Source organism: Falco rusticolus, chromosome 3 (genome assembly GCF_015220075.1).
Source record: "Falco rusticolus isolate bFalRus1 chromosome 3, bFalRus1.pri, whole genome shotgun sequence".
NCBI classification, from domain to species: domain Eukaryota; kingdom Metazoa; phylum Chordata; class Aves; order Falconiformes; family Falconidae; genus Falco; species Falco rusticolus.
In genome coordinates, this window is record NC_051189.1 from 49594751 (window position 1) to 49738929 (window position 144179).

At 39.4% G+C, this 144179-nt stretch overlaps 2 protein-coding genes and 2 long non-coding RNA genes across 5 annotated transcripts in view; 2 read left to right on the top strand and 2 right to left on the bottom strand.

Moving 5' to 3' along the window:
- Positions 1-37297: 37297 nt before the first annotated feature.
- On the top strand, positions 37298-57411 carry LOC119144104. The gene is made up of 2 exons (XR_005102963.1): positions 37298-44269; positions 44307-57411. It is a non-coding gene; the product is annotated as an uncharacterized LOC119144104 (long non-coding RNA).
- A 12899-nt stretch (positions 57412-70310) lies between these two features.
- On the bottom strand, positions 70311-73496 carry PPDPFL (pancreatic progenitor cell differentiation and proliferation factor like). The gene is made up of 4 exons (XM_037379026.1): positions 73339-73496; positions 72356-72445; positions 72165-72264; positions 70311-71784 (listed from the first exon to the last, which is right to left on the bottom strand). Exons 1-4 carry the CDS (start codon positions 73391-73393, stop codon positions 71772-71774), a joined length of 258 nt encoding a protein of 85 aa, XP_037234923.1. The 5' UTR covers positions 73394-73496; the 3' UTR covers positions 70311-71771.
- A 975-nt stretch (positions 73497-74471) lies between these two features.
- Positions 74472-104297, bottom strand: LOC119145087. 2 transcript variants are annotated; one of them, XR_005103291.1, is made up of 4 exons: positions 103955-104297; positions 87226-87342; positions 86910-87037; positions 74472-76737 (listed from the first exon to the last, which is right to left on the bottom strand). It is a non-coding gene; the product is annotated as an uncharacterized LOC119145087 (long non-coding RNA). The 2 variants fall into 2 exon arrangements; XR_005103292.1 differs by lacking the exon at positions 103955-104297 and adding an exon at positions 87704-87856.
- Positions 104298-143207: 38910 nt separating this feature from the next.
- The window catches only part of SNAI2 (snail family transcriptional repressor 2), a 3577-nt gene continuing 2605 nt past the window's right edge, over positions 143208-144179 (top strand). Inside the window, exons 1-2 of the mRNA XM_037381725.1 lie at positions 143208-143489; positions 144066-144179. The exon at positions 144066-144179 is cut by the window's right edge and continues 432 nt beyond it. Coding sequence (XP_037237622.1) covers positions 143411-143489; positions 144066-144179 — 193 coding nt within the window. The 5' untranslated portion in view covers positions 143208-143410. The remainder of the gene's footprint in view (positions 143490-144065) is intronic.

Below are 144179 nucleotides of genomic sequence, written 5' to 3' on the forward strand. Positions count from 1 at the left end.
TTTGTCTATGCCTTCCAGTTGCCTAGTGTAAATAACAGAAAGGACTAGAGCACTTACAGCTCCTCATCCAGTTTTGCAGGTTCATTGAAGTTTCAATGCTTAAAACAACATTTGTTTAAGCATCCATCCATGCTCAAATTTTTGTGCAGAAATAGAGAGAAATCAAATTAGAATCCAAAGCATCTAGGATGGAATTACACATATCAGAGAATACTGTTATGTTTCAAAGTGTTCTGTTTACTGTAAAGTATTTTTTGTTCCTGTTGGAAATTTGGAGATGATCATCCTCTGACAATTCTGAAGTCATTTAGACATCTTATCTGCAGTGTACTACTTCTGAACTGTATCATACCTTTAGGAAAACACCTGATGGCATTCTTTCTTGAAAAGCCAGTATCAGAACCTTCCCAAGTTATTCCTGGCTGCATCCAAAGCAGCAATAAATAATTTTCTCTGTTATATGTTATAATCACTGTTCTTTCTTGGTTTCATTTAGTTCTGTAGATAAAAGGAGCAACCAATGCCAGGCCCGTCAAATAATGCAAGACCTACTGCCTATATAATGTGTTTAAGAGAGAGGGACAGAGGACAAGAGGGACAAAGATAATTAAGATGATGAACAAGTCATCCTGAAAACAGATGGCAGGAAAAGTTTGAAAGCATACTTTGGGGACTAGAAGCAGTACAACTTGTGCTGCATTCATTTTTTTCATGTGTCACTTCTAGGACCTGAATTCAGTATCATGAACTCCAAAACTTTGTAAGAAAACATAATAATAAAAATGTTTCTTATGACATCAGTCATAAAATATTAATTTCCTGGAATGCTAGCTTTATGTACATGCATATCTACACTTTGATCTAAAACTTCCATTCACAAAAATTTGCTTTTTAAGGGTACTGTTTTTAATTTCTTCTTGAGTAGTTAATTCCTCTCTCTCAGTACCTGAACGTCTACTAGACCACCCAAGTGCATGTTAAGACTGAGTATTTTGAAAACATAGCAACTTTTTTCCTTTTCTTTTGTTTTCCTTTGTCAATTTCCTTTATGTGTGTTCTGTCTCAAGTGCTTCCAGTACTGATCCTGTGTTTTCTAGGCAGAAGAAACAAGTTACTGCTCAATAAACACTTGCATTCTAAGCTGTAGTTGAAATTTATGTTAGATGATGAACAAAAATGCAAATCACTTGAGCTCTTACTATTTACATAGTAATATATGTATCATATATAATACTAAAAAATACTAAAAAATAATATATGTAATATAATAACAAAATAAAAAAACAATAAGCTGGCTTATTTTTGCATGTTGTGTATGTTTATTCAATATTGGACTGTAATAAATACTGAATATATGGAGTAACATCACTGAAGCTCAAATTCAAGTAATGTGATACAAAAGATCCTTCATTTCTTTCCTGTGTTCCCTCAGTGTGCTTTCTTGTTGGAATGATTCTAGCATGGAAATAAGCAAAAGCACAGAAATCATGAATTTAACTTTGTGTATTTTCTTGATTTCTTCTAAAAGTTAGTGGGAAAACTAATCAAATTCCCAATTCTCAGGTGTTGGTCATATCTCCAGACTGAGTCACATCTCCAAACTGAGCACAATGCATAAAAATCAAAGCGATATTGAAATGCTTTGTTTTGACTAGATGAGACCAAGTGAATTCAAGCTTTTTCAAATCTGTATCATATACCTGTCTGTGCAGGCTGTATTTAAAGCTATTGCCATGAAAAAGCTCTTTTGTATCATCTGATGTACTGTGCTGTCAGCAGCAGTGCTAAAATGCACCTTAACTTCTAAATAAAGGGCTGAATTCTCCAGGGCTGTCAACAGATCACTTTTAAAAACATTAGCTCATATAAAAGATAACCTTTGACTAGTTCTAAGTAAACCACTGTTTATCAAAGAAATTGTTATTTAAGATACAATTATTTTCTTAAACCATCTCTTCATCCTTATAGAAAAATTAAGCTACTGAAAGTACGGTAGCTTTTGGTTTTTTTCTGCTAAGAGGGCCAGTGACAAAATCCAATAGAAAGAGATATCAGAAAATTTGGTCAAATAACAAGTGACGTTCTATTCCCCCTAAAGTCACAGCAATGCACCTACCTAATGCTATGAATTCTGAGTATCCATCAAGACTTGTTCAGGCTGCCTTTCTAAGCTAATTTATTTAAACAATGCTCTTCTCTATTGCCACTGTCAGTGACTGGTCCATCGTTTTTCTGAGTTAACATGTTTGATCATTGTTAGCAACCTGACCACAATCCTGCCATATTAAAAAACAGTCAAGCTAGTGGGAAAGTAGGTCAAGGACTCTGCCTTCTCTCACTTCCCACCTTTTCATCTCTCTGTCCTTGGTCACTGCAATTTGTTTGCTCAGAAGCCAGATTGTAAACCAAAATCCTGCAAGTCCTATCCTAAAAATTATTACACACTACTCTTTTAATCAATGCAGGTAACGAAGGAAAGCAATGCCCCCAGAAAGAATAGCCCAAACATCAGTGGGAAACACTGCTCCCCACATCAGGTGATGTAATGAGGTATACAGTCAATTCCCCCCCCAGCAGGTCAGGTGGTGTGTTTGCCTGTCCCCACAATTACCTCAAAGCATATAGCTGAAACCAAGCAGCCTCACAGCCTTCCCCAGTTCCCTCTGATCTTATCCTGTTAATTAGTGAACATAACCCCAGTGAGTCGAGTGGTACAGAGCACAATCACAGAAAAGTGGGAAACAGGCTACCAAAGAGGCACTACATTCACCCATGCCTTTTCTTTCTTCTTATTATATCCATACCTTTTATTTCTTCATCTTTCCTACTGCCCAGCAGTCTGCTATAACAATTTCATTACCAAGAAATACATGCAAGGTCCAATTCACAGAGACTACCATTTTAACTACACACTCTTGTCTGTTGTAATAATTCTGCCTCTATTTCCAAACTGAATTAGTCTGTGATAATTTAAAAAAGATGTTGGGGTTCCTCCAACCACCATCTTTTAGCATGAATGTCAATTTTACTTTATTCATCCATGTCATCACAAATGAATTCATTTAATCTTCAGAAACATGTTGACCGATACAACACAAGTTGATTTCCCTCATATTATACACCAACAGCAGACAACCACATGGATACCACATTTATGCAACTATGGGGGATTACATAGGCTTGACTGCTGCCTCAGATATTTATATTTGCCTGTGAATGATATGAACATGTGTTAGAGTAATAAAAACATATGTGACTATAAACTCTATAAATGCTTATGTTCATAGCTTATGTATAGCTTTCTATGCTTATGTTCATTACCAACTCAAACCTTGATTTCTCAATGAATAAAAAATTGGAAAGAAAACCTGTTTGAAAATAATGAACAAAGCAGCAAAGAAAATGTTTATGTAAGATGACACAGTAAGCACATATCATAATCCAGTGTCCTGGTTTCAGCTGGGACAGAGTTAATTTTCTTCTTAGTAGCTGGTGCAGTGCTGTGGTTTGGATTTGGTGTGAGAACAGTGTTGATAACACACCAATGGTTTTAGTTGTTGATGTTTATACTAAGTCAAGGACTTCTCAGTTTCTCAGGCCCTGCCAGAGAGAGGGCTGGAGGGACACAAGAATCTGGGAGGGGACAGAGCCAGGACAGCTGACCCCAACTGGCCAAAGGGGTATTCCATACCATGGGACATCATGTTGAGTATATAAACTGGGGGGTGGGGGTGGCCAGGGCCTGCCAATCAGTGACAGGGAACTGGCTGTGCATCATCCCTCTCTGACATTCTTAGCAGCCCTTCAGCTCACAACATTATGTGCTTTTATATGCTATGAATCTGTCATAGCATATAGTATGTTCAAATTAATAAGCTCTTACTTTCCAGCATGATGTTTATGTAAGTTATGCAGCCATCTCCACTGTTTAAAAACTTAAACGTCCAAGCTAAAGGTGGGACACAGGCCTTCATCATTTAACAAACATCCTTTTCTTTCTTAGGTAGCAGTTCTAAAGTAAAAACAACAGCTGTTGAAATATTTTTTCCATAGCCTGTGTGTACTTATGAGCACATAACACTGTGAGCAACAGCCTCAGTTTCTCATTGTTTTTCTAAAAAAAAGACTAAAATATTACATGACATTTTCATGACAAAGAGTGCAATTATTAGACTGTTGCTCCTTGACACATTGTTTCTTTTTGCTCCCACAGTGCAGTGTAACATGAAGTGGAATATGCGGTCTGGCAAGATGGCATCAAGTAGGTCATTTATGATGTCCAGTTTTGCTTCTTCTCTGCTGTTACTGTGATGACAAATTAAAAAAAAATGATAACAGAACATTATTTTTATATATTTATGAAACCAGAATATTATGTTTTAAAATATCCACAATATGTGTGTTAAAGAAGCTATGTGTTGCAGGTGTTGAGTAAAGTAAAATAAGGATTTGTATACAACATTGTTTTCTTATGAAGTCCCTTTGCTTTGCAAGTTGGGAATATTTTTAATCGGGCCCACCTCTTACTGATTAAAAGCAGGCCATTAAAACCACACAAACTTATTAACAACCAGAAACAGGTCAAAAAATGCTGGTAATAAAAGGAGACCTTTTCCGTGCACAGATAATTGAAACATGGCATGATAGCCTTTGGTGATGAGGCTGGACATATAACAGAAGGCAGGGGAGCCCTGTGGTTACCATTTACTTGATATACAAGACAGAACACCAGCTTCTTTCCCTGACAAATAGCTCTTCAGAGTGAACAGGAATAAAAAAAAAAACAGTGGTGGTGTTTAATGGGTTGGAGAAGGGAGATTTCTGTGTGTGTGTGTCAGTACAGTCAGCATATAACACTTTGAATACCCAGAGGCTTCCATACTCTTGAATAACAAGGTGCTAGTTTTAAATATAAGTGTTTTTCAGAATAGAAATTTCAAGTACCTTGCTCAAGATCACACAGGAAAGCTATATCTGAACAGATAATAACTCAGTATTTGTGATTATGTGCTTTAATCACAGAATGTCTTTCCCTCCTGAAATGTCTCCCAAAAGTATACCTTGCAGATAGTCTAGGGACCAGTGCTATAAGTCAAAGAGATTCATAATTACAGCCTGTGTTTGACAGAATACCTTGAGGATGTTTGCTCATCTACAAACAAATGTAACCTAGAAGCTAACAAACTCTTTTGGTTCATCCAAATCAGTGCACAAGCATTTGAAATTAGTCCATAAAATGGTTTTCAATCACAGAACCATTGAGCACTGTAGAAAGCAATTGGGGAGGAGGAAACTCAAGTCCTGTGGAAAACCCTCTGAGGCTCTAAGCATCACAAAAGGCAATGCTTTCACTCGCAGACCTCTGGCCTCTCCTGGTGTGATTCATCTCACTAACATAGATCTCTAAAAGTTAAACACGCAAAGCTGAGCTAGGCTTCACACCATGCACAAAGACTGTGGAAGGAAAGTCTATTTGACTTACCTTACGCAAAGCTAGTGACATGCCCAGAAAATAATTTAATACACAAGTTGCCTGCCCCAGACAAGAAGAGGATAGCTTTTTTTTCCCTACCCGCATTAGGATAGACATAAAGCCCAATTAATAAGCAGTTACACTAATTTCCTAGATGCCATGTGCATGAAATAATACAGCAGCTTATCATCATCACTCCCACATTATGTACCTGTACAGAAACACTTGCATCTACACCAGTCACTCCCTATACAGGCATAACAAATGCAAGTCCATACAGAAGTAGTTTATCATTTTCAAACTTACCACCAATCCAGCTACTTTTCTTTTGGGTTTTAGTTTTCTTCACATGCTCAAGATCTTCCTACCTGCAAGGGAGGAGAAATGTTAACAGTATGAGTTACCATTTTTTGCTGTCTCAGGGACTTGGAACCCAGTTAAAAGCAGCAAGAACAGCTATTCAAGTGGAAGGCTAGCACATCATTACATTATTTCCCAAGTTCCATTAAAAAAGCACAGATCAAACCTGCTCTAAAAGGGCTTGTAAGCAAAACTAAGTAACTCCCTGCAAGTAATGGTAGAAGAGAAGGGTGGTGTTTTAAACACTATCACATCATAATGAGATTCTACTTTAGTCATGTAGAAGAACATCCTTTAGGACAATCAATTTTTTTTTCCATGTCGAAGGAAAAACTAAAAGGTGTTCAGAAACATGTTCAGAAGTCACAAGGAGCTGGGTGCTGCTTGCGTTAGTTTTTGCTGAATGCAAATTAATAACATATTACTATTACATTATGCTCTATTTTGTTTTCAGGCAAAATGTTAATGTTAGACTGCTTCAAGGAGCAACGCTTAAAGAAGCACTGCCAATCCATTATGTGCTGGCATGGATTGCTAGCCTTTTCTGTCTGTCCTTGTTTCAGCTGGGATAGAGTTAATTTTATTTTTAGTAGCTGGTGCAGTATTGTGGTTTGGATTTGGTGTGAGAACAATACTGATAACACATTGATGGTTTTAGTTGTTGCCAGGTAATGCTTATACTAAGTCAAGGACTTCTTAGTTTCTCAGGCCCTGCCAGTGAGAGGGCTAGGGGTTCACAAGAAATTGGGAGGTGACACAACCAGGACAGCTGACCCGAATTAGCCAAAGAGGTATTTCACACAATGGACATCACACTGAGCATATAAGCTCGGGGGGGTTGCCAGGGCCTGCCGATCATTTCTGGGGCACTGGCTGTGCATCAGTCAGTGGGTGGTGAGAAACTGTACTGTGCATCACTTATTTTCCTTCTTCCCTTCCCTTTGGATTTTGTTCCTCTCCCTCTCTCCCTCCTTTTCATTGTAACTATTATTGTTGTTATTATTATTGTTCTTTCATTTTTTTCAATTATTAAAATTTTATCTCAACCCTTGAGTTTTACATTCATTTCCAGTTTTCCTCACCATCCCTCTGGGTGAGCGGACAGTGAGTGAGCAGTTGTGTGGAACTTAATTACCGACTGGGATTAAACCATGACACTATCTCTTTTTTGGAAAAGCAGAAAACATCTAAAGTGTCCATTTCATATGGACCAATTTCCTCTGTCATTCTGTAAGATTCTCGATTCTGCATTCAAAACCCAGCTGAAAATGTTTCTTTTCTGTACCCCATTAAGCTTAAATCTCTCAGATTTCAAAAAGAGGCATGTTTCTTCCTGTAATATTTTTTACAAGTTATCCATGTAATTGGTTTTGCCTTTGGGGACAGAATTTATGAGAGAAATGCAATAGAAAATAGATTTTGCTGGGCAAAACAAAATTATTATCACACACTAAATGTAAGGAAAATAGAGTATCTAAAATTATATATGATAAGCCTACCCTATACACCTAAAAGTTAGACATCAACGTTTGAGTTCATCACCCCACAGTCTCTTAGTCAGTAAAGAGAAACAGGTATACTTGTTCTTTTTCATTTTAGACTCCTAACTAGGTATGAACCAGTCTTATGTGATTCATGTGCTTATTTCTCTCTACCAACTATGAAGAACACTTTGGATGACTAGTGGAGTCTTACATGTCTCACAGTTAGACCTCTGGCAATGCACTTCTAAATGTGGGAAAGCTGCATCAATGAAATTACAAAGAACTTTGTAGAGAGATGGAGAGCCGTTGTGTATCTCAGAGCCTATGGAAGGTTCATGGCACTCCAGTTACACTTGAAATTTTGAGCTTTGTTTGGCCTCATTAGTGTGCTTCCAGCAGTTCTGGTAGTTGCACTCACACTGGAAGCAGTATTAGTCTGTACCTCTACCCCATGCTTCTCTGGGTTCGCTCTGGGTTCTCTATGTACCGTGCCCCATAAGTATAATGAAAAGCCAATGACTGGCTCCCATGTATTTAAAGAAAACTGTATGGAAGTATTGTACTGATAAAAGAGGATGACAAATCCAAGTAAATTGGTATGCATACCAATCCAGTTGTAGTATGGATAAAACTCTATCCCAGGCAGAAGGAGTACAAGAAGTTCATTAAGGTACACATCAATTATGCATTCCAGAACAGCCTAATTGTCCATATTATAGAGGTAGAAGAAGCATTCACAATACACTTTAGAGGTAGGCAACATTACAATATCATATTCTTAGTCATAATTATTCAAGAGCAAATGATCATATTTTCTGAAAAGGATGCTTGGATAGTCAGTTACTTTTGCTGTAAGTAGTTTAACAAGCACAAGAAGTGAATTAGCAAACTTGAAGATTTAAATCATTAAATTTCAATACAGATGAATCATCTGCATAAATATTATTTTGCATCAAATATACAGCTGGTCCCTAAAGAACAAGTAGCTACAGATAAATTGCTTTCAGCACAAGAAATTCAGCAGGATGATCAACTTGCAGTGGCTAAAGAAAGCTTGCAAACAGGCTGATAAAATATTCAAGAGGCTGCAGAGCTGTGCATTTCAGGGTTGAGATGTTTATTAACATAACTATCTTTGCATGCTCATCATCCTTCATTAGCAACGTAGCAAAATCCACAGCAATTTCAAGCAAGGTTATAACTTCACAAAAACTCTCGTTTTAGGATTAGTGGAAATAGAACATTAAGTAGGTAAAAATTCAGTTACCAACTTTTTCCATAGCTGAATCAAAATCCAGTGCATTTCTTTCAAGGCTCCAACAGTTCATTCACAACTTAAATGAAAATAGTGCCTGCCACAATTCAGTCCTTTCTAGTGGAGATGTCCAGAAGACCTCTGTCACAACAGGGCTGAACATTATTTTTGGTCCCGTTAGCTTGTTCATAAAAGCAAATTAAGAAATACTTTTCTTGAAGCCACTCCAAAATTGTCCAAGTCCTAAAGCTAAATCCCAGCTCCAGGCCTGAGCAGCAGAAGGTGGAGATCTCATGGGAAGGCAGCCTTTTCCCCAGCTGCAGAAACAGATCAACGAGATCAATCTGCTATCACACTGATGGGACTGATCCTCCCAACTAGACTATTAGAACACCTGAATCCCCCATTTACCTGCTGTACACTAAGACACACTCCAGCTAATGGAAATGTCTCTTCAAAAAGTTGTCATTTCACGCATATAACCTTACATTTCACTCTTCAGGTTATCTGAGCTGTGTCTGCATTAGCAAGTAGAGCACACCAGCAAGACTAGATTTATGCAGTGAGACAGCTGGCAACAATCACCCAACATTCCCATTATACACATCTCCAGGGATTTTTCCTGTAGATTTCTTAGTCAGTTTGGGAGGTTGAACAACCATTAACAATTCCAGATGTACTAGGTACAGTTCTGGAGCATATCTGGCATCCTTCTGAAAGGAATCCAGTTTGTGTGCTCTGAGACTGCCCCAGGACGCTCAACCAGCCTGTAGAAAGTGAAGATGCCTAAAAGATTCCCTGTAGCTGTATACCCCGTGTCTCAGATAAAACTCTGATGTAAAGGCACCCTGAGAACAAGTCAAGTATCATTTTGATGATCAACAAGATCACTCAATCTGGAAATCACTCAACATAATTCTGAAGAAGAGTAAATATTATTATTGTATTCTAACAAAACCTAGTCATTAGATTTGAAAGCACATAACTAGAAATAATGTTTATTAATACCTGGTACTTTTTTCTTGGCTAAAGGATATTCTTTGTAATTCTTTCAGCTAACAGAGCAATAGGACTAGGTAACAGGGCAATTCTGTAGCTTTTTCAGTTAGGAATGTTCTTCTCAAATTTCTGAAAGGCTGGGATAGCTCTAGAACCGATTTCTTTTACATATTCCCTGGAAACACTATTAAACACAAATGCTGCTTTAGCTACTTCTTTTAAGCAGTACTGAATTGTAGTTTCTGGATAATGAGATGTTGTTTGCTACAGCAAGTCCTTGATAGGCATAGGTGCCTTTGAAATACATAAGCCTCTGGCTGAGCAGACACAGACAGGATTAATACCTGGCTAGTAAATAAGCAACCTCATTTATATGATGTAATAGTTGCTCCTCCTACCAAACTTGTTCATGCCTTGATATTTAAGACTTATATTGTGCAAGTTAAGCACCAGTACTCAATGCTTTACAATATGTAGACTGAGAACCATATAAAGTAATGAGGGTAAAATGAATGGAATAAATATTAAAAAAAAAATAAAAGAGGACAAACTTCAGCATATTTCTAGGCTGCAGTTTAGGTATGGCTTGGTTAAGAATGGGCTTTGGAGGAGCTCCATCAGAGAAATAAAAGACAATAACAGAAAGCCCTAGACACAGCCATGTTTTCATCAAAGAGCACAAGTTGCACAGCAACCTTCCCCCCCCCGCCAGCCCTTCCACACCTTGTTCCAGCTTTACTTACCATTAGACCACTTGTACAAAATGCTAAAAACCTAAATACAGATGCCTAGGTGCCTTTTCAGAAACTGTAAGTTATTCAACACATACTTGTGAAGCAGGCAGATTGGCAGATATAGAAATCTCACAGACTGCTTCCACCAATTATTAACATCAGTAAAAATTGAATTTGTAAATCAAATGTTTAGATAAAGGGATGCCAAGCAATATGATTACATAGAACTATTGATATTAACATTAAGTATCTTGTGCATATATAATCTTTAGAAGAGAATCATAAGAAATTATCAAAACTGGTTTTGTTTTTTTGACATTCTAAGATGCTAGGAAATTTTATACATATTATTCCACAAGTACACCACCTTTCTCTCTGCAATAATAATGTTAATAGAAAATAAATCATCATTAAGGAGTTTTAGACTGGAAATATTTGAAATTTTCCTGCTAGTTTTTCTCTGGAGATACTGTGTTATCATTAGCTTCAGGTAATCTTATTCTTCTTACAATTGTCTGATTCTCTTCACTGCATCTTATCCTAAAACAATCTCTGCTTTGAGTTTCTCTCTGGTTGTTAGCTACTCTCTTTCCAATACTTTTTCTTCTCAAGTGTCACTTAAATTCTCTGACATTGAGAAGATGTGAGAAAAACGAGTACTATCAAGACAACCAACAGAAAGAGCCTAAATAGAAGGTAGCTTAAAGGGCTACATTTATCAGTTTAATCTCTCCCCTGTGTTCATTTCACCAACAGAAAAGTAATTAAAAAGTTATCTCCATTTTATAAGTAATGAGAAAGAATAGTATTCCTCCAATTCTTTGTCAATAGTTAGGGTGGCCAAGCCAAAATTAAAAGGGAGGAAAATATCCAATGTTCTACTGAAATTCAAAGCTGCATTTTGCTTTGGTTTTGTGGCAGTGAAAACTGTGCTTATTCCCAAGTACGAAACATTCTGAAGCTTCCTATTACGCAGAAAACAGAGGTTTGATATACATACTTTCAGAAAACCACTCTATACTCAAAATATATAAAATTCAGTTACTTCCCACCAATTAATAATACATGTGGGTTTTCCAGCAACAGGCACATCCAGTCTGTTGAACTTTATAAACTGCTCTTTTTTTAAATTACTGAAATATATACACACATATGAGTGTTGCTTTCTTGAAAATAAATAAAGACAAAACTCACTAAATGAACAGAAGAGCTACAGCTATGTGCTCCCTCCCTATGGAAAGAGCTTTCCAAACACATAATACATTTGAAAACTGAGTGTTTATTTTTTTGCCTCTCCCCAGCCTCCCCCTTTTACAACAAAAGCGGGAAACACTGGATATTTGCAGGCTCACCCAGAAGTCAATAATCACAGCATTTTTGGAATTTGTTCCCATACCAAGGGAAATTACTTTCAGAGATGGGCAACACAGACACAGTAATTAATCTAAAAAATATCCTTCAAAATTATAATTTCAACTTTTTAGTAAAGCACAAGTAAATGATAGAAAAACAGTTGTAAAACTGTTCAGCTCTGCAAACAGGCTTTTTTTGCCCTCTTTTTATGGCCCCATCTAAGCAGCTCTTCGGTATTCTGTAAGAAATAGTAAGGTGTATCAGATATCAGTCCCCTTTTCTGGAACTTTTTATTACTTATGTCTATTTGTTTAACATCCTACTTCCAGTTTTCACCATTAGTTATTCCACTGAGTGTTCTTACTCAATTATTATTACCCTTTGCATATTTTTCTCTCCCCTGTCATTGCTCTACCTAGTGAGGGCATCTACCTACTACTTCTATGCATACTTAGCTTCCACAATACTGTTCCCTCTACCCTTCTTTCCCTCCTGTCCCCAAGCTCACATCTATTCAAAACTATCTGGTGGGCCAATGTCTCAGATACAAAGGTCCAATAACTGGGGGTGGGTGGTGGTGGGGGGGTGTATTTATTTCCTGCCTTTTTATCCATGACATATACATTGAACAAATTCCTGGAAGACACTTAAGCTGTAACAATACTTTGGTGTAAGTCATGATAGACTGGAAAACCTAAATACTTCAGATGACAAACACATCACCATATAAATTTCTGTTGACACTACTGCAACTATACTTTTTCTTTTGTATTTCACTATTCCTCTTTGATATGTCAATCTCTTTTACCCCTTCTGCCTATCTTGACTTAAAAGATACCTTTTTGCACATTTTTATTTTTGCTGTATTTCATAGTTTCTTCACATGGTACTGCTGTTTGGGTAGATTGCAGCACAGGGGGACGTAAGACCTAACACCAGTTTTTCACTTTACCATTGACATGCCACATCAAGTCCATCAAGTCTCCAAGCTTTATTTCCCTCAGTATTTCTCTGCATGAATGAGACCAGTGTCACTAACATACTACTGTGAAATGCTGATTGAATTACTCATCTGACATTTTCACAGTCCACTTATTTTATACCCCCACTGCTCCTATAGATTCATTGTTTTCCTACCTCATTTCTCTGCTTGGTTTCTCTTTTCTCTAAATCTTTACTGTTTTTCCTTACCTTAAAGAGATAGCCCATTCATCTTTTCATGTATTTTCCCTCTGGTATAACAAGATTAAAAAATTTCTTTCATAATTACTAATGTCTGTAAAGGTTCCATAGCTGAAGGTCAACTTCAGTGCAGGAATAACAACCTAAGCAAAATTCTGGCCTCTTTTTCCAACACTTTCTCCTAGGTGTCTAGTTATTAGCTCATGCACAATTTGACTAAACAAAGCTCTTAATTCTTTCCCTCCTGCCCTGAGCCAGCTCTCCTATCCATCAACATAACACTGCAAGATTGTAGGACCTGTTAACTTCTATATTGCCTGTCACTCAGCCATATAAATCAAGGCATTTTTTTTTGACCCTGATAAATCCTCAGCTGCAGGATATGTCTAAATCTTGCTGAGCTGTAGATATTTTTTTTAATAAGATTGCTAAATACAACCTTTTCTATACTCCTGCTGAGCTTAAATGGGTTCTTAGATTTTCATCTTATTTTGTTCTGTTTCTTACACCATTGCTCTATCTTGGCAAAGATAATCATGTCCTACTATAGCTTTTAAAAATGCTTCTAGGAACTAACCCCTTCACGTGTTGATTAGACTATGTTGCATTGATTCCCTTTTCAGATAGCTCTCAGCCTAGGAGTTCCTTACTGCTGTCTGCCTTTTTTGCTCCTCATATTTACCACTAAATCTTAATCATAGAATAATTTAGGTTGGAAAAGACCTTTGAGATCATCATGTCCAACCATTAACTGAGGACTGCTAAGTCCATCAGTAAACCATGTCACTAAGCACCACATCTATGTGGTTTTCAAACACCTCCAGGGATGGTGATTCTACCACATCCCTGGGCAGCCTGTTCCAATTTGACCACCCTTTCAGTGAAAAAATGTTTCCTAAGACCCAATCTAAACCTCCCCTGGTACAACTTAAGGCCATTTTCTCTTGTCCTGTTGCTTGTTATCTGGGAGAAGAGACCTACCCTCACCTGCTTACAACCTCCTTTCAGGGAGCTGTAGAGAGCAATAAGATCCCCCTTGAGTCTTCTCTTCTCCAGGCTTAACAGCCCCAGTTCCCTCAGCCGCTCCTCATAAGATCCCCAATTTTAAAACTTTTTACGTTTAATTTTAGAAACCTCACCAAACTACTCAATAGTGTGCATTGTCTGCAAAGCTGTGATTCTTACTATACACTTAAAATAACCATTTTTATTTAGTACCCTTTTTAACAATCACTTATCTAATCTGGAGGGGGGAAAATAGGTTCAACTTGACTTAGTCTGCATGTGATAATATGTCATCCTTAGTACAGCAATGCAAATATAATTAATGAGATTCCACCCTCGTGTACAGAAAACTCAAGTATCTAGTAGCTAACAATGAATTGAAACCTCTACAGAAGTTTGCAAATCTCTCAGTCTTTAATCAGAGCAATTTCTGTAGCCTAGTTTAAAACATTCTCAAAGCAGGAATAGGTAAAGAAATACATAGGTATTCTTTAGGATCACAGTCTCTGGAGTTTTCTTCCCCACCTAAAGAACACTTTGTTGTATTGTACATCTCGACACAAGGCATACTTCAAAATTGCCCTTTCTTCTACATGAAAAACACCAGCACTGAGGGAAGGTACACACTATTGAAGAGAGAAACAAGCGCTGGGGATTCAGCAAAAAAAAAGATGTCTTCAGACACACTACTTTTATCTTTTACTGTTTCAGCAGTCTTCTAAAAAGTGTAAAGACTTCATAAATGCCAGACTTCTGCCTTAAACCATCCTAGAGGTTGTGAAATTGAAGCTAAACAGCAATAGACCTTATGCTTGGCTCTAGGACTCAAATTCATAGTACTGAGAAGACAGTTTTATTTGTGTAGATTTACTTTTCATCAACTTGGACAAAATCCAGTGCTATTTCTAAAGCCAGCTGGGGAGCAGCAAGAGGGTAGGCACCTTATAACAACACCTGAGTCCCACACAGATATTGTGGTCAGTCAGGTTCTGTACATGTATGAAAGATGGGGGAAGTGAAGAGTGGTTTGTCCTCGGAGACAGCTGGGAGACTGTAACAAGAACCACAGTTCTGGTCCAGCTCTTAGACAGTCATTTCTATCAAACGTAAAAATTATTCCGCCCACATATTTCCAAATATCTGTCTTGCTTCAAGCTCTAAAAACAGCATCCTGCTGTTCCAAAAAATGGAAGCAAGCAAAGTGCAGTGGGAGTGTCATCCCACACATATTGTGTGCATTTCATATTGCCTTGCTGGTCTACTAATCATGGTGGAGGCACTTTCACAGTATAAAAAAAAGGCATTACATTTATAGCACTAGAATTGCTATAGAAATAAGGTAGTGTACTTTTATTAAAAGCTTGAGAATTCTTAGACTGTTTTGAAACTGGGCAAGCCTAGCATATATCCAAAAGCTTTAGAAGATTCAATCTGAGTTAGATGCTTATGCAGTTACTAAAGGCATTCCTACAAACATGGCAGCTAGGTACTTGTTAAACAAAACTTCATGTCAGGTGTTAAATTTAAATGAAACAGCTGTCTGTTATTTTAGGAATTCCACAAAATAATTTTTTTAAAAGCTTAGGAAGACACCATGGAAATTCATGCAAATACCATTGCCACAATGGTATTTTAATCACAAAATAAATTAACAGCAACTGGAAACTAGAATTTATTAAGTTTTTTTCAAAACTTCAGCAGAAGCATACCTTGGCTTTTAAAAAACATTAATGACAGGTCAGTGAGGGAAACAGCAAATTAAGAGTCAATCAAATAACCATTTACATCAGAACATTTACAAGAACTATATATAGTACTTGTCCTCAAAGAGCTGCTTTAAGCAGCTGGGTTTACCCAATCCTTTCCTTAGTAAGAATCATGTACTATAGCATGTGGGATTCATTAGGATCACTTATTTATTCCTTTCACGTGGACCAGTCTCTTCACATTGTCTAACACAAGACAGTTCCACTCATAAGGAATTTTATCCCCTCCTGTATTGAGAAGGGATAAAGAGTGAAATTGTAGTCATTTATGGGTTATTAAAAACTATGACAAGTACACTGACATTGCAGCAAAAGATCTGTATTCACATATACCACAGCAGTATCTTCAAGATAGCCTTTAAACAGCTTAGCTGAATTGCCTGCACTTAACTGCCTGAAGGCCAAAGTCCTTCAGGCTGTCCTCTGAGAAACTTCTCCCCTCTGCTGCTACCCCTTTTTCCAAAGTGATACATTTGCCTGAGGTTCGCATTAGAAAATCTGGATAAATCATCATCATGTTTTTGTATCCACTTATCTGCTTACCTCTCTAGCTCGTGAAAAAAGGAATGATGCGTATTATATTTAAACCAGGAATTACTATATGCAAAAAAAACATTATTATCATAGTCAGGTTTCTCTAAAACCAGAGACCTAACTACAAGTTGCAGGAAAAATGTGTTTAGGATGCCTACCCCTCCTTTATTTTGCTGTCCAGTTATATAGAAAATGGTTGAAATCCTCACATCTTATAAACCAAGTGACCTTTGGCAATATGTATTGCCAAGGATGATTTTTTTAAAAAATTAAATGCAAAATGTCATTCATCCTTTCCTACAGTTTGTGTGAAACAGTGTGCACTGTTCTGAGAAGCAAACATTGGTTTCTTAGAAGGTATTATTTTTAACACACATCACAAAAGAAACCTAAAAAAATTCATTCTTCAAAGTAAGTGTGTACAACTGGATTAAAAGAAGACAACGAACCCAGGAAGAGTTCACAGCTGGATAAATCCATCTCCAGCTGAGAAGAGAAGCTACTACCGTTAGCCACCTCCAGCCAAGATTCCTTCAGCAGCATTCAGAGGCAAAGCAGGTCAGGTATGACAGGCTTAATGATGATATGCCATACTAACAGCCCGGGAAAGAACCAGTGGTACACTTAAAGGTAACTGGTTTTCTGTGTGAGTACATACCTGTGGGTTTTTTGATTGAGTGCGCAAGTTTGGTATTTGTTTCTTTGGGGTTTTTTGTTGGTTTTTTTTTACTTGGAGGGCAGGATGTGAGTGGGGGATGCAGGCGGGGTGTGTTTGGGGCTTTCATTTTTTCTCCTTACAGAACTAGAGTTTTCATATTGCTGGAAATTCCGCTTTATTAAGAGAGAACAAAAAGTGGCTTCTCTGCTGCTCCCTTGGAAGGCTTTTATCAGATGTATTTTCCGTTTCAAAGAAATAAGACTTCTTTTTAGTTCTGAACCATTCAACCTTAATCTGTTATTCGGGTCTAATTGGCTTTTCGCTGCTTATTAAATCAAAGAAGAATAATACCCCACCTGTTCTAGCAGAAGACTTATGCAGAGAGTCAGCAGCTGAGCTGTTCCTTTCTTTTAAACGGAATTTGGTGATTTGTTTATTTGGACTATTTCCTTCTGAGAACAGCCTTAATAAATCAATACATAGCTGCATTTCAAACAGGCTCTGCTTTTCTGATTCCACTCACTCCCAGAAAGAATTGAAAGTTCTGAGGATTAGCAACAGGGTTGAAATGCCTTCCATAACAGCAGCAATTAAACAAAGCAGGACTTTTCAGCTGAACAAGAGACAGATAAGGGGGGATATCGTACAGTAGCTTTGTGTGGCATAGAGAAATTCAGTGATGATTAGTTGTTTTCCATCTTTCATAATACAGTCACTAAAAAACAACCTCAAAAAATATTGATAACGTTTCATGAAAAAGTTACTTTTCCTTACTGTACACAGTTAAGCTCTATAGTGACTTTAATGTCATAAACACTTGTCTGCAAAAAAATGAGTCAAACAAATTTATTCTACATCAGATCTCATAAAATGCAGGTGGTCATGTGCAATGTGAATGAAGACCAGAGACCATTTTATCATCTAAACTGTGAAGAAATAGGCTGTAGAGCAATTGAAATATTACGGAAATTAAGGAAGTTTTTAATTTGAAAAGATAAGTCAGACAACAAAAATTACTTTCTTGAACTGCATATTAAGCTAATCATCTTTCATTGCTCAATCACTTATTCACTTTCTAAAACTATTAACTCAAAACACATTCAAGATTAATTTTCCACTACTTTGTTATGCTTGAGAAATATTATCATTTACCAAATTAGAGTAATGCATTTTGTTACATGAGCTTTCACTGGAAATATATTTTATAAGATTAATTGCTTCCTACTTTGAGAAACAAAACCAAAGAAAAGACCCAAAAATTTGATGGGTTTTTGTTGTTTTTTCTTACTTCATTCAGAAGATAACAACATATCTAGAAAGCAAGAGCTTCCACAGTGTTTTGTTGTCCCATCCAGCCAAAACCCTTCAGTGGAACATCTTCCTCTCTTATGTCTTCTTCCTTGGCTTAGATTTGGCCCTACAGCCAAGCAAATGTACAATCCATTCAGACACATGCTTCCACCTGAGTAGCTGCATGTAACTGAGGAGGACACAGGTACTGGCGTCATTAGCTAGCAGAGGTATCACAGACAAAGTTCATCAGGAATGGCAGACATGCTAACCATTGCAGCTTCACAATTGTTATAAAACTTCTGGTACAGACTGAAGCTTGTTTAATGATCTCCACCGCTCTGTCAGGGGACCAACATGTACCTAAACACTGAAAGGGATGCTCATAAAGACTGTCTTTATCTTTTGGAGGTATCTTTCGGCTGTAGTCTGCACACAGGGTTCCACTTCTTCCTAGGCAGCTCTAAGAAGCGTCTGAACTCCAGGTGCTTTGACTTAGACATTAAAAAGCAGCTTTTCCACTGACACTGGAAGCCTATGAAGATATGCTTTCTTTAATCAAAATTAGCATTTTTAATCTCTGCCCCCTATTTTTTCCATAATGAACAGGCACAAATGGCAGTTGGGTGAAGTACTAGTATTTGCTTATGCAAAGAAATAACTTACTTCTGCCTCTCTCCAGACCATTCTTTCCTATATAGCATATCCATGCATTTTTCCCAACTCTAATTCCCAACATCCACTCAGAAAACAAGTTTAAAAAGGTAAGCTATGCCTCAGTTCTTCTGTACATATCCTTTTGATATGATAGAATTTAATCTATCATATAAAAAACTGTTCCTAGCTCCAGTACCTTATCCAAATAGTCTCCCACAGGGACGTTGCTAGAAGATTTGGAAGAAAGAAACATTCCCACAGAAAAACCGTCAGGTCTGGAGACAAAAAGGGTACTGCACTAGCCATAGTACTAATCAAAAAAGAGGAAAAAATGCAAACCACCAAATAAAAACAACAATGAAGAACTCAGCAAAGACCCAGCACAGATGTTGCCAGTGGACATAGCAATACCTGAACCACTACTGCCATGTGAAAACCTGCATCAATATGACTCATTTGCATTAAACTACTAAAATTATTTTTTTTAAAAAATCAAAACTCACTAAGATTAAAGATATTACATAGGAATATTCCTATGTCTGTCATAGGCATGTCCTTGTCAAAAGGCAAATATTCTACAGTTATAGTGATAGAAACAAACAGCCATTTAGCCTTTAGATTCCAGATTTATTATGGTTAAATACTGGATTTTAAAACACTGAAAATACTTTCTCATGAGGGGAGGAAAAATAAAAAATGATTGGAAATAATGTACATGTAGAACATTCTCTCAAAAATCCATAATAGATCTAGTAAATATGGCTGAGCAGGATACATACATAAAATTAAGTATTTAACAAAGTGCTAATAAACATCAAAGATTTTACTTCTAGGCTGATATTTAGTAACTTGCTAGATGCAGAAGCTTCATGTTCACATCAAATTTTTATTTCTATTTGCAAAAGAAATTTTATGTTATACAACTGCAGTAAGACAATTCTTTCATTCCAAATATTTTCCTCCTTTGCATTCCAAAAGTGAAGCAAAATGCTTTATACAATTGGAAAAACATATTTTTAAACAAACTTTTTATTTACAATAAGTCTAAGAGTACATACTGCACTATAATGGGATACAGAACCATTTAATTGTCTTTTGCCTTATATTATGATTTACTGTCTAAACAATCTGAAGCTTGTAAATGAGAATAACGGTGCTTTAAACACAGTTACCACTTATTTTGAGAAACTGGAAATAATCATACCAGAGGAAGAACGAGACTGACTGCTCATATTTTCTGTCTACATCTTTTGGGTGGGGGAGAAGGAGGGAAGAAGACTACTGAGTATGAAAGTGTTCTGATTTCTTTTTTCTGTATAATTATGCTTTGCCATTTTACAGAGGGGAAAAATAGTCTGTTAGTGTAGCAACATTAACTGTATAACACTTTTATGGATCATTTTATCAGTAGAGATAAGATGACAAGAGTCAGTATTTCATTGGTGTAGTTAAACATGCTAACGTGACAGAGTACTCTTTCCCAGCAGAGCAGCAGGGAGCACAACAAATACTTGAAGCTAAATCTTGCTGTTCACTTTGGGCTAGTAAAGTGACAATACTGGCTGCGTACACCTTTATGGAGATTAGCAGCAGCATGGCACAAGAAAAATCAGCATCCAGATGTTATATCTTATTGCGTCCTTGTCCAGACACATCACAATGTTCTTTTGTTAGGAACACATTTGCCATATCCCTTCTCTTCTACCCCAGAATTAATTGCTGATAAATCTTAGTGGATGACATTTTACAAGTAGTTGAGGCCAAAACCACTAAAATATTTAATAGAATAATAAAGAGAAAACGTTAATTAAAAGAAATATACACATGATGAAAATCTGTAAGGACTTCCACAGACTGTAGCACAACTCGGGACTACCGAGCAGACATGCAGTAGGGGCATCCTTTTTTGGAGCTCATGAGTACATTAACTTGGCTATATAGATGTATTGGTTGTGGACAAGTAAATGGCTTTGGGTTTAGCTGAACCACTGCCGCCTGTTTCCTTCTGTTCAATGTGCTCATTTTCATTTTCAAAAATAGCTTCTCTTGCTTTCATTTAAGAAAAAAAAGGAAATTTGGTTGCAAAGGAGTGTTTATCTCAAATCAAATCATGTTTTATGGTTCTTAATGATTTTTACCCGGCTCTTTTATTTCATGAGTAGGAGTATGTCCACTGGAATTCTCATATTAAGAAAGTTTTCACTGAGGAAAAAAAAAAATTCTAGTCCCACCACAGGACACATGGTATGTACATCAAATAGAATATAAGAGCTTGTTTTCTGGGGGGGGGGGGGAAATAATAAAAAAATAAAGTATTAAAACAAATACAATTTAAAGTTTAATTACTTTTTTTAAAAAAACACCTTTTTATTTGTTTACTAACACAGAAATCACTGTGCTAAAAATAAAGGCATATAACTCAGGTGTACAAAAAAATGACAGATATCCAAGTAGATAGAAATAACAGGAAAACTGTCAGAAGTGTAAAGAAACCTGCATTTCCCTGAGAAGCTGCATAATGTTTCCATTGAAAGATCGACCAACAAACCAGATGGGAGGAAGGAAAAGAAGCAGTATTAGGAAAAATATTCCTGGCTACTTCACGTGTCACAGAATCACGGAATGGTCAGAGTTGGAAGGGACCTCTGGGTATAATCTAGTCTGACCCCCTGCTAAAGCAGGTTCTCCTAGAGCAGGTTGCACAGGAGCACGTCCATGCAGGTTTTGAATGTCTTCGGAGAAGAAGACTCCACAGCCTTTCTGGGCAGCCTGTGCCAGTGCTCTGTCACCTCCAAGGTAAAGAAGTTCTTCCTCATATTCAGAAGGAACATTCTGTGCTGCAGTTTGTGCCCATTGCCCCCTGTCCTGTCGCTGGGCACCACTGAAAAGAGCCTGGCCCCGTCCTCTTGACACTCGCCCTTAAGATATTTGTAAACATTGATGAGGCCCCCTCTCAGTCTTCTCTTCTCCAGGCTGAACAGGCCCAGCTCCTTCAGCCTTTCCTCACAAGGAAGGTGCTCCAGACCCTTCATCATCCTTGTATCGCCCCGCTGGGCCCTCTCCAGCAGTTCCCTGACTCTCCTGACTGGGGAGCCCAGAACTGGACACAGCACTCCAGATGGAGCCTCACCAGGGCAGAGCAGAGGGGGAGGACAACCTCACTTGACCTGCTGGCCACACTCCTCCTGATGTATCCCAGGATCCCATTGGTCTCCTTGGCCACCAGGGCACACTGCTGGCTCATGGCCAGCTTGCTGTCCACCAGCACTCCCAGGTCCTTCTCCACAGAGCTGCCTCCCAGCAGGCCAGCCCCAGCCTGTACTGGTGCGTGGGGTTGTTCCTCCCTTGGTGCAGGACCTCACACTTGCCTTTGTCAAACTTGTGTCCTTCAATGCTTACAGCAAGTTCAGAAAATGTTAGTTTATCAATAATGAACAACTTCCAGTGATCTTTGCAACAAAGAAAGCATCCTTATTTAAATTTGTTTTTGATTAAATCTAGTTTGCAATTCACTAACTGTTCTGATTAAAATTTTCCAAGAAGTATTTTTTTTTAACACAGAATGGCATAACTTTGAGTTCATGATGCAACTGTTATAAATTCATTTTATCAAAGTAGAATTACTCCTGTTTAAGAACTACATCATAAAAACCTATGACAAAATAGCTGTAGTCATCGGTATCCCATTACAGAAATGGTACAAAATCATCTGAATCTGTATGGAATAAACTTACTGATCTTTAGATAGCAAGTTTGACAGATTTTTTAATCATAAAAATGTTAGGGTCCTAAAATTAAATTTGATACAGAAGAGTGATAGGACTGTCTTTCATAAAACACAAATTTCAGTATCCTTGACATTCCTGCATTGACATGATAACAGAGACCCAGAGACCAAAAGAATTCTACTGGATATTCTTACTTGCTTTAGCTTCACTATCCCTCATTCCTGTGAGCACAAGAGAATGCTCTTGCATGCTTTGCAACTCTTGCGAGCAGCTGTGAAAAAGGTTTTAATTGCATACTGCAGGGACAATATAATGATTTCATTTTGCTCTTTGATGTTGTAAGTGATATTAGAGGTGAATGGTACCTATGCAGCATATAAAACTTGGAACCCCAAGCAACTTAGAAAACCACAATGATACCAGCTCTTGCCTTAGATCACTTCCTGTAAGACGGGAAGCCTCAAAGTACTTGGAGTTCCTGTTACCTCCTCCACTGAAGTCAACATGAGTTTTGCACAAGACTCATTTTGCTGAGCTCCACAGTACTATCCTGACTACAAACTGCAGAGCCCTTTCTCTCACTGGACACTTTTTTGGAGCAGGACTCTGAAATGATAACAGTTTTAAAGTGGTTCTATATACCTAATCCTCTTCCTTTCTGTGACCTCTCTAAAAAGGTTCTTAAACAAAAAAAAACCCACCCAAAACCAACAAATGCCCTGCAAACCCCAAGCCTAATATTGCTGAACAAAGCCTGGAAACTGAACTCTCAAAGAAAGATAGCTCAGAAAAAATAGGTAGGACATGGTAGAATCATTACGTCTTGTATGCAACTCTTTTCCTGCTCACTGTGCTCAAAGTCGAGTCCTTGCTTCCAGGGGTCTCAGTCATTTTTTGAGTTACAGTGAACTGCAGTATCCTCTGGCTCCTGGGAAGATCTGAGTCACTGCTGAAACCTGGCGCTCTGTTCCCCACTGCACTCTTTGTTTAAGCATGAGCTGTGAACTCCCAGCTCAGTGCGGTGACTCTTGCCTCTCTTACCTTTCTGTCTCTGGCATCTTCTCCTCTGAGCGAAGTGTCTAAAGGACAGTGCAGTCCCTGCCCTCCAGTGGTTTTATCAGGCCTGGATGCCTAAAGGAAAACAAACACAAATTTAGAAAACCAAGTAAAATAGATACAAAGTCCATCACAAATCATTCAAAAACATTAATTCCGGTAAGCTTTTTTATATATGCAGGTGTCAGACAGGTCCCTTCTTGCAAAACTCTGATGCTGCATAAATACCTCCTGAAATCCCTTCTCTTAGCTCATGCCCAGATCTACCACCTGTGTCACGCTGTCACCAAACCCAGCTGCACACAAGCGTTTGCCATTCCTGGACAAAGCTTCCCTCCCCCCAACAGTTACTGTATCCTGGGACCACCAGCCTGCCCAAACATCCTCCAGACCATCCCACGTGCCTATTAGCAGGAAATAGCTGTTCTCAGACAGAGCTCTCTGCTGTGAGGCACCCCCACCCATGGGTGCCTTCTCATGGGGACAAGGGATAGGTGCTGGCCATGGGCACCAAGGAACATGGAGGAAGGTGCCTCTCATGCTTCCCATGCACCTCTCCAGTGTACAAAGTGTTGCAGATCCCACAGAAGGAAACAGGCATCCTCAGGAGGTACCCAACTCTGTTGGTCTGTCCTGCTGACAGGACTAGCAATGCCCTGGGCTTTTGGTAAATAGTTGCATCAGAAAAAAAAAAAAAAAAAAAAAAAAAAAAAAAAAAAAAGGAGCAGCTTTCTAGCTCCAGGCCACTTAGAAAAGCTATAACGAAAAAAAAATATGGATTTTTTTCTAGAAAGCAATTTGTAGGTTTGCTGTTCTCTGGCCTGGCTGGAGGATGGTTTTTGTGGGGGAGCTTAGAAAAAAAGATCAGTGCAAGTATAAAAGTTCATGTCTGAGTTACTGCAGCAAAATATAATCTATCAATTTCTTTTCTAAGATCACCTTTCATATGAGGCTTTATTGATTTTTTGTCTTCTGTTTCTGTTGTTTTAAAATGTTCAACAACTACTGGCATCTCCTTAGCCAGCTCTCACTTTCAAAATGCCTAAGTTATTTTAAAGATACTTAACCCTTTTTCCCATGTGATCTAAATAGATCCCCAGGGTCTAAATTCATAACCTGACCAGCTTTATTAAATTCAGCGGTATTAATCCAACCAAGTCTGGTCATCTGTATTCTTCTTCTATTTCCATCTGAAGGGAAGTACAGATTTCATCTGTTAATGATGTCTGTCTTTGGGACTCAATGAATCCAATTTTTCTGATGTCATATTGTGTGAGGTTACTATTTGATGCGTGTGATAGTTCCTTGATCATCTCAATTTCAGCATTTCCTGTTCTAAAATCTGCTACGTACCAATGCAAACATCTAATTTGCCAAATAAGCTATTTCTTTAAGACTCTTTTACTTTTTACTTTTACATAACTGCCATCTAGTCTTCCATTTTTCTTTTCTTTCTTCATTCTCTTTTCTTCCTCTCATAAGGAGGTATCTGAAAATACATTCAGCTCAGTACTTGCTCTTATTGACAATAGCCAGTTGTAGTTGAGGTAACAGTAGATTACATCTGTCTTAATTTGCATGAAATTTGTTTGAGAAGACTTTGTGTCTTACCAACCTCCCTTAAAATGACTAAACATAAAATATCTGTGAATTCACACTTCATACAACAAAGGATTAATATTGGAACATTGGACTACAGGTCTTGTGTCGCTGAAGGCCGAGGATGATTTTTGACTTTTTTTAACGAACGAAAAACCTAGCTCAAGAAATACAGAAGAGTTAGTTCTTTAAGCATTAGGGAACCATTTAAAGAAGTCACTTCTATATAAAAAAGAGGCAGGGAAAAGACATAGGTAATGGTCAATTATTACAGGTATACATTCACTTTATGGTTGCTGATATTTAATTATAGTCATTTTAAAATAGCTTTATAAAAAATTGCTCAAAAATAGAAACTGTATTTTTACCATGATCCTTCCTGAAAAGACACCGTGTGTTTTTTCCACTGCTAGATATGCTAGCTATACTTCACTTCCCCCACCCTCCTACCCCCACCCCCCATAACATGGAATATCAGATCATCACTGCAGAAAACAGGTAATTATCAAAACAAAACTATAGGAACCTTGCTCAGGTATGTTGTACTGCTGTGCACTAGTAAGCCATTATGTTAAAGTCTGCCTTTTGCTTCACACACTACCCAGCTTCATGATCTGCATCTGCAAATGGTTTTCTGTACAAGTATATGAAGATATGTACAGGTATATAATGGATGCAAATGGCATATGCTTAGTATGTTTTGTCCATGTTTTCTGGATTTCTGTGTACTGTGCCTCCTCTAAAAGATATGCTAATAATTCAGTTTCCTCAATAAAAATCTCAGTTTGGGATACTGTTTGTTCTGACAACGTTTAATTTTCTTCAACGTTTTGCTAGAGAGCTGAATGTTTCTTTTGTGGCTGCAGTTTAGGAAGGAATGCAAAGGAAGCCTATGGCAAGCTGAGCTTGAGTGGTCTTTGGCCACACATCAGGAGAGACTTGACCTATGAAGTTATTTAGTCTTTGAATTTCTCTTCTTGGCACCCTATATATTGAGATATTGGAATTATAATATCTGTATGGTGTTTAAAACTGCTTTGCAAGAAGACGAAATTAGTCTGCTCAGCTGGTAGCTCGTTATGATTTAAGCTAAATATTTCTACAGAAGAATCAACAAGGATAACAGACAAAAAGCAACTGTGCAAATCACACTTTATTGAAAAGTTGATAATTTATCAATTGGTTAGTAATCCTCCATTGTAGTTCTGAGAACTTTAGTAGGAAACAGAATTATTTGAAAAGCTTTTTGCCAGTTCTCTCTCCCTTACAGTAGTTTCTAGTAATTGATAACTACTGCCTTTGCAGCTTTCCTCGATACACTGTCTGAAAAATAGAAATCTAAAAATATTGCACTGGGGAAATTAAAAGTGCATGAGGCTTGATACTTCCCAAACCACTCGCATTTTGAACAATATCTACTATTCAAATAGGAAAATGATTCAAAAGTTTGCACTAGTATTTCGAGTCAAGGGAGCATCCTGAGGTATAAAACCATAATCATCTGCCTTTGCAAAAGAAAATGTAACAATTATGTCTCTTGATTTTTGCAAACTCTTTATATTTCATAGCAGATGGTGATGTTCATATTGATGGATATATCCAACTCAACAGAGCCAGAAAAGGAAATACAAATATATATGCTCCTTGTGTAGCCTAATCTTATTATTTTTGTTTCTTAGTATTCTCATGGAACATATTAAAATATATATAAATATAAAGATATATAAACCCCTAAAATAGATAAAATTGCTATTTTCAGTTTTGAATCCTTCATTTTAAATATAAATATTTAAATTCATCGATATTTATTATAATCAGCATTATTGTGATACTCAATTATTTTTTGTTACCGTCTTAATCTTAAAACAAAGCTCAATTATTATAAACTTTACAAGACATTAACCTTAATAATTGGCAAGGCATGTGGATCTTAGTTGGCCATTTATTCCTGTCCCTTTTTCTTTGCCATCCATAGAGTCTCTCTTTTTATTGACATATTGAGAAACAGTGTATAGTGATATCCTTCACTACATAGTTTAAACAACATGCAGAAGTTTTAGTGTTAATCCAGCTAACACTAATAACAGTGCTAAACTCATGGGAATGTTCATCTGTGTAACAGTTTGGGATTGTTAGTAGAAGACAGTGATTACAGAAACAGCAAGAAAATACCTAAGTAACTTGCTGAAACATGGAACTGATTTTTTTGAGTCTATGAACCTGGATTTACTCTCCTTTCAGTAGACTGATTATATGCAGTATTTCACCATTAAAGGGAATTTATTTCGGAACAGTATTTGAAATTCTGAGACATCATTGAGGTGGGAAGGAGGTTTCAGAGTTCAAAACAGAATACAGACGAGAAAGAAAGTGTCTGATTGCTGAGAAATTTTTGCTTCCTGAGTGTTCAGTAAAAAGTCACTGTAGAGTTGAGGCTCTGGTTAGAACATGGCTAGCAATCACTTTTGATATTTATCTTTGGTTTAAGATCTGCTTCTGCCTGGTGAACCAAGGACAGATGTTGGTGCCGGGTAGCTCCACTGCATCTCAGACATGTATTGGTATAATAGTGCCTATGTAAAGAAAGGAATTATCTGTCAGCCTAGGACAGAGAAAACCTTGATGCATTAGGTAACAAACTTGAAAACACTCCTCAGCCTCCAATCCTGGAAATAAACACCAGATGTATTCTGATTAAATGTTGGGATGACACCCAGGAGTACACCATCCCATCTCTGAGGTTTGTTCACCCTTCTGCTTTTCTCCAATGCCCTGGTTTCTTTTGGATGAAAACCCAAGCATACAGTATCAAATGCCCGCTGGCTGGTCTCCTGTCCTGAACAAAGGTGTGGGACCAGAAGTGCAGGGAACTCTGTAAAACACTTTCCTGCCTCACAGTTTGGATGCAGCATTCTTGACAGCTAACAGTTTAGGAGCCAAGACCAGTCAAAAGAAAGCATATTCCAAACTTTTTTACAACACAGCTATAGTTGTGAACTTTTACAAGTGGTAATTGACAGTAGTATAGTAAATAGTCAATAGCTTTAACTTGAACCAAGAAAAACTCTTGTGCAGAATGCTTTCAGGCATCTGTTTATCACCTGTATATCACCAATTGAGTCCTTGATTGTTGCTGAAGACTTGACTCATGTTTTGTAAATGTGAGAAAATGGATAAGGGCAGGAAGGAGTCCATTTGGTGAGGTTTTAGGTTATTTTTGCTTACCCCTCCTTGCTAATTCCTTCTGTACTATCACACTTCTAAACAAAATACATGAAATTAATCTTTGTTGCCACCTTGCAATTTTGTTAGCTGCTGTAAATAGCTCTAACCAACAGTGTTGTGTTTTAGCAAGGATTTTCTAATACATGGAGGCAATGTTCAGAGCAACTGCAGAAGTTGCCTCAGGAAAAACTGAAAAGCTTCTCAAGAAAACTTGTAGCAAGACATCAGAGATACTCAGGCAGGACTACAGCAATGAAAATTAAACTTTTTGGGCTTCAAACACAGTCATATAGCTGTTCTTCAGTTTCAAAACCAATCCAATGTTTTCCCTTAGAGTGCAGTGGAGTGATCTGGGAATTACTCGGACAGTTAAACAGAGAGTGCTGAGGAACAAAATGTTCTTGTGTTTGTTCTACACTTCAGAATGCCTATAATTGACAACAGCAGTACCCAGGGGGTAGGGAAGCTAGTGAATTATAGCTCTCTGTAGGCATTAGAAATGTACAGTTGAATTTTTCTTATGCTGGCAAGCTGTAAGTTTTGGGCCATTTCAATTAAAAATATGGAATAATGTGCCCTTAACGTTCATAGCAAGACTGTAATTCCATCAAGGAGCTATGTATAAAGTGAAACATTTGAGTGAAACTTGGTTATTATTACTCTGATTGCAAGACTGAGTAACAACTTCAACACACATGTTCATTACACACCATTTTTGCTTTCTCAGGCCGATAAAGCAAAAGCAGAAATGTTAAACACCCTGCTGAAATTAATACAGCTTTATGTAAATTTCCTTTTATTGAAGCTAATTCAGCAAATATGTACTTCCCTGCCAGAAACATTACTCATCTCATAGGAGATATTTTCCTCCTGACAAGAATGGCTGGTATACTACTGCTGCTTTCTCATTGGGGCTTCATAAACGGGAAGGAGTGGATTTATTTCTTATTATGTCCTTGGAAAACTTTAACTGAAAGACAGCCAGACTTCTTATTTGACCTGGATAGGCTTTCGTTTTCATTATTTTTGATGAATTTATGTACAGCCATTGATTGAGAGTTGCTTTTCACAGCCTGGACTGTCTAATAGTTTTTGCTAATGAAAGTGCACACCATTTACTGTTGTGCAAAGGTGATCCATTGGTGATTTTGGCACATTACTCATTTTAAAAGACATCACAGCTATTCACACCAGTTAGGTCAGATTCTCTAAGAAACATCTCACTTCATTACTATAACTTATTTATGATAAAAAATGTTCAACAAGTAGAATTTTTAAACTGATGCAATTTCAATCAATCGCATATTCACAGCTTTAAATGCAAATCACTTAATGCTTAAAACTGGTAAGAAAATGTAGCTGCAATAAACTGGAATCGAATGTATTTTATGATAATTTGGAAAAAAGGATTTTATTCATTCACAGAGACAACTGGTTGAATTGGCATACTGCGGCGAATGAAGAGACGGGACACAGCCTGATGCAAGCAAGTTGTCAGTTTATTAGTGATTTTCTTACAATTATATATGTTTCTACCTTCTACATATTACACACTGATTGTTTATATCTTAGACATAAAAAACACTGATTGGTTGACATTTAAGACACACCGTTAAAACAATAGAAACTGATTAGTTTACCTTGTCATAGCAACAATTTCTATTCTAAGATTAGGGGGTTTCTTCCTACGTGACTTTCTTGATTAGCGAAGTTCCTTATCGGCACTATCCGTTCCCTTATCTGGCTGCTTATTCCTCTTTGTCCATCTGGTTGCCATCTCAACTGCAACGGCTCAAGAGTCTGCAGTTAGCTTGCTCCTTTGTTCCCAGGGCTTGTGCCCTACAAGTTCTAACACGTCTCTATTCATCAGGCTAACAGTACTTGGACTCTTGTCCTTGAGGCCTTGTCCTACATCTCCCCCTTCCTGTTGCACAAAAAGAACTCTTGAAATTGAACAAGTTGTTAATTTTTGTAAGCATTGTAAAAGACAAAGTATAAGTAATAAAACAAACAAAAAAGCAACTAAAACATATATAATCATCTTCACTAAACTTCATAACCATCCTGAAATACCCCAACCACTAAACAGTTTATCTAACCAGTCCCAAGTATCACTTTGTTGAAGATGAGAAACTCCATCTTCAATCTTTGGATGCTAGCATGAATTGATTCTGAATGATCTGAAAGGTTCATGCAACACATCCCTTCAAACTCTTCACAACCATGACCTTGTGCCAGAAGCAAAAAATCTATTGCAGCTCTATTTTGTAATGTCGCATGGCGAACACTATCAACATCTAATAAAAGACCAGACAGGGCACTGCTTGTGGCATTAGTTTGTTTGGCAAGCCAACAGCCAAGCTTATCTAATGTTGCCAGAGCATTTCCTGCAGCAGCTCCAGGCAACAAAAGAGATGCAGTAAAGAGCTGGCCAAAGGACCAAAATTGCATGTTATCATCACAATCGGGGGCAAATGCATGAACGCCACGCTTTGTCCTTCGAGAGTAGCAAAGTTGTAAAATCATAGATGTGTTAGGAGTCAGGATGGAAAGTCGCCCTAAACTACACGGACCTCCTTTTATATGAGAAGGAATGACAGCCCATGCTTGATCCCCACAAATAAAAAATACTCCAGCAGGTAGTGAGAGCGGAGTATTGCTAGATTTAGACAAGTTCTTAGCAGTGTAATTACACCAGATACTTGCATTTTTAAAAGCAGGATGAATAGGGGAAGCGTCCCATGCCCTAAATTGATTCTTTCCCGTGTAGTTAAATTTTAAGCAAAAATCCATTTTTACTGAACCAAGGAGTTCAATTTCTTGTGGTTCCAAAGTGGCCAGTGGGAGATGGGGTGTCCATACATCCCAATTTTCTGTCACATTTTTTGATATGTTTTTGGGTGGAAAAAGACTTTGAAGGTCCCTAGGTATAGGCCATTCATCTAATGGTAAGCCCACAAGACGTGTGGAAAAAGGCTGATCCGGAGTGGCCATAGCAAGACACAGAGTATCCTGTCCAGTCAAGCTCGCCAACGTGACCCAAACATTTACCTTTGGTAGAAAAGGGGGATAAAAGCTACCTTCAATAGGCCAAGGTCCAGGTATGAACATCATTATCCATATATATGACAACGCTTGTTTCTCCTTTGCTTTTTACATCAACATTTTACAACCAGCCATTCTTCTGGTCGTACTGTCCACAACCGAGGCACTGCAATTGATTGTCCACACTCTAATCCTACAATAATGTTCTTGTTAATAATATAAATTCTGCTTGCTAATATAATATATTGAAACAACAACCATGCAATAGCCCATACTTCTAGGCTTTCAATCAATGATAAAAAATTTGCAAAAACTGATTTTGGCAAAATCTCAGAACCTAATCCTATAACTCCCTCTAATTCCAAAAGAGGTTTTCCCGTAAAACGTTCAGCCCACTGTATATGATTAAACCTTAATGTTTGATTATTACACCCAGAACACATCCAATGACCCCATCTGTCCCTTAGTCTTACAACTTGCCAGCAATCCTGATCACAGAGTTCACAATGAATCTTGATCCACGGTCGACAGAATGGTCCATGTTCATAGCAACATAACTGTAGAAATCGAGACGCTGTCCAATCTGGTTCATGACAGTGTCATTGAAAGTCGATATAATGGAATATAATATCTGCTAGCGGTGCCGTCAGTGCGTTGGGGATCTGGTCTGGTCCAAACGTATTACCTTTGTTAAGTGGTTTAATCCAGGGTGATAGTGTTCATTTCAAGCGGTGTAAAAAGCAAAATCTAGATTCTATACCCTGAATTTGGGTATCTGACATTAATGCAAAACAGAAATCCTCACACAGTTTTTTATTTCATTCTGTAGGGTCGGTGTCAGTATCAGTTGTCTGCGGTAAAGGTTCACGGAAAGGTCATACATTCTTCGCTGGGATCCATCTGGGTCCTTTTTCTGTAGAGACACAAGCATAACCTTTTCCCCATGTAACAAGAGGATATGGTCCCATAATTTTACCTGTTTCTGGATCTCGAACCAATACTGGGGCTTTAACCCATGCCTTGAAGGAGTTATTTGTAGTAATAATGTCGAACTATCGGTGGGTTAGTATCTATTAAAGAACAATTTAAAAAATTAAAAACATACAATGCTTTCTGTAACCGTTCCTCTGGAATAGCCATTCCCATTCCCCCTTTTTGTTGTTGTAATAGACGTTTTAGAGACTGATGAGACCATTCAACGAGAGGTTGACCGGTGGGGGAATGAGGAATGCCAGTAATATGAGTTATACCCCATAGGGCAAAAAAGGTTTTTATAGTTGTTGAAACATAAGCTGGACCATTATCTGTCTTTATCTTTGAGGGAATATCCAAAGTAGCAAAAGCACACATTAAATGTCTACGAACATCTCGTGCCTTTTCTCCTGTGTGACAAGAGGTAAACAAGGCACCTGAAAATGTATCAGTGGAAGAGTGGATATATTTAAGGTTACCAAATTCAAAATAATGTGTAACATCTGTTTGCCATAATTGTAGGCTTTGTAATCCTCTAGGGTTAACTCCTGCAGCAATTGATGGGAAAGAATGTTTTTGACAATCAGGACAGACAGCAATAATATTTGACGCTTGTTGAGAAGTAAGGTCAAACTGTTGTTTAAGAGCTCCAGCATTTTGATGGAAAAAAGAGTGATTTAGTTTAGCTTGTGCAATGTGGTCTGGCAATACTTGAACTGGTAACGCCAACAGATCAGCTTGTCAATTGCCTTCAGCAAGAAAACAAGGTAGTGAGGAGTGAGACCTAATATGCATAACAAAATAAGGTGCAGATTGAGAGTCCAAAAGGAAAATAAGTTCCTGTAACAGGGTAAAAAGTTGTGAATGTGAAACATTCCACAGCACAGGAGCTTCGGCTCGTGCAACAATACCTGCAACATAAGCGGAATCAGTAACAAGGTTGAGTGGTACATTCCATTTTCGGAAAACGCGAACAACTGCATTCAGTTCTACTATTTGAGGTGAACCGGAGACTATCTCTATGTCCGAGTCCCATTGTCTCCATTGATCATCCCACCATAGAAGAACAGATTTATGTGATTTGCCTGATCCATCTGTAAACACAGTAAGCGCCTGCAAAGGTTGTTCACTTCTTTTGGGTTTTAACATCAGACGAAAGTCAATGTTAAACAGTTTGTGTGAAGGTGGATGGGAAGTTATTTGACCTCTGTAGTCGTCAAGTGCCATAACAAAGGTGTCTGATTGCTGATAAAGCCATTGCAAGTATACTGTTGTTATTGGTACAAATACAGACAAAATCCTTCCCTGATGAGGTTAACAGGCGTGATCTAGCTTTAACAATCAGAGAGGCAAACATTTAATGTGTGTCAAAATAGTTTTTGTAGACTGGTTAGGTAAAAAGATCCATTCAATAATTAACAAGGGGTCTGAGTTCCGAAGGTCCCATTAAAATATCAGGGCATGAGGCTGTCGAGCAGGGTTTAAAATAATCAAGTAAAAAGGTAGTTCAGGGGCCCATTGGTGGGCCTGTTGAGAAGCGATAGCTGAGGCAACCTTTTGTAAAGATGTATCTGCTTCAGAGTTAAGATTACATGGAGAACAAAGATTAGTGTCCCCTTTTAGTAGTTCAAACAGAGGACCCAAGTCTGTATTAAAAATTCCCAATAGTGGTCGAACCCAATTTATTGTTCCCAGTGATTTTTGTGCATCATGCAGGTTTCTTACATTGGTATTGATCTGCAATGGTTGAGGAACAATAGTTTGTGCTCTTATTTGCCAGCCCAGATATTTCCAAGGGGGAAACTTTTGTACCTTTTCTGGTGCTATACAGAGACCAGCCAAATTCACAGCATCTGTGACAAGGGCTACAGCTTTCTCCATGACTTCATGATGTTGTGCTGCCACTAAAAGGTCATCCATATAATGATACAATAACACAGTAGGCATAGCATTTCGGACAGGACTGAGTATTTTTGCAACATACCATTGACACATCGTAGGACTATTTTTCATACCTTGTGGCAGTACAACCCACTGATATCTCTGCAATGGAGCTTGCATGTTGACGCTTGGAATTGAAAAGGCAAATTTTGGGGCATCATCTGGATGTAATGGGATACTGAAAAAACAATCTTTAAGGTCTATGACAGTTAGATGCCAATGTTGAGGGATCATAGTCGGGGACGGGAGCCCGGGTTGGAGGGCTCCCATATCTTCCATAGCATCATTAATTTTTCTGAGATCATGGAGCAAGCGCCACTTGCCAGTTTGTTTTTTAATAACAAAAACAGGTGAATTCCATGGGCTAGTAGAAGGTACAACGTGTCCTTTGGAAAGTTGTTCTGAGACTAAGTTTTGAAGTGCGTGAAGTTTTTCCAAAGGAAGGGGCCATTGATCCACCCAAATAGGAGCATCAGTTTTCCAGGTTATTTTTAGGGTATCGCGCACTTCAATGGCCCCATCTAAAAATGTGTTCGGATAAACATTTCCCATTGTGACAATACATCACATCCCCACAAAACCATAGGGACTGGTAGCACAAAAGGTTTAACAGAAGCCACATGTCCTCTGGTCCTTGAATTCGAATTAGTTCCAAACTCTGACAACTGTTACCGGTCCCCCCTATCCCAGCCAGTGTTTGAGAGACATTAGTCAATGGCCATTGCGGAGGCCATTTAACTTGAGAAATTACTGTGACATCAGCTCCAGTGTCAATGATTCCATTTAGTGTTATTTGTTGATCATTGTAAATAAGGGTACACTAATACATAGGTCGCTGTGGAGAAATAGATTGTACCCACAAAATATGAGGTAACCCTGTGGATCCAAAACCTCCTCTCCTCTGCGGAGGATGATCAGTGATAAGAGAGCTTACCCTTGCCGGAATCAGAATCAATTGCGCTATTCAACTACCCTGAGGTATCGTGTACGTGTAAGGCAGAAATGGAGTCCATGCCATGATTTTGATTTCATCCACACTGTCAGAGTCAATAACACCTGGTAAAACAAAAAGACCAGACAATGTTGTGGAAGATCTACTAATTAATAGAGCTTGTGTATCAGGGGGTAATGGTCCTTTGACGTTTGTTGATAATAAATGAACCGAGGAATCGAGCAGCGTTACTGTGTGTGAGGTTGCCAGGTCCAATCCAGTGCTGCCTGAGGTTGCTGGACAGAGACTCGAGGTGTCAGTACTTCTCTCCGAGGTTGTTGAAATGTCAGCTGTGGCACTTGTGTCTGCGCGTGTTGCTGCCCCGCTCTCCACGGTCGGTTTCCCTGTATCGGTTGTCCCTGGAAGTCATACTTAGATCGACATTGATTAGCATAATGATGCCCTTTCTGACATTTTGGACAAATTCCAGGACCAGGGGGTTGTTGTTTATTCCCTGCAGCCCGAGCAAGACAATTTCTCTTTAGATGACGAGGCTTACCACAACCATAGCAATTCCCCACACCACGCATCGCTGCAAAAGCAGCAGCCATAGCTTCAAACTTGTGGTCAACCGTACCAATTCAGTTACATGCTTCCACTATTTCCACCAGAGTGGGGTTCGGGTTGGGAAGAGACTTCAGTAGCCTTTTACAATCAACATTAGCATTTTCAACAGCTAGTTTTGTTAGCAATATATCCCGAGCTTCCGCATTATTTACTTGACATTCCAAAGCCTGTTTTAGTCTATCAATAAACTACATATAAGGTTCTGGAGACTCCTGAGTGATGTTTTTTGTGGCTTTTGTGAGTCAGGGACCTGGAAAAAAGCCTTTTTTGCCTCTTCTCTAATTGCCTTGAGAGCCGCACGGGGGCAGTTCTGAGCTTGCGTTACAGGATCAGCATGTACACCGGTGCCCGTAAGATGTTCTATTGTTAGTGCAGCTAATGCAGGATCGTTATGATTAACATACGTGAGTAGGCGTGCTTGCAGTCCTCCTCTCCAATGCCATTCCCATAACGTGTACTGAGTCGGGGTTAGTAGCAATTGTGCTAAAGATTTCAAATCATGAGGAGTCATGACATAAGTATCAAACACAGAAGATAACAGACTTATAAAATAGGGAGAAGAAATACCGTGTTCTGTAACCGTGCGGCGCAGTTCTTTAACAACCGAAAAAGAAAGAGCCTCCCATCGTGCTCCCCCTGCCAGACCCTGAGAATACAAGACCGGAGCAACTATAGTTTTAGCCATTTCTAAATCCCCCTCCTTTAAGGCTTGTTTCTTTATTTTTGTCCTCACATCACGTAGATCAGGAGGGTATAAATCAGGTTCTTTTTCAGGGTCTATTGGTCCTGGGTCAAAGGGATCTTCTTCTGGTGGATACTCCACTGCATTGACACCCAGGGGTCTAGAGCACTGTGACTTAGAGGCTGATAAGGAAAGAGCTATAGGAGCTTCCTACACCTCCTCCTCTCCTTCCTCTGCCTTTTCTTCCTGTGCTTTCATAGTCTCAAAAATAGCTCTCCACGAAGAGAGCAGACGGTGGGACTCAGTATTGCCTTTTGTAGCAGAATCCCACAATTTCACCCCTGTGTTGTCCCAAAGTTCCCACGTAAAAATTGTAGATGCAGTCACTGCGGGCATATTTACTTGCACCCATTTGAGCATTGCTTTAAGGTCTTGCCCAGAAATACTTTTCTTATGTTTATTAAGGAGACATTTCATAAGCTCATAAACGTCTCTTTCTGATTCCCCATTACGGATTTCCCACAGCTCACCTCTCAACTCCGGAGGGATTTCAGGCTGGCCCGCTCCCGCTTCCTTTAGCAGATCATTCAAAGTTCTGTGGGATTCGCTGCAAGTCGCTCAGTTAGGCGATTCGAGAGCCCCTCCATGTCAGATCCTTCACCGGATCACATCGGGGTCACCAATTTGTGGCGAATGAAGAGACGGGACGCAGCTTGATGCAAGCAAGTTGTCGGTTTATTAGTGATTTTCTTACAATTATATACGTTTCTACCTTCTACATATTACACACTGATTGGTTATATCTTAGACATAAAAAACACTGATTGGTTGACATTTAAGACACACCGTTAAAACAATAGAAACTGATTAGTTTACCTTGTCATAGCAACAATTTCTATTCTAAGATTAGGGGGTTTCTTCCTACGTGACTTTCTTGATTAGCGAAGTTCCTTATCGGCACTATCCGTTCCCTTATCTGGCTACTTATTCCTCTTTGTCCATCTGGTTGCCATCTCAACTGCAACGGCTCAAGAGTTTGCAGTTAGCTTGCTCCTTTGTTCCCAGGGCTTGTGCCCTACAAGTTCTAACACGTCTCTATTCATCAGGCTAACAGTACTTGGACTCTTGTCCTTGAGGCCTTGTCCTACAGCATACATATACCTAATGTCAGGATAACAGCAGAAGAGATCTATACTGAAATTGGAATAATTCCGGAAGGAATTTTTGGTAGTGACAATTTTCTGAAATATCTGAAAATGTCTGCAGTTCTTCCACAATTATGAAAAACAGCTTTATTTTTTCCTTTCAGAGGGAATGATGGGATTCTTACAGCTGGTGAGCATAGCCTAAAGACTTGTATGATTTTCCATAATTAAGTTATAAGACTTTCTGTAAAGCAGTCTGTTCTGATTTTATCCTGTGTGTCTAAATCCAGGTGTGTTGGGTTGACCCTGGCTGGATGCCAGGTGCTCACCAAAGACACTCTGTCACCCTCCTCCTCAGCTGGACAAGGGAGAGAAAATATAACAAAAGGTTCATGGGTCAACATAAGGACAGGGACATCACTCAGCAGTTACCATCACAAGCAAAACAGACTCGACTTGGAGGAATTAGTTTAATATATTAACATTTGCATCTGAGCAGGATAATGAGAAATAAAACCAAAACTTAAAAACACCTTCCCTTCACCCCTCTCTTCTTCCTGGCCTTAATTTCACTCTTGATTTCCCTCCCTCCTCCTCCCGGCGGCACAGGGGGACAGGGAATGGGGCTGGGTCAGTCCATCACACGCTGCCTCTGCCGCTCCTGCCCCCTCGGGGGAGGCTCCTCACACTCGGGCCCTGCTCCAGCCTGGGGTCCCTCCCGTGGGAGACAGTTCTCAGATATCTCCAACATGAGCCCTTCCCGTGGGCTACAGTTTTCATGAACTGCTCCAGTGTGGGTCCTTTCCATAGGGTCACAAGTCCTGCCAGCAAACCTGCTCCAGCATGGGCTCCTTTCTACCCATGAGTCCACAGGTCCTGCCATGAGCCTGCTCCAGTGTGGGCTTCCCACAGGGTCACAGCTCCCTTAAGGCATCCACCCCCTCCATCATGGGGTTGTCCCTAGGCTGCAGGTGGGGATCTGCTCCACCGTACACCTCCACGGGCTGAGGGGCACAGCCTACCTCACAGTGGTCTTCACCACGGGCTGCAGGGGAATCTCTGCTCTGGGGCCTGGAGCCCCTCCTGCCTCCCTCTGCACTGGCCTGGGGGTCTGCCGGGCTGTTGCTCTCACATATGCTCACTCCTCTCTCTGGCTCCAATAATAATCTGGCAGGTTTTTTCCCCCTTGCTAAATATGCTGTCCCAGAGGCGCTACCACCGTCATTGATGGGCTCGGCCCTGGCCAACAGTGGGTCCATCTTGGAGCCGGCTGGCGCTGGCTCTGTCAGACATGGGGGAAGCTGCTGGCAGCTTCTCACAGAAGCCACCCCTGTAACCCCACTGCTACCAAAACCTGGCCATGCAAACCCAATACACTGGGCAATGTTGAACTTAACTCCGAATCCTAAACCATGATCTCAACCTCATCAGTATAAAACCGGGATACTGACTTAGTCATTTTACCTGACAAGAAAGTGTGATTCTAAATCTCTACCAAGAATGCCCCCCTTCCCAGCTATTCCTGTATATACTAATACACAAAATAATTACCTTCATTATTTTCTTCTCCCATGTCTTCCCCCTTCTTTATTAGAACATTACACTGATATATTATGTTAATCAACTTACATCTAATTGTTTTCTTGGCTGGGAATCACCAAAGCATGTGATATTAACAGAATACTAGGAGTTATCATGGTAGATAGAGCTTCAGCCTGTCTTATGCATGAATAAAATGCTAAGCATCTGCTGAGTATCCAGTACAGTCACTGAACTCATACAGGAATATCCGGGAAAGGCAGGTTTCTTAGTTTTATCTTTTTTACCTTTTACATTATACCCACTTTCACTTCTCTAATACCAGCTTTGATTTATTTCGGTTTTCCACCTTTTAGTGCAAACTCATGAGTAACTGTAGATTTTGCCGTTAGAGTATTCTACTTCCCATAGTTCATTTTCCTTTATCAGTTGTCACTGTTACAGATATACTTTGACTTTTGCAGGTTTTGTTCCATTAAAAAACTAAAACCTACAAAGCCAGCTTCTTTTCTGATTTCTATTTTGTCTCACTAGTCTCACTGAATAAACTACTCTCATATTGAAATATTTTTCTTCTAAGCTATCTTCTGTAATTCTCAGAAATATGAGAAATTATGTAAGAAATTCAGTACATATGAAAATTCAGTTTATCTTTTTCTTTTTTTCAGCCTGTTTAACTGCCAAGTCATACTGTAATTTCTCATTATGTGTTTCATTTTTTATGACTTAGGAATTACTTGCCAGATTTTCATGAAGCAACATTTAACAAGGGTTTCCAGTATTATCTTGGTATATTATCTACACAAAGCAATTGCTACAAAGAAACCCAAATCTTGTTTTCCCACATGTATATTTTCCACTACCATCTATTGAAACTATGGATATCATTGTAGCCATGAAAAGCCCACAGAACTCCATCATAACCTGTTTTTCATTCAGCCCAACTGAAATTTGTCTTTTCTGACTTTAGATATCTGCAATGTAGCCATCTTTATCTGGGCTAGTCATCTGAACTAACTTTATATTCACTGGGAAAATTGCCAGTCCTAAAGTTCCTTTGACCCATGTCATCTGCAATGGCATGACATGAACTTCACATCTGAAGTATCTTTGCCCTTGCAGTCTACATTGCAGATGTCTACACTGTGTCAACAGAAGTTCTTTCTCATGTCTAAAGTATTTCGCTGCTATTCCCCTTCTCCAGTTGAGCCATGCAGTAGGACTGCTGAATTTCACTGTTTTGTTTTGTTTCTTGTCCCAGTGATGAAATTACTTTTAGTGATGCATGGCACCCTTTTAGTGGCATTTGCCCCTCTGTACGTGACATAGTTCTAGTATTCTCCAAACTGCTCCCTCCTGCAGAGTCCACACTGTCATCTGCATATGTTTCTCTGGGAGAAGAATACATGGAAGCAACATGGCCAAGGTTTTGTACATTTCCACTTTCTTTCAGCCACCAACTGCCTCTGCCCATACTGGGAAGTAATTAAGTCCATGATAACACTGGTAACCTACTGAGGGATATGTGAAACAAGTCATTATACTTTCCTCATTTAAAACTAAGTGGACTTGATAATCTAATTGCCATGTTGGCATCATTTTGCACAGAAAAGCAAAGATGGGTGAGATGTTTTAATTAGCAGGCCCACTATGCGTGCTGCAGTATCAGCTAGCAAATGCACCTTCAGCTAATCAGTATGCTGAGTGTAGCTTTCTTTACATGACCATCCCAGCCTTTCCCTCCAATACCAAGACACCGAGACTCTGAATTAATGGTTCAAATGGTTCTTCGGAGACTCTATTTAGAGGCACGATAGAATAGATAACTGCAAAAAAATCTGGCCTTTTGAGATGTTATACTCTCTTTACCTAGTGCATGCTATGAGGTCCAATCGATATCTTCCAGGACCATCTAGCTACGAATATATTTCATAACATTGACCTGAGGATCTATAGCTAGTGAGATAATTATGCAGTTAGATCACGTACTAATTAAAGTGATTGTTAAGTGTTAGCCTACTCCTGGAAGAAAAATAGAAGGCAGTGATTTAATAACAGGCCTGCTAGAAGATTCTGATATAAAGATCATAAAGAATAACTTTATTTGATATTTTATGATATACTATGGTGGGAAAAGTAAATAGTCAAGTGGTCTAGGAAGCCTCTAAGGCTGCAATAAAGGGAAAAATATTAGCATTAGTATACTTAAAAAGAGGAAAACCGAAATCAATAGATAGCCGCTTCATGGCTTTGAAAGCGAAACATAATGAAATACATTTTGAAAAGGAGCCAGTATATACAACTGCAGGAGTAAGGGACAAAGTAAATTTTTTTCAGTATGTAAGAAGACTGAGTATATTGTGAAGCTTACACTGGATTTTTTACAAGGGAGGAATAAAGCTAACAGGCTGCTATCATAAAATTAACCCACATAGAAGTGCTGAATAAAGATCCAAAATGATGAAAGGAACTTATCACATTTTTCTCCTATAGGAATTGTCATGGTATTCCCCAGGAATTTAACTAAGACTGGTAATGATTAATGCTCTATGTCATCTTGCAAATCTAGAAATTTGTTTTAGGAGGTTTTAAATCAAGAGCTTCTTTAACCTAACTAAAATATTGAACTGTGAATCAAGAACACTATTACTTTCTAACTGAGAACATTTCTTGGCTCTTGTAGGATCACAAGGTGATACCCCACATTCATAGCAAAACCCTTAAAATATACTGCTAAGATTTTTACAAGGAAATTAAAACTATAATAAGGTCTCCCAAAACCCTAGTAGCCAGCAAAATAAATAGATAAATAAATAATCCCATTTCAGTAAAACAAGTAAATACTTTTGAGTTTCACTTTGTCTTCTTCATCATGTCTGAACCCTAATCTTTTAACAGATAATCTTCTATAAGACTGCAAAATTGTCACAATTCTGTAAGTAGAGCATAGATAACATAAAGGAATCCAGTCAACCCTTCACTTATCTCTGAATAAAATTTAATTTCTTCCAAGGTTGAGACGTGTTTAAATATGTGTCTGTACGCATTTGAGATGCCTCAGCTGCTCAGTGCTAGAGTTACCAGAGCTTCAGTTAAAGCTCCAACAATGTTTACAAGGGAAGGGACTTCTTCAGTCTAGGTACTAAATAGATCAAAATAGATGGATGAGTGCACAGTTTCTCATGGGCTGTAGTTTGTGCAGTGTGTTGGAGGCTCTCCGATGTCTGCATCCCAGCTGTGCACCCACTTACTCAGACACACTTCCCTGATACACTGAGGGCTGAGCCTTCAAACCTTAAACTTCTCTGGGAAGAGTGAGGTGAGTAAGTGTTTATATTTTCACTAGATCACTAGAGCAAGGATCATACTCACCTGTAGAGGTAGGTGACCGTGTTTGTATTGGCTTTCTTTAATGTGGAAGTTGTAGATAATAATTATAGTAAACCACTATTTTAATGGTATTTGAACCAGTCGTAGACCTCTATGGCCTGTATTGACAGTCATTGCCATTTACAAGTAAATGCAAAATAACGCGTAATTTGCTTTTCTTGCAAGTCATGGTACTGCTCTGGAAAATTTATATTCAGAGGGTACATCTGCACAGCAGAAGGCAAGACCAGAGCAAGTATATCTGTATTCCAGCCAGCCTTATCATACCCTACTTTGGTATCAGGTACAAATAAACTGCAGAATTACCAATTTCAGCCATCAACTCTATCAGAAGCATGCTGGACACATTTCTACAGCAATACTGACTTCCAGTTGCAAGAGGAAAACTCTGGGTGGAGAAGAATCACAAACAAGGGCAGTGAAGTTCCCTCTAAGAAAGTGGCAGCAGGGGGTACATCTTGACAAGTCACATTTAAGAGCTTGTTTAATAGTCAGGAACCCACTAAGATTTTTGATATCCTCTAAACTAGGCAAAACTGTCTCCAGCACAGTCCTGGAATAAACATCAGTTTAATTTTTCATATGCTGCTATCCTTTTTTCCTTCTAGCCATTCCTGTGTCAACCTGGTAAACCTGACCTGCAAAGGGACAGCATTTCTGAGCCTGAAGGTGTGCATGTTCCATTTTAACCAAGAAAGCAAAAATTCTTTTAGAGTTAAACCACATTAGATAACTCATTATTGTGTGGGCCGTTTTGCAATTCATGGTATATTAGTTTTAGTGAAATCATTGAGAGCTTCATTTGCTAGAGAATGGTCCAAAACAGTGATTATATTAATGCCAAAACTAGAGGGAGCTTTTTTTATCAAAACAGTGATCACATGCTACAGCATGTTTCAGTTCATGCTACATGAAAATCTTCTTCAAACTACCATGTCATCTGCTACAAATGAGGATTTTGAAGAATGACCTTCTTGTTTCCCTCTACCAGATACAACGAGCTGATCAAAGCAAAAAAAAAGCTAATTCCTTCAAGTTTTAGAGTACCATTTCTTCCCCATGACAACAGGAAAGGAACCATCAATCAAAGTCACACCTACCATTGATAGCAAATCATATAACACCATTTCTTAAATAAGGAGTAATTCTCAGATACCCTTAATAAATAAGAGGTGACTCACTTGAAAAAACAACTCTAAAATATTTAAATTTATAGGTTTATTTTCTATTTAATCTTATTTCAGACAATGGCTTAGGTATTGGTTTAAGGTGGCTAATGCCAAGAATTTATAGTCTTGAGAAAATTTATTTGTTCGTTACATGGAAGATGTTACTCTCATTATTTTTTGAACTATATATCTCACTTGTTCCACAATTATTTCAAACTTCCATGTTTTTCTTTTACTGGACACATTTTATGTGTCTTTCAGTTAATTTATTGATCTTTCTGAATTATTTATTTGCAAAAAGTTGTTAATAACAAGTCTGACCGTACAAATCTATCTTAAGCTTTCCATAAGATTCACAGCCTTAAAGCTGCTGGGCAGGGCTGTGATTCAGAGAGACCTGGAGAGATATGGTTCTCATGAACTTCTTCAACAAAGGCAAGTGCAAGGTGCACCTGGGTTGGATTGGGTAGGTTGATCCCAGACAGCAGCCAGGGTTGGATTGGGTAGGTTGATCCCAGACAGCAGCCAAACACCTACAGAGCTGCTTGCTCACCTTCCACGTCCCACTCTGCAGCAGGACAGTGGAGAAAATAGGAAGACTGAAATTGGAAAAATCATGGGTCTAGATAAAGGCAGCTTAATAATTGAAGGAAAGAAAAAAATCTCTCAGCACCACCCACAGACAGACTGATACCCAGCCAGTCTCCAAACAACAGACACTTTGGGAGAAAAAAAAATTATATCAAAACAACCACGGAAAAACAAGCACAAGCTTACACTCACAGAGAATCAGTACCAATCTGTGTGTTTACTGTATGCCCAGCAATGGGAAGCATGAGTGACCAGAGCGTGTATGGAAACATCCTGTAGGAGGGGAGGGTCTTCACCTCCCAGGACCAGAAACTCTGAGGCCAAACCAGATATGAAAGAGGCTAACATCATCCAGGAAATAGCAGGATTGAAAAGAAACTATGAAAGCACAACTTCTGCTTCCTAGATCTGGCCAGATTCAGCATCAAAGTCACAGCAGCACAAGGCAGAGGGTCATGCACAGATTCCTCCCATTTCCCTGGTAAAGCAAGTAACTAAAACAGTCACGCAGGTGGGCTAGCTGGGGAGGCGGGGGTGGCAGCAGGGGGGTCTCCACCCTGCTAGTATCAATGTTAAGCCATGCTAGAGCTGTATAGTTATATACTGCTATTTGAAAGGAGCTTGTTCCTGCACTCATTCCCAGTATGCTAGATGTTTGTTAAGGAGTCATAAATTTTCAGATATTTTTAAACGTGAAAATGATTAAATGGAATTTACAGTTGTTTAATGTTTTACACAATTTTATGCATTTGTAGTTATTCAACAGAATAGATTAATTGCAAATTATTGTTCTTAGTGGTGTGATGGAGATTATTAAATTGTGCTATGTTCTGCCAAAACAAGCATTGCCTTTTAATACAATTTTGCCTCTGCAAAAATACTCTCAAGTCTTAATCAAAATACCAGTTTTCAAAAGCAGTAGATAATATTTCTGTGTGTTTTCTACAACTTTGCACATGTGACTGAATTTTAAACTGCTAATTCAAAACACATAGCCTACTTCTAGGCTTCACTAGTAGAAGTATACTTCTACCTTCAGACCTACTTAGTTTTTCCCCATAATTGTATTACAGGAATGGCCAGACCACAACGATGCCTACTTAGATACCAGAGACGTAATGAAGATACTGACAAAATGTTGTATTGTTTCTGGAGGGAGTGAGCTGAGTGCTCAATGTCAGGAAATTAGTCCTGGGACCAGGAGGAGAGGAACATGGAACAAGTTGACACTGCAAAGCTCAATTTCTAAAGTGGTCCAAAGCAAGGGATCATCTGTGTCTAGAAAAATACACACGTGCCTGTGCACACACATATGCACCATCAGCTGAGGGCTTTCGCATCCAGTTGTCAGCATCAGACACCAATGAAAGCAGCCCACAGCAAGATAGCAGTATATCTTTCCAGCAGTTTCTACTGTTGGTCTCCTGTCCATTGGTGCTCCATGGCACAGCTCACCAGAGTCAAGCAGTTTGTGTTGTACTCAGCTCTTGGCCAAAGACCATGTACCGCTGTCTCCCAGGCCCTTTATGTTACGAAGATCTGAGGAACTGGATTTCAGCTTTTGCTGACTTTCTAGAAAACACACCGGAGTGTTTCTTTACTCCCCAGCCATGCTGAGTTTTCCACAGGTTAAAGGTAAGAGACTGAAGACTGCTCTTTGAAGCCACCTTTCTTCCAGTCCTCTACAGATTGAGATCTGCAGGCATCAAAGCCTCAGAACACTGTGTTGAATGAAGTCCTAATTTTCAGTCCATTTTAAGAAATTGTTAATGTCACTTGCAGTGTTTCTTCTTCCCTGACAGTACATGCTCTGTTTTATCCATTTTTAGTCCATCTTTAATTTACATTGGATTATTTCTGTCTTTTAAAATGCTTCTTTTCAGTCTTTAATTTAAACACAAACTTTCCACCCATAAAGAATAATAAAAAAGATTTTCTCTGTAGCTTTTCTCCCCATTTCCTTAATAAAAAATGGTTATTGTGATTGTCTAAGCTCTGATGAGCACATAGGATCATTGAAATCATCCTCCACGTTATCTAGAGGTTTTATGTAAGATCACTTTATAATTTCTAGAGACAAATTAATTGTATTTGCCTTGTAAGATAAAAATCAGAGTATGTGTGTAGGTGTTTGCATGTTTTATTTAAAGAGGTTTGCATCTGTTGAGAAATTTCAGCTTTAATGTTCCATTTGATGCTGCAGAGCTCAACTAGTGTACTTATGTATTTGAAGCTTGTGTTACATTCCAAATTCATCAAAATGTCAATCATTTGTTACAACAGTCTGCTCCTTTTTTATCAGTTCTCTGTATTATTAGGGTGCAGATGCAATCACACTTAGCACTGGCGCTGGTGTGTGCTTGATCTGCCTTCCTCCCCCATAGATCTGATACTTCCGTGGGCATTGATGAAAAGCAACACACAGAGGTAAAATTAAATTCTAATCTGTTGGCAAGATCTACCCTGGCAAGCATTGACACTCCTAGTGCTTGTCTGACATTCTTGTGCTGGAAAAAGCAACAGCTGCTTATCAATGATGTATTAGAAATGGGCACAAACCAACTGGTGTACATGTTCATATAAGAAAAGATAAAACATTTATTGGTAAAGCGCTCCCTTGCCTCCTACTACGTAACTGCCTACATCTGTATCTTCTGTGGTAACTGCTTGGTTTCAGACTCAAGGTCATAGAATTAAGTGCCTGGAGACAATTGCAGCCATACTGTCAGTAAAGACACCACTGGAATATGAGCCGTCCTGGTTTTCCTTATCTGGAGAGGCAGCTGGTTCCCTCAGAGCTAGAGCCTAGATGGTCCCTCAAAGCTGGAGCTTAGATGGCAGCCAGCAGTGTGAGTGATCAGGAAGCTGGGCTCAGCTCAGCGGTGATGCTGTCTGCATGGTTTTGTAACGTCTGTGCTGTTCGGTATGCGAGCCTCTCACTGACTTCCAGGCTCTGTCAAACAGGAGCTGGAATTAGTATCCCGTGTCAATCCTGTTTATGCCATTGCAACTCGGATGATGAGGAATGAAGTCTTCTGTGGAACTAAACCTGCCATAAACAAATAATGCTAAGCACAGACCAAATTTCTATGACAGCAAAGGGAGCTTGAAATTTGACTGTGTCTGCTAAATGCTTGCTAATTCAACGGTGGGTTGAAAAACCTCTTGAAAATTAAAACTCAGGCCAGCTCAACACTACATGAAAAGGATTCATTTGTTCATTCCAGCTGGTCAAACCTGAAGATATACTAATTTATTGGGGTAAATACAGCCAGAGTAACTCCATTTTTTCTCAAAGAATAGGTTACATGCTCACCTCTCTGTTTCATCCTTCCCTTTTTAACATAAAGATATGTAAATTCAAACAGACTCTTGATTACTGTGTTTAGGGTACTGTACACAAACAGATGTGAGAAAAATAAAAATGTGCCACATTTTGAAGGGACATCTGCATGGAGGGGTACAGAGCACCTGGCAGGGCATGAGGCTATGGGGGCATAAACACTGCGCAGTGCACTGCAGGGTGCACACTGGCACAGCCAGATATCCTCCAGACAGGGTACTCCAACCTGCCTCCGGGGATGCAGGCAAGGTGAAGTGAAAGATCAGGTCTTCCAATTGATTTTCCATCTGGGTCAGAAAGGTGCATCCAAAGGCACTCTTGGGATTATACAGCGCAATTGTCAGGGAGTATAGCCTTGTAGGCAGAATCATGGATGCTGTAGCAGGACAATGTTTTATCATTGACCCTATCTTAACAGACCTGAAATATTCTGCTGTTCTTGCCCTAGACAGAATATTTAGTATTATTTTCCATGCATAAATTATGAAGGGAGTGAGAGACTCCATAAAATAAGTTATGGACTACTTCAAGTAATAGATAAGTTAAATGGCTTATAAATGTCAGTGTTACACTCATCAGTTTCACTGGCCCTTGGTCTTACCTTGCAAACTTGAAATGAATAAATTACTTTATGCAGAACTGTAGATCACAGTGTAGCACAATTAATTATTCCTTAGACTACCTCTTTCAAACAAAACTGGAGAAGCTTCTGGTTGTATTACATATCTGGTAAGATTATGAGACTCATTTCAGCATTTCTACGGTGTCTTGTTTAGACTGTAGTAGCAATCCTGCAGCACACTATTTTCCAAACAGAAATTCATACTTTAGAGAGTTTTTAGTCACAATATATTGTTTGAAAATATTTCCATTACAGATAATTTTGCAATTACTCGGGCTCTTAGGTGCTGTTTGTTTCCTGAGCATGCATATTTGCTCAATGTTAGAGGAAGTGCCATAGAGCACAAGGGAAACGTTCACTGCCACTGTTAGTGTAGAAGTGTACCTCTCTCCAGAATGGGTAGATCAGAGGACATCCTCTTGAAGAACTGTTCCTGAAGGAGTCCTAACCCACCAGAGATACAAAGAGGTGCAAAAGCTTGCTAGGGAATAATGATTTCCAGTATTTACTTGTGAATTCCAAGTTAGAAAATAGCCTGCGAGTTTGCAGAAGATCATTTATAATTCTTACAGACCATGTGTGTGTGAGAGAGAGAGGGAGAGAGTGTGAGTGTGTGAGAGCGAGAAGTGCCAGGTATGCCCAGAAGGAGTAAAACAGTGAAAGGAACCATTTGAGAGTAGGAAAAAATGTTACTGGTGAGAAATGCTATGCTCCACTGCACATTTCAGATATGCCACAGATTCAAAAAGGTCACTGCCAAAAGCTGTTTTCTCTGTTGCAGAGAAGCAGCAAATGTGTGAAATGGCCCTAAGGGCAAGGCTGATAAGACTTAGTACAAACACATTTGATCTGCAGTGTCTTTCTCTCTCCCCTTTCAGATTATTTTTTTTTCAGTCCCATAATAAAGATGTTAGTCACAGCCACTTGCAGGCAAACTGTATTTTTAAAACAGAAGATATGAGCTCTTAGAAATGGGAATAAGACCAAGGGAGGAGAGTTCTTTAAGGAAATGATCTGTCAGCTGACACAGGGAAAAAATAATTGAGTAAGAGCTGAAGCTGAGTTTTTTTGCTTTCACAGGGAAAGGCAATGGCCAAGTTTCGAACATTTTCAGGCAAAGCTTTATGCTTAGTCTTTGTGTCAAGTGTTAGCAGGAGCAGAGGGGGGATGATTTTCAACAGGCATGTATTATTTTTAATAAACTGGACATACAATATAAAACAACAGCATTACTGCTTTATCACCATTTTCAACTTCCTTTATCTCTTGGCTCACTGCACATTTCTTAGTTTGTCTGGTTTGTTTACATAGTGAGGCAAAAAATATTCCTGTGGTTCTGAGCACCAAATCTGTGTTTCAGACATGAAAACCTGCACTTGTGAGGGAAAACATAGCAAGTCTTTCTGCTGAATGAGAAACAGATACTGTGAAATGCTATGTCATATCCCTGTACCATCTGAAAGGCTGGTCTTCTGTACCCCATCACAGTTCACTCCCAGTATGCACATTTCCATTATTTTTTTTTAATCAGTGGATGGGTAATACTGTTCCAAATTCCTGACATTGCCAGGTGGTTCTTTTGTTGTTTTTTGGTTTGTTTTTTTTTTTCCCAGGGATTGCCTGATGTTCTTTTCCATGTAACCTAGTTATGGTTACCTACAGGAAATAACTGACTTCCCTGAAGATCACAGTGGAAGCCATCCCCCATAGTTTCATCAAATAAAGTTTCAGGGGTTTTTCCTGTTTTGTATTGTTTGCTGGGTTATCCTGATTCAAGAAATAACTTAATGCATCATGCTATGCCTCAAAGTCTTTAAAGAAGGTCAAATGATCTGGTAGGCAGGAAGGTAATACTGGCTCACTAAATCTTATTTTCCTGTCACTGGCTTCATTTCTCTTGCCTGATTGCTTCTATCCAGTTTCTGACCAGCTATTCTGTGGCTCCCAAAGCTACTCTAGAAGCTGGCCGAGTAGAGCACTAGCAGAGTTTCTTTCCTCCTGGGCTATGCAGTTGATGTACCATCTTTCTGTTTCATAACAACTCTGTCACCTTAGTAGAAATGGCTGAAATTTGTTTCGGATACTGAGCTACACAGAAGACCTTGGTCATCACTTTTTTAAGCATCATAAGATTCACTTTACTACAATAACAGTAAAAGATCAGCGGATTAGCATGCTTGCACAGCTACTCTGACCAGTAAATGCTGCTCCTGGGAGGCACACACCTAAACCCAAATTTGAGTAAGACTCCTTACAGACATGAAGTAAGCTTTCATTTCTTTCTTACCATTTGAGTCATCATTTAGCTCTCAGTGATTTGCAGCTTCTTAAAACGTATTCCACATACATCCTGTGTTAATTTCCAGAAAGTGAAGTGTTTCAGCTATTTAAACCAGAGCTAGGTTAAGACCTCACAGGGAAATTGCACATAGGAGTGCAGTTCTTGTTAATGGTGTTGCTGTGTATATCACTCTGCATGCAACACTTAACAATGTAGACAAGTATTTCAACAAACAATTCTCATACATTAGATTATATTAAATGATATATTCAAAGGCAAATGTAATTCCCCCATGATGAATTTGAACAACAAAACCCTTTAAGGACTCAAACACACATTAATAGCATTTTGCTTTTATTCAGGTTACACCTGCTTATAAGAAACATGCTATCCTTCTTAGCAGAGCTGTTCTATTAATGTACATTTAATGAAAGTTTACTGTTGCAATAATGAAAGTTTACACACATCAGTGCCTGAGGATTTGAATTAGGTCACATTATTTCTGGTAAGTCTTTGAAATACGTCTATACTCTCAGGTAAGACCTTGATCTGCAGACCAGCTCCTGACAGGAAGCATGGAAAAACCTTAGATGATGATACAAATCTGCTAGGGTGAATCAAATCTTAGAAAATTTATTTCTAGAGGACTTTTAAAATTAGTTTACAACAATATATCAGGCAATGTCTAGTTTTGAAAATGTCCAGGAAAGGATTTTGCATAACCACTTTTTGAGGGCAGCCTATAGATGAGAACTTTCTCCTAGAAACTGCAGTTGGAATTTTATTTCCTTACAGTCTGGAATATACACAACCTAAAGCAAAGCTTCACTTTCTAGTAAATTTGCATCTGAAAGGTAAGGTGTTGATTAAAGGTATCAAACAAAAATATGCATGTTTCACTAAAAATAATATTACAAGTTTCAATAGAGAAGGCACATGTGAATAGACAGGTATGGAAGGATTAATAGCAAGATACCTTCCTATGACCTGCAACTCATCCCCACTTGACAAAAATCAGATCAAATATGTGGGAACAAGAAGAGACAAAGACTCCAGAGCACTTACCACTTACAAAAAACTGACTTGTTCATACCAGAATACTGTGTGGAGATAGGTTGCTGCACAGAGTGATGGGGCATGTGCCCAAGCTTGCTCTTGGCATAATAAAACAAGATGGGAGGGGGTGAGAGGGGGAGAGAATAACAGAAAACATCAGTAAGTCTACACTGATGGGACCAGGCAGAGGCATAGCTAATAGCAGGCATTTCCAGCAAGTTACAGCAACCTCAGCATGGGGCTCTTTATGTCTCTCATGCGAAGGAAGTCCTAGTACCAGTAAAGGTGGTGTCCACGGAGCAAACAGTAATCCAAAGACAGGGGAGCAGACACACAGGCATGTATATTGCTGATCTGCATTAGTAGCCAATGGTCTTGCACCTTGATTTTCAGTGTACAACTGGTGTAAAGAGGTTTATTACTCTGAGTAAGACATAATTAAATAATGGCTTATGAGATTTTTTTGGCACATTTTGTTACTCTGATGTGACTTGATGTTACTATGAAAAAACAGCACCCTTAGTGAGCTGGTTTATGACCTCTGTATTGTTATTAAGCTCACATAATGATTTTTTTCAAGCAAGCTAAGGTAAAACATAGGTGGTAGTTATCTGCAGCTGAAAACAGTCACTTTTTACTTCAATAAAACTTTTTACTGTGTGCTTAGTTAACTTAAGCATTTGCAATTCTTTCATGGTCCTCTGAGAGTCTGATTGATTGTGACGTGGCTTCTGGATCAATACCGCTGTAGCATACAAAACAGTTGGCAGTGTGAGTTTTGTGATTCCTTTATAGAAAGCAATCTGTCACTTTTCCCTGTCTTGCAGATATGCTAATTCAGCTCTTCTTCTGGATGCAAAGCATTTCCTCCAAGAGTGCTATCTGTGTATATGTAAAGTGCTTTCATCGGCATATTTTTTCTGAATACCTGAGTACTTAATGAATGAAGTACATTCAGTACCAAAATGGAAACCACGAGTAATTTATTTTGCTATAGTCTCTAGCTGATATAAAAAGTTATCCAGATTCAGAATAGATACAGCATTGTAACTTTGCTTGTGCTTCAGCTGCCAAATATTAATTTTGGCTAGGCTAATCACATTATTAACCACTGCTTGAAGAAGCAGTCTTATACAGCAGCCCCTTGTGGCTTCTTGCTTTGTGTGAGTCGGTTTTGTCTTGATGACTCATTATAGACCATGCTTTTAAAAGCTTCAGTAAAGAATAGTATTTTGCACTTGGACAAGGAAAGGGCTGAAGTTTTCCTTATTACCTGTCAGAATCCATTAGCCCTTTAGAAGCTTTATAAGGTACTGTAAGATCAGCTAGTGAGCAAAGAAAAAGTGTGCCATCATTTTCTTAGCAGTTACTCACACATCATGTTCTATTTCCACTTTTCTTAAGGCTGTAGCTTTCATATCTACCTGGACTGTCTCATAATCAAGCCAAGAAGGAGCAAAACTACATAAATATCACAGAGGTGTGATCTGTGTTGTACAGGGTGGGATGTACCTCCTGGCTAATCCTAAAGATAACATCATGCTTTATTAAAGCTCAACATCACAGGTAAGTTAAAAAAATCTTTACTGTGGACCAGCTTTTCAACAGGACCTTACTGTGTACGACAGAAGGTAAACCTGAACGGGGCAGATGCACTGCAACAGTACCTCTGCTATCAGTTTTACCTCAGCTTTTAACTACAATACGATGCAAGGTTACTATGAAAGCATTTCTCCTTTGGTCCACTGTGTATTCTGAAATGAAAATCTGAGACATTTTTAACTAAAAAGATAAATGTCTATGCCAATGTATTGTTTTCTTCCCATTCTTCTATTGTAGTATAACAAACAAGTGTAAGTACTGGTTTCACATTCTAATGGACTAAACTGTTTTTCTGCAATGATGCCTACATATTATAATTATGTGTACCCAAGACAAAAATCTTTATTTGGTTCATTCAGAAGTATTACAGAGGCAAATTATCACCTTTTTTCTGCAGGATATAGCATCAGAGAAAAGCCTCTGGTTCTCTAATGGCTATCAAGTCTTTAAACTAGGTATTAAAACATTCTACAGGGCACTGGAACATTAAATTCCCTTATGAAAGTAATACTGTCAGTATAAATTAAATTCTAAGTTTAAAGACACAGGAATAAACACATTTTAGAGTGCCCAGATACAACATCAAAATTAGCATATTAAAATATATTTGATTACAGCGACAATAAATTTAAATCATGCCTGTAGCAGCAGCCGCAGATGCTTTCAACAAGAGGAGGAACAAATACTCTCAAATGATGTTCAAATAGTGAATACATAATGAAGAGAGTTCTCAGGAATATACCAAACAGTTTGAGCACCTGAAGAAACATATGCAAGGCTCAATTCAATTTTAGTTTCTTTTAAAATCTTTTTTTGTGACCATATTGCTAGCTGTACTTAATAATCAAGCAAAATAAATTGAAAATTAGATTACTTGGAAAAACTCTATTCCAATAACCACTTCAAAAGGTGACATACAAAATGATCATATGCAAAACTAGTAATTTGTTTGGTTTGAATTTAATGAGACTTAAAAGTACCTGTGCCTTACATAATATAATATCTGTATAATTCATTGCTGTTGTTTAAACAGAAGAAAGTAGTGCTTTAAAATTAGAATATAAACCCTTGTAATAAGCAAAGATTAGTTGGATATGTTTATTTCTTCAAATACCCTGATGCCTTAAAGAGTACAGTAGCCTTTCACCAATTCAGATCAGTGTAGGCAAAGCTAAATTTAGGCCCTTGGAGTCTGATCATGAAATCGTTGTTTAGAGCTAACTTGTTACTGAATTCTTCCTGTGAATTCTTTTTTCTTTAGCAAAACTTTCACTTTGAGAACTTTTTTATGACAGTATCTATCTAGCTCTCATACAAGGAAAAAAAAGTAAGTATCTTCCCTGCTTTTGGTGATGATAGATTTAAAAGATTGTTGCTGCCAAGGATAGTTATGGAATACAAAGCAAGTAATGATTAAGATTGTTTTTTTGGAGCAAGGGGAACAATGGAACATGAACATGTGAAAATATGTATTAAAAGCAGAAAGCACTTTGATTTGCTGCATCCAATATCCCGTCAACCCAGGTGGAAATATGTATCAGATGCCTATGTCTGCTTTTAACAATTCAGTTTTAAATGACCCAGGACTTAATTAGCAGCACAAGAAAGTTCTGAATAAATGTAATTTCCTTGACATTACGCAGACTGAGCACAGTTTTGCCTGTGCAGTATGCAACTCCTGTTGATGTCAGCCAAAATTCTATAGTCTTACTACAGATCAAAACTGAATGTTAAAGTGTCTAGTGCTAAATAATGTCTTTTTATGCATAGGTACAAAAGCAGAAAAGCACAGGAACACTTCCCATGCAGCACCTATCCAGAACGGGTGTGTGGAGTTTCTATAATAAAAAAGACAATGTAAGTTCAAATTGCTGACCATATGAAAATGTCTTTACCACAAATACACTCCTCTGGACAGTGAGGAATGACCTTCAGTCCCCTCTGATAGTCTAGCTTTAACGTGTCATTGCTTCCTGCAACTCTGGCAATTGTTGAGAGGAGGTGTAGCAGTCATCACCCTGAGTTAGATGGCAATACCTGCCATCTAGCAGGTAAATGAAAGATGAGAGCTTTCAACTTTTTCTGCTCTATACCCTAGCTGTCACGAGTCTCACAATGGTTCTCTTTGCCCGTGAAGAGAGAGATGCAGGCAGATCATGAGAAAGAAGAAATTTCTGCAGTTTGAATGGGTCCATTTTCCACCTTTAGCTCTAGACTTTTTAGCTTTCATGATATGAATCTACATGGATGGGTGAAGGCAAGTTTAAGGTAAATTCAGTTCCTAATAGCTAATACTCCAGTGCTCCCAAAGCTCATTTAAAGAGCTAAGTATTTCTTCCCTACAGTTCATTATAGTGCTTGAGCACTCTGCAGAAACAATTTCTCACTCATTTATAGGAGATGTTATTGACACTACTATTATTTAACCTTCAATAGTACCTTAATTGTGCTTTTCAGTGGCAAAGACAGACCACGAGAGAGATCTCTCTGAAGGAACAGACATTAGAATTTTGGGGGCAGACCTCTAATTGGCAGATCAATGACCTGTATGTATTTTAAGATGCGTAGGTTTAAGTATTCAGGACTAAAAATGTGGACCTATGATTTATGGCTATCTCACAAAGGGTATATCTGAAATTAAAGTAAATAATATCCTGGAAAAAAAGTTAAATACATTGTGACAGGACTTAAATTCAGCCAAAGCCTTGAGAGGAATCTGTCTGCTATTTTTCTTAAGAACATGTCAAAAGATAGAAAAGCTTTCTAAGTGCAGCAAGTTTCTGATCTATTGGCAGATCAAAATAAAATGCTTTGGGAACACATACATTTTTCATAGCCAGTGGGCCCTTACAGGTTGCTCCAAACTTAATCTCAGTCCAGCAGCTTTCAGAGGCATTTGGGGTTGCAGGAAATAACATCCCCACAGGGTCCATAGAAGCATCTGTCTTTTCATCAGCTTGGAAGCTTGACTGTGTGTGTGATCCTCGTTGCAGATTCCTTTCCACATCCCCATGCTTCTTCCCACCTAACCACCTCAATGTTCACATGTACACACTCTGGCACACACACTAAGCTGTCCTTCCCATGGCTTAATTCATCCACCTGTAGAGGAACTGTGATATATATAAACTCAATATTAGTGATTGCTTCCTCTGCGGGGGATTCCTAATAATGACTCCTGATCATTATTCATATAGTGGTCTATCTGAATAAATACATGCATAAACATCACAGTATATTTAATTCAGGAACTTTCCTAGCTCAGTAATGATCTCACTGAGTTAAATTATACCAACAGGTTTTTTTTTAATTAAACCATACAAGCTCTTTCTTTATGTGCAAATGAGATATTTCTTTTCAGAAAGCTTAATGAATATTGCACAGTGATTGTGTATATATGCAAGGTATGATAGAGCAAAATTTTGTTTTAATTAAGTGATGATTATTATTTCAGAAGTTTCTGAAGGCAATAAATAGTAATAATTAATTAAATAAATAGATAGATAAATAAATAAAAAGCATGCACAGCTGATGACAAATAGTTTAAACCCTTGTTTCTTGCTTTAATTTATGAGTTCACTGCGAGGAGGAGGGACTTTAAAGCCAGTATTATGGAACTGCCCCAAAACATTACAACCTGTCAGATATGAATGTTTCAAAGGAGGTGGCGTTCAAGACTTAGAAAGAACCAGTTAACTTATACTATGTATTTCTAATATGTGTATAGGTGATTTTAGGTTCTTCATGAATAATAAAGCTTTGGCGCTTTTTTTTTTTTTTTAATTCCTGTAGAATGCTCTACAAGTAATGTTTTTTATACTTCTAACAAATATTGTAATATTCAAGCCTGTGGAAAATTAACTTCTCTCAGTTCATTCATGTATAATAACTTCTTTTAGCTTGAGCTGATGCTAGTAGTCCCTGACAAAGAACAGGTGGTGGAGACTTTCAGATTTAGCGATTTCACTTAGGGCTGAATACAGTACTGAAGCCTGGAGTCTGGACTAGGACTCTGAAGCAAAATATAAATGATAGTTAGAATTGTTTCTAAAATATACTTCATTAGCTGTAATCTGGATACCCACAGCTTCTTACCTGAGATAGCAAGTCAAGTTGATAAAAAAGCAAAGTCATTTAATTAGAAACCTGTTTTGAAACTAGCTTAAAATAAAATAAAGGGGGGTTTCTTTTGTTGTCTGTAAGGGCTCTAATTCCAACTAACATTAGGAAAAAACCCACCACAACAGCAACTTATAAATTAATCATAATGTCTGCTGCTCCATACCTTGTTTGGTAAAGGTTGTCAGGATTAGTTGTGTGAGTGCTAAAAAATTGTGGGTAAAGGCTTCCTTATGGGGGGTGGATGCAGGTGGGTGGGTGCCAAAACCTATTTCTAGGAGCAGAAGTGCATCAGATCTTCTTTCAGAAAGAAAAGTTTAGGTTTATAGAGCTTCAGATTTTCAAATTCCCATAAAATGATAAGCTATTTCTGGCTTCACACCCTGAACACAAGAAAGCCACCAACCAATGATGGATCCATTTGCTTTCTTCTTAAACAAGATTTTTGTCAAGGAGGTGAGAGGAAAAGATGTTTTAGAAATGCATCTGTTTCTTTTTAGGAACAACACAAAATCTTTGGAAAACTTTTCCAAAAACTGAAAATCAAAGAAAGGCAGAGAAAGGAGGCTGGAACAAAGTTAACTTTTCTTAGTGGAGTGATTATAATTTTTTGAAGTATTTGAGTAGGCATTCAAAAGGGAAACGGGAGAAAGGATGAAAGTCAAGTTATGTTTGTCTGGCCTAAAGTAATTTTTTCTAGTCAGAACAAGAGACGCTAAGTAAAAATAGAAAGTGTTAATATTAGACCTGATAATCCTAACCACTGACATTTTATGAGAATGAGTTTTCACCAAAAAAACCCCAAATTGTTTCATCTGATATTTTTCTAAAAAAAATTAATAATTACCATATTTTGGACATATAAAAGCGGTTTGGATTCCATGTTAATTTATGCATTTTTTTCTAGGAGGGCTCTCTCACAGTTTTCAAGGAGTCCTAAACAATCTAGCTTAAAGAAACCCCAACGGTATTATCAATAATAGAAAAGGTCCATTTTACAGCAGGCATCATACCCTAGGCTTAACCAGAATAATTGTTCTTTGCATGTACAGACAATTAAAAAATACTCTGATCTCAAGTATTTGGCAGAAGATTTAAAGTATGTCTAATCCTCTTCAGTCTCTTCAGTCACGCACAAGAGCAAAGGCTGAGAATATTACTTTTCACAGGCATAGCACAGGCTTACACATCTTCAGGGCTTTTGGGGTATGCTTCACTCTCTTTTTCATAAGTTAAAGTAGCTTCAGATTTAAAACAAGTTACCATGGACTAGTATTAATCAGATTCATAATCACGAGAAGTTCAGTTAAGTAAAACTGGAATTTCTAAAGCAAATTATAATTTTGAGATAATCAGTCAGGAATTTCATCTCAGAGGGCATAACAGAACTACAATTCTGAAAATTACAGTATTCTAATAGAACACTACCATATTCAAACCCACTATAACTACTTCTAATGAAAAAGTGCAAGTTTTTACTGCCTAAAGAATTGGAACCAGAATGCAACAACATAGCCTACACACCCTAAATAAACAAGTTAATGTGAGTTGTACTTTGGACCTGGTTCAGGCATGGTCCATTTCTACGCTAATATCAAGCCACATGCTGCAAGCCAGCTGTTCTACATCTGCCATGTTTGTAACTCTCTAATTCTTGAGTAAGTGCTGATGGAGCCCTGAGGAGCTGCTTCACAGTTTAAGAGCGGTTGTTATGCTCTTGTGTTCACTAGGTTTGAACAATTTTAGCTTTCTCATTTCAAAAAGAAAACTATGCAAATGACAATCATTGTTACTGTCCAATGTTAATCCCTTTTTCCTGAAGACAGGTGGTTTGTGTAAGCTAGAAATGTGGAAACTGGTTGACTCCTTAGCTGCCTCCCTGCTAGGGCTTTTTCCCCCACTTCATCAACATTGCTATCTCTAAATGTTTTATATGCAAGCAAGCTATTAATTTCCAGCAGCAATCTGTGAATTAGTATAAAGCTTTACATTTCTTAGGTCAGAAGATCCTCAGTAAATAAATCCATTATTTTCTGTTGTTGCACAGTTTTTAATGAGCTAATATCTCTCTTTCCATGGTCTTGATGTCTTCGAAATACATAAATACTTATATTTTTTCTTTCTTTTTTTCTTTTTTGTCACTTATTTACCATTCACGGAAACCAGAACTATCAGCCCGTACATATTTGTCTTGTCCAATTAACAGTCTTTCCACCTATCAAGTCTTTCAAGAGATGCTGACCCTGAAGCTGGCTTTTGTCAAACTCGTAGAAATGTGTCTAAAAAAATTCAAAGAACAATTTTACTGCAACTATGTCCTAATATTTATAATTCATTTTGATAATATGGTCTCTCTGAATACTCAGGCTGTGGATATGGGGCTTAAGTTGAAAGCGAGTTCTAAGTATGAAAACAAAATTTGCTCTTAACTGCAGTGTACCTGTGTACCGGTGCTGTGCCCATATGCATGTCCAGTGCACACTTAATTCCTTGAGCAGTTCAGGAACTCCCCAGCCAGCGATCAGTCATCTTCAGAGGTGAGATAATGGATCAGCTTGAGGCAATGGACCAACTTGAAAACAACTAAACTTTCACATATAAGTATCTGAATCATAGTTACAGGAGCTGGTTACAAGAGCCCTCCAGATGGAAGTTTTGAACTGTTGTAGAAATTGCCTCAAGACAACTCCCACTGTTGGGCAACTAGCCCAATTTGTATGCCTAAATATATTGATTAACATCCTGGGTGGAGTGTCCTAATGTGTCATTACTGCAGAAGTATCAGATTGTGCATAGACAAGATATTTGTTAAAGTTAATAGAAACTGGTCCTGCAGAGATGGTCAGGAGTACAGTCTTCTGAATGTAATGTGCTTTAGAATCCTTTTAGGGTGGGAGATGGCTTAGCAATGGGAAGTTATTTAAATTAGCTACTGTTCTCACTTCCATTTATAACACCTGCAGTATTTGAAAATGGCATGTAGGCTCCTCAGTGATGTATTTTCATAAGAACCAGACACCCCTGCAGCATTTGTAAGCATGCAAGCTCCAAAACCGATGTAAGGAATTACAAGGGCTCAATAAACAAAATACCCACATCCACATTGCATTAATTCTAAAAGGAAAACAATAGGGCCTATATATAAAAAGATAAGAGTAATGACACATTATACTACTAAAAATAAATATACATCAACACACTATACCGAATAGTGTATCCCAGGGACTGCTGTTTCACTTAGTCATTGTACCTGTTAATCCTCTTCCCACTACGAAGCAGTGTTCAGACCAGCAGGTGAAACTCTTGAGTCCTAGGTCCAGCAATAAAAGCAAATCCCATTATAAAAGACTTCTAGCAACATTCAGTGCCTTTGCAACCTCACTGATTTTCATTTTTGCTGAATTGTCCTAAATATATTAACTGTATAAGAAGTAAGGGCAAACTTGTCCATGGTAAATGTAAGGACAAATTATATGATCAAGAATAAATGTATCTTTAAGCCACAGAAAAATTAAAGTTTAAAAAATGCTTAAATACAGAATTCCACCACGATGATTTATCTTTTCTGAAATACGCTGCTTTATAGGACAAACCTCTTCAAGTAGGCTAGAAGCGAGTGCTTTATTATTGTTATTACTATCATCAGAATAATGATTTTATGGAAGTAACATTCAATCTTCAGCAAAGCACAAGACAAAGCTTTGATAACTGAGGTTTATCGTGTTGTAAGACACAGGCTGTTACCATCAGGTAAGAGAACGAGAGAACATCTTGGGCCAGCAGAGCTGATATTATTTACTTTGACACAGACATCAGTTTTTCTAACTTATGTTCCTATGACTTAAGATCATTGCTACTTCTGCAGGTAACACTGCAGCTTTTACTAGAATGTTCAGTGTATATTTTAGAAAAGAGTCATGCATAACATTGGGAACATGTCTGGAATTGCTGATTCTACTTGATTTACTGAGAGGTCATTTAATTTATTGGCAGATCCCTCAGCCACAGGGGAATCTGAGACAGATATGAAAGGAGGATGACATAATATATGCACAAGCCTGCTTAATCGATCATTAAAAACTAAAGTAACATGTCTTTGGTAGAACTGCCACAACTGAGTTCAGATTCATGATTCTGAATCCAGTGGGTCTGTGAGGACATAGTCCATAAAACAGGCCAGGAAACTTCATCCAGTAAATGAGGACAATTATTTTAATACACCACCTGATCAGTAAAACAGAAGATATATTTTGTATATTTTCAACTGGCTTAGTAGCAGCTGTTACAAAAGCTGTGTCATTAACTATGGTGCCTAAAAGATAAACCACCTGGAAAATTGTATCATGTAAAGTTTTATTTCAGTCTGAAGCTCAGCTCTAATTAAATGATATTTTAATGCTTCCATAAGCATTATAATGAATATAAAATGTACTAATTTTAATATTATTACTGTTAGATTTTAAAAATAAAAGCAATTTTAAAATATGCAGTAAAACCATTCCTAAGTGTAAGTTTATATGTACACACAAAAATGTGCGTGGAAGTACATTTTTTTACAAAAATTAAGCAATCTGCTAGGAAAAGGAAAACTGCTTTATAAGAGTACAGTACGTTCAGAAACCATTTTCCCTGCAGAAATTACACAGCATCCTCAATTATAAACTTATTCTAGTACAGGCCCCACTAATTAGGCAAAGGCATCATTAGTGGTGCTTTGATATGAGACTGAAGACAGGGAACTGGGAAATGAAACAGATTGCTTTACTAAATATCATGCAGCATTACCTATTTTATATGAAAGATAGAAAAGATGCCAATACAGTTTTAAGATTACACAGCCAAAAAAGTGTATGCAACTAAGTTTCTATGGAAATGCTAAACACTGTGTTGCATACAATAATATACTAATTCTAATTTCGGGGAAAAGGTTTCTAGTTCAATAAATACATATAATGGTTTTTAATGAGCATTATAAAGCATATATGTGTATTAAGTTTCTAATCAGTTCCAGAAATATTATTTTTTGCATTTGGCAAGATGTAATATTTTTGCTTTAGCCTTATATTAATATAGGCTTTGCAATAACATTTTACCTGTTATTGAAAGAAAAAGCTTTTACTTACTGATGTCAGGTTTTAATTCCAGCTTTGAGACCCCGTATGTTACAAATCACTGATGTTAGGTATTCCCATTCCTGTCCAGTCAGAGTCTTGACTGGCAAAAGTAGAATAGTTACAACATTGAAAAAATCAATTTGATAACAAATAGTCACTTCAGAATTTTCAGAAAACTACAGAAGGAAGCAGCAAACTGAAGTCAGAGGGGTTTATATTCCACCATATCTGCTCCTGTCTCTCCCCTCTCAAACATTTCTGGTTTTCCATATCTTTAAATACTGACTGTACATGTTGCGATCTTTATTTTTTAATGTACAACTCATGAAAGAAGTTACTACACCACACTGCAAGTTGAGAGCTCTTTGTGTCCTCACTTCATGCTGTGTCAGAAAGCAGGGCCAATTAGGCAATGCTAAAGGAAATCTTGGTAAGTCTCAAAAGAACGTTCTCAAAAGAGTGATTTTGCTTTTGCTTTTACTGCTCAAATTGTGCCTACTCTTTGAGATGACCCAAAAACTGTGCTGTTCATTAAACACTGAAAGTACAAAGAATTCTTTCTCTCCTTCTCTCCCATGTGCCTTTACACACATTACTGTAGGAGGCTCATAAAAGCCAAGCATTAGGGATGAGGACCTTTATTTAGCTGAGGCATAATAATTCTATACAAGTGTAATGCACAGAATGTGTTGACTTGCAAACTGAATAATCTAAGGTCTTCAAATGCATGCTTTCAATACAACAGTATTTTAAGAACACTGTTTTTGAACTAATGCATTCAGACAATGTATGCCTTCTCTATTATCTATTCATGAACCTGCTTCTCCTTCATACACTTGAAATAAATGTTGAATTGGCTTGCCAACTAATACAGCAGTGCTAAGCAAGCCTCAGCGCAGCAACTTCAACCCTAGTGTCCTGGGTGACTTATGTAATACTAGTGGCACTTGGATTTCTTGGAAATAAGGAGCTACGTGAGATGAACTCCTCATCCTGTATTTGTAGTACAGTATTTCAGCAGCCAAATATAAGCAGTGCTCTTTCTAGGTCAGTCCTCCACATGAGGGAAATGAAAGTGAGGTTTACTAACTGGACTTTGCTTTCAACTCAACAGTTTTTTCAATCCTGAAAAGACACTGCAAAAATATGCTTTGTTTGTTCACGCTGAAAGTGGATCCCTTTCATCAACTATATGGATAACAAAAGTAGCTGAAATCCTGCTAAAAATACATCCTTACATATATCTGCCATAAACTGCATAGTCATTCCTTATACTGTGAATTATGTAAATAAAAAGTAACTTCAGTTAATGAATTTGCATTATTTTATAGTTAATGCATATCAAAATCATAATAATGTATGTAGCTAGGTTTCAAAGAGAAATTCTCAGGACCTAAAAACTAACAGCATCACTCTCTCAGCATCCATTTGCCCAAGAATTTTCAGCTCATTATTCAGTCCCTATAGCTAAAGCATTTGTCAGGTCAGGAAAAAAAAAAAAAAAAAATAAAGCCTGGCTTTCTTACTGTAAAATGGTGAACGACATCCAATAGTTTTGCGACAAGAAATTTGTCAGGTCTGGACCCCAGATGAGCCTGCAGATTTTCTTTCTGACACTCTGCATCAGCCAGTGAGAGTTTGGTTTATTCATCCTCCTTACCTACTCTCAGCTTACCCATTTGATAGCTCTGGTCTAAGTAGAGTCTAACACCGCTGCTAGTGCTGTTCATTGACAGGAAGGGAGAAACAAGCCCCCATATGCTATTTACTGCGTTAGTCAGTGTTGCTTCCTCAGAGATTAGTAAAATGCTTGATATATCTGATATTGCAGGTTAATGTTAAATTCGGCTTATTCTGCACCCTACATCTCCTTGTAACAGTCATTATTATGGTCAATCAAAATGTTTTGACGTATTTTTCTATACTTTTACTGAAATACTACAGATTTAAAAAATAAAATGTTTGCCTTGAAATTCACGATATTTTGAATTAAATACACACTTAGGGTACATCTCAAGGAGTTTTTGCTTGGCTGCAGCCCATCACCATGTTCCCCATAAAGACTTAATCCACTGTAATGTAACGTGCATAAAACTGGAGGGAGAAACAAGAGAACCAATTTCTGAGATGACTAGCCCATAAAAGAGGTCTTATACAAAATTCCCACTAGCCAACACAGGAAGACATCCTGTCAATATATTTCAGGGATGTTATTTTTCAGCCAAAAAGTAACGGTTTTATTGAAGCAAAAGATTGTGCTTCAATCCTACGCCCTGTTTTACAGCAAGGCTGTGGATTCTTTCAATCGATTTCCCTTACTGGAGAGCTGGCTCTATATAAATGGTATCAGTGCCTGGTCTTCCTGAGCTTCTAATATGGCCTAGATTATTTCCTGGCCACAGCAAAATAATTTTGGTTTTGTTTTATTTTACTTTATTTTTAAACTAGAGACAGAAAGATGTATGCCCTTTAGACAGGCTGGCCCATTCTAGGAATAAAGGGAATGCTGTTTGCCCTGGCTGCTGTTTCTATGTCATTTCTGTATTATTACTGTGTAGGTGCTAAAAGGGTTTTCATTGTTGGGTTTTGGTGTTTTGTGGGGTTCTTAATTAGTGCAGAGAGCAACTGGGGGAGAGGAGAGAGAGTGAACGAGTACTGATATAAACTTAACCTCTGTAACTCTTTCAGCCATAGCGATCCCTACATAGAATTAGGATTTTAGGTAGGTGTGAACAACTATATCACAACTGTTCTCTTCATTAACATTTTGGGGTTTTCAGTTCAAATCCACCATCAATTAATTTACATTTAATTATTATGAAAAGCACTTTTGATCTCAGTGGATTTCAGAATAGATGACATTGAAGAAGAATTGCCTTTAGTTTAAATAAATCTCAAATGACTTTCCTGTTTGGGGACTGAACTAAATGCTATTAGTGTGAGCAAGTTAAATGTACAGAGGATACAGTATTCGACTGATATTGTACAGAAGGCGGCCTGCTCTCAGTTGAGGAATGCTCTGGCCAATAAATCGCAGTCGTTATTTTTGGCAAGTTTTCTTTTAAAATATTTAAGAAACGCTGTGGATGCTTTAATGTCCAAAAAGAAGTGAAAAGACATCCATTTTCAGAATTAGTCATAAAGGCCTCATATAATATTATAATGCCTGGCAGCTGATGCCTTTCAACATTAATGTCCAACGCTATGTTGTTAAAAATGCAGAGTAAAAATCAGTCCTTCCATGATAGAGTTACAGTCTATGCACATTTATCTCAGAAGGTCTGAGCTGACCCGCTTAGTCACTGGAGCTCTGTTTTAGTAGCGTGTAGGTGTTCAAAAAGTGTTTACACCACAAACCTGCCCCCTCCAGATGACACTCCTGTTGCATTCACAGTATGGTGACAGATAAACAGAGAACAAACAACTCCCCCACTAAAGACATTAAGCAATAAGAGCATAAGATTAATGTAGGACAATAATTGTGACAACCAGGAAAATAAGCACTGAAAGTAACAATCTGTTTGCTTAAAGCATTTCAGCTTGTCATTCTCTTGCAATGAAATTAGAAAAAAATACAAAGCAACTAGCACTTCACCCAGAAAAATACGTTTCTGGAAAGCACCAAACGAGAACAAGGAGGGTTTTCTGGTGGAGTGTTCAGGGTTTTTTTCTGTGACTTGATTGCATATTTTTCAGGCAGGCATTTTATTGTGACAGAACACGAAGGGTTTACTACATACACCGCCCATTTACCTTGCCTTTTGCATTCAAGACTTCACTCAATCTGCTACTGCCATGGAGAAATTGTCTAGTCGCTAACATGTCCCATTGGTGTGATTCACTAGATTTCACCTGAACTTAAATGTATGGTGGAGTCATGATAGCATTAATTAACCTGGTTAAAATATGATGGGAAAATACCTATTCAAAAGAACTTATTTCATTATGTATTTTACGCCCGGTATTACCCTTTCATTTCTGCACTATTATGAGACGGTGAAACTTGCAATTTCAAGGTTCTTAGAAAGATAGAATATATATAAAATAAGTTTATTGTAAGAACCTATTATAGGTTCCAAGTTTTAATTCAAAATTGAAAGTGCTTTTATGAGATGAAGAGGCTACTCCATATACAATGTGATAACAGAATTAAACACAAAAAAAATGCACAATACGTCATCAAAGAGAGGATTGTAACTTATTTTACAATTATTTTTTTAAATGTAAATTTGTGTGTAGCTAGTTACCATGCATATAACTCTTAAAACATTTTATGATTTGAGATATTAAGGAATCTATTCATTAAATAACATTTTCAAGTGAATCAGTTTAAAGCATGTGGTTTAGATTCCAAGATTTCAAACTGGCCAACACTTTTATGCCATCCCAAAACCACACCATCACCTTTTTCCTTCTTCTTCGGCTTACTTTGCAATAATTTGTATGTCCTCGCCCAGTCTGAAGTAAGTAAACTACAGACTGGGAAACATACTCTAAGAACCCAGCTTTTAGCTTTGACTCACAGAAGCAAAAAGCCTATCCCCAGCTGCTTCCACCTATTGTTCCACTCCTATTGCACTGAAATAATTCTGGAATTTGGCATAGCTGGAGGTTAAATAAAATTATACAGCCTCTTCAGAAATGTCAAGATCCTTGAAGAGAAGGTAGAATCAGGACTTAAAAATTCTTTTGCTTGTTATTTAAGCCATGCTTTCCTAACTAACCCCTGAACTGCTGTTCAGAGAGAAATTCAGGTTGTCAGCAACAGGGAAGATCTTTAAAGTAAGTGTGATCAACCATTGAAAATTTTACTAGGGTGTTTTACGGACTGTCAATCGCTGACTACTTTAAAGTCAGGATGAGATGGTTTTTCACTTGCTGCAAAAAGAGCAACAGAAAAAAACAACCCAAACCCCCAAATAAACAAAAAAAACCCAACAAACCCAAAGCAAACCCAAAACCTGAGTAATGTCTTTTTAAAAAGTTACTGCCAGTACTGATACACTTCTCCTAGCCTCAGCTCATCCAAGAGATGATCCCAGTAGGGCAACTGATGTCCAACCTGTCCTCTTCTGTTATGGTAGAGGCTGTATTTCAGTGCACCTCACAAACTGACAAAACAGTTTTATCTTGCACCCAATACTGCTACCTAAACTAAACTAGTAAAGTGAGATTATGGTTTCTGCTTTATAGAAAAACATTTTGAGTGTACAAGCCCTTTTTTTTGTCCTGTTATGAGTTGATCTAATAAAATCTTACATCTCTGACTGACCAGATTATGTCCTGTCCTCATGACTACAGGCACTTCTATAATTCTATTTTTGAGAAAGTCAATAGTGTCCCTGAACATACATTAGGTATCGTAACTGGGAGCTGAATCTTCTCTTTTGGCATAGGGTTGGGAAATTGATTTCTTGCTCCACAGTTTCTGAGAGAGAAGTAGGGGGAAAAATATATTCCTTGCAATATACCGATCTGATTCTCTTCCCTATTAGCAGTAGCCTCTTTCTATTACAAAGACCTATCTCCTAGTGATTACATATGGTATACTTCGCATCTGCTACTGCCAGCACAGCTTAAAATGGCATATGACAGAGTGCATGACAAAAGAAATCTGACAGAATCCCTCCATCACTGAAGAGTCAGCCACGACACTGAATATGGTCATGGTCAAAATTTTCACAGTCACCAGCTGTTAAGTGCAATAATCCAAGAAATACTTTGCAAACATTAATCCTGGTAGAAATGGCTGAGTGAACCCTGCTTGAGTTTTCCTTTGCAGAAATGTTGAGCAGTGACAATAAGAGATTAATAAGTTACAAGAAGAAATAATTATTAGTTACGATTAAAAAAAAATAGGGATTTGCACATAATTTAAAACATCAACAAAAATGTTATTATATCACAAACAGAAATTACTCTTCCAAAGAAGTTAAAGGAATGCTAAAGCACATTTTAATCACTGCACATTAGGAAAAGAAAAACTTATTCCCAATAACTCAAATTGAGTTTGAGTTTTTGAGTTGCTGTTTGAACTTGTTTCTTAAATGGGTTCATTTATCATTCTTGCTTATGCAGAAAAGGCCAGTATAAAAAAAAAAATCCCATTTCATAGCAATAGCTAGTTTTTACAGTTAATCTTTACTATTGTCTACCCACAACATGTAGTATTGCTTACCTCACATACAGGCAAGAAAATCCTTGGAAATAAAAACAACTTTATAGTATTTCTTCCAAACCAAAACAAAAGGGGAAAAAAATAACTTCATAGTAAAGAATTTCTCTCTCTACATGTGTTCAACAGGAAGATTTTGCTGTTCTTGAACAAAAACAAACTATGTAAGATTTGTCTTTTGACTCCTAAAACAAGTATTACTATGACCAGCAGACTATAACTCTAGGGGGGGGGGTTTAGGAAAGAAATGGAAGCCCATTACTGCCATGGACAGTACATTACATTATGGGCATTTAGAAAAAAAAAAAAAATCAAGTCCATCTTTCCATTCCTAACCTGGTGACAACAGTTGGATCTTAGTGCTTATGTGCTGGCACAAATCCCGTTTCTGGTATTTTTTTCTACATGGATAACAACACCTAGATTAACTTCAACAAAACAAGTTTCTACCTACACTCCTAACAGGAAAACAACACTTTTTTCCCTACTACAATTAATATTTGATAAAACATTTAGAATTGTCTTACCCAGATAGGAATTAAAATCATATTTTTCTGCTGTTTTTCTTGTTCTAAGCTGCACTTAAGCCATACAATATAATTTCCCCTTCATATTTCTCTTTAAATCATTTAGATTTTGACTTTTATCTCCCCACAAAGTAACACTATATTGACATTTAATTCAAGAAAATTGACCTTTCCTTATTACCATGTTGTAACTAGATGCAGCCCTTTGTTAGCAAGCACTTTAATGTCCCATTTACCCCTATCTGCTTAGGAGTTTGTCATAGCAACATTGCATGTTATTTAACAGAGTTGATTCACTGCAGGGCAGCTATACTTCAAAGAACTGGCACAAATAACTATGAGTTGGTGGTGCTGCAACTCCAGCACTGTGCTGAACACAGTAAAAGATGATGGGAATCGTGTGAGGGCACTTCTCCAGAACAGTTCTCCATCACCATGCCACCATTACATAGAGTAGCTCATATAGCCTAAGCAGATGAATGCAAACAGTAGGCAGGCTCCCACCTCTTGTTCTTCCAGCCTTCCCCCCTCCAAAAAAAAAAAAAAAAAAAAAAAAAAACCCAACCAAAAAAAGCGGGGAAAGGAAGGGGGCAGTGTGGAGTTTGTAGGTCTGTCTTCACAGTTTATCAGCTTTCAGCATGTTCTGCACCCCACCTTCTGATTATGTAAAGACACAAGCAGCCTAAGCTCAGCAAGTGATATGGAAGTTTGTCACTGTCCTTCGGTGTTTCCTGAACCCTGTATTTCTCATGTACAATAAGGGCTACAGCACTTCTTTGTTCTAGGACTCCAAGCATGTTCAAAGAGACCAAATCACCTTCTTGCAACTAGCAAGTCTGTCTTTTTCCCTTTCCTTTATATGATGTTACAGAAAAAGATGTTAGGGTCTTCTTCCTACCTTGCATTCCACCATTCCTTTATCACCTCACATTAGACTTCAGAAACTAAAGGAATAATGTGACACACAGCATTCTGTAGGAATTTTAAAGTTTTACTATGACTTCAAATAAACACATCCCCAAAACCACCCACACCACAAACACCACGGAACATCAGTGTTATTTGAACCCATAAGACCAAATACTGATTAAATCTTTTTATTAATAAAAATACCTTAGTATAAAAAATAGTTCATTCTGTACACTTAGAGATTGGACAAAGATGAAACTACACAGCAGGAGTAACGTAAGATACTTAACATGTCAATTTCAGGATTCCTGAAACTGTTTTCAGAATTATGTTCTTTTCTGTTCTCATGTGCCATGCATTTATTGTCCTTACCAAACTGTAAGCTTCCTGAAGCAGTCACTAGGTACACTTTGGAGTTATGCGTAACCATGACAACCATTAACCTATGATGAAAAATGATGGCTACATTAATGTTTGCTAGTGTTAGTTCATCCAGTGATGGAGAGGTCAGGTAGGTTTAGTGATAGTACATCAAAAAGTTGCATAGACAGTTTACAGAAATTATATCATCCAGTCAAATAACTTGTTACTTTCTATGACCTCATCTGCATTTCAGTCATACCCAGTAGAATAAACAGTCTGATGTACTGCTTTGCAATGCTGAAGACCAAATGAAGCTATGTTACAGTACCTTTCAAGAGCATGAATCATGACAACAGTAGAATTGGTTAATAACATTAATGTTATCCCTTTGAGTTGAACACTTTCCTAGATCTAACACATAACTAAGCTGACAGAGTAGTGAATATTGATGGGATTAACCACTTGATAACAAGTAGCTCTTTAAGCTACAAGCAAAGCAGGTGACAGTACTCTAAAACAGAGCTAGGAGTATCAGCTCTGATTAAGGTTGCTCTTCTGCCTGGAAGATGTCAGTGTCCATTAGGATTACTGGTTTCTCATCTATCTCTTCTATCCTGTCATCAAATATCAACATGCATAGATATGAATGAAAGTTGTACCTTGTTATTTGAGGTTGGGATCTATGCACCCTGCTTGAACAAGGAAACCAAACTAATTACTGTTTTGTCATGTAATTGGGCTTTCTAAAAGCAAAGCTATCACCAAGCATTCTTGGAAACTTACTCCTTGTAACTGGTAAACAAGTAATTGATAGAAAACACCATATAGCAGTCCTACACTGGACTGCATATTTTAATCTTGTTTACATCTCTGTGTGACGGCTGACAGAGCCAGTATCTTAAAACTTAAGAGTATCACCTATTGCAAAGTCATTCAATACACATGCTTCTCCTAAGCCTACAATATCTTACTCTTACTGGCATTTTTCTCTGACTGTCCAGATAAATCATCAGGATATTTAATCCTGGTAACTCCCATTAGAGACATCTCAAATTACAGCAAGTCTGTAATGAACAAGGTAGACCATGGACATGTCCATTAAGCAGTATCATTTAAACTACTGACATATTTTGAAATATACTTTTCTGCTCTCCTAAAGGTTTTGTTTTCTTCTTGCAGCTGAACCCAGACATTAGGGAGATCCCAAGCCTCTTGGAAAAACAAGTCTGCACGTAGTATTTCAGTCGGTAAAACCAGCATGCTGTCCTATTCAGCTGTTGGTACTGCAGAAATATATATTAAAAGGTTATGAGCAGAATTATAAATGTCTTTTGAGGAAAATTTAATTATCTGCCTAAGTATTTTCGAATGCATTCACATCAGCTTTTTAATATAAAGTCAAATAGTAAACTGCATAAATGAGTGTGCAAGTGACACAGAGGATTAAATGTCACTATGCTTACTGTGAAGTAATATGAGTTCACCTATTAAAATGAAAACATAGAAGGCTTCTGTAGCTGTACACTTGCAGTATCTTAAGTCATCAAAATAGCACTGCACATTCCAGATTATTTTAGCCGATTAAGACTTGTTTAGTAACACTTTTACCAAAGGGAAAATGGAATGAGCAAGTTATCCCCACCGTAGTAAAAACAGGACTCACCTGCTTGCTGATAGTGTCTTTCTGCCAACAGTTGGTGGAGATTGTTCACTATGGAAAAAACTTTTTATCCACCAACATTTATCAATCAACTCTGGTAATCCTGCCAAAGGAGAAAAAGCCCACACCATTAGACACTAGCTGAATAACAAACGGGCAAAACCAGAAGACAGTTTGAAAGAAGGACACAGTACCATGAAATGCTTTGTCCTGGTCTGTAACATTCACAGCATCCGAACAGCAGGAGGAGCTGGAAGAAACACTGGATTCCGAGTTCTGTCTTGCTGTTCATGGAAAACAGAGACACACGTAACAAAGTTATTTGAGAGAGCACACTATTTCTATGCCAAGAATTTTTCAAACATGCTGCTATCTTGGAGGAAACAATCTAAAAAATAAATATACCTGGCTACAAAGTATAACTTCTATATATTATAGACACCATTCTACTACAGTTGTTACATAAAAACTTTTATAGAAGTTGATCCCTCAGTCTACTTACTCTTCATTTAGAAGCATACTGAGATCTGTTTGCATACCTTTCACTGAAAGCACTGACAAATCTTGTGATCATATACACACTGCTATTGAAACAAATGAATCTGTTCTTGAGTATTTTAAGTCCAAAACAACCTAGCTGCTGTTCTTTGCGGTACAACTGCATGCTAAACTCACACTACAGTGTCCATCCTGCACAGAGGGATCCTAATGCACCAAACGTACTCTCAAACCTGTGATTATGTTACATATTTAGAAACAAAAAGTGTGACTTGATTTTGTGTTCTGCTAAGACTGCAAAGTAAATATGAATTACAGCTAGAAGCCAAAAGTTGCAGGACTAATCCTTTTTGTATGTCATCTTTTATAGTTTTAAAAAGATATTAAAAAAGGTATTACATATCCCTAATAAACAACTCTAAATAAGAACCAGAATAACCAGAAGCTGATACTCATTAAAACTTAAGTTCATTGATATAACAAAAAGCTCTTCAAGCAATTAAAAGCTACCGGGCAAGGCCACCCTTCTGCCTCCAGTTTGTCCGGACACCCCCTGACTTTTCCCGAGCGAGAACAGCCCGGACATCTCCTCAGGAGAAGCTCGGGGGCCTCGGCCTCCCTCGCCCCGAGGCGCCCCCCTTCCGGGGACAGGGGACAGCTCGCGGACCCCCGCACTTACTTCTGTAGTACTGGTTCTTGGCCAGGAGGCAGCCGGCCGAGGGTACCGAGGCCATGGCAGCGGCGCGGCGGGCAAGCCGCCTCTCTGCGGGAGGAGCCTGCAGGGGAACGGGGAGCGGCGCCCGGCGCAGGACAGCGGCAACGGCCTCGGCGCCCGCCGCTCACCTGAGTCGCCCCGGGAAAGCCGCCGCCGGGAGGCTGGGGCAGGCAGGGCCCCGCTCCCCTCCGCAGCCGGTGCCGCCACCACCCCGGGCCGCCCCTATATGGGCCGCGGCGGCGGGCGGCCCGCCCCGGGGGCGGTGGGACGGGCCCGGTCGGGGCCAGCCCCCGGCACGCTGCCGCCCAGCCCCGGCCCGGCCCGGGACAGCCCGCGGCGGCCGCCGGTGCCCGGCCTGGTCCCCTCGGTCTGGCGTCCCGGGTGTCACCTCTCAGCACTTCTCTGGAGCGCGCTGAGCGGGGACAGGCAGCTGCTGCCTTAGTGACTCTCCCACCAGAGGGGCAGGGGAGAGGGGGGTGAAGCAGGGCCCGTACCTGTTTCAGTAGAGACTTTTGTTTTGTTTATAAACATGCACACGACTGTGCACATACCCTAGAGAACTCGAAGTCCAAGGAATAGTCTCCACCCTCACGGTGATAAGTGAAACCAGTGACCATCTCAAGGCTTGGTACAGAGCGAGCTGTGTCACAGCTAGATCACCCAGGAAGTTTTTTCTTCCCACAGACAAACACAGCTCTTTAAATCACTTTCATCCTCACTCATGGCAAAACTTGTCCTACAGCATGTTTCCTCACCTTTCAGAATTGTCAACAGAAAAAGTAACAAGCAGTTTTGGCTGTTTGAGTTGCTCTTGCTCTCCAAGTTTCATCTGTTGTTGTGTTGGGGTTGTTTTTTTCACAGCAGGGCAGCGTGTCGGAACGCAGGCGTGTGTGGTGCGTGATACCGTGTTACCGCAACGTGTCTGCCTGCTTGAACAGCGAGTCCTGGCTCAGATGACAAGGGCATGGCTCGTAATAGCTCCTGCCACATTTGTAAGGACTTACTCAAACTACGGCCCGCGGGCCGGATACGGCCCCCAAGGCCCTCAATCCGGCCCCTGGTATTTACAGACCCCCCCGCCGGGGGTTGGGGGGGAAACCAAGCAGCCGCAGATGACTGCCTGCCACTGCATCCGCGCGCCGGCCCCCTGGTTAAAAAGTGTGAGGACCCTTGATCTAGGCATTGTATTTGGCAAGAAAGCAGAGGTAAGTGGATCTGTTGTGATCCCTGTGAATATCCATCCATGTTGGAGCCATGCCAGAACACTCAGGAGCTGGGGAACACCACCTCTGTGAAACCTGAAATTGCTTCACTCCTGCATGTGTATTATTTTACTATATCATTTAGCTTACATGGCCATGTACCAGGTTTGTTCTAGAACCCTGTTTCATGCATTGCACTGGAATAGAAAGTACTTATTTAATGAGAAGTTTACCACCATTTCTCCCACTCTCTCTGGCGTTATGACCTATCTATTGTATTTTCTTCGAGTAATGCACTGAATAATACAGATTTTGCCAGTGTTTTTCCTTCCATAGTTATTTTGACATAGTGCTTCTAAACTACCAGCACACTTATTTTCAATCGCTGCAAAACCAAAACATGTTATTATCTTCAGTTAACAAGTGGAAATTCCGAGATCCAAAGGAGCTACGACAAAAGAATCCACAAAGCTTAGGTGTCTTATATGACAGCAGTCTAGGACATCATTTTGTTATAACTATTTAGCACTATGCCACACTTCGTTTACCCACTTACAGCTCTCATTCACTTCAGATCCAGATTTAAGCACTCAGCATGTTGATAAATCAGATTCTCATCAGACATAGAAAAAATTGGTTAGTGGCCACCTTATGATAAATTTAAGTAACTCACATAGCATCAATTACAAACTCAGGGGCAAGGTTATAATTTCACTTCAAGACAGCATTCAATTGCCTTAACCACTGACCTGTTCTTTTCTCTCTGGAAGCCTTTACTACATTCACTACTCAACTGCTGTCACAGACATGAAAGAAGTCCTACTAAATGCACTCTATAATCTCTTTAACTTCATGAGCTCAGTTCACATCCATGCTTCTTGCCAAAAGAGGCAGGGGCCCTATGAAATAAGTAGTACATAATCCCCAATTTTATAAAAATGCTTTTAACAGAAGGAACATTTTCAGCCTTTTGACCGACTAATATTGTGAATTTAACAACAGCGTTCATTTAACATTTGTGTATGCATAACTATAAAATGGACAAAACACAGAACTATATGTCATCCCATGAATCATAGATACTTATTAAAAGTATAACTTGTATTTTAAAATGAAGTCAATATGACACATTAAGTGAATAAATATCCCACCTAATCCTGATTACCTGGTATAACCCTTTTTTAGACATTAAAAGTAAATAACCTCAGCCACAACAACAAAAACAAGTCTATATTGAGCTTCACCTTGGAGCTAACCTGTTAATTATTCACTAGAAAGGGTTTATCTAATAAACTCAGATACTCTTTCAGTTCTTGGAATATCTGTGAGCATGATGCCAATCTTTTTGGGGGACTTGTTTTTGGTGTTTTCTTCCATGCATTTGTATGACAAATTTTTTACCTCTCCTTGTTGCTTAAGCTTGTGGAAGAGTAGTGCAGCATTGGAAATTGTACAGTGTTGCATCATGGCTGTTCATACATTCAATGACTGTATGGGTACTCTGACATAAATTTTGAGAGAGTTATGAACAATTTCAGTGAAAGCATTTTTCCACAGGCACATATATTTTTCCACATGCAGAAAGGTACATTTGTGGCACGTGAGGGTAAGGTATTCCCTCCCCCCAGGTTTCTGCAAGAACAGATTTTGCACATTTTCATTGCCCAGACTTGTTGCCCATCTGCAATTAACATTTCAATCAAAATCTGTACAGAAAATATAATTCACTCTTATTTGAAGGGAATTATGCCTTAATTTGACAGTATGACTCTCCATGAGAAGAATTAACTTCCCAGGTTAGTATTTTGTAATGGGCATGTTAACATTTTCAGAGAACTTTCAGAAAGGTTTCTTTCATGCATCTTTCAGTAACTAATTATTCGCTATCTCAACAAATTGTTTTGCATATTTGTTCTGTCAAATTTTGAAAGGAGTTTGTAAAAAGAGGTTTGCATTAAAGAAATTAAGTAGCTCTACTATGTAAAGTAACAAAGCTTTGCTATGCAAAATTAGTTATCAAAACCTGTTTGGTTTCTTAGCTACTTCCAAGGACCAGTGCCATCACTTACCTTTTTAATTCATTTGTTTTACTCTTCAAATATTCCTCCAAGCCAGACAGCTCTACAGGAATGCAGGACTTGTATAGGAAAACCAAGAGGAACTGAGGAATTGATAAAGAATTAAATGGCAGCGTGCAAGGTGGCAGGGGTATAGAAATTTATGTTGTAAGTAACCAGTGAAAGAGACAGTGCCATAGAGTTGCTGGGGAGAGCCTGAGCATAAAAGGGACAGAAAAAGCTTTTCTCTTCACCACTGCAGTGTGTGGCACTGCTGCAAATCATCAGCTTTGTAGTAATGAGCACTCCCAGTAGTGAAGTGATTGCTTACTGGCAGTTCTGGCACTTTAAAAATTATTATTCCTTTTAATCCGTACTACAAATGTGAATGGAATACTCTGACAAAAAAAAAATATGGAGAATTATTTTTTTTTTTTGTTCCTGACCATTTAAGATGCCAGATGAGATGACACTGGAAGCAAAGGGTAACTAACTTGAACTCTAGACTCCCTGCAGCACACCTCTGAATGATGCACATTACCTGAAATGTCAGCAAAAGCAGGGAAAACAGATATTTTGACCTATAAACGGCACTGCCAAAACACTGGAAAAGACCATACACATTGCTAAATTGTTAGCACAACTTTATGCACTTACAGTTAAGTGCATCAGGTTTTCAAAAGGTAACAGTTACAAGTTTCTTCTCTTCATTGAGTTCCAGATCCTTTGTAGAACTACACTCATAAGAAAACAGACATTTTAATGTGTGTCATTTTAGCTGTGTTTTAGCATTTAATTGAAACACATTTTTCTTTGGATCCAGACACAAGCTGCATGAGCTTGATAACTTTCTCCCAGCAAGCTACATCTTCTACATCCTTCTAAGGAGGCATGTGAATACTTGCACTTTTTTTGTTACTTTCATCTCTCAAGTATTCCAAAGAAGTGTTAAGGTTCCAGCATGACCAAATATAGGGGTTATAAATTGTATTCCTACAAAACAGAATATGTAATTAATGGAATATGATCGAATAAAGCAAAATTGAAACATAGGCATGTTTATATACCCCTTTAATATGACCCTGGAGACTGATTGATATATAGAGATGAGAAGAGTTGGCTTGTTAATCAATTTCACATCCAGTACAGAGATGCAGGGCCAAAACCATGCATATTTTAGTATCCTTGTCTATTTTGGAGTTTGTGTGTGTACATTAAAATGCACAGTACTGTTTACAGCATCCACTTTTTCCAATCGCTGTAAACAGTACTGTGCATTTTAATGTACACACACAGACTCTGCTCTGATTCTCTTCTGTACCTGCTCTTTCTCTCTGTCCTTGCAAGTAGCATGGATTGAGTCCCACCAGACTGAACACAACCTGACACTTCTGCAAAATCATTTTAGGTGTTTACAGCCTAGCATACCCCACAGTGTATAGACACCATTCCTCAGCACTGAGGTGTGACACTCTTGGCATCCTCCTTTCTTGGCTAGTTGCTCTGCCACCAGGCCAGATGCTCTAAATTGAGCAGCATGAGGTTCAAAAAGAATCAAGAGGCTTGTGAACATATTCAGAATTTTACAGCTCGAAAATTTCCTGTTAGCCTAGCAACAGAGCTGGCCCAGGCCAGCATCTACCACATCGCATAGCAGACCTGTTTCAGATTCAAGAAGCCAAAGATAGCATACCTGTATGGCTGGGTTAGAACCAGCTGTCAGGACAGGTTATATCAGAAAGGCACGTAGGAGCCTTACACAGTGAAGTGGCTGTGCCCTGCAGTCAGGTGACCTGTGGTCTCTTTGATGGGGGTGTCACTCTAATCTCCCTTCCCCTGCCCCATCTCCTGAACCCCAGTGCTAACATCATACTGAGTACAGTGAGGGTGGTTAGGATGTTTGAGAAGTGTCCACCTGCCAGGTCATATCAAAAAAACCTACAGCCCAGCCCATACAACTGCCCTGCAGGTGTTGAAGGACCTGTCCATTGTTGTTCATACACAAGCTTCTGGGAAGGAACCAAACTCTAAAATGTACACTGCTGGAGGAAATTACTGCAGAGAGTGGGAGGTCACACGTAGGAACAAGAAAAATGGCAGTTGCCTTGGCCTTACATAAGTCACAAATGTCCACTGGTTTAGTGAAAGCCATGTTATCAGGAGCACCTAGTAGCCTGCATAGATGCTCATTCTACCATCTTGCTCTCATTCATAGCACTTTTGTCTCCTCCAAAGCCACTATATAGTAAACACACACATGTCCTTGTAAGTCTCAGTCTGCTCCACTGCAATAAACAGAACCAGCATGCCAGTATATACCTCCTCTGTTTTCTACAGGGACATCTGAAACATCATGAAAGTCTTAATCCATCACAAGTCAGATCAGCCTGCAGAGAGGCACAGTGAAGGAACACTGAGACTGTAAGACTTCTCATGCAACAATGTCGGGCCAGATCCTCATTCATTATGCTTGCTATTTCCTTCTTCTCCCACACTTTAACCAGGTGACCTCAGAAGTGCAAATATCATTTTTTCTGGACTCCCGCACACTGAGAGTTTCTCTGTACTAGTAGTTTAAGTATGCTTGGGACCATTCTTTGGCCGTGAACACAGCTGGTATGGAATGGTCTATACCCACACTGCTTTATACTGCAAAATAATATGGTTACATCCAAAATGATCTGTGAAGGATTGTCTCTTGTTTGTGTTAAATCCCAAGCTGCCTGGGAATTTTTGGGGAAGGAGCCAGGGAAAACCCTAAAGACATTCCAGAGCCTTTCTGAGATTTTAATAGTACAGACAAATAAGTTCTGTTCCCTGACATTAACTTAAGGGTCAGCTAATTTTATGTGATATCACTGGTGCTTAGTGTAAGAGGTCCAGAGCCCAATAAGCTTGCAAACAAGTGAGTCTTTCCTAGGCATCCATTTGCAAATTTACCATATTTAACATTAGGGTGTAGGTGGCCAATTACAGTAAGGTTATTGCTTTTCTTTAGGCCTTAATAAATCTGTTGTGGTTACTGTTTCCATCTCCACACATGCTGCTGGTGGGAAGACTTTTGCCCAGGCTGCTGTAAAGCTGTCTGTACACCCCCAGTGCCAAGTCTTCTAATACAGCAAGAGCTGGTGAACAGTCCCATTCAGACCACGAGGGAGGGCTTTCTGCCTGAAACGTGCAACATGTCAGCAATGAAAAAGCAGAGAATAGGCACTGCCAGTCCCTGCTTCTTTGGCAACTTAGGAGCAAAAAGGAGAGAAAAGAGCCAGACAGGCAACTTCTTTGGGAGAACATTAGTCCCAGACTCAGTCCTACCTGACACGATTGCTTGAGCCTCTAGGCATGACATACAGACATTGCACTTCAAGTTGCCTCCATGAAAAAGCAAAGGTAGCCCAGCTGGGCACCTCTCAAGGTAACAATGCCCGGGATCCAAGCAGAATTTACTCCAACCACAAACTCATCTCACTGGCAATGAAGGCATAGTTGGCAGTGTTTCCTGAAGCTGAAAAGAGAAGATGAGGGGCTTCTTCAGGTCCCCTTTTCTATGCATCCTCATGTTTATGTCTAGGAACAATTTTAGATATGATTTTTTGTGCTATTTGCTATTACAGGTTGTGTTTGTGTACCATGCATCTTATCTGCATGTTCTTGCTCTCCTATCTTGTGCGTTACTAAGATCATTTTGTGTCTTTGATGTATTTTTCCCTTTCCTGTTTGAATAAACGTGTTTGAACTGTTAAAGGCATGTTGATCTCTTGTTTTTCAAAGTTATTATAGGGCTCCTAAGCCTTCATCTTCTTGCATGATGAGCTGCTGCAAGGCAGTACAGCTAGCTCCCATGGGGTTCAGGGTACAAAACTAGAAGACAGCATAAAAGGCAGAGAGAGGAATTGCAAAAGCCAGAGAAAGGTTTTCAGAAAAGCAGAAAGCAATGCAGTCCCACATATGCACTGTGTTTGTGAGCTGCAAATTTTGCTTTAACAGTTAGAGGTACCCCTGTTCAGGTATGCCAGACCTCAAGATCATAGACCAGGGGTCCTCAAACTTTTTAAACAGGGGGCTGGCACGCAGATGAAGTGGCAGGCAGTCATCTGCGGCTGCTTGGTTCCCCCCCCCCCCAACACCCAGCGAGGGGGGGTGGTGTCTGTATATACCAGGGGCTGGATTGAGGACCCTGGGGGGCTGTATCCAGCCTCCAGGCTGTAGTTTGAGGACCCCTGTCATAGAACGGTTTCATTAAGAAGGGACGTTAAAGATCATGTAGTTCCAAGCCCCCTGTCACAGGGCAGGGACACCTTCCACTAGACCAGGTTGCTCAAAGCCCCATCCAGCCTGGCCCTGAACACTTCCAGGGATGGGGCATCCACAGCTTCTCTGGGAAACCTGGTCCAGTGTCTCACCATCCTCACAGTAAAGTATTTCTTCCCAATACCTCATCTAAATCTACCCTCTCTCAGTTTGAAGCCATTCCCCCTTGTCCTATGCTCCTGTAAAAAGGTCCTTACGTGCCTTTGCAAAAGGACCTTCTCCAGCTTTCCTATAAACCCCCTTTAGGCACTGGCAGGCTGCTATAAGGTGTCCCCAGAGCCTTCTCTTCTCCAGGCTGAACAACCCCAACTCTCTCAGTCTGTCTTCATAGGAGAGGTGCTCCAGCCCTCTGATCATCTTCCTGGCCCTCCTCTGGACTCGCTCCAGCAGGTCCGTGTCCTTCATATGTTGGGGGCCCCAGAGCCGAATGCAGTACTCCAGGTGGGGTCTCGCAAGAGTGGAGTAGAGGGGGAAAATCACCTCCCTCGACCTGCTGGCCATGCGTCTTTTGATGCAGCCCAGCATATGGTTGGCTTTCTGGGCTGCAAGTGCACATTGCTGGGTCATGTTGAGCTTCTCATCCACCAACACCCCACAGTCCTTCTCCTCAGGGCTGCTCTCAATCCATTCTCTGCCCAGCCTGTATTTGTGCTTGGGATTGCCCTGAGCCATGTGCAGGACCTTGCACTTGCCCCTGCTGAACTTCATGAAGTTTTCACAGGCCCACCTCTCAAGCCTATCTGGGTCCCTCTGGGTGACATCCCTTCCCTCCAGCATGTTGACCACATCACACAGCTTGGTGTCATCAGCAGACTTGCTGAGGGTGCACTCAATGCCAGTGTCCACATTGCCAACAAAGAGATTGAACAGCACCAGTCCCAATACCGACCCCAGAGGAACGCCACATATCACTGGTCTCCACTTGGACATCGAGCTGTTGATCATAACTCTAAGCGAGACCATCCAGCCAATTATTTATCCACTGAGTAGTCCATCTGTCAGATCCATGTCTTTCCAGTTTAGAGACAAGGATTTAGAGACTGTCATGCAGGTCAGTGTTAAATGTTTGCACAATTCCAGGTAGATTACATAATTTGCTCTTCCCTCATCCACCAACACTGTAACCCCATCATAGGCTCTAAAGGAAGTTCTGAAGGTCACAGTCTTTGGTCAGACTGGAGGAAGAATGACCTGCTTTCTGTTCAAGGCAGGGAAAAGTTATGATTCATAGAATCATAAAATAGTTTGTCTTGGAAAGGACCTTTAAAGGTCATCTAGTCCAGCCTCCCTTGCAATGAGTAGGGACATCTTCAATGAGATCAGGTTGCTCAAAGCCACATCCAACTGGATCTTGAATGCTTTCAGGGATGGGTCACCTAGCACCATTCTGGACAACCTGTACCAGTGTCTCACCACACTCATCATAAAAAATTGCCTCCTTACATCTAGTCTGAATCTTCCCTTTTTTAGTCTAAAACCACTACCCCTTGTCCTATTGCAACAGGCCCTACTAAAAAGTCTGTCCCCATCTTATTTCTAAACCCCCTTTAAGAATTTAAATGCCCTAATACATCCTCCCTGGAGCTTTCTCTTCTCCAGGCTGAACAACCCCAACTCTCACAGCTTTTCCTCATAGAAGTGCTCCAGCCCTCTGATCATTTTTGTAGCCCTTCTCTGGACCTGCTCCAACACGTCCATGTCTTTCCTGTACTGAGGATTCCAGAACTGGATGCAGTACTCCAGGTATCTGCAGTATCACCAGAGCAGAGGGGTAGAATCACCTCTCTTGACCTGCTGGCCACACTTCTTTTCATGCAGCCCAGGATATGGTTGCCCTTCTGGGCTGCAAGTGCACACTGCCAGGTCATGTTGAGATTGTTGTCAACCAACACCCCCAAGTCCTTCTCTGCACTGCTGCTCTCAACTATTTCTGCACCCAGCCTGTATTGATACAAGGTGTTTTCCTGGCCCAGATGTAGAACCTCCCACTTGGCCTTATTGAGCCTCATGTTAATCCTTCTTGAACTTGTCCAGGTCCCTCTGCTTGGCATCCCATCCCTCAGGCACGTCAGCCACATCACTCAGCTTGGTGTCATCTTCAAAATCCTCCCTGGTGAAATGTATTAGTGGGAGAAGGAATTTATCCACCAATATTGGTTTGCCTAGTTCTTTCATTGGAGGCATAGATAGCCATGAGGGAAGATTCTTTATTGCAGGTCTTAGCTTTCTTGCTGGCCAACCCAGAGTAACCATAGAGGAGAGGCTCTCTTCTTTCCACTGTGCTTCATGGTCCTAAGGTGTGCATGAGGCAGGCAGGCAGGTTGGGATTAGTAAGCGGATTACCGAATTCTGCAATGAAAACCTACAAACACCCCACCAAAGTATAATGTGGATGCAATTGGTTGGTCTGTGTTGGAACTCACTGTTTGCATGTCACAAGCCTTGGGAACCTGAGGGCATATTCACTGCTACTAAAGCAGTAGAGATACAGGTTTAAAACAGTATAAATAAGTACAGATTTACAAACCTAGAAACACAGAAGAGGAAGTCAAAGAATGGCAAGTGGTCCTTTAATCCAGTTTCTTACTCTGTAGGACATTATTTACCAAGGCACTAACAAAAACACATGAATCACTCATCATAGAGCTATGTTCTGTAATGATTCTTAATGAGATGCTAGTTAACTCTAAATAATTCAGTTGAGATGTGTTGCTCCAGTCCTTTGCCTCTTATGGGAGGGTCAACAGTGACAGGTGCTTGTCTACTTACTGTGACAATGAATCTTATCAAATTTGATGTAGAATCACAGAAATGGATGTTTAGACTGATGGGCTGCTGATGGAGGGGATCTCCTTCAGGTAACTGGGAGGCTGACCATGCTCTGCTGATGCTATAGGTACCTGTCCTCAGAGTGATTAGACTCTGTGCTTCCAGAAGACTCAACTCTGCATATAGCTGTTTGACACAAAACACCTGGCTCCTTGACCTTCACTCGAGTCTTAGAGTTTAAAATATTCTCAGCCTTGTAGAATCCATTTCTCTCTGAGAAGAGAACTGAGGGCTACATGCAGCCTTGTGATTTCAAGAACACAAGTACCCTTGTAGTATATTGGTAGGGTTTGTAGCAGGTTTTCTTAGCAAATGCCAGTATGGAAAAAGCAGACTTAGACAAGGGTCTGAAAAATAGAGTTAATAGTGTAGTCAAAGTTTTACACAGCTAAATTAAGTTCACCTATTTATTTTTATTTGGTCAATATTCTGTCTACTTCTTATCACTAAATCTGGTAGATAGAGGGTTGTTAGCTACTTTCTGATTTACCAGAGAGAAGAATTATAGGCTAATGATAGGCTTCATTTATCTTCATACCACTCAAGTACAACAGTTATAATATGGTTTTACAAGGGTTAGTGTCAGCTATGAGAAGTCTGATCAGACAGAAAGTGCACAGCCTATTTCCTTCACCCTGCTGATGTGCAAGTTTTTCCTCCATTTTGCTTGCAATGCAGTTAACTTTAAGTTTCTGGAATGAATTTAAGTCTACAGATCCTTTATAAATTTGGAAATTTAAAGCATTTCACATTCCATGTGAAAGTTGACTTGGCAGCAATTGAATGGTACACTAAATTATCACATATGAGATCACAGATTAGGATTACAGTTTGTTCTCTCTATCCCTCCTTTTTCATATGCTCTTTTATCTGTGGCAATCAAATTTGCTCCCTTTGAAGAATTTTGTTGAGAAGAACAGGAGTTATAGAAGACCATGAAATTACAGAAGACTACTAAAACTGCTTGTACATCAAAGCTACCAAAGGTATTGTAGAACACATAAAATTTTATAATGGAAGGAGAGGTAAAATGAAACAATTACTCCAGTAAAACCAGAAACAATTAGCTGATTGTTAAACCTTTGAAAATGTCCTAGTGGATATGATACAGGACATATGTCTGTCTTGTGGTAATGTTTAGAGAACTAAAATATAATGGCAGGCTCAAAGTAATAGGACTAGCAAATGTAGTGGAAATGGTATTGAAAGATGTACAGATTTGCCTTCAGAGACAGTCAAACTGATCCAATCTGTTAAATGCAGTTTTTTGAAAGCCTCTAAACATTATAGATTGTTCCTCCTATGGATAAATTGATTTACTAGTTCATGATTAAAATCTCCCAATGTCATAGATGCCTCCAGCTTGGACCCTTAGCCAGAAAATGAAAAGATGAGTATCGAATAAGCATTTAGGGTGAAAAACAGAGGCTTACTGCCTTGAGATGGAGGATGACACAAAGAACAAGAGTATTGTTAAACCTATTTCAGTTTCCTGGCATCATTCAATTTTAAATGTCTAACAGATTGAATATTCAAAGTCTACAAAGGAAATCAGTAGAGCAAACTTGGAAAAGTGATGACTCAGCTGACAAGATGAAAAATCCTTGAACTGTAATGGGCATAAGCCCAGCCCAGTGACAAAGAAAATAAGAATTCATGGATTAATCTACCCCTTCATGTAGGGAGAATAAGAAAGTAAAGCAGGACATAATATGGCTACCATGGCAGAAAGCTAGATCAGAAGATGCCCTCAAAGCAAATGCTAACTTTCCTATATTCAATTGCCAAAATGACTTCCAGCTCTAACCTGGAGCAAACTAGATCATCGCCTTTTAAAATCTGCTTATGTGAGGACCTAATCATAAAATGATAGCACATCATACCCACATATAGAGCAAAATTTCTGTTGGGCACTTTTTGCCTTTTGCTAATGGTCATCTGGAGGAATCACAGCCAAAACCATAGTTTCACTAGAGCTGAGCATATCTATCTGAGTGTATCTACAAAAGTTCTGAAGAGACACTTCCCAGAAAGAGCTCTGGTTTTCAACAGGTTACGTCAGTTATAAATTAAAAAGATGCAGTTAAATATTTACTGTCTGAACAGTAGGATTATCAAAAATATGTGCTGTCCAAAAAACAAAATGACAAGGGATGGACTAAGACTCTCCTTTTCCATAGTTTGGTTTAGTAAGCAGGAGTTTTATTCAGAATGTAGGCATGTGTTCCCTCTTGCACCATAAAGAAAAGTCAATAAATAATTTGGTTTTTTACAGGAGCTGCAGTGATATATGAACCCTGACAAATACACAGAAATCTAGATACTTCTGAGGAAACAGGAATTGTATTATCTGTGCGACAGGGATGGTAATGATATTGTTCTACCAGTTTATAAGAAGTTGAAAATCAAATCAAATAAAAAAAACCTACCTGATTGAAGAAATGGTTTAAGAGTAACTAATCAGTATTCATCACAAAATATTACACATAATTTCAAACTTACGATCTGTTTTTTCTGTTTTGGTTTCTTTTTGCACACCAACCATTTGCAGTAAATTTCTATAACGTAACCAGGGCATTAACCAAATATATTTTCTGAAATCTCCCTTGTGATAAAGATATATTATTTTACACTCTGCCAAGATAAAACTTACTTTAAAATAATGCTTTTAATACGTTAGTCATATCTGTACAAACAAGGTTTTCTTCACATAGCTTTCTCTAAAACTTAACATAGACTGTACGTGACCAAAACTATACAAATGCTGCAATTGAAACTGTGGTCTTTTCATAATCCTGTGCAATGCTCAGCACTAACAATTCACAAATCTCATGATCCAGACTTCTCAGAAGCTTTGTGGTAGAACCACATCCCCTGCAACACAGGCACCAGGCATGATGAAATCAAGGATAATGGTGGGTCTTAGCTTTGATATTATACACATACATTTCGTTCTTTCAGTCAGTGAAAAAAAATACTGTCTATTTAATAACACAGTACCACTACTGTGGTTGATAACAGAATGGAAATTGCTATCTACTGATTCTCAACTCAAGTGGAGCAATAGATTTATTGCTGTTGATTAAAAGTTACCATTTACAATGATGATAATGGTTATGATCAAATGATTACTTACTGACATATAAAATGAATCACTGTCATCAGTTCTTTCCTTGTGAAATAGATGTTGATGTGGTACTGTAGATAATATTCACCTGTGCAACTGGTATTAACTGGATCCATTTTGACAGCCTGAGCAAGTGACTAAAGACAAAAGAAATGAGAAGATGCTATCATTTCATATATAGTCCTAATCAATCTAGAAGAAAAACACACCACATAAGAGAACATTTGCACTGCCAGCATCCATGTTATGCTTACTCTCACTATGAAAAAAAAAAAAAGCCATCTGACTTTTATGTGGAAATAAAATACATTTTTCAAGTACTCACCTTTCTTTGGTACCTGAAATTATCTACAAGTCCCATTAAATGCTTGAAGATCTCATTATCATCCACAAATGAGCCACATAGAGTCTTGACCTACACTGTGCTTGTGGAAGCAAAGCTCTGTTCAGGACAAAAGAATGTGATCAGATCCTGCAATATCTATTTCTAGCTCTGACAAATTCTATAAATCCTCAGTAAATAAAAAGCATCAAGCTCTAACAAGTGATTGAGGCTTCATCTCTACATCATTATTAGTTATGTTTTGCTGCTAGTTTTGTAATGCTTTCTGCTTTGCTTCTGTTTTTGTAATGCTCCAGTTGCTTGTATGACTAAAGAATAGTGGGAGCAAAAGAAGCTGAGAGAAGTGCTAGATTAATTTCACATATTTTTCTCGATACAAAAGCAGAGAATAGAGTATGTGAACTCAGCAAAATAATTAGAAATACCTAGAACTAGGTTAGGCAACCCTAAAAATGTTCACCTCAGCTTTGTTCATCTCATTTCCCTTCAGTTAGACTTTCCAGCAGTTTAGCTCCTCCGTACCAGCCAAGAGAGAAGAGCTTATAATTGACTACAAGTGTTCATATTCACTCCTTCACCTTGGAGAAAATGAACTGCTGTCAGCAATTTAAGGTGATTATCAATTCCCTGGGTAAAGTCCTGCAGCCACTAATCATAGGCTGTCCTCACTTGTTAACACAACAGCTGCTGCTAACCTGAGAGAGAGAACTGCTGCCACATGGTATTTGACCAACCCACTTTAAGCCTTTTCAGGACTGCTAGAAAGGTACTGGTGTGCCGTTTGAGAAATAATTGTTTAAAAGAACAGCTTGTTATTATACCTACAGTTTTCTTGTAAGCCACCTTTCGGAAAAGGTGATTCTCCATGTCTGGCAGAGCTTTGGTATTGGAGCTGGGATGTGCATGGAGAGGTTAAGGTTAGGCAAGCTGCCAGAACAAAGTAGTTTTGCTCAGCACTGGCTTCAGCTCTCATACATCTGCTCTATAACTCACCAGAGTGCTACTGTTGTTTTTTAGGACTAGTGCCTGGACAGAGGCAAGTGGGGTATTTAGAAATATTTCTGAGGATCTGGATGCAGGTATTTTTTTGGTTTACCAACAGACCTCTATTTCTGTAGTCTTATCAGGGAGACCCAAGGATACCAAACACCTGATGTTAAAGCATTTTTAAATGAATATTGTTGGAGAGATTCATTTGCCAAAAAAACCCCTATTTTTATTTTTAATATTTTTTATTTTAAAATATATTGAATTATATTTGAAACCTATAACTTTATTATAAAAAGCTGTTTTCTAATTAGCTTATTAAAGAATGTATTCACAAATAAGACCAGTTCAAACCCAGTTGTTTAAGTCTTTAAGCATATTCTTTTGTGCACAATTTTCAATATACAGAATTTCAGGTAATCATAGACAAGATAGTTGTGCATTAGCCACAACAACATATAAAGCAGGGTTAGCTAGTCAGAGATAAACTAAAAGCCAACAAGTAAGAACAAATCCTATGCTCAGATACTCAACTTTATGCAGGTAATTACTGTAATTTTGTCTATATCACAGATACAGTTTTAGATCTTTTCATTCGTCTGAAAGTGTAGTACTTATAATAAATACATAAAATATCATCCAAAGCAAACAAGATTTCTGAGTATGGAAGCAGTGATTCAGATACAGTTCATTGGTCTCATTCATTTTAATTATAGTCCAATCCAAAATTATATGGTTTTTATTACACCATAGTAACTAATTTGCCAGAAGTACAAAAAATGAGCAAAAGTTAGATCAGGGAATCTTACTGCAGAACTGCACAGTTTTCTTACAAAATATGGTTGCAAAAGATTGTTCTAATACTAATTTGTGTGAAAGTGTAAGTTATTTTATGGGTTTGAAATTGATACGAACTGTGATAGTTCTGAAATGGATAGCCTTCTGCGATTTTTAAAGCACTTTCCTTACCCTTGATTGATTTATTTAGGGTTCCTCTCTTGAGTTGTTTAAACTGAAGCACTTAGTCTGTGTCAAATGTTTAATTTGTGTCATAGTTAAATAAGCCTAGAAATTGTGAGCTAATGATGTAATTTGGTCCTACCACCCCTCACTGGAGGCTAGAGGATTTCTACAAACACTGAAGCTCAACAAACAGGGTGGCCCTGGCAGCACCTCAGAAGCACAAGAGGGTCTGTGAAGCAGATATGTTCCCACTGAGTGAACTCCTCTTCCTGTGGTTTCCCTGCTGCACTATTCCAGGTACTAAATGAAATCTGACTCACCCTGTTCTCTGCATTGGCAGCAGGCTCAGCTTGGAAAGGAGTATCTCTTGGCTGCCTTATGGCTCCAAATTCCCTCTATGCCAATTTTCAGCATCTTGCCAAAAGATCATTAGAGTGATTTTTTTTTTTTTTTTTTTTCATTTTGGACTTGTAGGAGAAAAAGGCACAGTCCTAACAATCTTAAGCCACCTAAAAAATCTCACATTTTTTTATAGAAGTGAGGATCTGAAAGCAAGTATTGAAGTCTTAAGAAATCTGTATAAATCTTGGAAATGCATCATTAGCACTGGCCTTTTATATATATACACACATATTTGAGATACGTGGAAGCCTTACAGGTAGGTATTTGCCTGTTCAGCTGTTTCTTCCATGGATCTGCAGTGCTGCAAGGCAAGCAAGCAGAATTAAGCCACATCTGCGCTTGTTCCCATGACCACAATGAAGAGGCCCCAGGCTGCAGCACCTTGTCTGTGTCTCCAGTTTTTCTTAAGTCTGCCACGGGCATGTTCCTGCTTTGTTGAGGATTAAGTTCTTAAGGCCATGAGTACAATCATGCAACATGCAAGCTCTTATATATCCTTTGAAAGACATCTCTGGCTCCTGCCCAGGCTACAGGACCTGTAGACCACTGACCGCTGTCAACTTATAGTGTCTGCACTCTTCTCAATGCATTACAGCAAGCTACAGCTTGTGAGGTTGACAAAGAACAAGAGGCAGCAAAAAGCTCCAGGTATCTCCAGATTCAAGGACAGTAAAACCCACCACCCTGCATGGTTGCTGGAGGCCATTTGACTACTGGCTTTCCTAGGCTGTGCTCTTCAAAAGTGTGCCAGCACCAGCTGAATATCTGCTGGTTTCTGATGCACTAAAACATGGCAGGTGCCACCATGAAACTCAGTTTTGCCAGGTCTCAATAATTCTGGGAATGCATCATCAGCCTCTCCTGGTGATTTACGTTATGTGTTGCTAATTTCTGGGTACAAAAGGTAACCTTACTAGGTCTATCTCAGAAACTGCTCAGTGCTGGAGATGCATCACGCCTCTTTCTGTTTCCCTTTTCCCCATCTAGAAATGTATGGGCATTTCTCCTCGGAAGCTATTTCTGCCAGACTGCTATAGATCCATGGCACGGCAATCTGGTGTTAGTAAATCTGTTGTGGCTGTGGATGTAATGAAAGTCTGCAGGCCACCACCATCTGCTCCTTTTCTGTCTGGTGAAAGTCTGCACCATCCTGGACATTTTTGCTGTATTCAGGGAAAGCAGCACACTCAGCTGTTCTTGGTGGGATGTCACGATGACATTTTTCACTAGCCAGTGTTCTGTGGGCAAGGCTAGTCCCTAATACAATCACATGGGCTGAGAACCCACAGGCAATTCATGCACACAAGGGTGAGCCATGTGCACATCTACTACAGGTTTCAGAATTACTGCACTTTTTTTCTCAAAACCAGAGAACACACTCATACCAACAAAATTGATATCTGTGGTGTGTAGGTGCCCACCTGCATGGTGCAGATAGTTGTCCCCTCTTCTGCCAGAAAACTCCAGTGTCCATGGGGACTTCAGCTACAGAACTAAATCTGAGTGGCAACCGAGGTGCAAGGGAGCCCAATATGTCCTTTCTATGAAAATGCTGTCACGTTCATTGTGATTTCAGTATCTGAGTCTGTGCAATTAGGATAGGGAATTCTTTTCTAGCCTAAGTGGCTGTAGAAGTTAAAATGTTCAGCTAATTCTTCTGCAGGTCCTCAGCAGCTTGATCCTACCTCGTTGGGCAGCTTTATCTGGGAGCAGTTTCTAATTCATGTGTAACTCAATTGGCCCTTCTTGTCATCAGTCTTCAAAAATGTTTTTAATTCAGGAGCCCCAGGCACTTTAAGTCGGGAAGGTCCAGCTGGTGAGTTATTCAGATTTTGTGTGGGAGTGCCTCCAGAGTTTTGTCCTCCAGTGGGTGCTTTCAGTCCACAGTCAGGAGCATTTCACAGACTGTGACATGGAAAATTAGGTTTTGCACTCTGGAGTGCTGCAAGAAATAGGGTTGTGTAAATATAAGCAGATGTCTGCCCAGTGGTGGAGGCCTCCCCCTGTTGTGAAGCTCAGTGCTGATAATGCTGTAATTCAAATAAAATGAGGTAGAAGTCCTTCAGACCAGTGGTTAAGAGGCTGCTGCTGTTCGAGGGTCCATCTTACCGTGATGGGGCACAGCCTGCAGGCCTGTACCGACTTACATAGAAACTCTCTGACATGCAGGGAAGGAGTCCTTTTCCCATATCTAGTGCTCAGCTCAGCGCTTAACATGTCCACTTTGGGCACATATTTGCAACTTGCACATTTCACAAGACAAAGAAAAATGTAATGTGCTCAGTACAATGAATTGCTTTATTAAGGTTTTATTTTCAGGTATTTCTCAGGCTTCCATCTGTTGATCTGCATTACCTTCAATTACCTTGATGTTCCATATGGTGGCCAGACTTTCTACTCAAACATTCTTCACACTCTCCAACTAATGCTTGGAGAATTTTAATTCCACACAGATTTTCACCTGAATTTCAAATAACTTTTTCCTGATTTTTTGCATAGACGCTAAACGATAGTTCTGGGGAATCTTTTAGGTTTGCTAGTAAAGCTTTCAAATTTGAAGATTACCAAAAGGTTCCATAAGATTTTAATCTGAATCAAAAAACAAAAATCAAGACAAAAATTGTAGTTTAAAAATGAGCATTACATACTTTATTATCTTTATTTTTCTTGCTTTCAGGTCTGCATACATTAAAAAAAAAGCAGGTGTACTTGTTTCTGTACAATGTGTTTAATTCCTTAACCAAGTGTTCAGCTGTAACATGTGACAATAACATCTTCTTTTAAGTTGATTGTTGGGGTTTTTTTAATACAGTTTGACAGGTAAGACTATGAAAGCAGTAGTTCATTATTTTATATTTATGAACCAAGCTGAGATTCTATAATATCCTGTCTTGATGAGATCTATTGTTGTACTCTTATTTCCTGCCCCTGTTATTTGACTGTTGCTGGAAATTTTACTCATAGATGCTGATGTGTTGCCTTTGAATACAGTCATGTATTGTTGCCTCTTCTCTTGGTTTGATTTATTTTGGGTCATAAATGGACATCTTAGGGCAGTCATCAGACTTTAATTTGACTGAACAGATCGTAACTGAAAATCACTGTTTTCCTAGAGCGCTGTTGAAAAGCAGCCAGTAATTTCACATTTAGCCATACATTGTTGCCTGTTTATTGCTTCTCTGCAATATGCACTACAATGCTTTTTCTTTTGCTTATGGCACTTCTCGTGTACATTACTATTGATGCTTCATGAGCTACCAGCAACAGGGGGAAAAAAAAGAACATGTGGTACCAGGGAAAACATAGAAATGCAACACTATTACCTGTACACATCAAACATTATGCTAAGTTGCTTTACATGCTATTAAAACTAGAAAGTCCTTTATGGGTGCTATTTTACCATCTTTTCTTCTCAAAGCCTCTGGAGAGCCTCAAATTTGTGAAGCTTTAAACTTTCTATTGCAAGGCTTTTTAATATAGCTGTATATTGGTCTTCTTCTGCTGTTACATTGATCTTAAAAGTATTGGTGACAAGGAATTCACTTGATTTGTAAGACTGGAAAGGTTCTATCTTCTTCTGCTCCTTGTTGCTGTCTTTGCTTTCCATTACCTTTCATTCAGCTCATACAGCCCATACCAATTTGGCTGGAGCTCTTCCTCTCCCGTTTCATAGATTCATCGAGGTTAAGGGCTAGTAAAGAAACTCATCCAAGCTCCTGTAGAACAGAGGCCACAGGATATTTGCCTCCACTGGACCCAATAACATGTGTCTGATTGAAAAGTGTCTTTCAGGAAGCACTTAGTCTGGCTTTGAAGGCAGTGGAAGAGGGAGACTGGCCTTGCCAACCTGCCGGCATTTTCCTGTACTCTCTCTTTTTCATCTTATAGACAATGTCATACAAAATGAGATCTTTCCTTATTTTGACTATTGTTTATTGTTAAGCACATGTAGAATTCTAGTAAAAGTGATGTATAAGAAAGGAGCTGGATCCCCAAAACTTTTTTTTATTATTTTAACAGTTCCATCAATAACAACAGCAGGTGATTTTAATGGAATTTACTTACTTTAAGGAAGCAAAGGATTCTGGCTGAGTTTTGATATGACACAATACGCATGGTCAGCTTTCATGACAAACTTTCAAAGGGCCAGAATCTCTTTACTGTTTTCAAAGAAACACCACCAGAGTGCTCTTCCCTCCATTGTAAGTAAGCCCAGTATCGCTGCAGGCTTTACACGCTGGGGAACATGGGACTGCACCATGCGCTCCTCTGCTGGGCTGTGTAGGACTCCAGGGAAACAGAAAGGAGCTTGGATTGCGCATTTTTTTCTCTAACTGTAATGCCCAGCACAGCAAGGCACCTTTTGTGCCATTTGATTCATCTCAGAAAGGATATGGGTGAACTGAGAGAACGCTTCTGTGTGGCAATCACTCTGTACTGCTGAAACTCCAAGTGAGCCTCTATATGGGAAGTTTAAAACTTGTACCATCCTTACGAAGGTTTTGAGCCTTAAAAAATAGATCCTTTGAATTTAATCCTTTGTACCTACCTGGTACAGTTTCTGATACTGTGAGTTAAAAAGCAAGACTTTGCTGTAGTCCTCAAAAGTCAAAATCCCTTACTAGGTCTACTCTATAGCAGCTGATGCTTCTCATACTCTTCCGTGCAACTACTTATGCACCATTTTCTGGTAAACATATTTTTTTTTGTTGCAGATGCAGGGGAAAATTCTAGTGTTTTCTAGCACATTCAAAGGAAAATGTTTTTATAGCATTTTTTTGTTGTTGTTATTCTGTGTGCATCTCATTCTGAAAAAAGCCCTGCAATGCAGTGTCACATGTCAAAATCCATGAACTTCTAGATCTGCTAAATTAATTCAAAATTCTATAAAGAATGAAAAAAAAAAAAAAAGTATATGACCCTCTGCCACAAGCAGATAGATCTTCAGAGAAATGCATTTGTGGCCATGCCCTGCTTTGAAACAATCATGGTATGCTGTTGGGATGTAATTTTCGCTACTCATGCTTGTAAGTCAAGAAAGCAAGGTAAAAAGCATGGCAATAATAGCAGCTAGGTACAGTAACCATGCTGAGCCTCTTTAGGGAAGTAACTTTCAAAGATACATGTGGAACAAAATACCCGTTGATAGCACGTTGAAGTATCTTTTGGAAGTCTAGTAATAGCATTCATTTTCTGTAGTTTGGCCTGTAGTTCATGTTTGCTCAGACTGCAATCCCTTCTGCAGTTGCCTTATGTTATATGGGGTGGCTGAAAAGCACATGACACAATAACAAGAAAATCTGTTTGGAAGGTGGACTGACAAACTGGGTACGTCAAAAGGTCCCACTGCTAACATATCATATCGCAGCCATATAAAGCTGCCTCCTGTATGGTCAGCCAAATCTACATTTTAAATTGCTTATAGCTTCCTGTGGAAAATACTTTTATTTGGAGCAAAACTTCAAACGCTGGTTCTGTTGTATCAAGAACCGCTGCTGTCAGTTACTGGCGTTAATTCAGAGAGAGAGTGAACTAGTGAGGAAGTTCCAAAATATCGCTTCATCTTCCAAAAATGTGTTCAAAACAACATCATGTACTTTCCAGCTGTAACCTCTCCTGCCTCTCTTCCCAGCACCAAGCGAGGGAGATATAGAGGACTGCTGGAAGAACCAGAGCAAACATGCACTACAGCACCTGATAACAAAGCATGCCAAGCTACATACTGTGCTGGTAAAAGTCCACTGATATTCTGAGAAATAGGAAACAACAGTAACTTTAACCTGAAAATCTCTGTTTTTTGAAGGTAAACAAAGTTTTAGTATCGGCCCAGCCTTCTGTGAATAATCTATACTTAGTACTCTTTAAGGAAAACTTGGCTTGACTTAAACACAGCCTCAAGTGAATATCAAACTAATAATGAGTGCACCTTCCATAAGCGATTGTAAATTTATGTATAATTCATTTGCAGTGAATTCCCCTACCCCTTAGGCTAAGCACGAGCTGGGCAGGCAGGCTCAGACCTGCCCCAAGCTTGGCTTTGCAAGGTGGGCAGGAGAAAAGGTCTTCCCATGCTGTAAGACCCACTCAGGACTAAAGGTCTGTCTCGGCAGGAGTCAGCCCAGAGCGTAAGGCCAGCTCAGTGCCTGATCAAATAGTCGTCCATACCGGCACAGACTTCCAGTTCAGAGTCATGCACGAGTTGGTGCTTATGCTGTGGGACAGGGAGACAGTTTTCAATTCCTATGCTGCTGATGCTCATGCGGAGTGGAGAGCTCATCTGGTCCCTCTGCTGACACTTTCTGCACTCCAGGCGAGTTCTGACCATCTCTCTACATTCCCATAGTTAAATCTCGTGGATATTGTTCAAGTGTGGTAATTTAGGCTGACCAGCGCAGTGACATCAAGCCCTAAAAGTAGACTGTCCTGTTTCTGCTGAGCCACATTTAGGAGGAGCCCAGCAACAGGAATAAACGGGTTCATCCTATTTTACATTCTAGCCAAGGTATTCAGCTGCCTTGATATGAAATAGCTCAAAAGTAAATTTCCTTCATTGAGATGTAACACTGTAGTTGTCTTCAAAAGATCTGTGTCAGCAGCTTCTTGTTTCAAGACTTCATATTAAAAAGCATTATGAATGCTATTTTATGCCTGTATGTTCAAGCCAAGCATTTTATGGTATTTAAAAATTAATACGAATTGAAAAGCCTTTGATAGTGCAAAGCTCAGCATTCTGAATTTCCTTTTTTGCTCCTTTATATGTGCTGCCAAAATATTTGTTAACCAGCTGCAACCTTTACCCTAGTTTCACTGGGTACTAAAATAGTCTGTTGTGCTGTAGATGTGTTTCTCTGCTTTTAATTTGCTGTTCACGTATACTTTAACATGTAGTAACCAACAGCCATTTGTGGGGCAAAGGTAACCCATGGAATACAGCAAGAACAGCAGGAGGGAAATGTTGAAAGATTGAACCTATGTACAAGCAACATCCTCTGACATTTAGGCAAACCTGAGTTCAAATTTCTGAACGGAACACTCATGATCATGAATCACATCTAAAGCATTTTCTGTCCAATCTCTTCTTTATTCCCTATAAAATCTATATTCTGATTTAATGTGTAAGCAAGGAATTTTGGTGTGTATTAAGCTAAAATGCTTCAGGACCTCCACGCAGGTATGAGAAAATGAATGATTCTGATTTTACCTTCCTTAATGCAGCCTGGAACAGTTTAAATCCACCTGAAAATAGACAACACAAGCTAGAGTAGTTCTCTTAGTATGTATTAATAATAAGAAACAGGCCAAATGCTAATTCAACTAAAATCCCGCTGATCAGGCAAACTGAAAAAAGGACTTCAGGGCATAGTCCTGTAACTGTAATTTGCAATATGCAGCACCTTTTGTCTAAGGGTTTTATAAATATTAAAACCCAGAATGTAATCAGTCATTGTAGACTTGACTGAAAGGAGTATTTACCCTCAAACAGACAGCCAAGGTCACAGCCACAATTTCAGGTTTCGGGACTGTTCCGTGATTCAACTACCATGTCCCAAAAGACTGATGAGAAAAGGAGCCATTGCAGACTGGACAAGGTTGCCCAAAGGTAACAATAATAGGCTGCATCAGGCTGCAGAGTAAATGATCTGCACCATCCTGATTAGCCTGCAGACTGGAAGGCATTGAGCATCAATGTATTCCAGATTTCTAATTACATTGTGTCTCATGCAAGGCTCTTTATCTTGATGGCTGAAAGCCATATTTTAGGCTTTTTTCTCTATTTCAGGCTTTTTAATCTATTTTTCATAGAAAAGCAGGATGGGATATATCTCGAAAACATATTGCTTTATGTTTGTGTATGTTCTGGGATTCTTAGCAACATCAAGAATCCCAAACCTCCGTGGATATTAATGGCTTAACCGTGTCTGTTGATATTGAATTTACATGTGAGAAAGAAGACATCTCTGCTTCTAGAAGCACTGGGAGAGTTTTGTCCTTATTTTCTATTGTATGGAAACTCTCATGTCCATTATCCCTATGTGCATGTGTAAATCTTTTAAAAATACAATATTATAGAAGCGATTTTTCTCTTAATTTACTCTCTCTGTATGTATTCCTACACAGACATTCCACCTTAAAACTAAATGCTGAAAAGTTACACACACACATATATATATAACTTCATTATTCATAAATAAAAATGACATTTTAAAAAATCCACCGTAAGACTGAAATCAGCAAGTTGCCAGAGGAAAACAAAATACTCTGCAGAAAGTGAAAAAAACCCGCCCTTCTTCCCCAGCCTTATGCCCAGATGTCAAAGGAAAGAAAGATGTGTTTCAGGCAAGCTTTCATCAGAAATGTTTTTCTTAGTCATACACATGCCAATCTTCTATATTCACATAATATACATGTTTTGAGGGGGAAAAATACCCACTCTTTGACTGATAGAAGAATATAATTTGTGAAGTTTCTAATGGTTATGTTTAAAGCACCCAGGTGGACTTCTGCAGACAGGAGGTACGTTCTGGTGTCTGTTGCATATCAACACTGAGTTGTTTTCAGGCTTGTTCAAGAACAGCAGTGCAGAATCCATAGTCCAAACACACTATGCAATTAAGTGTTATCTCCATTTTCTTCAATTCCATTAAGAAGCTCTCAAATCCTGCTGCAAATCATTAGTCTTATTTTCATTATCATGTCATGTACTCACAGAATTAATGTATGCATAGAAATGAAGGAAATAATGTAAGGGTTTGAAAGAAATAACCATGTACATGTGCATCTCTCACAGTTCTGCCTAGCTTGTCATGTGATTTTTATTTTGTTCAGTTGGTGGGGATAAGTATTCTTTGGTGGAATAATATGTTCGCTATTTTAACATGGACACAAGTGTAAAAGCTGGAAAATTCATTGCTGGGACCAAAACTCCTGACTCAACCATCAGGCAGTTGTCTCTTGTTCTTAAAATTGTCTTGTGTCAGTCCATAGTTTTATGAATCATATATGCTATAAAAAATGAACTACATTTAAAGAAGGTATTAAACCTAAGTTGGGGTAGTTTTGTAATTTTCCAGTTTACCTTTGATATTAAGGAAGGGTGAACTCTATCTAGTTTCAATAACAAGTGAAAGCTATTGAATTCTTCCCTACTTTGAAGAAACTGAGGTCTGTTAGAAATATAGTGAAAAAAATAGAAAGGAGGAAAGAAAATATCAGGTGAAAGACAAATATGTTTGAACTAAATTCTGCTTTTACCTATGTCTGCATAGGCAAATCAGTGTGCTAGGGTGTGTCATGTTCCAGTTCCTCCGTACTTTACATAAAGACTGCCCCACACTGAATGTCAAGCAAGCTACATCACACAAAAGTACTTCTAGGGCTAACGTATGGGAGTGATATTTTGGAGAAGTAAGGGAATGCGTGAGATTAAAGGACATTATCTTGCCTGCACTGAGACCCTCAAACATCCTGCTCCTGATGGTCCTGTCCTGCATGAGCCCACTCATGCATTGACTCACCAACCAATGGTACCTCATATACAAGATCCAGAGCTTCTCCTCAGGAGTCAAGGCTAGTAGCCTTACCTCGGTGCAAGTCTCGGCAGCTAACGAGCCCCTCTAGGCACCAGATTGTCTCCATATGCAGCCTTGTGCTGTGCCTCTTCCATGCCAGGTTGTAGCTGGGCTCCTGCCACATCACCCAAGGCATGTGGTGGCCTGACTCTCACAGTGTTACCCAGCGCACAGAGCTTCATAAATGGGTTAGGAGAATAGGGAGAGGTCTTTTAATTAGCTAACCTGCCACTCCTCCATGCATAATGTTCAGTGTGTGCCTCCTGCAAGGGCTTTTCTTGTGGAGCAGCTTGTGCCCTACTGTGTCTGTGTCCTGGCTTGACTCACAGTACCCTCCCTAGACAGGCAGTCCTTTAGTACAAAAAAAAGACAGTTCTAGAGGGGTATTATTTAGCTCTGATTGCTTTCTGAGCTGGCTAACAGATTAGCAGGCTTAATAACCGTGTCCTGCTAACATGATTCATCACACAGCTCATGAACACCTGGTCTGCGGCCAGGGCAGGGTGAGCACAGGGTACGTGTGTGCGCATGTTGTGTAGCCGTAGCCAAAAACACGCACAGGGAAAGGTGGCAGGAAGTTCCTAGCAAGATTTAAATTAACACTTTAGCTTTCTGTTTTGTAACTCATAAAGATAGGTAACTCATTACATGAGTTTAATTATGAAATAGGCCCACAAAATTTGCTAAAATTGGGAAAAGAGTATGGCCAGTATCACAGTCTCCATATGTAAAGCACTCTCCTGAGAGTGTTCTGCTCTTGTGTGATATATGCTTGCCGCAAAGAGAAAGGGAATAAACCTTTTTTTCTCTATCAAGCAATGGCAGGGAAAGAAGCCGGAGCTTATACTGCAGCAAGAGATAAACTCTCTAATGGCCAGATCATTGAGTAATGGAGTAGACCGCCCAGGGAGCTATAGTGTCTCCCTCACTAGGTTTTTTTTTTTTCAGCAGGACATAACACAGCCGTCTGTCAGGGATGATTTATATATAGTTTGTCCTGCCTTGGAGCAGGGGATAGACTAACTGACCTTCTCGGATCCCTTCCAGACCTGTTTTCTGTTATTCCCCATATTAAGACACTTCTGTAGTTGTGAGGGATGTTTTTACATACTGTATTTCCTTTGTATTCTGGGGGCATTATCCTTAACTCTTATAATTTATCTTTTTTCCTCAAACCAATACCATTTCATTAAGTGTAATGATAATTTAATGCACATTTCTTCATCCCATATATACAGCATTCTCATTCATCTGCAGTACTGGAACATAGTCACCCTTAGCTTTCCTTTTAATCTACAGTTCAAAACTCTGCCAGAGTCCAGGGTCAGGACCCTGCCCTATTCTGCCAAAACAGCAAAGGTGAAGGACAGAGCTGATCAACTAACAGAGGTGATTGTTTGCGTGTTGTTAATTGAAGTTGGAAATGAAAGCCAAGCTGAAATGTAAGAAAAAGCTGTGGCACATCAAATGGGAAAAAGGCAAGCCATTAAATGTTTTCTGTGATGACTGGGTGATGCACTGACCTGTGGTGGACTGCAGCATCTTTGGCAATGGTGAAAAAAAGACCATTTTTCTTGTCCACAGCAGTGTAGGACTGAACCCAGTGATTCAGCTGGTTATCTTAAATCATTTATTCCAACTGCACACTGAGATAGGCAAAGGCAGACAATTTCAAGCAAGTAATTTCTAAAGTTCTCCAAGATACCTTGAAAGCAAAAGTAAAATCTGTTTAATACACAGTGCCATAGGCAACACCTCCAGTTCATTACCAGTCTCTGAGTCTTATCGTCTTCAAAGATGTTCAGGGTATTTTAAATGGTAATTATCAATTTCTGTTGACCGTTTAATAATCCTGACTCAGCTTTTCTCTGTTGTTCACAACTTACCTTGTGTTAGACATTTAATTCTCTTTTATGTTATGCAGTTCACTCTCAGGACACCTCACACAAGAAAAACCAGTAAGAATCAGATTTTGCATGCTATTCAGGTGCTGTGTTGTAAACAGGATATCGTGGCAGATTCTTGTTGCCATTGAGATAGTTCTAACACATTGACAAATTAATTGATGACACTACCGTGGTGTTTTCTGCTCAAAAACTCTTGTCACTGCCATGAACATAAGCCAGTTCCAGCTGTTTTCTTTTAAAGCATGTAGATGATCTGTGAGCTATTTATAGAAAAACAACGCTAGGAATATTATGTTAAGAGTAACTGTGACCCAGTAACACTAACTACTTATGAAACACCCATTGCAGATCTCCATAATATTTATGTAAAAACTAAAATAGGTATGTATGAATAAGTATATGCATGCTTAGAGTTTAGGAGAGTCTTTATCATCATTTTGTTCTTGAAAATACAGGAAAGAGGGCAGAGTTGCACTGATTGGTGTGTAATGACTCATAGCACTGAGTTAACTTCAGTCCATACCAAAATGCTATTGCTTTACCTTTTTCCCCATGATCTTGTCTGATTGGAATGAGACCTTTTGATTATGGAGCAAACATTTTCTGGTCTTTGAAATACAGGGGAGCTTCTGAAGTCAGGAACAATTTTTCCCATCTTTCTCCCACTGCAGACCAAAGAAAATTAGAGCCAGGTCATGTTTATTATTGCTTGTTGTTGCTCCTTCTCCTGCCTAAGTTTGTATCAGAACATGTATTGTCCTTAAAGGCTAATAACACTTGATGTCAAGTGGGAGGAAAAAGAGCCTATTTCATATGCATGACCCGATAAAGAGGGCATGTCATTTAAGGTGAGCTGGCACCTGCAAGTAGAGCTAGTGTGAGATCACTGGCTGCATTTATACTTATCATTAAAATAGAACAGGGTCTGTTTTCTGGGAAAGAGCGTGGCATGTTTTCTAACTGTGTGGATATACTATCTTCTTTCCAGAGCAGGTTGCTTCATTTATGCTGACCTGTGGATAGAAACCCTGGTCTACACCAACCCCAGCACCACATCCAGGAATTGTGTGGGAGAGACTAGTTGCCCTGGACTGAAGCTATGCCAGGAAGCATGCTAACAATTAAATTAATTTTTTTATTTAGTTCAACAACGTGCTATAATTACGTGACAATTCTTAAGCTGGTTTCCTTGCCCTGTGTCATTAACTTGAGTAGCTGTACAGTCAGTTTGTACACAAAACAGAAGTGCTAGAAGGGATACAAAATTTTGTATTGACAGCATGTAAAGAAGGGGCTCTATCTGTCACAGTAACAGCAGCAGCCCTGCTGCTACCATTTTCTTTCATTGGAAGTGCTCCCTCTGGATCCATATCAACACCATGGAAGGACGTACACCTAAGGGACAGAACCAAGCCTAACAGGATTTACAGGCATACAGGAGTTTCAAACCTGTATGAAAATAAAATAAATAAATAAATAAAAACTCACAAACTTTTTCAGTCTGCAATATCTGGTGTGAGCTATACCTCTCCATTTACTTGTCCTTGTATAAACAAAAAGGAAGACACAGGCATGCTCCAAGGACCCACCATTTACAGCCTGGCAATTTACTTAAAAGTTGCTGTGGGTGAATGTCTGATCTTCAGGCAAGTACCACAGTTCATTTTCTCGACTGGACCAGAGTGTATATTATTTGAATTTCAACAGATACTTTCCGATTTCTTTCCTGATATTTTAACAAAATTAAATGTTGCTGACTATTTTTATTACTATAAGGGATCTTGGATAATAATCCAATTTATAAAGATTTGTATTTGATTTACTAGTTCAAAACAAGAAATCAATACAGTTTATCAACAGATGAATTAATGGCTTCATATTACATACTTTGTATATCTACTTAACAGATAAAGGCTTTGATCTCCTACTGTACCCATGTGGGGAATCTGAGGCTGTGGGTCTTCTAAAAGGCAGGTTGCTGGCCTCTGAAGTACCAGCCCACACGTATTTTAAAATTGCCATAAATTTTAAAAATGCCAAAAAAATGAATAAAGGCTTTCTTGCATGGCACAGTTCTTCCTTTTCTTGTCCCCATTCTGCCTCACCCAGAATTTTACCAAACACTGCCCATTTCTCTTTCAGACAGAGGCAGTGTAGCAGCACACCTCCAGGGTGGCAGGGCCTTCACCAGCAGATACATGACAGTAAAGGGTTTGCTGGCCCCACAGTTGTTCTTCACTGCCGTCATTAGTCCCTGTAAGGTCACTCTGTAATGCTTCAGAGTTTGCTCTCTGTGTTTATAACGCTTAGTATAATTAAATAATAATAGTAATATTCTGTGCAATCTGCATCATACTGCTGGTTCTGATCTTACAGCCTTTTCTCATGGGAATTGCAGGCTGAAATTTGCCAAGAGTTTGCATTTGCTTTTATTTACATACTGCCACTAATGTTAAGATTTCCCACACTTCAACATTTAAGAAAAAAAGCCCTGAACTACATTCCCCTCTCATTTGATCGCTTTGGATCTCCAGAACGTCTTTCCCTTTCAATTTCTATCAAACTTTTTGACAAAACCAAAGTAATTGGGGTACAAAAATAATGTAAGCAATGGAATAATTTTTTGTTATTTCAATCTGATACTTATACCGTAGTCATCAGTTTTGAAATTAAGGTTATTAGCCTCCAAAGCATACATATTCAACACAATGTGGCAATGTAGTTGCACCCTTATTAGCATTAATGAAATGCTCATCACTAACTCCCTTATCTTAAAGCTGAATACCTTATGCTTTTTTGTGTTTCTCTGTTTTTATTTCATTTCCCAATAGTCATAATACATGTTATAAACACTAGCAGAGCTTTGGGAACCGGCTGATTCACCTGCTCAGTTCTGAAGGTGCAGAGATTCCTCACCAGGGCTGCACGGAGAAAACCCAGTCAGGAATAGAAAGGACAGGAAAAAGAAAAAAAAAACCAAACAGGTCCCCAGGTATATGGGACAGTTATTTGTCCCTTATGCTCTTTCAACAAAAAACAAATAATCTAAATCACCTTGAAAAGATTAAGGCTGACAAAGAGCAGTTGTTCTTTTTATGGTGAACCAGCCTCAACACAAAAAAAAGTTATGAAAAAAGTGAGCCTTGGGAGCAGAAAAGATACCATGATACAGATATTAAGCTTGATGGCAGATGTATGCTGCAGTGAATTCTATCCCAGAGGGATTCTGTTTGCATGGATCACTTATATGCTGTATTAGTTTGCAATTGTTCTGATGTTTTAAAGACAGTTTGTTTTGATTATATTTAGGTTTAAAGTTTCTTTTTTTATTAAACAAAAAAATGTAATAAACAAAGACAGCAGCTAGTACTGACCCCTGCATGCTGAAATACTAGAGCTTTTCACAGTGCTGACTTATGCAATATGAGACTGAAATTAAGAAATAACAAACAGAACTGTTTAAATGTTTATTTTTACAGCACAGCTGTCTATTGCAAAATGTTCTTTGGTCAAAACCACAATGTTCATTTTGAGTATGTTTCTAGTGGGAAATTATTAGACTTATTCAAACTCAAAACACAGTGTTTAGTATTGTTTTCTCTCTAAATTTCCATCCAAAATCTTAAATTCCATGCCATAAATGGGAATTTCAAGTTAGCGTCATTACAGCAGGCATTACCAGAATTAAGCATTTGGACATAACTAGGGAGAAGAAGGCATTTTAGCATGATCATTTAGATGTTTCAAAATCAAAATTCTTGGGAAAATGTATCTCCTGAGAGAAACTTAAAGTTTTATTATTTAGGATGAAAACATTGCAGAATGTCAGAACTTTCCACAGGGTAAAAATTGGATTTTCAGCCAGCTCGGCAGCCCCTCGTTGTCCTCTGGAGCACAAGTGCCCCGGAGCCCTCACCCTCCAGCAGGAAGCCTCGAGAGAGACAAGCAGGACTCTCATTAGCTAACACTGCTACAACACTACTTTAATTACAGTTTTTAAGAGAGGAAGAGACTGTACACCTCAGGAGCAGTACAGCTTGCTTGGAAATACATATACAGAGTCAAAACTTCTTAAGAAAAAAAAGATTAAAAGTAGTAGAAAAAAGCACAAAACATTCTTCTTCATTGAACAGCTAAATGGCTTATGCTACACACCTTTATAAAGAAGGTAAAATCCTGTCCTGGGTATTTATGACCAAGCTCTCTTTGAACTCATCTGACATTTGCCAAAGCGTAAAATCTTTTCCCTTATTTCAATTCAATATCTGTCTTGATTCTGTATCATAGGCAATTCATCGTTTTTACACTGCTACTAAACTTACAAACAAGTTAAAAAATTATTCCAAATCAGAAAATATCATACAAGCTTGAAAGAAAGAAATAAATCGAAGACTGATTTAAAAGCGTAGATCAACCTATCGACTCCCACTTCCACCTCTGAATCCTGAGGACAATCTTCCATTATCTCAGCTTTTGGTTCTCCTTATTTCCAAGTGAGGGAAATGAAACGTTGTCTGGTCTCATTTATTTAAATAATATCTGGACCTCCAAGCTAGGAAATGGATTTTCACGCTTTTCTAGTTACCTGAGATGTGCCGATAACCTTAGACTCTAGTTCCATTTACATACTGTTATGGTACACTTAGCAAAAGTTAGCAGTTGTCTTTTAGTAAAATGGCATTTCCAGTTCTCGGCTCCTGAAACAGGAAACAATAATAAATTAAGGAGTTCACACACACACAGAGTCCTCAACAACCACAGAACTAAAACAAAAACAAGCAGTGTTGCAGGTTGGGATGGGTCCCTGAAGGTTCTATATCCTATCATACTTAAACACGGTACAGGGTCTCTAGTTTCTCTGAGTGCATAGCCTTGGACAAGAGGACCTGTGCCACCCATCATGACTCCAGGTGAAGCTGTGCAGCTTCCTCACTGTAGTTAGGACCTCAGAGCATGCTGCACCAGGCAGGGACCTTCAGTAACCCTGCAGGGTTTTGAAATCTTCTGGGTTTCCTTTGGAAAGCAGGGGCATTTTGAAATAAAGTACGATTTAATGTCAGTAGAAAGAAAGAAGTGCTGCAAAAGCAAAGGAATTTGCAATACAGCAAGGACATCTACATGCATGTCTGTTTGAAGCAAGGCTTCGGAAATCATTCCTTCTATCATTCAATACCAGCTCCGGGGATAAAAATGGGGTTATTGGTTTTTACACAGGCAATCTTGTTCTTACCTTCCTTCTGCTTACAAGCTGCCGTGCTTGCTTACCCTGGTTCTTTGATTTTTCCTGTCTTTTCCTCTAGAAAAATCTGTGGTTTATCAAATTGTCGCCAAAATGGCATGCTTTCTTAAGTATTCTTCTAGACAAATGCAGTGTGTTTTGTTCTTGATTAGAGGTACACAGATCTATGTTACACTTTAAAAAAATATAGGCGTATTTTTAAGTGTTCATACTGCTACTGCTATGGTTTGGGCCCAGTTTGTTTAGGTACCTTGGGCTGTGCAGAGGTGACGTGTAAGAAGTATACTTAAAAGTACAAAGCACTGATTTACTGGCCAATGCACACAAACTGTCTAGGATTTCACTGCTAGCCTAGTCATTAGTGTGTTCCCGACCCTAATAAGATACTCAAAGAGACTTTGCTGGTAAGGAGAGGATCAGTCAGCAGGGGAAGAGGTGGCCTCCACCTCTGCTGCTGAGCTTCTGTCATCCACTAGTTCCATCAATACCAACACACCAATGGCACTGACAGCTGGACAAATCCTCATCACCCTCTTCTTCCCTGTAAGATTTTTCATGCTGTCAGGCCAGTACTTTCCTTCTTGAATTGTTGAGCTTCTCATGATCCATGTCTCAAAAATTCTTATTTTGAAGACTTGACAGACTCCGTCTCAGCTTTGTTTCAACTTAGCAACTTTCTCAGCAGCCTGACCCAAGGCTGTGCAGCCAAGACATAGCAGAGGTGGGCCATGGATATTTGAAACATCGACAGCTGGAGGTCTCTCCCCGAGTTTGTTACAGAGAGGGCTACAGACAGAGGAGGTTATATCGAGAATCACCACCACAGTGCAAATCTAGGTACACTTGTCATCTTCTCTGCCTCTAGAAATAGTAAAAGGTGACTACTACTGATGCAAAAAAAGGCTCTACCATACTTATGAACTGCATTTTTTGTCATATCAACCAGGATCCTCTCTGACACCTGTGTTATGACTGATGTATCTATATCAAATCAGGCTCCACAGCCATTAGTTAACTCATAACCCATAAAATTATACGTTTTGATTAAAAAGTGATGGCCGTCATCATTTGGCTAATGACAGAGTCTTCTAATTTCATTCCTGCAATAGAATAATGATGAGCAATTTAATGCTTTTGAATACACACAGCAATAGCAGGGGCATATATTTATTGTACTCATTATCATCTAGGAAACCTAATCAACTCCTCCTATATGAGCTAAGTACAAAAGTTTATAATGTCATTACTAAACAACATTGAAATGGGTATGATGGATGTAAGGGCATAAGGACATCCAACCTGACCTCATCTGGCCTCATGCCCAGAAAGCTGAGAACGGTGAGTGATACCCAGATGTCATTGTGGTCAAAAGTTGTCATGCTAAGGAAATAACTGCTTCCTCTTGTCACAGATTTTCATACAGATCACCTGCCTTCTTGTCTTGCTGAACCTGCACTGCCCTATGTCCCTGTCATGCTGAGAAACAGGAAGATGCTCATCCACCTCCAATTATGCTTTTAGGACACACTCTACTTTTTTTTTACTGAGTGCCTTTTGGGGCGTCTTGGGTAAAGTGCTTTCTGTTACTGAAAGGAACTAGCCAAACACAAAATAAAAAGAGTGAACAAGTGCTAAAACAGTTGCTTTGAGAAAAATGAGACTTGGGCTTCCTGTGATGGGTGGTTCACACAAAGCATATTTGGGGCTTCCCTGGACAAAAGACATGCTGGGAAAATGCTGACAGATTTCCACTTCACATACCCTTGAAACACACACAACTAGTTCTTCCAGTCTCCCACATGAAAAAATAGCATTAATTTAGAGTGAATTATCAGGGGACCAAAGTTGCAGCTTGAAAGAGGTATCATATCAAACTGAGAGAGAAAATGCATCACAGAGTGGAAGATTAGAGGAATGCAAGAAACCTCATATTTCCTGTTCTGGATTCTTCTATAATATGATCCTAAAAATTTAACCAAATTATATCTGCATTGTCAAATAAGTTGTGTATGAAAATCTTCCCTCATAAATACAAACTAGGTAAGATGTTCACTTGCATATCCTTTTCTGCAGATCAGATTTATTGACCACTTGTTCTTGAAAGGAACAATTTGTGGCCTTTGAATAGCACTTTAATTTTGAGAAAATGTAGAATGCTACCCATTATATACCAGTAAAGGCAAAAATAACTCCATGTATTAGTGTTGAGTCACAGCCTTTGACATCAAGAAGGCTCATCTGGTAAGTTTACATCCTTAACTCCATCCTGGAATAAGATGTCTTTTTGAGATAGCGCAACATTTTGCATCATGTCTCCAGATCAGCCACTACATTTGTGGTTCTAACATGTGCCATATTTATGGTTTTGTCAAGAATTCAGAATGTTTCTTTTATATGAAAAGATGTCATACACACATTAAAAAAAAAAATCTTTTACTGAAATGAAGGTAGAAAGGAAATTGTAATCTCCTCAGTCAAAAAGCAAAGAGGGATGAAGTCTAGGAAATAATATATACTCTTTGCTCCATTTGCATAGAGACTAAAGGACATGATATACCCTACTCAGTTTCTGTGCCAATTTAATTTAAACTGAAGGATCATAAAAATATGCTGATAATTAGAAATTTTGGAAAGAATCTGATCTGGCTAAATCTAATCTCCAAACATTTCAACTTCAGTACCACTCTGTTGATTCCATTAAGTTACCTCTGATTTACATAGCACAGGATAATTGATGTCTTCTATTAAATGGAGTGTTTTATTTTTAATGAAGAGAGGCTGCTTGCTGCTTGAAGATTACAACCAGATTTATCCCCCATGCTATTCCACTGAAGTGAGCAGATAAAATAGGATAGAGCATGACCATCCTATACCTTTGTAAAACTGATATTATTTTTAAAAAGTGAAGCTAATAGCAGTCTTCTTGGACTAGTTTTATTTTAACAAATTGTATTTTTTCTCCATCATATTTTGTGCATTGCCTGTCTTCTTAAATTGTATATTTTGGTGTCAGATATAGTTGGTTATAAAGCAGGTATCACAAAGCATCCCTTTACAGAGGGTCCTATAGACTGCTTGGACATTGAGAAAAGTAACTAATGAATATATGGAACAGAGCCACAGGCAGTACTAGATAATGTGGGAAAATTAGTGTTTAAATGTTCCTTCCCATTTCTGTTCATGTACATTCCCCTGTTCTGTTTGTTTCTGTTCATCTCACATTCATCTCTTGTGTTTTTTCTTACCATTTCTCCTGAGACACCACAAGCAGTCACACACATGTGGCAACTAAAAGGAACCAGCAACAGTATTTTCCTCATCAACTAAACAGAATTTAGAGCTGTTTTTCAGATAAGAAAGGGTAATGGGTGTGATGCACTACCATGGTATTCACTGTATTTTGTGTTCTAATTATCACAAGCCCTGGGACATGTTTGGCATGGAATAAAGACTGAGGGAGAAAAAAAAAAAAACAACACAAAACCACACAGAAAGTGTTGACGAAAGCCTGTATTATTTTCAGGATAGTATAGCTTTATCTATTAAGACAGGCCTCATGCCACCAGACCTGACTATTCATTGGCTGTGTATTTAAATGGGAAGAAAGAGAAATCAGCATCAAAGTAACATACTGTCAAGTCACCAAAAATTTTGCACCTTCTTACAAGACTGCAGGAAAAAAGAACAGTGTACAAACATGCCTGTGATGTTTACATTACCACAGTGTAACCACAGTGTATATAGCTACATATTTGTAATTATTGTTTTGGTACCATACCTATAAACCCTCACAAATCCATTTGTTCAGGGGCAAAGGCCATTTGTGAAGCAGAATTTTATACTATATTACAGCAAATTCATGTTATATTGTCAGAAGTTTCAGGCTTGTTCTCAATGTTGATTTCTCTTAAATGGAGTTTAGATTGAAAACTACTGTTCTCCAGCTGCAAGAAATGTAACAGCACCTGAGTGACTGCTTGGCTATACCAGCATAACCAAGAGCATAATTTGTTCACTCTATCTGTAATTTACAGGTTTCAATTCACACTCAAAATGCTAAACTTCAGTTAGGACTCTGCCAAGATCTCACCTTTTGGAAAGAATAAGTGATAAGGGCTCTTCAGAATCAACATAAGGCACAGAAAAATTTCATTTCCTGAAAAACTCTGTGTCTTGACTCCTCTGATCCCTAGGGTTCACATCATTACAGCAAAAGCTGTGCTCTCTCTGATGTGTCTGTGGGAAAAAAGGGTATGTAATCAAAATTTCACTGTTCAACAAAGTTTCTTTTATTGAAGAAAAAAAAAAACCAAAAGCTCTACTTATTCCTAAAATTAAAAAGTTGATCTGTGTAAGCTGATACTTACCTATCATCTCACCCTGTCCTGAAATTTTCTCCCAAATCTGCTGTTTCAGAAAGAAAATCAGGTACTGATATCCCTTTCCTGCAGATATCATTATCAAGCAAGAAATCTGTCTTATCTCCTCATCTCTAGCAGATGCCAAATTTCCTATAGCTTTGTGGGGACCTCCAAGGCCTATGTATCTCTGCTAGAAATGCCCGTGGAACTGGAGAAGCCATCACTGTTACCAGACTATAACACAGAAAATAAGCCATGTTTTCCATCAAAGCTGTCAACAGAGATGAAGAAACATAAATGTCCTATCAGGAAGTCATGACAGAATTGTGTTCCTAAAAGAAAACCATGATCATTTTAGTTGAGCTCAGGAGAGCTCTTTCAGAAGTGATTTTCTCCACTTGGCAAACTATTCTTGAATGGCATGAACTTGTTTCCTTTAGATAAAACCAAGCCAAAAGTGTTGCTTTGCAAGTAAACCTAAAATTTGCTGCTGTTTATGGGTATTCAGTCTATGGGATGAGTCTAGAAGGACTCCACAAACATGAAAAGTGTATATTGCTATTCTTTTAGATTGTTTGTTTGTTTGTTTGAATAAGGGAGGTGATGGGAAATCTCCATCCTTAGGGATACTTAAAAAAACTATACAAGTTGCTTAGCAACCTGATCTATATGGACCTGCTTTGAGCAGAATGTTGGACTAGGTGACCTCCAGAGGCCACTTCAAATCTACATAATCTCTGATTCTTTATTTTGCACTACAGATTAAGTGCTCTTTGTCTGTTCTGCTTACCAGTGCAGACATAGCCCTTGCAGCCTTCAAGGACTTCAGTACATGCTACAGAAGCTATATTCTTCATCGCAAGAATGATCTTGTATAAATTACAGGTATAGTAAAAATTTTAGATACAGCAAACTGTCAGGGTGCAGTAAAGGTCAGAACTGATAAAAGACAGAAATGTGAGAAGGCAAGACAGGACAGTGTCAAAGAAATAAAAAGGGACAGCAGTACATTCCAGTAAAGTTTTATGAAATTAGCATCAAAGTTTTCCTGGACCTATGCCAAGATAGAAAGAAACAAATTTTTTTGTCTGTCCTTTCGCACCTTAAACCTTAGCAGATCCATTTGTAAAATACTATTCAGTCCTTACTCACATCTCTCATGATTATGGATTCAAAATTTGCCTTCAGAACAGTGAACAGTATTTTGTTTGTGAAATTTTAAAATACATATTTTTAATTACAACAACATTCAATGTATTTGAAGCTGTTCATTCATTTATTTTGTTGTGCCTTCCCTGAATGCAATATACTTAATGTTCTATGACTCCACATTCATTGCACATAGAGTATAAATATATTTATTTGAGAATCAGATATTTTGTTATGAATTTGAAACATAAAGAGCAGTGCTTATGAGGAGTGGCTGAGGATGCTGGGGTGGTTTAGCCTGGAGAAAAGAAGGCTGAGAGGAAACCTTATTGCTCTCTACAACTACCTGAAAGGAGGTTATAACCAGATGAGTGTCAGTCAGTCTCTTTGTGCAAGTAACAAGTGATAGGACAAGAGTTGCACCAGGGGCTGGATTTCAGGAAAAATTTCTTCACCAAAAATGTTGTCAAGCATTGGAACAAGCTGCCCAGGGAAGTGGTTGAGGCACCATCCCTGGAAGTATTTACAAGACATGTAGATGTGGGGCTTAGGGACACAGTTTAGGGGTGGACTTGGTAGCATTAGGTTTACAGTTGAGCTCAGTCTTAAAGGTCTTTTCCAACCTAAATGATTCTGTGGTTCTATGATTCCATATTGGTGCATTTGACTGAAAGGTTTTGAACACCTCATTAACATAAACCACGCCAAATATTCCTGTAAATCTCAAAGAAAATAAATAATTGCTTTATCATAATTATTCACTTATTTCATTGACTATTTCTTGAGAGTATTCAAAATTTTTAAGGAATGGAAATATAATAGCTCCTGCCTGAGGAATTTGAGGTTCTTTAAAACCAAATCTGATAATCATTTGATTAGGAAAATTATAGTGATTTCAACAGACTAATCTCAAGTAACTGTCCCTACAATATTAAAATCAAGTTAATTTAAATACGAGAACAGGTTAATGAATCTGTGGTGTGCAATTGTGAAATTACATAAAGATCCACCTGGCCAATAATGTCCACACTGAACTCTCATGTTACAAAGATGCTCAGCTAAAGTCTAATGTATCTAGCAGATTCAGCGCAGCTACTCATTGCATAAATGTTCACACAGGAGACGGAGCTTTAGACACCCAGATTTACAGGAGAAAAATTGAGGGCAAGGAAAGTATCACCAGACTCTTTCCATAATGAAAGTGATGTGTAATACATGATTTCTGTATGCTGCTCATTTTTTTTTCAACTGAAAAGATTTCTGTTCATTTTGAAGTCCCTAACATATTTCACTTTGTGAAGTCCTTTCATTTGTAAAATTTACCTTTGCAAAATCTTCAAAATGTGAACCATTTATTCATAATATCTAGTGTCAATACATATTTAAATTAGGGATCTGTATACTCCCTTTTCTCCTGTAATGCAAGAAAAGTTCCTTGCTGCAATATATGTCTGTCTCACCTCTGCAACAAATGAGATTCATATAAATTACATATCCAAACATCAGAGAAGCAAAAAGAAAGTAAAAGCCTTTATGGCTCTAATGAAATCCCACAGTCCTGAGAGAAGTTCTATATTCTGTTGGAAGATTTGTAGGCTTATTGAGTATGCAACTGGGTGATTGTGGTTGTGGTTGTGGTTGTTCTTGTTTTGTTTGTTTGTTCATTTGTTTGTTTGTTTGTTTGTTTTTTCATATTCCTCTCTGACAGTGGATGTCTGCCTGTGAGCACAACACAGAATCTACAACACTACCAAAAGGGTACCATAACCACAAAGACATCGACACAGTCAGTGTGTAAATACACGGACCAAAGCAATGCTGGGTACTTGGAAAAAAGGTTGCCAGAACTGCAATGGGCAACTCCCATTTACAAGAGTTTCCAAGCACCAGCAAAAGATGGAATAGTACGCAAAGAGGACAGAAAAAGGAGCTCTGGCTCAAAGGAACTGGTTATCTGAACAAGAAAAAAATGCTGTGAAAGGGCCTTCGGTGACCAGCTGCACAGGTACCTCTGTGCTCAAAATACTGCTGTTCAAATTCTCACTGAGAGTTTTAGAAACTGAAAGAATTGAAGAAGCTTGTGGTATTGCAACAGAAAGTACAAAATCAGACTTTCAACGGATGTTTCCAAGGAGGTCCCTAGTGCAAAAGAATAAATGGTTTTCCCTCCATGCAACAACAGAAGCCTACTACAGAGACCTGTAACCTGTGAATGTAACAGTGGCAAAAGTGAAAGAAGGCGTAGACACACTGAGTTTACATAAAAAAAAAAAAAAAACCAAAAAAAAAACAAAAACCAAAAAAAACTTCCCTACATTTGCAATATCAAAATGTTGTCTTTTGGTTTAACACATAGTGGTAGAAAGTTTAAAACAAATATAGTCACAGCCTGGGGCAAGAAGAGTTGCAGAGGGCAAGGCAGGCTTTTCCTCACGTTTGACAACACAAAGTTAGGAAAGGAACAACAACCAAAGTGACTGGCTTTTCTTCTCACTTAATGGCTTTGTTGAACAGCCAGAAAACACATTTTTCTCACCCCACAGCACAAAGTGCTGCTTTGTAATACTTGGATGTTAATTGTTACTATGACTAGGGTAACTACATAATGCAGCTGGTTTTGAAAATTATTTGCTGCCTGATTTTTCACTCTTCATATAAATATTGCCTGAACAATTTTTACTTCAACACTTATTTACTCTAACTTCTATTTTCATCATAACTTTGCAAAGCACTGAAACTTCATGAAACAGACCAACCTTTCTCCCCATATCAACCAAAAATGAATAAAAACATGCCAAAGGCAACTGCTTTTTAACTTCCATCCAGTTTCTCATTACCATTCCCCTTCTCATCTCCTCCTTCACTCAGATGCTTGGATCAGAGAAAGACTTGCTCCGAGGCTTGCTTCATAGGTAAAGGCACTTGTTCATTTTAATGACTGTCACTCTTCTCAACATAAATGCATGAATGCAAGAAAGGCTTTAGCCTTGTATTCAAATAATGGTCCAAGCATTATGAAAATAAGCCTCAGGTAAAGTATTTCATGCTGGGCATGTAATGAACTTGAGAACAGCAATTGTTTTCAATCCAGCCCTCAATTTCTACTGGCCATCTATTAGTAGGTGTGCTGGTCAGGAAGCACACAGTCACCTAGTGGAAAGGTGAAGATGAAAATCCAGAAGCGCTAGGTATGCATGAGGCCAAACCCAACATTTTTTGACATTTCTCATAAAACTGGAGCTTCTTGGGCCTGTAGCAAAATCAATGCCTCAGTGAAATCAACGTCCCTGTCAGTTCTACTCTAAGTAGTTTTTCCAGATTCTTAATGCTCTGGGGACATCCCAACTTCCGTAGTCTTTCATCTGTGACAGACCCTCCTGGCTTAGTTATCAAGATCAGAGCTTCGGTTTTGCCTCATCAGATAGCATCTTGTCAAAGATCAAATTTATACTAGCATTACATTCACAGTGCATCTATCACCCTCTCAGTGTTTTCAGTTTGTATTTGTCTTAGCCTGTACTTGTATTTGCATCAGGCAGGAAAATTAAGGAAAGAAAAGACTTAGGTTTAGCATTCACCACTGCACAGGATCTATAGTGTCGTTGAACACTAGCTCAACACCAAGGACATGTAAAACACCACTGAATATTTTTATTATACTGTTATGGGAATTTGCTATGCTAGAAATGACCTTTCAAAGATCAGTATCAAATCACTATAGTGTTCTGGGAGCTGAATCACTCTTCGAGATTTGGGAGCTAATAGCAAAAATATGGAAGTCAAATAACACTGAGCTTCTGTCCCAGATTAACTGCAAGAAGCCAGATGTGCTCCCTGTTTTCATGTAAGAAAATGTTGTCGCTAGGACTATCTGGCAGTTTCACTTACGGCAGCCGTAACCAGGGCACTAGCCAGGAGTTTTGTGTGTTTTGTTATTACAAAAGTGGATTCTGACATATCCCTTGGCCTGGTTTTGCAAGCCGAGAGCTGCCCTACAGCCTCTGTCATCGAAGTGCCGGTACCAGTGATCGGTGCCAGGTTCTCACTGCCTGAGCCAAAACCCACATTTGAGCAGCAGGTCCCCACCCTGTCCTCAGCAGGATTCTCCTCAAGGTTGGTTCTTTCCTCCACTGCTTTCTTGACTTGGCCTAGAGAGCTACTGATATTTTTATTCTCCCTCACAAGACAGTTAGCAAGTAATATTTGAAACAATTCACTGGGAAAAAAACCCACAGTTATTTGATAAAGGATTTGTAAATAACACACCTGCTGTTACATTCAGAATAAGAGCAAAGGAAGCAAAATAGCTGGTCTGTATTTTGCCCAGTTTGTAACCAAAGAGGTTGTCAAGCAAGATTTTGAGAGCATCTAAAAGAGGAGTTACAGATCAGGTATAAATACAATTTTATTTTCACATCTTACTCTGCAAATCTACAGGCTTTTCTACAATTCCCTGGACAAATGAAGTTGGCAACTGAGCCTGCTTTTCAACACAGTATCAGAATACCTCAAAGTATTCATCCCACCAGAAGACAAAATAGGCAAGTCCTCCTCCCATCACTTTTAACTGCACATTCATTTTCTTCTTTTCTGTAAATACTGAAACTATTATACATTCTTTTCTGGTACCATCTTCTTGAGACACAAATGATGGGCCTTCCATCTTTCACTATGAAGCTCCCTCCCAAAGCCACTTAACTCCAGTCAGCTTCCAACCTAATGTATAAGGGAAAATATACTAGCTCTAAATCAGAAGTGACAACAATCTTACCTACCACGTGTACACTACTGTTCAATATTTAGCTGCAAAATGTACCATTTCCCCCCACAACTAGTTTTTAGATGCAACTATAACATGGAAACTTTGTTTATAATTATTTTTTTCTTTTTAATGGAAGAACTTTGTTAGCATAATACACAATACATCCATTCAACTGACTGGAAAGCAAAAATCTTTCAAATAAGTAACCACAAATGCTACTGAGGACCTCTTCCAACCTGCCACTGGGGCCAGGATCATGCCACCAGATCTTGCAATTACAGTCATAAAAATGTGGCTTTGCATGCAGAGGGGGTCAAACACTGGCCTGAGCAGGAATGTTGCAGCTTTTTTAGCAGAACTTGCCTTTTCAGCACCCACTGCGCATCCTTCAGTTTCACTGTAAACAACCCTGAATGGCAAGTTCGTTGCTAGTTTCATTTTGTGTTCCTTATACTTCAGGTACAAAGATTATCAAGAAATATAATGCATAACATTGTCTTTGTCATATCATTACAGTTGTTTCTTTTAGCCTCAGCTCCAGTCCTACAGCCCTGTACTATATATTTCTCCTTGTCAAGGTACTTCCAAAGGCCTAGAGCCAGCCAGCAGAGAAGAGACATGAAGTATGAAGCAAAATTACAGGCTACTTTAATCTGTTCTCTCTGACAGCTAAAATATAATCTCCGCAGAACTGACATCATTGTTTGACATCTTAGAACCATCCCTTTATTCACACTGATGTTTATTTATTTTCAGTGAGGTTTAGGAGTTTGTATTGTGTGTACCTGGGTAAAAGCATCAAGCTGCTTGTACGTTCAAGTGTTACTGGATTCACTGCTGGAAGATCCTGCAGCTGCATGTTTGGCAGGCAATTACTGAACTTTCTCTCTGTAAACCCTCTTACACAGCTTTATTAACCTGACTGAAATAATATGACTTTATATCTTTTAAATCTATTCCATTATTTTTCCAACTAATTTGTTACGCCACCTTATCCCACCCCAAACAGCGGATGTGCCTCTGACACAAACTGATTGGAGGCCCTTGTCCCACTGTGCTCTTCTTCCATTTCCGCAGCTGCGCATCTGCTTCTTGGCAGCGAGGCCACGCAGGACACACTGTCTCCCAGAGAACAAGCCTATGCTGCAGATGGTGACAGCTCTCTGTGGCAGTGTAATGCCATGAGAGTAGAGAAGGGGATTACAGGGCAATGTGAAGAAAAGGTGTTGCTCTTCTTTTTTTTTTTTTTTTTTCCCTAGCCTCCACAAGAAATAACTCCATATCTGGAAATGACACCCAAGGAAGGGGAGAAAATAAGGTGAGACTCTCTGAGCAACTCACCATGCAGCATCAGCAGAAGTGCAAAGCAGGGTGTGGGATTTCCCAAGGCTGCACCTGGGAGAGCTGTTAGAGCTGATTCCACGGAGGTGGAATATGGTCATTGCTGGCTAGAGAAGCTTGGAAAGAAAGAGACATGCGGTGGGCAGTGGTGTACATGCCCAGAGGCTGTCAGGGTGCACAGCTGCAAATTAGGTTGCTTATGTTGCTTCTGGACTACTCTTTTAAGACTTCTCTCCTACAGCTTAATTTCTCCTCTTTCCTTCCTAATTTCTATTTTTCCCTGCTTCTTTGATCTTGACCTTTTGTTTACTAGGTTTCTATTCTTTTTGATGTTGAAATAAATACTGTGTAATCTCTCTCAGGTTTTATTTTCAGCATTTCTCATCTTCCTTGCAGTCACAGTAGAAAAGCACCTCAACCCTTTGCTTTTTCGAGGCAGAGTTTGTTAATGGTATTTTTTCTTAGAACACAACATTCAATAATGTAGAAAAGCAAGCATTTCAAACCTGAAAGGACATGTAAAACAAATATATGGGCTCTGAAATTCTCAGTCACTGCTTGCATTTTAATGTTTCATGATATGCACGGTATTTTTCAAAGTTATGTGTAATGAAGGTGACCTTTTCACTTCTCAGGAAAAACCCTAAATAATTAATTATCTATCTGGTACTAACGTCAATAAACATAGTCATCATTCCTTGAGCTTTCTGACAGCAGTGGGGAAAAACCAACACGTTCAGCTCTCATGAACGTCATTTGTGGAAACTGGCCTTCTTTGGATTTACAGTGCCCTCTTGTGGCCATACCAGGTATCTACAATACAATAATATGCTGCTACCCTAAGAATATCCTTAGTCTTTTTGGCTACTACAGTCATTCTCAAATTGCCACAAAATGCTACAGATGTTAAACTCTGCCAAAAGATATTTTTTAGATACGTGTTTTCTCTTTTTTTTTTTTTAACTAGACAAGTTATCTAAGTTGTCCACTTATCAAAAACCCTCCAAAACACTTAACTACTTGAAAAATGGGGTAGTGAGTGGTAGGGGTGGGTTTGCTCCTGTCATTGAAAGAACAATATGAACTTTCTCTTTAATAAATGTTATTATTTATCATGTGTTTTTTAAGCTGATCATACATAGGTTTTCATAGAATGGTTTGGGTTGGAAGGGACCTTAAAGACCATGTAGTTCCAAGCCCCCTGTCACAGGGCAGGGACACCTTCCACTAGACCAGGTTGCTCAAAGCCCCATCCAGCCTGGCCCTGAACACTTCCAGGGATGGGGCATCCACAGCTTCTCTGGGAAACCTGGTCCAGTGTCTCACCATCCTCACAGTAAAGTATTTCTTCCCAATACCTCATCTAAATCTACCCTCTCTCAGTTTGAAGCCATTCCCCCTTGTCCTATGCTCCTGTAAAAAGGTCCTTACGTGCCTTTGCAAAAGGACCTTCTCCAGCTTTCCTATAAACCCCCTTTAGGCACTGGCAGGCTGCTATAAGGTGTCCCCAGAGCCTTCTCTTCTCCAGGCTGAACAACCCCAACTCTCTCAGTCTGTCTTCATAGGAGAGGTGCTCCAGCCCTCTGATCATCTTCCTGGCCCTCCTCTGGACTCACTCCAGCAGGTCCGTGTCCTTCATATGTTGGGGGCCCCAGAGCCGAATGCAGTACTCCAGGTGGGGTCTCGCAAGAGTGGAGTAGAGGGGGAAAATCACCTCCCTCGACCTGCTGGCCATGCGTCTTTTGATGCAGCCCAGCATATGGTTGGCTTTCTGGGCTGCAAGTGCACATTGCTGGGTCATGTTGAGCTTCTCATCCACCAACACCCCACAGTCCTTCTCCTCAGGGCTGCTCTCAATCCATTCTCTGCCCAGCCTGTATTTGTGCTTGGGATTGCCCTGAGCCATGTGCAGGACCTTGCACTTGCCCCTGCTGAACTTCATGAAGTTTTCACAGGCCCACCTCTCAAGCCTATCTGGGTCCCTCTGGGTGACATCCCTTCCCTCCAGCATGTTGACCACATCACACAGCTTGGTGTCATCAGCAGACTTGCTGAGGGTGCACTCAATGCCAGTGTCCACATTGCCAACAAAGAGATTGAACAGCACCAGTCCCAATACCGACCCCAGAGGAACGCCACATATCACTGGTGTGCACTTGGACATCGAGCCATTGACAGCAACTCTCTGAGCACAGCCAATTTATCTTCCAAGTAGTCCATCTGTCCTCCATTTAGAGACAAGGATGTCACGCAGGACAGTGTGAAATGCTTTGCACAAGCCCAGGTAGATTACATTAGTCATTTTTCCCTTATCCAGCAACGTTGTAACCCTGTCATAGAAGGCCACCAAATTTGTGAGGCACGATTTGCTCTTAGTGAAGCCATGTTGGCTGTCACCAATCACCTCATTATTTCCCATGTGCCTCAATATAGATCCAAAAGGATCTGCTCCATAGTCTTGCTGTGCAGACACGTGAGACTGACCAGCTTGCAGTTTTCCAGGTCTTCCTCTTTTTTCCTTTTTAAAAATGGGGGTTATGTTTCCCCTTTTACAGTCAAAGGGAACCTCACTGGACTGCCACGACTTCTCAGATATAATGGATAGTGGCTTAGCAACTTCATCTGCTAGCTCCCTCAGGACACACAGATGTATCTCATCAGGTCCCATGGACTTGTGCAACGTCAGGTTCCTTAGATGTTTTTGAACCTGATCTTGCCCTACAGTGAGTTCTTCACTCTCCCAGTCCCTGCCTTTGCCTTCTGTGACTTTGGCAGAGTGGCTGGAGCACCTGCCAGTGAAGAACAAGGCAAAAATGCCATTGAGTACCTCAGCTTTCTGTATGTCCCAAGTAACCAGGTCTCCCATTTTCTTCTGAAGAGAGCCCACATTTTCCCCAGTCTTCCTTTTACCACAGATGTACCTATAGAAACTTTTCTCGTTGTCCTTGACATCCCCAGCCAGATTTACTTTTATCAGGGATTCAGCTTTCCTAACCTGATCCCTAGCTGCTCAGACGATTTCTCTGTATTCCTCCCAGGCTGCCTGTCCTTGCTTCCACCCTCTGCAGGCTTCCTTTTTGTGTTTGAGTTTGTCCAGAAGCTCCCTGTTTATCCATGAAGGCCTCCTGGTATTTCTGCCCGACTTCCTCCTTGTTGAGACACATCTCTCCTGAGCTTGGAGGAGGTGATCCTTGAATATTAACCAGCTTTCTTGGGCCCCTCTTCCCTGCAGGGCTTTATCCCATGATAGTCTACCAAGCAGACCCCTGAAGAGGCCAAAGTCTTCTCTCCTGAAGCCCAGGATATATCACCTGTACTATGAGTTTTCAGCTATATCACCAAGTCTCCTTGAGAATCACAGGTGCAGTGTTAAAAAACACATTCACCTACAATTGAGGAAAATGCTTCATCCTGCCAGTGTGTTCTTAGCCGAGATCCACCTCTCTGCTCTCCCATTTCAAATAGGCACCAGTCAAGTTTTCCAGGCCCGCGTTTCATCATGCCATAAAGTGGGATATGGGAGTGTACACAAGGCAGCCATAACAGAGTCGTAGGCAGGCCCACAGCACAGAGCCACACTCTGTGACACTCATGTCCTCACGTCGGGGCACAGCAGAGGTGGGGTCCACCCTGCAGCAGAGCCTGCCCTCACCCCATTCACAACCCCTTTCTTCACAGGGCTTCCCTTTCCCCGACTCCACTGAGTGGGAGCTACCTGATTAACTGTCTAATTAACCTCAGATGCAGAGAAAGGTGGTCAAAAAACTGCCAATAAGCTTGAGAACACACCAACATCAAATGATTTGGTCCAAAAGACCTTCTCTGTTCCTTTGCAATGTGGTAGTAGATTCAGGAAGAAAATGTCTAAGTTTGCAGAGGGGTGGTGTCTCACCCAAAGTCTTCGCTTCTGTATAATTAAACATATACCATAAAACCTCCATATTTACATAACACTAGCAAAGATGCCTGGAGTTCTCTCAATCTTCCAAATTCATTGTTTCACAGTTATTCATGGGAAGAAACAAAATATTGTTGACAATTTTCAATTATTGTTTTAATCAGTAAAAACATTTAACTGCAAAGGCATAACTTAAGAAGAATCTTTCAATTAGGCTAGAACATTTTTGTATTTACCAGATTCAACCACATCCATAAGAAGCTAGAAAAAATATAAGCAAGGAAGGAAGAAATGAAGGAAACCCAGAGTCAGGAGACAGAAAAAATGAACTGAAATCCTAGTTATTATTAATCAGTATCTCTCACTGATTTGGGCATTTTGCTTTACAAAAAAAATACCGAGTTTTATTTCACTGGGTTTACTAGTAGTGCAAAAATAGCTGCTGAAAAGAAACATAAAAGGTAATGTATCAAGAGTAATATTGAAGTCCACTTCATATGCAGTTTTCTAAGAGAAAATTTCAGGACAGACCTTTTTTCTCTTCCTGATGTTGTTCTCCTACTTCTAAATTTGGATTACCCTTCAAATATTTCAGAGTTTGTCAATAACTTGATATTCTTCACCTGTCTTACAGCAGAGGTAATTTTAGCACCACGGTTGGACAGTAGGTGAAAAATTGCCTTGGAAAATAAAGAAACAGAAGACTAACCTGTAAGAAGAAGTGCATTTTTATAGACATTAGTCAAATTACTAAATGCAAACCAGAGGATAAGACTTCCTTGAGGTTCTAATTTCTTTGGACTACCAAACTTGTGCTTTTAAAGAGCAGATATACTTATTTCCAAGACACTGCAATCTTCACTCAGCTTGCATAAGTAAAAAAAAGATGCTACAGAGTGAGATGAAGAACATAGAAATATTCCTTTAATGATTTACTAGTTAGAGTTTTATAGCATTTAAAATATTTCTTGCTTTGTTACATGCCAAATATGCTCACATGTACTTGTTCACTTTAGACATCTTCGAATGTGCTGAAATTTGAAGACCTAATCCTTAGCTCTGTATATGGAACTATGCACCTAAGCACCAGCAAGTGGATGGATGAAGCAGTTTAATTTTTTTTTTTCTCCTAATCCCCTTAAATTATTTTTTATGCTTCTGGCAAACCATAATACCTTTTTATCCCAAAGAAACAAGCCTTATGCAATCATCTTTTATGTACACATAGCATATGTGAGATTGCACGTCCTGTAATTTTTGCTTATAGTATACACTATTAAATTTGACAGACAGAACAAGTCCTAATGTGCTGAGTTCCTAAAATATAAAGAAAAGCAAGGCAGCTAGTTGGAGGAGGATAGCTCTCTTGGTACCTTCACTGAATGTAGTCTGATCTCAGCTCTCAAAAAAACATCCAGAAATCCATTGCCCAGAGGGGTGTTACAAAATTTCCAGCCATGAAAATGCCGTAGTCAGAACTCACTGATTATTTGATATCAGCAAATGAAGCAGAGGAATCAAGTCTAAAAACCAGCCTTCATCACTTCTGCTTTCCATGGTGCTGCTTGTTTTTCCATGAAAGCATTATAGTGGTAAATACCTGTTAACATTGGAACACCTCTGTTAGCTTACAGTTTTCTTTATTTTGATGTTGTTTAAATTTTAAATACATTTTAAATTATATATAAAAATAAAATTTTCTCTGTGTGTTATCCTACCATCTCCAAACAGGAAAACTGTTGAAAAACAAACAAACAAAACATATGTGGTCATTTCATACGTACTGGTAGCATTGTAGTGTCACTATGGGTTTAGGCTTCATATGTAAACTTAAGGATGAAAGATGCTTTTCAAGTGTCAAATTCTCTTAATTTAATTTTGGCATATAATGGTCATTACATATCTTTAATTTACATGGCTATGTGTTTGGTTCTGCAATATCTATGACCAGTCATACATTGCTTTTTTGGAACACAGCACTGAATTAATTCAGAGTATGATAGATTTTTAAGAGAAGCCTTACAAAAACCTTTAATTTTACTGTATAAGCATATTGACATGTCAGTACTACATTAGTCAAGCAACAGAAAAGGCTATACTGCTAACACTAGCATTTTGGTGTAGGTCAGCAGCTGCTCCTGTCATGTGTTCAAAGAGCTGTGAGCTTTAATGCAGTCAATCACCTTTTTGCCAATAACCTTGCAGAGGGCCTATTTAAGTTTCTTTTTGATCCAGTTGGCTTTAAAAATGTAATAACATTTCTGCACTTGTTGCAGTTCCTCTTGGTTTTATTCTTCGATGTTCCTTTAGTTCATCGTCAAAACCAAAACTGGTGGGATGGCTCTCAAAGAGCACATTATGAAAGGCAGGAACAGCTCGACACTGGTGTCAATACGAAATAGCTGTAAGAGGCTCCTTAGCACTTCAAATGAGAAAACTTCAGAAATAGGCAGTTCAGATCTCTGGGCTAGAAGATCAATGAAATCTAGGGTTGTTTGGAAAGTCAAGGCGACCAGAAAAAAATACATTAAACTGCAATGCAAGAAATCCTGAAGAAACAAATCCCAAGGGTCAACACAGTTGTTCTGACTTGAGTGAGTACACTGCTATGCTGACAATGTATGGCTCTGATGCCACTACGTACAACCTGAAGGCTTAATTGTAGAATCTCTGTAAACTATTAAAACCAGGACAATTACGAAATTCACAGAATACTCTTGTACATTAAAGTCTTGGGCTCCACAATATTTGATCACCATATGTACTTTAACCCAGTCTAACTGGCCCTTTGATAACACCCTTTCTAGAGCCCCTGGCAGCCAGCACGAGTGGGAATGGGCGGCAAGTGCCACTTTACTTGCCACTATTACCAGTGAAACTGCAGTCTCAAAACCAAATTGCATCTATGCTCAAAGGCACAAATTGGCAAGGCCCCTTCCTGTGAGTCCTGCGTCCTTCCCTCGTATGAAATAAGACAATCACTCTTAAAACAGAAAAAGCATTTGTGTGTCACATTGCATTTCCTCAGTTTTATCCAGTGGTACTCTGATAGTCCTCACAAAACGTTAGCAGCAAACCTAAATTTCGGTGTATCACAACAGAAGCTTAAAAAAAATTTTGGAAGAGTACAAAATAACAGTTAAGCAAAGAAACTGAGCTTTAAACTGCTTCTGCCAATTTAAAGTATGAGAAGTTATAGTTACACTATACTATATTATAGTTAGAGTATACATATATACATTATACAACTTTTTCCCTTCACAGTTTTGGGTGGGTAATGTGGCAGCAATAATATAAACTGGTGCACACTTCTATTTTATATCTGTTGGTTTTTCTATTGGCAAAAAATACACCTGTTTTTTTCTCAAAGCAGAAATTCAGACAGGCAGATAATGAGCAAATGTAAATTTCGGTTATCTCTCTACATTTCAAATGATGGCAAAACTTTATGAGTTAATTTGACAGATTATGGATTTAAATTTTATAAATATTGTTGATTAGCTTAGAACATTTTATTTCTTCGTCATTCTTTTACTAGTTTTATAGCAAAATATTTATCTTCAGTTTTATATATAAATGGTCTATGTGCTTGATTTGTCTCTCTTTTTAGAAGGCAGCTTAAAATGTAAAGAATTGACCTCAGTGTCTCTTGAAACGCAAAAGTATAAGGAATTCAAGGTGACAAAAGTTATAGACAGATATGTAAATACTACAGTCCCTCTTAAAAACTGCACATTTGTTTTGGATCTCTTCATCTTTGCTCTAGTATGGAAAGCATCCAAACAAAGTTACTTTTCTACAGTGAATACATGGAAAATATGACAATGTGAATGAAAAAGCAAAATGCATCGCTTCTATTTATCAACGATAATAGATGAAGTATTTTATGAGTCATAAGCCTCCTCAGACTTGTAAAACCATACTAAAGATTAAGTGATTTTCCAAAGTTTAGGCAGGTCGTTGGATATCAGAATCACAAGATAGTCATATGCTGGCACATAAAGTCATAGCTCACTTTCATAACAGTAAGTGCGAGATTCCAACCCTTTAACAGGAAAAAAATCAGTTGCAACAGCATACTCTCTGTTTCATGGTCTTTTTGCTCATAAGACTCCATTTTCAGCAAAAAAATATTTTCCTTCCATTTTTTTTTTTCTTCTTAGCCTTACAAGATAGACATGTGGGTCTTTGTTGGAATTTTTAGGGAGCAAATTTGGTGATTCTCAGAGCATAGAATAATGACATCACAAAAGAGCTTGTAGATACAGTTTGGCTGCATTTTACAAGATGCGCCAAATACACCACTCTGCTACAGCAGCTGAGATCTAGTATCATTCCCTTTTTTATTACACTCTTAGGTCTGGTAAAGGCTGGATTTCACAAGTGTGATGAGTTGTTAGTCACACAGATGTTGCATGATTCAGAATTCATCCATGCCTGTGTACACTGGGACTGCGAAATTCATTTCATGTAATGTAAAAGCTGAGATGTGCAATTTATATGAAGTGAAATTATTAACAATGTGATATGCTACACCTTTTTTGGTGTTCCCCAAATCATATACATACATAGGCTTATCACATCTTAACTATACTCATGGAAAGGAAACTCACAGATCTATTTAATTTCATTACATTTGTCTTTCTGTCTCTTTCTGAACACACAAATCAGGTGGTCACCTTTTTGGACGTCGTTATTTTATTGCAATGTCCATTTCATACTTTTCTCCAGTAGTGTACACCTATGGATTTTGTAACATTATGCTTGAAATTATTCATTTCAGTGCCATGAGCCTCTTTAAATTTCTTTGCCTACTCCTTCCTTTTCATTTATGCTTTGTCGTTGCTTGCTTTTACACCTTTTTACATTGCTCCATTTTCAATACTTTTCTTATTACTCTACCCTGTCTCCTTTATGTTTTTGTCTATATTTTTCATTTGGCACTGTCCCCTATCCTATTAAATTATATTTTCCTTTAATTCCATTTGCGTTCTCTCCAGTGTGATTTTACCCACATCATTCATTTGTATTGTTCAGTGTCACCCAATCTTTTCCAAAGCCTATTTTCTGTTCCTTTCAGATTCTCATTTTTTCAGTTTCATTCTCAAAGTATTTTTTTGGTGGCGAGGGAGAAGGGGATACATTTATGTGTGAGAATATTCTAACTATTTTAAAAAAGGATTTTTTGCCATTAAGCTACTATTTCCCTTGGATTTTAAGACAAAAATATAAAGACTGTCATGTAAATTTCAAACCTAACGAGAATCTATGGTCTAAGTTAGAAATTACTGGATTTAGTAGTAGATTTCAACACGTAAACATGATACATATGGATGAAAATAGATCACTAGTTTTTAATAGAAGAGAGTAGGATCAGATTTGTATGTATAAGCAACCAGAGCTTATTGCATAGCTGTCCTTTTGACAATAAGATATAGCCATTTCCCCTCACAAACTCTGTATTAGCTTCCTTAAGAAAAGAGCAGACCTTTAGAAGAAAGTTAAGCGTAGGGATTTCTAACTTAGAGATGCTGCATGCTTCTCCTTGAATTCCGTTTGTTTTCTCTTGGTCTCCATCTTTTCTATGCACATCAATGCAAAGCTGTAGGTGTTATGTGCTGATCTCCATGAAATCTTTTCCTCTTTAGGAATTATATGTTGACATGTCAAGATTAAAGGAAGATTTTTGAGATGTTAGTAAACCCTTTTATTTTGGCATAGAGATGTTACACTTTCTCACTACTGGATGATGTTTTATTCTTCACTGAAAGGTTGGTAAGGTGTTGCAACAGGCTGCCCAGGGGACAGGGTGAAATTTTTCTCTCTGGAAGTATTCAAAAAAATACATAGATGGGGTGCTCGTAGGCACAATTTAGTGGTGGATTTGGCAGTCCCAGGTCAATGGTAGAACTTAATGATCTTAAAGTTCTTTTCCAACCTAAATGATTCTATGATACTATGGTAAGTAATGTATGATATGATATATATGCTTTATACCAATTTAGGTGAATGCCTTCCTCATGACACTTTGAGACATAATAATAGATAAGTAACGAGAAACCACATAACACAAATATTTTTAAGGCAGACTTGTAACTGATCCAAAGATGATTCAATAAAAAAGGATGGAGTGAATTATCTTGCTGCAAAGGAAGCAAAATAAGGTGGTTTTCCTTTCTGCTCGCCCTTGCTTCCTTCCACACATGCTTTGTTGGGCTTTAAGCCATCTCCCAGTGTGTCTATGTCACAGATTAGAAGTGACAGAAGTCATGTACTTTGGCAAGGCCAAATGTGGCTGAGATACCTTCTTCCTTTTCTTCAGTGAAGGATTTGCTTTCAGGTGCAAATACCAACCTGAGGATCAAGACCCAGAGGTTGAGAGAAACTTCTTCATTCAAGATCTGTTCTCTCTGACTACCCAAACACATATCTACACATGAACGCCTCTAAGAGGCAGTTCACCACAACATATTTGTATTTTAGCACGGAGGCGGTGCTTGCTGGCTTTTGCTGTGTTTGATTACGCTTGGTGACCAGTTCTGTAGACTTTCAGTTTAACTTTCAGAGTTCTGCAAAACGACTGTAAGTTATTTTCTGATATTAATGTGATTTGTTTCAATGCTGCCTAGCACACCACATTTTCATATCTCGATTACAACATGGTGTTTATTGAGCAAGTCTGTATAACCTTTTCTTCTGCACTCATACTGTGCTTCCATAAAAGGGAGATCTAGAAAGCTTTGAGTGTAGTGACTTCTTTATTCCTGGCTTTCTGTGCTTCTATGACATGACATCATACAGATAAACTATGATTTTATGACAGAGATCAGTTTTTAAGATGTAGCTTGATTCCACTAAAAGTGTTTTAACTAAACCTATTTCAGTCCATGCTGAAATAGCCAATACCTGATTTTTTAACAAAGTACTGATTGCAGCCCCAGTATTTGCATTTAGAGAGGACTTAGGGACCATAAATTTGCATCTGACCCTGTGAGTACTGATTATATGACTCACCCAAGTTATTTTATTTATGGAAAGCATACAATCTTACATTAGAAGGAGGATGACAGGCTGATTTCTGTCTTTCCCTGCCATGATTCTGCCTTTGTAGACTCATTAATAAACCTAAAACTAATCCTAATTTATATGCAGATAATGAATGCACCTAAATCAAAGTCATGCTTCAGAGCAGGACTGCTGATGAGCTCTGAGGGAAGTAGCATCCAGGCAAGAATGTTGAACATAACTCCTTATATATTCTCTGCGCTGGCCTGAGACAAGAATCTCTGTACATGACTAATTCATTTTCAAAACCAGCATTGACCAAAAAGGTAATTTTTTCTTTCCTTTTAAAAATAATATTTTAAGTGATCAAAGGGAGCCTGTCATTGTGTCAGACAGGACAGGGCACTGGCTGAAGTAAATTATAAAGGAAATGCACTTGCTACTGAAGGCCTGGAGAAAGACCTAAGCTTCAGATTGCCAAAGGATATGACTTGTCACATGTCTCTCACCAGGAAAGTCCCCTTGATAATACAGTGAAAATAGCTTATCCCATTCATTTTACTTTAGTGTTTTTCTATGAGTTTACTTAGGGGTTCAAAAATAGAAGCAGCAAAACAGCCCTCATACATTATGAGATGCTGAATGTAAATAAGTAAATTCCTTAAACAAGAAAATCCCGGTTGTTTCTGTCTAACAAGGCACTTGGCTGAGAGAAAATGTGGTTTCTCTTGATTTCTGACTATCATGCCAACCCTTAAATGGAGAAGAAGCAGCTGTGGTGATTCTTCAGCTCTTACTGACCAGTGCCAGCCCCCTTCCACTTCACACCCTGACGTCAGGATCTTTTGTGGAGCATGGAACAAATCATCAGAAATGAAGCACCATCAATGTCTCATTACAAGCTGGGGAGAAAGAGTGTTCACTACCAGAATATGGAATATATGTTAGACATAGCAGGAAGAGACAGCAGGAAAAGTTTGTATTATCACAATTTGTTACTCCAGCCCAGGGTCCCAGACCTTACTATAGCGGTTGGCTTCCATAATAAAAAAGGTAGGAAGATGCAGTGGTGTAGACCATGGAGCCACTCAGTCAATCCCTGAGGAGTTCATGTGTTAACATAATATAGTTAAAATTTTCCTTTCCAGCTTGAAATGCCTTTTAAGGCAGTCTGATGAACTGGGACAGCTCTTTCCTCTGATGAGTGCCCTAGTTTATCTCTAGTCCAGTAGGCTCCAGGTACAGGCTATAACTTCAATCCTTACAAACCGTCCCCACAGCTGTTTTCTCAGGAGGAGAAGACAAATCCTGTTCTCTCCTTCCGCTCCCCACAAATGAGTATCTGCCAAGAAAATTCTGCAAGGAGAGCAACAGAAGCCACTTTCCTCACCTGCTTCTTCCTTACCCCCTCCTCACACACACACCCAAATGTGTTTTTGTAGAGGGAAGGTGTGATCAAGGCAGCAAGAGGTAATAAAACACTGAGAGACAGTATTTTTTAGCTGAATCATGCCCTTAAACATTCAGCCTACACATTAATCATTGAGTGACATCAAGGATTAACTCTAAAATTGGATCTGACTAGTGCACTTAATTTACCTACTGCACCAAACAGCTGTTCAGCTTCTGTTGAATTTGAAAGCAAGTGTAATTAGTGCATGTTCAGTGCTGCTTCCCCATTACGTTGCCAGCCCATATCATTGGAACAGTTAATTACTGCAGAGACAATGGCTTGACTTACCTGATATAGAACATGATTATTCATCATTGATTCATTTTTAATTCTTCGCTGGTAATTTTTTTAACATCCCTGACAGTGAATCCCCTTGGTCTTTTGCATTATTATATCTTCTCAAAAGTTACTCAAATTCTCCAGGTAGCTTACTCCTCTAGATTTTAAGACACAAGGTATAATGCCAGTTGACACTGCATGTAACTGGAGAAATAACTTGATTATGTGGTTCATAGCAAAATGTGCTATTCAGTCACTGCCCATCTCCCTTGCTGACGTACCAAAGGCCTGCTGATGAAATCGTCTTCTTTCAGTGATGGCTTAAAAATAATGCCAAGAAAAGGAAAGGTAATTCCATAATTACTCTTTTTCTCAATAGACCGGCTCCACTTCTACAGGTTTTTTTTGATGGCTTTGAGTGTGGTTTCTAGTTCCCCTGTGCTTCAGTGCTCCATCACTAAAATGGAGGTAGCTGACTCCTGAGCCCGGCCTGCCAGATGACACTGGCTCCTCTCAGATGCAGCCTCTTGTCTCAGAAGGAAGCTCTGTCTGTATGAAATGTGAGGACTACATTTACTGGTGACCTCCAGGCTGGTGAAGGACAAGTTGCACAATATGACTGGCAGTCCTGGATAATTCTGCAGTGCATGTGCAGATCAGCTGGGCTGTGTTGGCATGGTAATGCACCATACTTCCCAGGAAAGCCAGATTTAGTCATTTACTGCGTGTTTGACGTTATTGCCAGGCACATGCAAAATAGCCCTAAGCTGTCCTGCTGCATCCTTCTCCCATCCCATTGCAGATACACCTGCCTACTCTGGCAAAGAAAGGTCACCTAAGTTGTTAAGACAGGTTTTAGTAATTTGCACAGTGCTGCACGTTTGTTTGTAATCTTTTTCACACGTGAAAACTTGTAACCATTGCTGGAAGAAAAAAATGTAAAGAACCAAGGAAATCCATTAAAAAAGCATATGACAGTTTAGGATTGAGAAGATATAGAAAATTCTTAACAAAGACACTTGAATAAAAAGGAATTTTTGAAGAAGTATGATGTTCAAGGAGAATCTGAGAGAACTGAAACACTGTTCCTAAAGCAATTCAGGAGGCAAACATTCCTATCACAGCACTATGCTGGCACTCAGAGGTCAGTAAAGTAGAACTGAAAGGACTTCTCTGCCAGCTGAAAGAGACTCCATGTTTTTCAAAGGCTTTACATGATCTGAGAGATCAATACCTGAAATTTATTTGGTTCACTCGTTCTTTCTTCTCCCAAGTATGCTTCTCTCTTTTTATCTGACTCTCCTACACAAAACTTTCTTATCGTTATACATTTCACAAAGAACCCCGGACAAAAAGGCTGCATGAGCAACTAAGCAGTCCACAAACAATAAACTGTAAAGCAATATCTGATCTGTGTATCAAACCCATGATGTAGTTGAGAGCTGCATACGACAGCAGGTATTTGCTTTTACATGCTATAACACTCAGTTTGACTTTCAGTAGGCTTTAAAGCTGTTTCAGTATTAGCTCATTTTATTAGTTGGGGTTTTTTTTTAAAACTGCCTTAGACTGCAAGGTTGGTTTTGGGTACCTCATTTCATTTCATAAGGAAAAAGTGATCAAGTGAGAAAAATAACTGTGTAACGTAGGTAATTTGGCAGTGACTGCTGACGAGGGGCACAGATCAAGCTAAACTTAAGGCAAAGTTACCTTTCACCTCCTTGAAGAGCAGCCTCTGCAGCCTGCTCAAGTCACTGAAAAATCTTGAACTTCACATCAAAGCAATCTGTTCTGTGTGGGGATAAAGAAACTGGGGATTAGGCAATTTCAAAATAGGTAATTGCCTGAAATGTCTAGCAGCTAGTATAGCCAGTGTTATCACCCACATAAATATTGACTCATATATTAAGGGTAATTAATAAGGAAACAGAACTGCAATAAAGGGGAAAAAAAGTGAAAAGCAATCTTCTTAAAGGCCCTGAAGGCCTCTCTTTTCTATATTCTGTGTTTGTCAACGCTCTGAACTAGGGTTTGCAATGTACATTTTCTCTGCTTATGTTTAAAATTTCAGCAAAGCATTTCATAGTTATTTCAGCTCATGAATTATGCAATACCACATGACAGGAGCAATTCATTCATATCTGCTTCACCAGGAGGCAGAGAAACAAAAAGCCTCAGCGCCAGCTTGAGATTCTTTTTATTTTTTTTTTTTGTCCAGCACACAATCTTTCAAAATGGTACCTCAGAGATTTACTCTGCAAAATGATAAGGATATGTGTGCAAAAGGTACAGGAGCAAAATGGCTGAACTGAGGAGGAAGGACAAGCGCACACCACCTTTTGCTTCTGGGGTGGCAAATGATGCAGCCTTGAAGGAATTTCAGGGCACATGTTCCAGCTGCATTTATCTCCTCTGACTCCCTCCATTCCTTTGTCATCAGCCTCTTCTGGCTCTGAACTTTCTTCCAGGCTTCAATCCTCTCCAAGGATTCAATCCTCTCCACTAATCTCCTCATTAATATCACCTGTGCTTTAAAGCAGTAGCCCTGAGATGATCTTAGAGGAGAGGGAAATGCTATAGTTCCATCTTGGAAATGAGAAACAGCAACTGAAACACAAATGGTAGTAATCTGCTGCCGAGCTGGGACCTGTTTCTCAGGATGAAGTGACATGAAACATGTTTGTCAGGATGAAGTGAATTACGCCTTAACCATATAGTTACCTTTCATCTTGAAATCCTGCTGTTTGGACTCCTGCTCTGTCTTGAGTGAAAAGGATGTAAAGTAATTTAAGTTTTAAGGATGTGACTTTTCCAAGGTTCAAACATCTCTGCATTTGCAATATAGGTTATCGTGTATACATCTCCTCACAAAGTTTTTGTTCTCTTTACTGAAATAGGACCAGCTACAGAATGCTTGTTAGTTGTGATTTTGCAGCAGGCCACCTCCTCTTGCAAGTCTTCCACTTTCACTTCAAAAGATGCAGCTGATCACACTGGTTACTCATTCTTTTTCCTGGTGATGCTTGTAACATGGGACTCAGCATTTTCATCTTATCACCTGCCTCTATCGTGCCTGCCATGAGGAACAGTGAGATATTTGGGATCAATGGTAGCTGTTTCCCAGATGTTAGGAATATCTAAATCTTCTTGAAGTCATTTTTTAAGTACTTATCCCACAGCTGCTGAAAAAGCTCTAAGAGGATAGTAGGATAGCAATGGATAAGCGTCTAGGACCAAAGTGATGCAAATAAACTGAGGTAGATCCTTCATAATGAGTAAATGAAGCTGAAACAAAGTTTTAAAGAGCAGGGGTAGCAGTGGAAAAATCTATGACCTGCATTTTAGAAAATCACTGACTGATTTACAAGTTTTGAAATTACACATAATAAAATTACAGCATAACTTGAGTAAAATACATCAAATTTTTCTTCTTTTTTTCCCTTGGAAAGATAGATGTTGGGATATAATACACAGTATAAGGTATATAACTTGCTAGGAGGAATATAACTGTTATAAAGAAGGGTGTAGACATGGCACTAGAGAAAAGGTTTGTCCTGTTTTAACATCAGCATTCGACATCTTAGCAAATATTTAATTCAGTGAAGAATCAGCCTGATTTCTGGAATATGAGCTATGCCTGGATTAGCAGATGAAAAGAGCCAAGGCACAGGATTACAAATGTCTATACTGGTTCATTTTTAGTGTTTCCCTAGCATGGCTTTGTACTGTAAGCACTAGCATCCTCCCAGCTAAGGCCTAGGTACCATTCAGCTTTTTACAAGGCTGTTTCTAATAGCCAGTTTAGCTGTAGCCAACCTGTTTTGGGGCAAAAAGATCAGTTTACACATAAAGACAAGAGTCAGCTGTGATGCCGAGCCTCAGAGCAGTCTCTAATCTTTTCCATGTAGTAACATGCATATCTGTATCTATACATATACAGATTATCTGTAGTTATTCAGTCTTCTCAGTGTTATTATCCAGAAAATTATCCGTAAACTCTGGTGGCATTAGTCAGTCCAAGAAAGGTCTCTCTCTCTCTGTGTCTTTCATAGCAATGAGGCTAAAAGATGTAATTCGCTAAGAACTAAAGCATGAGCAAGAACTAGAGGAAAAGGCAGTACAACATGAAGCCAGGCTTCTTGATACACACTACCCACAAGCATGGACATGTGGAGAGCCAAAATGAAATCTGGGCAGAGGTGAGGGAATGAGGGTAAATCCTCAGCTGCCTCTGTGGGGAAGGCTGGTGAGATGCTGGTGGGACATAACCAGGTCACAGCTCTGCGGCAGAACAAGCAGTATTAAACAAAATAAGAGTGTAGAGAAATACTGCTTTTATATCCCCAAAAACGAAGCAGAATGAAATACTTGCACCACAAAATTGAGATCATTGGCATCTTCATGTAGCATTGGAGGCATAAAAATTGTCTCCCTAGAGACAATAATTCATGGTGCACTTCATACCACATTGCAGAGACAATTACTGAAGGAAACACTAATCCTGTGTGTCTCTAAACAGGAAAAGTACATAAGCAATGACAGACGCTATTGCAGAGGAAATATTCAGGACCATGGAAAAGAAAGTCAGAGAGACAGGTCAGCAAAAATTCGGCTGATTCAAAAATCAGCCATACTACCATAGCTATAATTGGGCTTTCGGATCAGTGATGGATCCAGTTCTAGCCAATGTGCAGGCACAGCTGCAGCTCACTCCCACCAATACCAAGAAGCGGCACAACATGAGGGTGAAGAAGTGTGGCCAGGTGCTGGCAATATGCAGTAAACAGTTTTGAAGCCAGCGGGTGGACATGGGCTGTTAACACAGAAACTAAAAAAAGAAAGCCAACCAAAGTTACTATCACTTGAAATGTACAGTAGTTGATGAAAAGGTGGTAGCATTGCCAGAGAATGTTACTGAGACAGTTTGGTTGAAATGCAACTATCTGACTGTTGCTACCATGAAAGGAAAAGATAGTAGTCACACTGTGCCCTTTCCAGCAGCCTGACAGAGATGTACTGTAAGGAGATCAACTCCTCCAGCACACGCTGTGGTCAGCTGAAGGCTTTCACAAGAGCTAGTAAGAAACCTGAAGTACAGGCATCCCTCAGCCTGGTGGAGCTGCTGAGGAAGGAACTGGGGAGACCAGAAAGCCCAGAGACCCTCACAGTCATGGAAACCAGAGCTGGCAGCTCTGCCTTTTCATTTTTGCAGCCTTTAACATTTTTACAGTGGTGACAAGCCCTAAAAAATGTCTTGGGTATTGGGGAAACCGCCTGTCAGGGAACAGAGCCCTGCAAAGGAGTCACGATGTGGTAATCCTGAAGATAAACTGCTTGATTTGTCTGGGACTAAAAAGGTCTGTGGTCGCAATGTTGAAAATGTCTTTCGGCATACGGAATCACCCAGTCCCTGACAAACTGCACTATGCCTTTTGCCAGGTACCGCTGAGGGGAAAAAAGTGCTCCAGACATCAGCCTGCCCTCAAAGCTATTCCAGTGATAACAGATAAAGACAAAGCAGGACTTTCAGACACCAGGCCTGCAGCTGGCAACGGTTATTGTCCAAGGCAATAGCAGAAGATAGCACAGGATGTCTTTATCAAGCTTAACAGAGCCAGAAGCAGAGTACTAGTCTGAATGCAAAGAAGCTGGAGCTAAGGAGAGGAGAGATCTTCACTATCAGAAATCTCTGGGGTCCTGGGAACTTCCAAACAGACCTTGAGAAACTGAAAGACCAAGTTCTTGAAGTCAGTGCAAGAGATAATAAGAATAGCCAAGTACAGCATTTGCCTGGGATCCAGTGTGTAAGTAATACATAATGTTAAATGAAGGAAAGAAGACTAGGACATACCGGTGATGAACCAGCTGCTGTTCTGAGCAGCAGGGGTTACAGAAGGCCCTTAGGCCTCAGAATGAAACAGTAACACTGAAGCGAGCCCAGCAGCTCTCACCCTCTGCTGCCACAGCAAAATGATGACTTTATACTGAAATAGAGACTCTATGGAGTGACATCATCTGCTCATTTTGGAGCACAAAGATAAGCATCCCAGCTGTTAGCAGTGCAATTACAGTGCATGCCACTGAGTTGCCAAGAGTTGGCTACACGTAGAAAAGAACTAATGAGTCTGAATCCTTTGAACAAATAAATATGTAATTGATAAATAAACAAAAAGAGACACTCACTGATCCACTAATTTAAAATAACTGCCCAAGAAAGTTACATTTTGATGCAGATATGCCACATTTCTGAGTACTGACTACCAAGTTCAGTAGCACAGCGGAAGGTCTCTGCTGTCCCCCAACATGCAGCATGCTGCCCCACACACTCACTGCTCCTCAACAGAGCCCCCAACGCAGCCGTGGCTGCCAAACAGTGTCCCCGTGCTGCAGGGGTGGTCGTGGTGTGAAAACTGAATGCCACCGGCTATCCTGCACCCCGCACACCTGCAGGGGAAGAGAGTGAGCAAGTTGTGCCTACCGGGCAACAAACAACTGTCTGCACTTCTAAAGGACAAAATGGGAAAAAGTGTAATGTAGCTGGTTATATAGGTGTGTAGGAAAAGTGGTCAAGGAGAAGAGGTGCCATACAGATAGATGAACTTAGTCCAAAGGCAGGAAATTGTTGGTATCAACCAGTTCAATCTTAAAGTCATAAGGACTTATATGCAAAGCATTCATAAACTTTATCATTAAAACCCATAGGTAAAATACATACACAAATCCACCAAAGGCTAGTACATAGTAAAGCCTGAGCATACTACTATGCAGTATTATGAATACATAACTTCAGAGACTTCGGTTTAGTACTATTATCTATTCATTTCTGAAAACATTCACAAAGATTTTAATCTAAATAATCTAATTTCAATCTAATACCAAAGTGTGTATGATGATGGTGAGATTTGCATTTGCAGTTTCTGGCAGGCAGTCACTACTTCAAGGACACTTACTCCAAAAACAAGGTGGTGGGGAACCTGAAGGTACGTTTCGCAAGGTAGGACATGCTTGAGAGTTGGCCATGGGTTTCTGAAGTATTTGGTATGAGAACATCAGAAGTAAAACCTAAGCAAAACACAGATGGCCAAATCCAAGTACTCTAGCCCACCTACCAGAATAAAGGGACAAGCAGATCATTTTTAAAAAGGTATCAAATTACTTTTTCTTGTATTTGAAAAAACCTGTGACAGGTGAAAAACTATAAAGCTGTATCAGACTGTGGATAAAGGTCATGTCAATATAAATAATAATTTAATAATAAAAATTATACACTGTATAATCCTTTATTGTCAGAAGACTGTAAATAAATACAGTAACAGTTGCTACATAGGAAATGATACAGCAGCCTATGTGGCATTTGGAGACAGGAGTGTAGGCTGTGGGAGAGAAGGGCACCACAAGACTTAATTAAAGATACATTTAAGAACTAAGATTTTGAAAAATCTCGGTCCTTATCTCTTCATGCTTCAGCTACTAATTTATAGAATAGGGATAATGGCACTTTTTCTCCCATAAATATGTGTCATATGAGTGAGTTTTGAGTGTTTGAAATAAGGCCAGAAGTACATGTCAGAATATGTACACGTGTAAGTATATATAGATACATAAACACGTTGTAGCTACAGATGTACAACACATGACATGTGAGCGCGCATCTCTGCTGTGCGCACGCAGGCGTGCATTCCCCAGAGCAGGAAATCTCGAACGGTGCCTTCATGTCTCGCTTCGCTGCAGGCGACAAGGAGTAGTGACGACAAAAACCCCGAAGCCACAGACCTCGGCTGCACTACAAAGTGCCGCCTGGCCGCTGGGGTGGCCGCCGGCAGCACCCCGCTCCCGCTCCCCCGCAGGCCCCGCAGCCGGGCTGCGCGCAGCGCGGCGCCGCCGGCAGATGGCGCTCTCCAACCGCGCGAGGCCGGGCGCGCGCCGCCCGCAGCGCGGGGCCAGCGCCTTCGCATCTTCCCGGCCCCGCTCGCAGGGTGCCAGCGGGTGCTGGAACGTCGGGGAAACGGAGCGCAATAGCTTTAGCTGGGATGTAACACACTTCTGTTTAATGGATACTTGTCACCGTGCTATGCACGTAAACAGAATTATATTTATTGGACTAGAATCGCATCTCAGTTCTGCCTGAGTAAAGCTGAAATACCTCAGCTGTAGCCACCGGAGATACTGCAGATGGGAACGACAGGGGTATTTGGCCCATTGTTAAAATATCTTCATGTAGAAACAACGCAGGAACTATGACCAAGTTCCTTCATGACAGGCTACGTTGACTCTAAGTTGAACCCTCTTAAATCGGCGAAGTTACAGAGGTGTGGGGGAGAGAGCACACAGAAGCCGGGCTTGTTCGAGCTGCTTGATCCGAACAGAACCATTTTGCATCCTATTAGTAAAGGCGAGTTTATCTGCTATTAATATTATTTTTATAGATACATATCAAAAATAGAGATGGGCTTAGAGCTCTAAGAGACCCACTTCAAAGCTCTCTGACTTACTGGAAAGTTCAGAGTGAATCAGACTCTTGTGGTTCAATCATCATCTCTTAAATAGGCTTAACCTGGAATTACAAACCTGAGTGAACCAAAACACGGAGGAACACTTAGTTTTATAACATGTCCTAAAAGCCAACCTGTTTTATAATCTTTCGGAGTCTCAGAAGCTTAGATCCTATTACAGAACTGTATTGATAACTCTGACTTAAAGTTACTGATTTAAAAAAAGCTGTATTTATTGGTGCAAAACCTTCAAAATGTGGAGGCTTTTTACTTGAATTGGAAAAACTTTCCAAGATGCACGAATTTATTCTGACTCATTGAACTTTAAGCCTACAAGACTGGAGCTTGACGTGGTTTCATAACGGTCTTTCTTTAAGTTTGCTGCCATTTCTGCTGATGGTTCAGGTCAGCATTCTGAAGGATGAGGAAAATACGAAAGAAGAGGTACTCTAAAGACTTGTTTCAAAAAATTTCTTAAGGCATATACATTGGGGCAATAGGAAGGAATAGCATTCCCTACTAGTTTTCTTCTACTAAGTTAATTTTGGGCTTGTTCCTCTCCAACATCCAACCTAATCACAACTGAGGTACTTTTTGCCTTCTAGCTCTACTAAACCTTTCCTGCTTCCAAAAGTTACATCACTTTCTTACTTTCCAGGATACACCAGCTGGCACTAAGGGGGAAATACAAAAAGTACGGGTAACACTGAAGCTGAGTTGATATGTTTTACATCCAACTGGTTATTGAAAGCTGATTCACTTTTTCTTTTTTCATATTAACAATTTCACACTTTCCTTTGAAATGTAGAAGGTTTATGAATTGCAAGAGCTACACTGTATGTGTGAGTTGCTTGTACTTTTACCCCTTCTGGGATGGTGTCGTCATCTGCATCAATGAACCTCCAGAGCTATTTTTAGTATGCTCTGCTGGGCTTGGGGCCTCCTGGGGTTCCTCTGAACCTCGCTGTGCTGCACTGCCTTCCATGGGCTCCGTGGCGCGTCCAGGGAAAATGTGTTTAATAGCGCTGCCTGAGAAATACATTGTGGTCTGGGAAGAGTGATCCAGCATAACTTATTTAATATTCTGAAACTATTTTTCTTGAATCTGCTGTGGTTTATCCAGATATTTAACACATTCTGATCAACAATCTTGCTGGTAATTGATGCTTCGTAAGGACATACAGGCTGTCATGAGAAGAACTAAGCTGATGATGGCTTAGCTTGGTTCCTTCTTCCCTCTTTGATAACAAATACAGTTCTGGCACCCTTCCATTTCCAGAAAGCTGATTAACAAAAGTTACTGCCTTTCTCAGAAAGCCTCACAAGGAAAGAGATTTGGTGGAGCTGTCAGATATGGGGAGACTGAAGTGAGGCTCACAGGTTGTTACTTAGGCACTTGAACAAGTGGCCTGATGTAAAAAAAAAAAATTAAAAATAGAAAATAAAAAATAATCCATTACTGCTGCTTGGTTGAAACTTTGGACCTAATCATTTAGTTGGAGCCAATATTTCAGGCAACAGAATTGCTCGGATCATTTCTGACTTGCTTTGCAGGGCAGCAATTAGCAACACAGTGGCATTAACAAGACAGATTTACATGAGCTTTTGAAGTAAAAATTTAAAGAATCTGTAAAAGACCAACTACTTTAAAAATGTGAGAGAGAAGCTTCAGGACTGATTTTTCAGAGGTGGGTGCAAGGCTTTGCCCACAGGCAGCATGACCATCGGAGCCATCCTCTACCCTCTGCAATCCCCCCACTGCCCTGCTCCCCCAAGGGGGAAACCTCCTGCCTTCCGCACTCGACCTTTGTGTTGCTTTTCTTGCACGAGGATGGATGCTGCACATCTCCAAGTGCCCTCTCATCCACATTTGCGGTAAACACCCAGAACACCTGTTTACTCTGACTCACCTACTCCTCACACAGACTCTCCCTTTTTTTGACAGCAGACCTCACTCAGGTAGTATGTGCTGCTAATATCCTTTCAGGACCATGTAATAACATGCCTTATACCCAATTCCTAACATCCTTCAATCAGCTCAGCCAGTGGGCTAACTGCTTACGTTCCTGTGATTTATATAAGTGCAATTAATTTAAACTGCATCACTCCAGTGTTATGCTGGTGAAAATGCCCCGAGAGGGAGTACCTCACTGGTGAATCAGACCCTTTACTTTTAACAAACATACAAAAGAACAGATCCCGAGCCAGTGAAAATCTGCATGGCTCCATTCATTTCAACACACAAACTTAAACCAGCTCAAGGTCTGAATCACAGCTCATGTAACAGACTATTTAGATACAGACTAATGCCTCACATCCTGAAATGCAATGCTTTCCCAGAGTTGGCAGGGGATGGGGGACTTCTCAGATGGAGCAGAGCTGAGAGGGTGCAGGAACCACAAATGCAACCTTTCAAAAACGGTTTGTGGATTTCTTCATTTCTGTGAAGTTGAGGAAAGCAACAGCTTGTGTCTCTGCAAGCACTGCTCTCCTGGGAAGAGCTGTCTGTTCCTTCACCCCAGCTGCAACTCAGGTACCTGGGAAGTCCCTTTCCTTGCCACTTTCCCTTTCCTCCCATAGCCTGGGTGTGCTCCCTGCAGCTCGGAAATCCATGTGATACCTTTCACTGACAAGACACCAGAGTGAGATGCTGAACAGCTGAATCTTTTTAATCAGTTCTTGAAAATGGCGAACTTTCTCTGCACTTGTTTTGGCATCCCCAAGATTAAGAAGTCAGGCAGCTTGACAAAGCACTTTACTCTTACGTGTCTTAACAGAACCAGAGGGAATTTTTTTTTTCTTCACATCTATTCCAACACCTGCTACAAAAAAAGGGCTGGGGTGGTCTCTCTAGAACACCCACCTGCACCCCCTCCCGACAGGACAGAGCCCCAGCAACACACCAGCACGGCATACTGGTATGTGCCCAGGCAGGTGTAGTTAATACACAAGGCTGGGGGGGAGGATAGACCAAGAGTCAATCAGAGTGTAATTTGTGTTAGAAAATTACCAGCATTCAGCTGTCCAGATTTTAAAAATGCAAATATTTTCAAATTAAAAAACCTATCTAGATGTCTCCTCTAAATCAATCTAGATAACCAGAAAATTCTGTGGCACATTTAGGTGACTTTCATCCTAAATGAAATACATAATACAGATTGTACCTTCATAGGAAATCAAGAGGTCCTAAATATGCTAATGGAGAAGAATGTTTTAGAGACATTTAAATTACCTAGTCTATAATTTGGTGGGGGATCGCTTATCTGTGCATCTTTTAACTGCTTTGGATAATTAGGAAAATTTCCTTGGCAGTGCTTTAAGAGGATAGGCAAAAGAGTGACATAACTACTCCCAAGGAAGGAAAGATCGAGGTTTTGCATTCTGCAGAATTTTAAAGTAAAAAAGAAAGTATTCTTCACATGAACAGTCTGAAGCAGTGTGCACATTATGTAAAACCTCTCACCCCGCTCTGAAATGTAATCTTTCCCAGGGCTGTAATCTTTTCTCCCTCTCCTTGAACTCACTTGCAGTATCTCCCTGGCCCTTCTGCCTGGAAGGAGGCAGGTTAGGGAGGCAGGCTGCTCGTCTCTGGCCTTTCCTAAACACAACCGTTCAAAGGCAGTTCCCAAACACAGCAGGCACACCATCAGTTCAAAGGCTTCCATTAGCTCTGCCGGCTAACTTGTTATCTTGTAATGTCGTGTGTGTGTGCGCGTCCCCCTCCTTCTGCCCTTAATGAACAGTTTGTTCCATTGTAATTCTTATAGCAAACATCTGGAAACCAGACTTGTTTTACAAAAAAAAAAAAAAAAAAAAAAATCAGTGCCTATGACTTATCTCCGTCAGAAAGAAAAAATAATTCAGCTGAATCAGTAAACAGACTTTTTTTTTTTTTTTTTTTCCAAACCACTCTGACCGACACGTTTTTCTGGACCGAAGCTCCGCAGCGCACCATCCACCCGCCCTGCAGGACAGCGCGCGCCGCCCGCAGCCCGCGCCCCCGCGCGCGCGGCCCCCGGGGGGCGGGGCCGGGGCCGAGCCCGAGCCGGCCCCTGCAGCGGGATTGGATCCTGCCCGCGCCGCCGGGGCGCCCTCCCAGGGCAGCCGCCCGCTCGGAAGGGGCTGCGGAGCCCCCCGAGGTGATTGGCGGAGCGGGAAACCCTTCCCCCCTGCACCTGACGGGCGGGTATTTACGGCACTTGTCAGGGCGCCCGGCACTGCCTCTGCGCGGCCGCGGTGCGTGGGGCGCGCCGGGCCAGCAGCGCGGAACGGGCCGATGCGCTCGCACTGACCCTGCGCCTCCGCACCGCCGCGCCCGCCACGAGCAGAGCCGGGAGGAGGGAGAAGCCCTGCGTCCAAAATGCCACGCTCCTTCCTGGTCAAGAAACATTTCAATTCGTCCAAGAAGCCGAATTACAGCGAGCTGGACACTCACACAGGTAACAGGACGGAACGTGCCGCCGCCGCCGCGTCGCTGGGGAGGTGGCGGTGGTGGCGCGGCGGTGAGGAGGGGTGGGAGCGCTCGCCAGGCTCGGAGGAACGGGCGAGTTCCTCGCTAGCCCTTTTTTTCTTTCGCTTTACAAGGAGGGAGTTGTGAGAATCAAATCTGTCAGTGCTGCCCAGAATGAATCACAAGAGTTTGCTCGTCCACGCGAGCTCCAGTCACTTGGAGAGCATTTGGAGTTTTCCTGCTCCGTGTCTGCCGGTGGTGGAATTGCGACTTTTATACAAATCCTGCAGGAAGTTTCACTGCTTCATTGTGTCAGGCTGCATAGATCTGGAAACAGCACGCTGCCGTGAAGAGACGCTCCGACTGTAGTTTGTCTGTTCCAGGACACTGTCTCTACCCCTCAGAATATTTATGTATGAAAGAGCATTTCCTTAATCCTCCTTATATTCAGATGACCGTACTGTGTGTTTAATTTATGCACCTTTTAATCCCCTAAATGTTAATTTTGCTGCCTTTTGAAATACTTTTTTTGTTCTCTTACTTTAAAATTTTCTTCTTTCTCCAGTGATTATATCCCCATACCTATATGAAAGCTATCCGGTCCCTATCATACCACAGCCAGAGATCCTGAGCTCAGTAGCTTACAATCCCATTACTGTGTGGACTACAACTGGGCTGC

Coding starts and splice junctions, on each gene's coding strand:
- PPDPFL (XM_037379026.1), bottom strand. CDS start 73,393: ATGGCCTCGGTACCCTCGGCCGGCTGCCTCCTGGCCAAGAACCAGTAC. Junction 72,446..73,338: donor CAAGAACCAGTACTACAGAA/GTAAGTGCGGGG, acceptor TTCCATGAACAG/CAAGACAGAACTCGGAATCC. Junction 72,265..72,355: donor CCAGGACAAAGCATTTCATG/GTACTGTGTCCT, acceptor CTCCTTTGGCAG/GATTACCAGAGTTGATTGAT.